Source organism: Sus scrofa, chromosome 9 (genome assembly GCF_054392235.1).
Source record: "Sus scrofa isolate SSC_HxYL_T2T_F1_AM1 chromosome 9, Sscrofa_HxYL_maternal_Yorkshire_Landrace_v2.0, whole genome shotgun sequence".
In the NCBI taxonomy this organism is placed as follows: Eukaryota; Metazoa; Chordata; class Mammalia; order Artiodactyla; family Suidae; genus Sus; species Sus scrofa.
The window spans coordinates 143,549,794-143,681,833 of record NC_139391.1 but is presented as its reverse complement, the minus strand read 5'-3'; the positions used below and the strand labels follow the sequence as shown (position 1 = coordinate 143,681,833).

Genomic DNA, 132,040 nt, shown 5'->3' with positions numbered 1-132,040 from the left:
AACATGCAATTTTATTTTTTATGTTATTTTTTTATTTTTTTAGGGCTGCACTCAAGGCATACGAGGTTCCCAGGCTAGGGGTCGAATCAGCCACAGGTGCCACCTTACACCACAGCCACGGCAACGGCGCAATGGAACAGAAGGAATAGATGGGCTCTGAGTCTTACCCCGGTGTTTGCTTTGCATTATTAGATTCAATAATGAGAACCTGAACTAGGAGATTGGATATTGATTATTTGCATTGTTTTTAGCAGCTTGAGAAAGTGAACCGGGGAACAACCTGCAGCCTCACACAGACATTAAGTGGGTTTTGAAACTCAGAATCCTTTACTCTTGAACCCAGTCTGTGGGGTATGGCAGCCTGAGCAAACCCGCCCAAGTTCTGGGTGCTGGAAGGAACTGTGATGGGCACGGGGAGGCACCTGAGTTTTCACGAGGAGAAGGAAGGTGGGTAGCCCTGAGTATCCAGTAGAGAGAAACCCCAAGAGAAGCCGGACGAGGTTTACTAAGTTTAAGCAGGGCGCTCATAGGACTTGGGGGAAGTTCTGAAAGATCAGTCTAGCTACAAATGAAGCGTTTGGACCCACAAAGGACCCTGAGAGCAGTGTGCGGCATCTGAGGGCAAGACAGGGGAGGCAAAGCTGATGCTAAAAGCCAGCGCCCTGCAGGTGGTCCTCAAGTGCCTGGGGGGATGCAGGGATGCGGGAGGGGCTGACAAGCCCCGAGGGACTGCTCCGGGGAGGGGATGGGAGCTGAGGAGCTGGATTTGGCGTTTTCAGACAGCTTCTCTGAGAAGTTTGGTCCAGGAAGCCTGGAGGAGGTTTCACTGGGATCCACCGCTATTGGCAGATTCTTCCAACTGGGCACAGGGCTTCTCATCGTGGGAAGATGACGGCTGCAGGGGCAGCACCCTGGAACTTTGCAAAAGGCAAATTCTTCACTCCTCCCCCAACTTCCTGAGTAGGACGCTCAGGGGATGGAGCACAGAGAACCGCTGGCAAGTCTGAGGCACGTGGGGATGCATTCTAGCCTGATGCTGACGGAGGGTCCATCTCGGCTTAGAATTCCTTTAGGTCACTCACAGGTGTCGGATGAGTGCAGATACGCGCTGCCCTCCGTACCCGAGAGAGTGATGAGTGGCTCAAAGAAATTCCCAGCCAGGACACCGAGGCCAAGTTCGTGAGGTTGCTGTCTTCATTTACATGGGCAAAGATGCTAGATGTTTGGGGTGTGTTTCTTCTTCTCCTTTCATGCCCAGTCCCTCCCCCCAACCCCGCCTTGACTTAATGTAGTATTTTCTGTGCACTCAGTTTATTTGAGAAAAATGTCTTTAGCTGTCACAGCTTCCCTCTCTTTTGATAGATCGCAATTTCCCTGTTAAGTGATTGTTCCGATCTTCTTTGCAGTTTTAAGCTCTGAAACGCACGGCTCTTCTTTAGACTAATACCCACCTACCTCGCATCCTTTTCAAGTGCTTTATCAGTTCAGACTTTTGGACATTTCGACCTAATTATGATTTTGCCATTTACATGTTTTATGGCTGTGTTTCTCGTTTACTGTTGTTTCTCACGCCTCTGAATGCGGCAACAGTGTCTTCCTCTGCTACACCACCCACCCTTGCTTGTCACTTGAAGATGGGAATGTAAATACAGGCCCCTGAGCGCCAGGTACGGGCTCGGCCCTTAATCCAGGTTAAGCAATTTAACTGTTTTTGGCCTTATCAGAATGACTATCATTGTGACATTTGAACATCAGAACTGGGCTCTAACTGGGTCATTTGTTTATTGACTTATTTATGGCGTCATCCACCCCATCTGGAAGGTACCTGGCCAGGGGCTGAAACTGAGCCGTGGCCGCAGCCGCGAAAACGCTGGATCCTTAACCTGCTAAGCCACAGGGAAACTCGTGACTGGATCTTCATTATTTGGTGGGCTTCGTCGCTATTTCAAACCCAGCCAGCCTTCTGACTGTAGGAACTTGATCCTGTTTAGCTTTATCAGCCTCATGGACAAAAAGACTCTCTTGCTCTTTTCTTTCTTAGGAAGACCTATAAAGTAACCATTTTTTCCTTGTGTATTCAAAATGCTCTGAAAACATACTTAAATTCTAGAAAGTTTTACTCCAATTTAAATTACAATGGCACCGTCTTTTGTGCCTGCCATTATCCTCCCCAAGGCTTTGTCACTTCCATGGCAACACACACTGTATTTTACTTTGTGTTTAAAAATTATTTATGCCGAGCGATAAACTAGTTTTTATGAATATTCAACAATACCTTCCAAGTGGCGAAATGTTCCGAGCCTTCTCTCAAATCCTTCCCACACACACCTTCTAAATTAATCCTTTAAAGTACAGCTGCGATCCTGTTACACCCCTGCTCGCAAGCTACCAATGACCCCCAGTGTCGCCAAGTAAATCTCACTCCTGGGTCTGATTTCCGCCTCCTCAGACAGTCTTATCTGACCTGCTTTCACAGCCGACCCCCCCTGCATCCAGCTTGCTGATGTGACCTGGTCCAGGCTCCTACAACTCCCCACACGACAGGCCAGTACCTGGAGAGAGGGGCTGTGGGCAGGAATAGTGACTTCATTCAGAAAACCACAGACCGAGACGGTGGTGGGCTGGTGGCCTAAAGAACCGTCTTGTCTGAGTTAGAACTCGGGCTCCTTTTTACTAAAAGGGCCGGGGGTAAACGTTTCCTGGTCCTGGTCGGTCTCTGGAGGGATGTGTTAATTTCCTCCTTCCCGCAGTCATTCGTAGGTGGGCCCGGCCAGGGTGTTTCCTGGCAGCTAAACAGGGCATTTCACTTCCTTTAATTAACGTGTGGTTGGCTCACAATGTTGTTCCAATTCCTGCTTTACAGCAAAGTAATTCAGTTTTACACATATGTATACACACACATTCTTTTTTTCTTTTTTTAGGGCCACACCCATAACACTCGGAGATTCCCAGGCTAGGCTTCAACACAGTGCTGTAGCCATTGGCCTACCCCACAGCCAGGGCAACACCGCACCCTTAACCCGAGGAGTCGAGGAGCGAGGCCAGGGATGGAACCTGCATCCTCATGGATCCTAGTCAGGTTCGTTTCCACTGCACTGCAGCGGGAACTCCTTATATATTCTGTTTTAACATTCATTTCCCTTACGATCTATTCCAGGAGACTGGATATAGCTCCCTGTGTTATACAGCAGGGTCTCATCACTAATCCAGTCTAAACACAATAGTGTGTATCCACTAACCCCAAGCCCAGGCCACTCCACTCCCTCCCCCTCCCCCTCGGCAACCACAAGTCTGTTCTTTATGTTTGCGAGTCTTTCTGTTTTGCAGACAGGTTCATTTGTGCCATATTTTAGATTCCACATTTAAGTGATATCCTATGGTAGTTGTCCTTCTCTTTCTGACTTACCTCACTTCATATGATAATCTCTAGTTCCATCCATGTTGCTGCAAATGGCATTATTTTGTTCTTTTTTATGGCTGAGTAGCTTTCCATTGCATATATGTACCACAACTTTTTTTTTTTTTTGGCCATGTCTGTGGCATGCTGAAGATCTCAGGCCAGGGATTGAATCTGAGCCTTAGCAGTGACCCAAACTCCAGCAGTGACAATGCCAGATCCTTAACCCACTGCAACCACAGCAGGAACTCCTGTACCCCATCTTAATCCATTCATCTGTTGATGAATGTTTCCATGTCTTGGCTGTTGCAAAAAGCACTGCTATGAACATTGGGGTGCATGTATGGTTTTGAATTGTGTTTTCTTCTGGGTAAGTACCCAGGAGTGGAATTGCTGGATCATGTGGTAGTTCTAGTTTTAGTTTTCTGAGGAATTTTCCTACTGGTTTCCGTAGCAGTTGTACCAGCTTACACTCTCATTTCCTTCCTTTTCTCCACAACCTCTCCAGCCTTTGTTATTTGTGGGCTTGTTATTATTTGCAGACTTGCTAACTTGTTACTTGTAGATTTATCAGCCATGTTCTGACTGGTGTGAGGTGGTACCTCATTGTAGTCTTGTCTCGCATTTCTCTAATAATTCGTGACGCTGAGCATCTTTTCGTGAGCCTACTGGCTATCCCTGTGTCTTCTTTGGAGAAACATCTATTTGCGTCTCTGCCCATTTTCAGTGGGGTTTTGTTGTTGTTGTTGAGTTGTATGAACTCACTGTACCTTTGGAGATTAAGCCCTTGTTGGCTGCACGGTTTGCAGGTATTTCCTCCCATTCTGTAAGTTGTCTAGACCAAGGGTTACCTGGAGGCAGTGTTCCTGGAGGGGGGCTGTTATGTATAATTTAAGTGTGTAGGCTCTCCCCTTAGTGACTGGTTTGTCATAAAATATAAAGGTTCTTCCCTATGACGCTAACATGGTCTGAGAACGCTTTGTCTACGAACGACAGAGTGGCACGTTAAGACGGTATAAAGAACAAAGAAACGATGACATCCTAGAGAAAGAATTAGGAAGGCAGAGCCAGTCCTGGCTCAGGGGAGGGGTCCAGCTTCCTGCGAAGGAAGGGCTGACTGCTCAGGGGAGGATGAGGGAAATCCGTCTCCAGTTGCTGAGGACACGAGGAAACGGCTCTCATGCTGCAACCGTGTCTTCCTCATCAACTGAGCTGTTCACGTTCTTTTCTTTTTGTTTGTTTGTTCTTTAAGGGCCACACCCACAGCAGTGGAGGTTCCCAGGCGAGGGGTCCAATCAGAGCTGCGGCTGCCGGCCTACCCCACAGCCACAGCAATGCAGGATCCGAGCTCTGTCTGCAACCGACACCACGGCTCACGGCCACTCCAGATCCTTAACCCACTGAGCGAGGCCAGGGATCCAACCTGCATCCTCATGGATTCTAGTCAGATTTGTTTCCCCTGAGCCACGATGGGAGCGCCTGAGCTGTTCATTTTAGAATCAAGACAAAGAAGTAGGCATTTTTTATCATGGCAGTAGGTTGAATGGCATGAAATGATGCTCAGCCCTGAAAAAGCTTTCCTAACACGTACTGTGTTTTCCTGATGACGGGTCCCGGACGCTGTAGCCCTTATATCAGGTTCAGACACTGGGTCCTGAGTTATCTGAGTACATTAGCTCCACTTGGGACTTTCTGCCTCCTTTTGGCCCACATCAAAGCCTTCTTCCCGGACTGTGCCTTCTGCACCACTTTTCCAAAGTAGCAGCTCGCTGCTGCTCACGGGGGGCTGATTTCATCCGGATTCGCTCTTCATCTGGGTGCTTCCAGGGAGGGAAGCGGTCACCCAGCCCCGGGGGCCCCAGTCGGGCCGCTCGGGCACCCCTGGAGGCTCTAGAGGCAGTGGTCACTCTCCATAATGTTTATTACTCAATAATTCCTGGGCGAATCCACCTGCGTCTCTCCCCTCCAGCATCAGTTAAATGCTCTCTCTCTGGGTTAGAGCTGTTTCTGTCCCCTTCCTGCAAACCAAGGGTGTGCTTGATTTATCTGCTTTGTCAGCTGATATATGCGTATACACACATGGAAAGCCAAGTTCTCACATGATGTAGCGAATATGGAGAAGAGCTGATCTGGGGGGGTCCATGAGGTTGGATTATTTTGGTCATAACTTAAACAAAGACATAGATGTAACTAACCTCCACAGAATCCTGTATCGTTCTCTTTGGAATAAATTAATCAAAGGTAGGCATTTGTCTTTTGTTCACTCATACCCATGTGTGTGAACGAACGCACACATAGATGTGTAAATAAATAGAAAGAGAGAGAGACAGAGGTGTTGATTTCATTAATGCATCGATGAGGGAAATATACAAGTTTATATGTATTTGACAAAGTAACCTTGGATTTTTTTTTTTTTTTTGGTCTTTTTGTCTTTCCTAGGGCTGCACCCACGGCATATGGGGCTAGGGGTCTAATCGGAGCTATAGCCGCCAGCCTACACCACAGCCACAGCCACGCCAGATTCGAGCCAAGTTTATATGTATTTGACAAAGTAACCTTGGATTTTTTTTTTTTTTTGGTCTTTTTGTCTTTTCTAGGGCCGCACCCACGGCATATGGAGGTTCCTGAGCTAGGGGTCTGATCGGAGCTGTAGCCGCCAGCCTACACCACAGCCACAGCCACGCCAGATTCGAGCCACATCTGCAACCTACACCACAGGTCACGGCAACACTGGATCCTCAGTCCACTGAGCGAGGCCAGGGATTGAATTCGAAACCTCATGGTTCCTAGTCGGATTCGTTAACCACTGAGCCACGACGGGTACTCCACCTTGGAATTATTTTTTAATGAGAATATCTTTGGCAGGGTTTTCATGTTTTAAAGTGTAAGACAATAGGTTACATATCCAACATAGAGACTCATTCACACGGAGGAAATGTGATACTAGCCAAACAAATTTCTTTCATTATTTACAGGAAACATTAATTATTTATCCACTAGTTTTATAAATTGATTGAACTATACACAGGAATAAAACATGAGGGCCTTTGCAATTGGTTTTGGGCATGAAGAATTTCGTCTCCTGAGCAGTGTGAGAAATGATCTTGCCCCATCCCTCTGCCTCCGGGAAGCGTGTTCACTCTGCCAATGTTTACATTACTTGAAATGCCAAACAGAACACACATAATTAAAATCTTTTATTATTATTTAATTCCGAAATATCTCTTCAATAATCTGAGCAACACTAAATACGATACCTAATTATTCTTTTTTACTGTTGCCCTTTATTTTCAGAGGTAATTATGGGTCATTTGTGGTTTTACTTTTACTCGTCAGGTCACGCCTAATAAACGGCGAGTTTCCTACAAACACAGTTCATTCTTAGAAAATAGGGACCATATCTAACATTTTTAACGTTCTCTTTAAAAACTGATGGTGTTTCTAAGCAAGAAATAAAATCGTTGTGTAACTGGAGGAACTCTCTTTATCCAGGTTATTTCCCTGAACGTAACCTCTGAGGGGTTCACCTGGGGTACATGTTTTCTGCAGGAAGGCGGCTGTGGCCCGAGCCCCAGAGCAGCATTTCCTGTTGGGGGAGAGATAGGGACCGTCCAGGAGGCTCGAGGTGCGTTGTCCTGGGTGCTGCTAAGGACCCCGGTCCAGAGTCTGTCTCTGAGCCTCCTTGGTGGCCATTGGCCTCCCCCCTTCTTCTTGGGGGGACCTTCCTGATGGTTGCTGTGTCATCTCTCAGAGACCCTGGCGTCTTCTCTTAAATCACTTAGCAGCCTCCATTCCACAGAGTTGTACAGACGCTTCAAATGTGTGCATTCTTGTGGCATTTAGGGTGAAATATATTTAGATTTGTGCCGTATTTAAGATTCCTCTAGATGCTTTCCCAGAATCAATGGGTAAATATTGCAACTCTCAAATCCCAAGATCCCGCAAGATCATGGCCACATCTATGGCTGGAGATTCCCGTTACAACGTGGCTTGCCTGGGAGAGTTTGGGACAGATGTTGCAGTGAGCACATGCTTTTCCAGCAGGGAACGTAAAGGTACTCCTTGAGCCAAGCTCGGGGGTCTGATAACCCGCTGCCTTGAGTGGGAGTCACTTGGCACCCTGCATTTGTTCTTGCGGTGAGCCTGTCCACAGCACGTTGTTATTATTCTTATCACTTTTTAATGGCTACGCCTGCAGCACGTGGAAGTTCCCGGGCCAGGGGTCGAATGAAAGCTGCAGCTGCAGTCCCGCGCCGCAGTCACAGCAACACCAGATCAGAGCCACATCTCACGACCCACGCCACAGCTTGTGGCAACGCCAGATCCCTAACCCACCGAGTGAGGCCGGGGATCACACCTGCATCCTCGTGGATACTGCTCAGGTTCTCAGCCCTCTGAGCCTCGACGGGAACTCCCTAGAGCACCTTATGTTTCGGTACCGTCTCTGTTATAAATCCGACAGTCCTACGCTTTATTTTCCACAGCTTCTTTATACCCAGGAAACCTTATTTTGAATGAATAAACAAATAATTTAGCATTTCAATGTCTTCTCATAGATTTTAGAGACTGCGGGGTTCACTTACTCATATTTTCAAAAATATCCTAAGTCCCGAAATAGTCCCCACTTATCCAGGAATATTTTAATTATTTGATTCTGATCATTCCAAGTGGATTTGATTTTGTAATCACCCCAGATGCTGATCATCATATTAAAGTTTCTTGAGTATCAGAACTTGTCCACTCCGTAAGAAATAGGAAATGTGCAAATTCCAGGAGCTGGTGGTTTGCCTCCGGCTTCTCCATTAGATTAAATACATCGAGGAAATTGCTTTATTCAAGCTCTCCTTCCGCTCACATAGACATTGACTTGTCTTTACAGCTGAGGCTCTGTCTGGTCCCTCCCTGCAAACCTGACGCACTGCAAGGGGTTGGGATGTTTCACTAGGTTTTTCAAAAGTTTGTGGTTCTAAGCAGACACGCTCTCCGTACTTTTTAGTGAAAAGTAATAGTGTTTTGCAGGCAGTGAGCTGCTGTGTCAGCAAGTGAATGGATGCTGTCCCTGGGATCACTGGCAGACACAGCAACGCCTCATTTGGTTGTTTATTTTCATGCGACTATGTCCTGCTTCTCTGGTTACATGCAAACTTAGATGCTGCTTTCGGAGTTGGACGATTATATGTTACGAATCTTTCTTCAGTGCAAGGAATAGTGTGAAATTCTCCGTCTCTTTCACACACAGCCATCATAAGTGGGGAAGTGAAATAAATACAGCCCTGAATGAAGAATAGGTGAAAACATGCCATTACTTTTCCCCGTAACAAAACAGCCCTGAAAACTCTCTCTTCACTGGTGATTAAGCTAAAACCATGACAAGGTCGCCAACAACGTTCGTGTCCACTGAACTGGCAGCTGATGAAACACAAACTAACAACACACACCGGCACTCTCCTTAAAGGTAAAAGAGGCAGAAAAAGAGGAAAAAGGAGAACAGGAGAGGCAGAGGGAGGAATGGAAAGGGAGGGGTTTGCATTTCCTTCAAACACCTGCCCCGGCGGGAATTGCTGGATCCCACGGGGTAGTTCTCTTTTTCACTGCTGAGGCCCCTCCGTACTTTTTCCTACGAGGACTATGCCAACCTGCATTCCCACCCCCAGGGAACAAACCTCCCCTTTTTCCACAGCCTCACCCACACTTATTTCTTGTCTTCCTTTTACATTTTATTTCAGTTTTTAAAATGTTTTGGCCACACCCTCAAATCAGAAAAGGCCAAAAAATTTAAGATCACAAGATATGTGATAAAGCCAGGCCATTTCAGATCAGAATAGCCAGAGCGTTAGGAAGGAGGAAGTGAAAAAATCCTCGAAAGATCATCGAATAAATATTACAAATTTTTTCCCAGGATTGAAAGCCCAGAGTTACCAAATTGACAGGGTTCACGAACTGTGCTGTGCGATTAACAAGAAAGGAAAACTTTCATACTAAGCGAAATTAGTCAGACAGGGAAAGACAAACATCACGTGATATCGCCTACACGTGGAATCTAAAAAAAAAGGGGGGTACAAATAAATTTATTTGCAACACAGAAGCAGACTCACAGGCTTTGAAAACAAATTTATGGTCACCAAATGGGACAGGTGTGGTGGAGGGATGGATGGGGGTTGGGATTGGCCTGTGCAGACTGAGGTCTGCGGAATGACCGGCCAGTGGGGACCTGCAGTGCAGCGCAAAGACCTCTACCCAGGATTCTGGGGGGGTCTATGCAGGAAAAGAGTTGGAGGGAGAATGGGTATGGGTATGTGTACGCCTGGGTCACTCTGCTGTGCGGCAGGAATGATCGCAGCCTTGGAAATTAACTAGGATAAAACCTAAAAATCAATGAGAAAATAAGACATTGACTCAGCACAGTACAATTTCAGAACACTAGACAGAAAGAGACGAATTTAAAGGAACGTGTGGCAAAGCCGTACCAACCCCTCCTGGCTCATCACTAGAGCCGCGGGATGCGGGTACAGACGGCTGGGAAGCAAGCGGGAGAACTATCCCACTCCTTCCCAGAGCCCCGGGTCACTCCTGAGAACAGAGCCGCTGGAGAGGGGCAGGGGCATCCCGGGCATCCGTGAAGACCAGGGCGGTCCTTTTCCCGCGGAGGCCGAGGACCGGAGGGGGCGCGGGAAGGAGGCCTGGCTGCTGGGTGCCGCACCCGCTGCGCCCTCCCTTCGGGGTCACGCTCCTCCCTGACTCTCCGACTCGCCCTGGAGCCCACCGCCGAGACGTCCCCTCCTCTCTTCACCTGCAAATAATTTGAACAGGGGTTTGAATTACTTCCAAAGCACCAATTTTGATTTACATCAAAGAATATTCCTGAAAAAAAAAAAACAGCAATGTGAAGAAGGAATACATCTTTGAGAACGACTTTACAATTAAATAATGAGTTGAAAAGGAGGTCAGATGCGTCACTTTAAAATCGTGGTGCAGGAACACACCCTCACTCTTGTGATCCGCACTCAGTTACGGGCCACCGACACCGCGGACAAAGACCAGCCTCCACAGCTCTAGAAACTCATCAGTGGTTAGGAAGAAATGAACCATCCCTTTCCTGAACAGAAAGGCGTGGAAGACATTTGTGCTGGGCAGCGGTTAAAGAAATTGTAACGGAAGAACGGAAGATAAGCTCTACTCCTCTGGCTGCTGGTGTTACCCTGTGAAACAGGACCCTGTTTTGGAAACATGGAGAAGGGGTCCTGGCTGGACTGGGAAACAGGTACTGGGGGCCTCACATGCAGTAGCAACATTTTATAGAGACCTTTGAGAAAACAAAGGAACAAACCTTAACGTAACAAACAGAGTATAGGCTTTGATGAAAGGATGCCTCCGCCAGCAGTTTCCCATAGTGTCGTGTACAGGTGCATGTTTTAGTATGACTTTTAAGAGCAAAAATGTGGTAACAACTTTATCTGCGTAAATATATAAACGAGATGTATCTTTATCCCACAGAGAGAGCACAGGAGAGAGAGGGACACACCATTTGAAGAGTTTTCATCTCCTGTTTTCTGCATTGCCATGGATTTCACTGCGAGAGCACGTCACCCCACCCACCCGCGGCGATGCCACCCACTCCAGCCAGCGCCATCCCGCCCGCCCTGACGTCCAATCCTATGTCTCGGTTCCACCTGGAACCCAGAGTATCGCTCAGGGAGGTCATGGAACTGTGCATCACGGAGCTCGGTGATGTTCACTCTATACCGCTAATTTTAGAAACAGATGTGAAACAGATACAATGTTTTCAAAAGCACGTACAGGTACATGGAAAGTGTGCTGTGTGTGTAGATACTCACTGTGATGAGACTAAACATGCATCTAAAGAGACCAAAATTTAGATTAAATTCTTCTTTTTTTAAATTTTGCATTATGTGTAGCATCGTGCACTATGATAACTAAGCAAAGGTCTGATCCCCCTTGGTTTTATCAAACTTTTTAGTGAGGCATTTTTAGCTCGACGTTGTGTGTTTCGGCAATTGGGAGGCCAAGCCTGCCACCACACCTCTCCTTCCCGTCCTGTAGAGAGATGGCATTACTCTGCGTCAAACTATTACTTTATCCCTCACTCCTCACGTTGCAGGTTTAGGGTCCTTTCTGTTGGAAATGACACGGGTGGGGAAGGAACCCGTCATTTTCTCCATAAAGGGGAGCAGTGATCAAAGGAAGTGACATTTCACTTGTTCTTTAAAGAAGCATCTTCCTGACAAGTGAAAATATAAACAAAACACAACTTCCTCCTAAGAGCTGCAGAAAGCAAGCAGGCATAAATGCTCGTAGCATCCCTAACAATCCCGGAGTATTAATCGTCCTGATTGGGGGGCAGTGGCTGCGTGCGGGCCCTTGACCGTGAATCACTCGGGGTCTCACGGTTCACCCTCCAGTCACCTCCCAGGCTTGGCTCCTGCTCTTCTCTCCTCTCTCTCTTTTCCTGTCCTCCTTGTCCTGCTTCTGGAAAAAGCGAAACGGTGCATCTGACGAATGGTGCAGCCGAGGTCAGTGAGATGAGCTGTGAGGAGAGACCTGGGCACGCTGGTTTCCCACGTTCCTTTTCTTTTCTGATCCTGGGAGGGTCCACGCGGTGAAGAAAACGCTGGGAGGAAGCCCAGGTCTGCAGGCCTAATAAGCATGTTTTTCTCACTTATTTTTTTACACTAACCGATAGTTGGTTTCCAGCCTTGTGCCAGTTTCTGCTGTGCGGCGTGGGACCCGGTGTTACACACGTACATTCTCTCCCATCATGTTCCAGCCCAGGACACTGGGTGTGGCAGCCCAGGACCCCACTGCGCACGTTCTACACGGAAGCGTTGGCATCGGCCAACCCTAAGCACTGACTGCCGTACACGGGGAGGAGCCCAGGGAGGGCAGAGCGGGTTAAACGTGATCCGCTTCCTCAGAGCTCCCCCCCCGGAGCCCCCCCCTCCCCCCCGGGGGGGGGCATGACTTCTGGGACTTGGTCCTGTTAGCACTGCGCACAGGTCAGGCTGGCTCTGTGCACAGGAAGGAACGGATGCGCGGGTGACGGGGTAGTCAGTTTGGCTGAGAGGAGATGCAGAGTCAGTCTGGGGCCTCTGGCACCAGAGTCAAGGCCCACTGTGGAGCCTGCTTGCTGGGAAAGGAGCAGATAACATGGCTGCCTCTCCGGCCAAAGGAAAAGAAAAACATTTTTAAAAGAGTGTCTTTTCAGGTTGCAAATGCATTTCGAATCCTCCTTTAAGTCTCCTTAGTGCCAGGGGCCTGTGCACCAAATACTCATCAGAGTCCAGATTAGGCAGTGAGAGTCGGAAGGAAGTGGGGGCAGCGTCTGCTGTGGCCACGCAGAGGTGAGAGGAGGGGACACTGAAAGAGGACACTGAAGCAATAACACAGCCAAACAGCAAGACGATGACAAAAATGCTTACTTTGACCTGTCGACTGAAGTCGAAGCCGGCTGTGAGTGTTAGCTTCCATCGTACAAACATTTGCAGGGAGAAGTCCTCAGCCGTATGGGAAATGTCAGTATCTCATTAAAGAAAGAAAATCCTTATGTCAGACATTTCACGAGAATGAAAAAAAGAGCTCACCGTACATGGAAATTTGATCGAATGCACACAATCCAGAACCATTTTAAAGTATGCTAATTAAAATTATGGGTTTCACTCCCATTTTATGATTTACTATCCTGGAGGGCTGCTCACGTGTAGCAAAGGATGTAGGAGCAAATGCAAGTGTTGAAAAGAAAATCGCGCGTCGTCAGCCGGAGGGGTCAGAGCTGAGTGACGCAGGCCCAGATTCCTGCTTTTAGTGCTCAGCTGTTACGGTGTCCTTCCTCCTCCGCTTCTCCTAATTGGGCTCACCTCTCGGTCCCCCTCTTCTTTGGTCTCCAGTTACACCCAGGTCACGTCGTCATCCTCACATCCGAGGCATCAGCACGGACCAGAGGCTGCCAGGTCCAGGGCAGCAGAAAGTTTCAGTGCCTTTCACGAACTGAAATGACTGTGTTCCAGGAATACCGTCCACATGGTGTCTCAAAACTGTACTCCTTTTCCTTGGCTTATGTCATCAATAGACAAACTATCATGTTTATAATGTTGCCTCCAAAATAAATCATAAAAAGGTTTTCATTGGAAATACGCTCTAATATACCGAAACCGTAGAGTCTCAGGTCAGTACTGATGGCTCCAGGAACGTAAAACCATGCAGCTTAGCAAAGGAATAGGGCATCTGTGCCTCTGTGTCCCTATCTACCTACGTTAGCGGGCACACAGCCTCCTGGAGAGGCTGCTCCAGTCCTACAAGGTGTTACCACCTCGCTGGTGCTGGACCTGAGTCTTCAAGGGTGGGTCCACCCTTGTCCCAAACCAAGACGGTGGGTCAGGATGGGGACACGTGATGGACTCAGTGAACTCTTCCAGCACGGGACGGTTGTGCCAGGGAGAAGGTTCCCTGATCAGAAGCAGCGCTGCACGTGCTGCCATGACGGTGGACAAGGCGTCTGGCAAGTCCACAGATGAGGGTTTAAGCAGATACTGTGGAGGCTGGGAGAAAGATTAACAGTCACACTTGGGGCTCCTCCTTAAGGGGACCTCACCCCCTTTGCCTTCGAGGCATTCCGGATCCGCAGACTGGCTCCGGTGGGAGCTGAACGAGGAACTGCAGCTGTTTTGGAATCTCCTCTTGTCTGGGTCAAGTAAGACTGCCTCGCTAGTTCTCTCCTAGAGACTTCAGATCCGCGAGCCAGCACCGTAATTCTGCATGAATCTCGGTCTTCTGGTTGCAGCCTCGCCTCCGTTGTGCATTGAGGGAGCCACAGGCGCCTCATCTCTGACAGTTGCTTACTGCCCCCTGGCTTCTGCCAACCTGGATCCAACTATCCCCACTGCATCTGAGGATCCTGGCTCCCTGGTGGCAGTTCCCACTGTGGCTTTTCATCTACGGAGTTCTCAGGAACCCAGGAGTTTCCCTCACAAACATATTTCTCACAGTTTTAGTGAAAGGTGTGTCCTCAGGTTGGACATGACAAGCCCACATTCTAAACTTTCATCCCGGCATTTCAGCTTCATCCTGTGTTGCGAGCATTTGGGTCCATGTTTTAACCAGCCAACTGGCCAGCCCCCTCCCGGAGCCCTTCCTAAGCCCTTGGGCTATCTGCTAAATTCAGAGTCTCTGCTTCCTCCGCTTACAGTTGTTGGGTTCTTTTCACCCTTTTCCACATCCTTAACATTCATTCCCTGGAGGCAGAAGTCTGGATGACGTGGAAAAATCAGGCAGTTCCTCTGGCGTTTATCACACCTACGCATGGGTCACACTTTGCATCCATCCTTTTTGAGACTTGCCAGGACGTGAGTCCACTTCTAAGTCTAGAAGCAGAGAGGGGTGGTGGGGTGGGTTCTGAGGGGTGTGGACACTGCCTTGCAAGGTAGTAAGCCCATCGGGAACAGCAGGCTGGCCCTCCCCAGGCGGTGCGGGGGCACTGTCTCTACCGCCAGAGAGAAGTCAGCGATGCTTAGCACAGCCTGATTCGACGTCCTCGGCGTCAGCGGGATCTGTCCACGCCGGTTCCCGGGACCCCGTTCCTTCCCAAGCAGCATCCCCACGCCGACGACAGACACCCTTCGCTTTGTGCTGTAACTCAGCAGCTCACGGCATGCAGCTCGGGGCTTTGTTTTCTGCAGCCTCAGTTCTGTCTCTGAAGGAGGTCAGGGTTTCCTTTAGGGAGGCATAGATAATTTCAAGGCATTGATGCAGCCTGTGAGCCGGGAATCTGAGGCCCTGAGCTCCTCTTTTTCTTCCCGATTTGTCCACCGTGATTGGGGGCAACCTGCCAACATCAATAGACTCCTTTGTGGGACAAAAGCATTCACAAGTATCAAATCCATGGTCACCCAGAACTTTGCTCTTATAAGTACTTGATTAAAAGTATCTAAGCCAGGAGTTCCCGTCGTAGCGCAGTGGTTAACGAATCCGACTAGGAACCGTGAGGTTGCAGGTTTGACCCCTGCCCTTGCTCCGTGGGTTAAGGATCTGGCGTTGGCGTGAGCTGTGGTGTAGGTCACAGATGCGGCTCGGATCCCGAGTTGCTGTGGCTCTGGCGTAGGCCAGCGGCTACAGCTCCGATTCTACCCCTAGCCTGGGAACCTCCATATGCCGCAGGAAGCAGCCCTGGAAAAGGCAAAAAGACAAAAAAATTAAATAAATAAATAAATAAATAAGTAAAAGTATTTAAGCCAGTGGGAGAAAGAAAAATATCATATAATATTGCTTACATGTGGTGTCCTAAGAAAAGACACAAATGAACTTATTAACAAAACAGAAAAACACTCACAGACAGAAAACAGACTTACGGTTACCAAAGGGGAAAGAAGAGAGAGGGCTCTATTAGGCGTTTGGGATAAACAGAGGCACTCTACCCTGTGTCAAGTACATAACGAGGGCCTCCTGTATAGCACGGGGAACTACACTCAGTGGCTTGTCATAACATGTAAGGGAAAAGAATCTGAAAAAGAATGTGTGTGTGTGAACGGAGTCCCTGTGCTGTATACTTGAAGCTAATGTGACATCGTAAGTCAAGGGGTGAACTGGGAAGCTGGGATTGGCACATGCACACTATGTGTATAAAATAGATAAGCAGCAGGGACCTACTGTGTTGCACAGGGAAATCTACTCACCACGCTGCAGTGACCTTTATGGGACAAGGATCGGGAAGGAATGGGCGTATGCGTGTGTATAACTGATCCGCTTTGCCGACACCTGGAGCTAACACGGCATGACAAGTCACGTATATTCCAATACCATTTCTAAGAGACCAGGTAGCTATTCACGCTCTCCGTGAGAATATAAATAAATACACCTTATGGATTCTGCCTAGTTTAAAGGAGAGTGCAACAGGGATATTTTGAATGGAAGCAATACACGCACTCTTAAATAATTGAGAATATCAACTAAGGACATTCCTGAAAAGGAAAGATGATGAGTTAGACTTGCCTGAGAAGTATTTGTAAATTTTGCTTCTGAGGGACCACATTTGGGACTGTTCATCACAGACGAGGGGTGAGGAGAGACAGCAAACTGCACCCCACGGGCTATCTCTTCTTTCAGAAGAGCCCTGGGCACCTGGACACAGTTAAGAGGAACCAAAGGCTGCCGAGGCCCCTGTGGGGAGTGGAAAGGGGGGGGCGGGGCTGCACCCCGCAAGTTGGCTGACCCTCGGTTTATACCTGCTGACGAGAAGACTCTGGGGCTGACGAGGGTCCAGGCAGCTTCCCGGAGCCTTGATTGGAAGGCATTTTACCTTAAGTCGTCGACATTTAACGTAAATATTTCATCAGCGTTGCCAAGTGTACTTTGGAGTATCAAACAGCAGTCATTTCCTAACTCAGGTGTCTAGACTAATCAAAGCTTAGCAAAAAGTACCGCATTCGTAATGATGCCACCATGTTATTGAATCATTCCAGTTAAATTTGATTTCAGTGCAGAAATCACCACACTGGCTCTCCTTTGACAGAAATGCAGCTCAGGGCTGTAATTTTCATTCTGATTGAAGCGCATCCAGCTTGTGGTGTTTGGGGCACCACGTGACGCTCAGAAACATGTGACTCTCGTTCAGCCCCATCTTCCGTGACCCTTCTTCAAACGGAAGGAGCAAACGGAAAAGGTTTTCTATATATCCCTTCCCTACCTCCTCCCTTTTTTCAAGCTAAATTTCTACTCTGAGGAACGAGGCAAATCTTTTGCGGAAGCTATTGAAGAGCACCAATAATGTTATTCCGGAAACATCAAGAAGATGATGTGGGGAGTTCCTGTCTTGGCGCCTCAGAAACAAATCCGACTGGGAACCATGAGGTTGCGAGTCTGATCCCCAGCCCCGCTCAGGGGGTTAAGAGCTCAGTGGGTTAAGGATGTGGCGTGGCCCTGAGCTGAGGTGTAGGCTGGCAGCAACAGCTTGGATTAGACCCCTAGCCTGGGAGCCTCCATATGCCACTGGTGCGGCCCTAAAAAGACAAAAGACAAAAGACAAAAAAAAAAAAAAAAAAAGAAAAAAAATGATGTGACTGGGGATTTTATCATCCTTCGCTGATTCCTAGTTTGAGACAAAGAGTAAGTAAAAGTTGATACACAGGGAGGCCACGGATCTCATCCTTCTTAGAAAAATGAAACCATAAAATTATGTGAACCCCCGATACAATGTTATTAAAACAGCACTCCTTGTGTGTTCCACTAACTTTGCTAAAATGTTTTCAATAACACATTAGATTATATTGAGAGAGACACTTCTGGACACCGCCTAATACATGAACATGCTATACCCGGGCATCGTAAAGAGCTACCGGGCCAGTGTCAGCAGATAGTGTCTCAGTTTAATGAGCGGCTCTTGAGGGCTCTGTATCCTCACTCACTGAGGAAAGGCGATCTCACTTTGGGTACCACTCTTACCACGTAAGTATTTCTGCGGAGAATCTTCAGTGTCGTGTTCGTGAGAGATTCCTGCTCCAGTAGAAATACAGAGAGAGGCGTCCCAGGGCCACTGTGGTAATCATCACGATTATTGCTACTTGCAGAACTATGCTTACGGGCAGCAAAGGCCATCATGATTTTTCACATGCCTTGTCAATCATTTGAGTGAGCTTCAGGGCAATGCAAGATGTGAAGCAAAGCTAATAATGTACTCATTTGCTAAATGGTCCACCCTCAAGCGTCTTCCAGCCATCGCTGCCTGTCTTTTCACTTGTCAGTGATGGAAAGGAAACTAAACTTTGTAAACTGCTCAACAGTGTGTTTCCCAATGTGTATTTCTTCGCCAAAACGCTGTGAACTGGGTGTGTGGTGCACACTGTGTCATCTGTCTTTCCGTTTATGCTGTTCTGTTCCTGGGCTTTTTAGCAGCTTCGAGAGAAGAGCCGAAGTCTGACTGCGTTAGGATGATTCACATCTGCGTTTGCTATTTTGCATTTTGTGAAACTTAGTTCAACATACATTCTTATAAAATGTGATCTACTTCTCCTTGATTTTAAATCGCGGAAAGTTAGATTTTATTTTCTTTCCTTGTAAAGTAACTCTTTTATCCACAACTTGGAAATAAAGTATTGACCACCCCCCTTGAGAGCTTTTGGAATCAAAAAGGTATTTCTGAAAAGCACAGCTGGATTTTATTAAGAAAAATCTCTAACGTTGCGATCATTTTATAAGATTAGATATATACATTTCTGAGAGATTTTACTTGTGACTCACTCACTAAATGGCTTGTTCCCATCAATTTTGAGGGCTAAAGTTTTAAGGGTATTAGAAAAAGGCAGTAAAATCCTATTGATTCATGTCAGCCAATGATATATTGAATTTCTTCTACTCCTGTTGCCTACCACCCAAGATCAGTACTTTATCAAAAAGCCAGTCTTAAGAAAGGATACTTTTCACAAAACAGAAAATTAGGGGTTAGAGAACATTCAAGCAATCAGAAGATTAGAGATACGTTATTTTAAGACAATCTTATCTTTTTGTTTTCTAACAGGAATGAAAGATAAAATGTAAATGAAAAAAGGTAAATTTCAATGATAAATTTATATTCATTGAAACCTTGATTTATATAGTAGATTAAATTTGGTGCATCTTAAAAAAAAGGAGTTCCCATCGTAGCACAGCAGAAACGAGTCTGACTGGGAACCACAAGGCCTCACTCAGCGGCTTAAGGATCCGGCGTTGCCGTGAGCTGTGGAATGGGTGGCAGATGCGGCTGGGACCCTGTGTTGCTGTGGCTGTGGTGCAGGCCTGGCAGCGGTAGCTCCGATGAGATCCCTAGCCTGGGAACCTCCATATGCTGTGGGTGTGGCCAAAAAACAAAAAAATTAAAGAAAAAATTTAGCACATCTACAACAAGCGAGTGAAGACCACTGAAAACAAGCAGACTCACAGACGGAGAAGACAAACTAATGGCTACCGGTGGGGGGGGGGGGAGGGGGCAATACAGGGTGGGGTTAAGAGGTGCAAGGTATTGTGTATCCAACCAGCTACAAGTTAATATATTATGTATCCAACCAGCTACAAGTTTGTATTGCACGACATGGGTAAGACAGCCAATATTTTGAAAAATGCACATTGAAAAGGTAAGAAAAATACAATAAAAATTGACGAATATTAAGCCCAAATGCTAGGGATACAGAGATGGCTAAAGTAGGCCGCGGCGTCTTCTCTGGGCTTCTCAGTCGTTCTCTGTGCTGGCTTTGCCTCAGGATGCTGCCTCTGGCTCTTTCCCCTTCCTGGATGGTGGTAACGTCTTGTGTGATTTTGTTCTGTCCCAGGGCTCAGCCGTCTTTAGCTGAGCCTCTCCAAAGCTACGCCTCTGGCCCCGACGTCTCCTCCGGAGGGCCGGACCCCACCTGGACAAGCTCTCCCACAGTGGGGTGCTAGGACCGCCCCATGCTCATCACGTAGGAAAGGCACTGTGCCTAATCCTTCCTCCCAAAGTTATAGCATCTGGATTTCTTTCATTCATTCATTCTCTATACTTATGTGTTGAACTGACTCAAGTCAGATCCAGAATAAGGTATTAGGAATAAAAAAGTTTACCATGACATACACGTTGACACATACACACCCACCAAATTCGCCAGTCATTATTCTGATACGTGATTTGAATTAAAGGGACTTTTCATCAAACCTTAAAGGAGCCATAAAACCACAGTCCAGGTCCCTAGGTAGCCAAGCTGCTGGGAGCTATAGCACTGACTGGGAAGTGAGACTGTGTGCTCTGAGCGTTGCATTTAAGTCAGAAGGCAGGAGTGACAGTATTAACCAAAGTCACAATGATGACACGTGACCCTGGACAACCTAGAAGCTTCTTTCTTTCTCCCTTTGGCAGTTTTGCAGAGAGCTGACTCGCAGGTCTGGGTTAAGGCAACAGGAGAAGGGGCCCATGAGACTCACACTGACCAGAAAGTCCCACATTTCAGCCGCCTGGATATCCCCTGCCGGTCCTTCACGCCAGTCAGTCCACGTGTGTGTGTGACCACGGGGCCAAGTTCTGCTGCTGGACTCCTTCCCTGGGCACGCAGAGCCCCGCCCTGCCGGACCCGCCAAGCGGACCTCCCAGCGTGGGGCCTCCATCCCTGCCACAGTTTCTCCTCTGGATTTATTTTCCACTGCTTCTGCACGGCTTTAAGGATGCGTTCCTGCACCCTCTTGGGCACGTGATGATAGTAACAAGACTTTAAATCTAAGGTTTGTATGTCATGTTTCTAACTTTGAAAAATTCTTGGTCATCATTCCTTAGATTGGGTATAATTTACTCTTTTCTGTTTCTGTCTTATCAAAAGGCTGTTGACATCGCACTTCTATCTTCCCTATACTTTAAATTTTTCTCATTCTTTCCAACTCTTTAATATATCCTAATATCTTGCTATAAGGCTTCCATATACCTTTGAAGGTTCCGTGTTTCTTAATGACCTAATCCTATCTCTGTCTCGTAAAACATTTCTAATATGTTTCTTTTGTTTCATTAACTGCGTACTAATACTAACTGCAATAAAAACTGGGAACACTATTTTAACTCCTGTTGCCTTATGGGCGTGGGAAACATTTTAAAGATCATGCAAATTAACACGTGTAATCTTGCTTCAGAATACTGGAAGAAGACCAACAGGTTTTCAAAACTCAAAATATATTTCATGAAAATAAAATTTTGTGAAGGAAACTAAGTAGAAATATGGGTTCAAGTGGAAGAAGAAAATATGTGAAATTATTATTGACTGCTGAAGAGTATATTTTAAATGAAAGAGGCAAGCTAGGATAGAGCTATAATATTTAAATAATATTTGATATATTTAAAGACAAGTGAAACAGGTTTATTTTTAAATGGGAATGTTCACAGATGCTGGAAATCACATCTTTCGTAACTGAATTTATGATGATAAATCGAGACGTCCATTTAGTGCGAAATGTAAAGTTGAATATGGTTTTTTTTTTTTTTTTTAATTAAGGGGTTGCAACCAGCAGAAAGGAAATGCTGCAGTCCTGGATTCCTAAACATATTAGCAATCAGGCAGACAACATTCAGGGACTCGAAAGGAAGAAATACAAAAGTCATTTTTTTTCAAATGATCTGATTGTATAAAGAGAAGTGCCTCCAAATGGTGGGTGGATCGTGAGACTTAAGCGAGATTAAACTTGTGGAGGTGAAGGTCGACATAGAAAAACAATCACTTGTATTTCCCGAACCGATGGGAACTAGAATTTAAACAACACATTGATTTACAGCATCGCAAACTCAAATACCCAGGAATACCTTAGCAACAGACTTGTAAGACCTCTAAGCACGAAACCATGCAGTAATGTGGACAGAATTTTTATCAAGGCGTAAATTAGTGCAGAGAAATTCCATGTTTTCAACTGAAATCCTCAGTATTGTCCTAAGTCATTTTCCCCGCAAGTGTGTATGTCTACGTGGTAACGATGACAGTGAGGCTAAGTAGGCAAAGGGCTTTTCAGCCCATAAATGATGCTGAGTCCACAGGATAGCCACACCGAAGAAAACTGCTTCTAACACGCAAAAGTCCTCCCAAGGGTTGCCAGGCCTGGGGTGGGTCCTGGATCCCCTCCGCTGCTGCAGGCACGTCCTCTCCGTCCACCTCCCCTTCCGTCCCGACTTGAAACGCGCCCGCAGGCCTCTCCCGGTCCCAGCCTCTCCCCGCCGCATCCCGCTCCTTGGACAGCTGGCCTGGGCGGTCCGCTACCTGCGTCAAACAGACCCTCGCTTTCCCCTAGACGTGTGCCCAACACCTCTCCCAACCCCCGCTGAACTCCCTTCTCTTCCATTTTCCTAAGTTTAATCAATGGCACCCAACTCCGCGAAGGTCCTAGGCGCCGGCGTCCTCGGCTCTGCCCTCCCCGGTCCGAGGCGGGTCCAGCCCCTGCAAGAGTGATGCGCCCGCGCGCCTCCGGCCGGGCTCCCCACTCCCACCTTTGCCCTTTGCCCTTTACAGGCCCCGCCTCGTAAAGGTCCCTTTTCAAATCGGAATGAGGTCATTGCCTTCTCTTTTTTAGCTCTTCTAGCAGCCCCGCGACCGCGACCGCAAAGCATCCTTCCACGCGGCCGTGGTGGCCTCCGCGCCCCGCGCGCCCTCCGCCCGCCCTCCGGCTGCGGGCCTTTCCTCTCCTCTGGCGGCCCAGGGACCCCCTCTTTCTGGAACGAGCCGTATAATTGCTCACTTGAGGGATTATGTTCTCGGCCCTGCTCGGACACGTGCTGTATCGCTGCCTTAAGCCTCAGCTGTCACCTCTGCCGATCCTAGACGGTCCCGTATAAGACGAAGAGACACCGTCACCCACCAGCGCCCACCTCGGATTTTGCCACCATTACAGCCCTTATACTGCGGGTTAGGTAATTTATCTGCTTACTTCACTGGGTCCCAAAATGACGTCCATGGACCTGCCATGACTCAATGGACGGGTTTATGAGATAAACATATTTTTATAATAATACTAAGATTTTACTTGGAAATGCAAATGTGCTGTATTTGTGCTGATGGTGCAAAAGCAATCGCAGGTAAAATGGTTGCACCAGCAGTAAAAAGAGAAAGCCAGTTTCACTCAAAATGTCTCTTGATGAAGCAGGAAAAAATACGAATTTTACTATGAGCCTTTAATTCCTGCTTTTTGAAGTACACTCTGTGAGGAAATGAGAAGTCTACATTAAGCATGCCTGAGGCTCCTACGGCCTGGAAGTGTGTCCCCCTCCCCCAGTTCATAAGGTGAAACCCCAACCCCCACGGTGGTGGCATTAGCAGGGGGTGGCCTTAGAAGGTGGGGCCTTTGAGAGGTTTCCTGGCCTCTGAAAGAGCTCCAGAGGGCCAGCTTGTCCTTCCACCTGTGACCACCTGGCAGGAAAGCACATCTAAGGACCAGGAAGCAGGCTCCTGGCGGACTTGAAGCTGGTACTTTGGTTCCAGGAGCCTGGATGGACCAGGTAGCTCACCAGAGAGAGATGGAGGCCTTGAGGAAAAGCCGCTGGGAAAGGGTTTGAGATGTGAGCTAGACTAGACACCTTTTCGTAGAGAACCAGAGTTATCTGACTGAAGACAATAGTTTCTTGACAATGAGGACAGCCTGTCACACAACTGACAGTATTTTGTCACCAATAATAAAATGAAAATTTTGAGGTGAAACTAGAATTTTGGAAAATTATATCTGTTGCCATCGACAGCTTCCCAATACTTAGAAATACTTAGACATCTTTTCAGAGGTATTTAGGGGTGTCTTAACAAACGTGTGTGTGTATATATTTGATGATATCTACGAAAGAGAGGGAGAGACTCTTGAGATGTGCCAGCGTCTGGAAGATCTGCATGAGCCGCGAATGGTTTCCTGGATGAGCAGCGCGCTGTTTTGCAGAATCATGAACGGGTAGAACATCCTTTCAGAGAACAAGATAGATGAAGGATGCTAGTCTGTGGGAAGTTCATGAATATGACTTCATACTCTACGTTGCAACTCTTCTTTATGCAGCCTAGAGACTTTTGAGGTTCAGGGCAATCTCCAAAGAGAGTAGCTACCAAAGCGGTCCTGTCTTTTCTCAGGCAGATTTTCTTCAGGTGCCTCATGCAAAAGAGCACACGCTCGACATTCACTGCAGACACAGACGTGGGAATCCAGCGTGTTTTATCAAAGCGGGCATGACAGACTTTTGTAAAAACATAAGGCAAGGTCACACTTCTCATTGTTTTTGCTTGGAAAAGCTGTTATTTTTCACTAAAAAACATTTTCTAAGTTATTAATGGTTTTAATATTATTGCTCATAAGTATTTTTTAAAACATGTCAGTGTTAATTTTGAATACAGTAAATATCACTGAATGTAACTCATATAAACAGAAGCTTTGGGAGCTCCCTGGTGGCTCAGTGGGTTAAGGATCTGGCATTGTCACTGCAGCGGCCCTGGTCGCTGCTGTGGTGTGGGCTTGATCCCTGGCTGGGGAACTTCCATATACCGTGGGTGAAGCCAAAACTAAATAAATAAAAGACGAAGTGAAGGTTTGGAGGTTCTCAGTTTTTAAGAGTACACAGGGTCCTCAGACCAGGAAGTCGAGGTCTGCCCATGTGCCCATGTGTTCTCTGTCTCTTTGCACTGGATGTGAGGGTCTTGAGAACAGAGGCCTGACTTTGCCACCTCTGGCCTCCTGTTGCCTGGCCCAGTGCTTGGCAGACATGGCTGGTCCAGTGTCCTTGGCCTCCACGCCTGCAGCTCAGTCTCACTGCTCCCATCCTGCCCAATGCTGGCCCACAGGCTCAGAGGCTTCGGCTTCTCTCAAGCTGTTGGTGCTGACATTTTCCTGTGCCCAGTTCCAGTCACCCAGGTGTCTCCTCCGTCTTCCCTGTGCTACCTGAGTCCTTCCAGGCCTCACCAGAGCCCAGAGAGATGAGGAGATGGTATTTGAATGCTCTGCAAGCATTGTGGCTTAACTTATTTAGGAAAAGTGTGTCCGCTGATGACAGGCCATAAAAATGAAATCCAAGCAACGTTTAAGTACTTTAAATTGCTCTGCACAGAAGTTCCCTGTGGCATTAAGTGAGTTAAGGGTCCATGCAGCTGTTGCATAGGTTGCTGCTGTGGCATGGGTTCAGTCCCTGGCCCAGGAAATGCCATATGCCACAGGTGCAGCCGAAAAAAAAAAAAAAAAAAAAACCCCAAAAAACCAACCAAACCAAAAATCACTCTGCAGTTACTAAATCGTGTCCTGGCTTAGTTTTTAAGAGTTACACACAACTGCCAATTTATTTGCCCAATTCTATGGGAGATCATATTTTATTTCACACTGTTGCATAGTGTGGATTTGTAAGGGTTGCTGTTGTAAGGACTGGCACTTTCCCTCAGCCAAAACGGCGCTTCAGAAATGGCACAGGCCATCTTCATATATTGATTTTTAAAAGTACCTTGCAGAAGCGTTATAAGCACAATTAATTGTTTGCAATTTGATTTGAGGTCTGTAGGCAGGAGAGGTGAAATGTAATTTCCAAGTAGTTATGTTTACCACTACGGCTTAATGACATATATTAGCCAAGCAAACCCAAAGGAGACCTAGCCTGGGGACAGGATTCTAGTACTTTATGCACAGAGGCAGCCAAGCGATTCTCATTAACGTTAATAGGAGTCCAGCGCACTGGAAACCTGGAGGCAGTGATCACAGCACATTGCCTGCTGCTGCTCCAAGTATTCACCAGCCGAGAGAGAGCAGGTTTCGTACACGCATTTCAGACACCGCCTCACAATATTATTCCCGGGAGTGTAAACCAGGAATGCAAGCATATCTGGGCACAAGTGAAACACACTCAGTTTTAGTTAGTAGTATTTTTAAAAGCTGTGGCTCAGTAGAGAATTTTCAAGCAGAAATAATCACCAAAATGGAGTAGCATCCTATCTGCTAGAGTGACTAACGAGATTGAAGACCCGATTTTTTTTTCCATTACATGTGCAATATTGAGATTTCCTACCAGGTACCAGGAACTGAGATTGACACGAGGGTTAGGTTACTGAGGTGTGAGGATCAGAGCTTCTGTCTTTTTGAGTTTCACAAAAGTTACCTAGTGAATAAGGTCACACAAAGAATTGTTTATCAGCTGTGTGCGTCAAAGGGTATGTGGTCCTGGGTTTTGAGTTAGCTTGGGAGATGGCACTCCATCCTAATAACAAGTGAAAAACTAAATGAGCTAAAAATAAAGAACTCTTTTAAAGTATGTCAGCGAAACGAAGCCACAGGACAAACCACAATCCTGCAAATTAGAGACACAGATAGAAAATCACAACTCAGAGGAGCAAAAATCTGTAAGTAGGAGTGCCCGTCCTGGGCAGCAGAAATGCATCCAACTAGGAACCATTAGGTAGCGAGCTCGATCTCTGGCCTCGCTCAGAGGGTTCAGGATCCGGCATTGCCATCAGCTGTGGTGTAGATCGCAGACACGGCTCGGATCTGGCATGGCAGTGGCTCTGGCGTAGGCTGACAGCTACAGCTCTGATTAGACCCCTAGCCCGGGAACCCCCATGTGCTGCAGGTGCAGCCTTCAAAAGACCAAGGAAAAAAAGACTTAAAAAAAATAATAAATAACAATCTGTAAGTAGAAACTTCTGCAGAAAATAGTACCAGCTGTATCTAGCTTTCAACACAAAATTACAAGGCACAGTAAAGGTGAAAAGTATAATTTGAAGAGACAGAGCACGTATCAGAAGCAGACTCAGGTATGGCAGGGAGGTTGGAATTATAAGACTGATGAGATAAAACAACTATGATGAATAGGATAAGTGCTCTTATGGGTAGGGTAGACAACATGCAGAATCAGACGCTTATGCTGTTAAGACGAGAGATGCAAATCCTAAGGGAGAGCCATAAAGGAATGTTACAGACTCTGAGCACTGTGAGAGAAGGTGAAGAATGCTTTCGATGGGCTCATTACCAGCCTGCACACGGCAGAGGAAAGAATCTTTGAGCTAGAGGATACGTCAGTACAAACTTCCAAATCTGAAAAGCGAAGAGAAAAAGGACAGGGGAAAAAAAAAAAAAAAGGCATAGAATGTCCAAGGTCTGCGCAGAAAACCAGAAGGAGAAGAAAGAGAGGAACAGAGAAATGTTTAAAACAACAGTGACCGAGAATGTCCCGCATTAATATCAGACCCACAGAACACAATAATGCCCCAAAGTCTATACCTAGGCATATCATCTTCAGGTTGCAGAAAATTCAAGGTAGAGGGAAAAATCATGAAAGAAGACAGAGGAAAGAAACATCTTACAATAGAGAAGAAAAGGTGAGAATCACCTCTGACTCCCTCCAAAACTGTACAAGCAAAAAGAGAGCAGAGCGACACACGAAGTGTTGAGAGAAAAGCCTAGCAGCCAAGAATTCTGTACCCTGCAAAATTATCCTTCAAAAGCGAAGGCAAAATAAATACTTTCTCAGGAAAACGAAAATTGAGGAAATGTGTTGCCGGTAGACCTGCCTTACAGGAAACGGTAGAAGTCCTTAGAGAGGAGGAAGCAGTGATATACTTTGTAAACTTGGGTCCCTATAAAGGAAGAGAGAGAAGAAATTAGTGAAGACAAAAATAAAAACTTTCTAACTGAACACCAATATATTTGGTGGTTACTGTTTATTAAAAGTAACATGCCTAACATTAATGATACATGGAACAAGAGGCAGGCATTGGGGATGTTTTGCTATTATTTGGAAGTGTACAGGGTGTTATAAGAGAGTGAAACGGGAAGCAGTGATTGGAATTGGACGGTCAGGGAAGACCTCGGATAGAGAACTGATCCCTCGTCAAAGAACAAGGCCAGAAACACAAATTCGGCTTAATTCTTGGGAGAAGCCGTGGCTGCTGTTCTAGGTAATTAGAAGTAAATGATAAATGAAAGTAAATGTTACACACACGTACGTTTGACAGACAAGCCACAGACTTTCTATTTATAAGACTATGCATTTCTAGCTATGTTAGCTTGACCATGAATTTGGCCTAAAAGGATCACATAACAAAGGGTAAAATTTGAAAATCCAGGGCAGGTCCAAGTCCTACCACGCTCCTAAGAACATGCTTCTTTGTGTAACAAAGCCGCTAAAGCTGGTTTGGCAGTATTTTCAATCGTTAAGATCCTACTTCAAGTGTTGTTTCCTAAAGAATCCTCTGAAGCCACCTGCATTTTATCAAGAATCTCTATTTTACGCTCCTGTTCAGGGATGTCTCCCATTTCCTCCAACGGCCTATTTTCCGCTAAGGGTTCAATCATGCTTAAGGTCTCGGCTCCCTAAGCTTCTCTTGGCATCTCCCTCATTTATCATCTCCCACATTTGACTTTCCATCTTTGTCTCGGCGTGTAGCTGCTGTCACAGTTTGTCAATGTATTTGTGATGTTAGAGCATCAAGCTTATTTCCGTCTGACACTAGACGCTCTAGCAGGTGTCTCCCCATGCACCTGTACAAGCATCTTAGGAGAGCTTACTGAACACGGGCTGGTCTGCAGCTGCGGGCTCCAGGAATCTGGAAAATGTGATTGAGTCCCTCGTCTCCGGCAGCCTGGTGTTGGTCTAGTTGCCATTCTCTTGCAGGAAATCTCTATGTTGTCTTGCTTGTTTCACATTCTTTTCTCTGCAGTTCCTGCTCTAGAGTTTACTCTGTTCTTTCTATGTGTTTGATTTGAAGTTCATCTGTCTTCCCGAATTAAGTGATTCTAGCTCTTTCTAGAGAATTCTAGAAAATTCCACCTACTATCTCTCAGAATATAACCCCCCTATCTACTAACTCCTTTTACATCTGATCAGAAGTACGTTCGAGTTCTTCATTTTCTCACCCATATCTTTTAACCTCTACCTTACATTTTGTCTTTGGGCTGCTTTCTAAGTAGTTTCTTCAAATCTATTTTCCAATTCAGTAATGCTTACTCCAAGCTTGTCTCACATGCTATTTACTCATTTATTATATTTCTAGACATTGTTAGACTCGCTTCCTAATTCACCTTTCTATTTTCAGTCAAAACCTCTTTTACTTTTAAAACGATGTTAAAGCATCTTAGTATATATTCTCTTATTGGTCACTCAAAGATCACTGAGAAATTATTCCTGAAGTGTATTGATTCTTCTGTCTGACTCCTGGTGTTGCATTTCCTTCTGTGTTCTTTAATTTCAGATTCTGAGGTTGTATTTCTATAATTCTACCAGTGTAGATAGATTCTTTAAGGTCTGGGCTTGAAAGTTTTTTTGTTTTTGTTTTTGTTTTTTTGTTTTTTTTTTTAGGGCTGAACCCACCGCATATGGAGGTTCTCAAGCTAGGGGTTGAGTCAGAGCTGTAGCCACTGCCTACACCACAACCACAGCAACTCAGGATCCGTGCCATGTCTGTGACCTACACCACAGCTCACGGCCACGCTGGATCCTTAACCCACTGAGCAAGGCCAGGGATAAAACCTGTGTCCTCATGGACACTAGTCAGATTCTTTTCTGCTGAGCCACAACGGGAACTCCAAAATTCTTTCTTTCAAATAAGATTGTTCACTATCAACTTGGGGTCATCTTAAATTAAATTTTTGATGTGATGTTTTTAATGTCCGTACCATGTTAATCCCGTTTCCCAAAGGAAAGCACAGTTTACAGTGAGGGATTAAAGGGATTGCTGGTTCCTGTTGGCTGTTGTTTTCTTTTGCCGCTGACTTGGAGGGCTTCTAAAGTCACTTATCTGCTGATGTCCTACCCTCTTCTCTTCAGCACACGTTTACTTCAATAATTTTTCCATTTTTAAAATTTGTGGACTTTAGTCAATTTTGACTTCAGAAGATTTTCCTAATTCCTAGCATTTAAATGATGTATTATAATATTTTATCTTTTTTTTTTTTTTTTTTTTTTTGGCTGTACCCACAGCATATGGAAGTTCCTGAGCCAGGGATCAAATCCCAGCTATAACCCAACCTGCAACGCAGGATCCTTTGCCCCACGGTGCCACAGTGGGAATTCCTACATGGGCTTTTTAAACGTTCTTAGTTGAAAGGGTTTGCCCTTGTACCTTGCCCACCACATTTTTGGAGTCGGTGTTATCATCTCTATCCATGTTTAGGGACTTCTAGGTCATTAACGTCTTATCCTCTGAAAAACTCTCCAATCTTTTCACTAATTTTGGAGCTAGTTACAGTTTAAATGTAGAATAGCGTTACTGTAAGATAGCAGTAACAACGGAAAAGGAAGGTAATACATAACTTAGGCCGGACAATGACAAGGGGAGGCAGATTTCTGCAAAGCGGCATAAGGATTTACTTTATCTGCAAGGAATCGATGTCTAACTGTAGATTTTTAATGGGCTTCAGGGTTGTATTCGAGGAATAACGTTGTGCCGAGAAAACCCAATTTCCCTTTAACGACAACCGGAGGTAGAAACTCCCAGCGTCCTGTGACCCGCCCTCAGCCTGAGGCGGCGAGACTGAAGGGCAGCCTTCCAGAAGGTCCGGGGGGTTGGCTGGGGGTGACTTTGAACGTGGGGGTGGGGACGCTGTACCTCCCTCAGGTCAGCAAGGCACAGGGGCCTCGGTGACACCCAGCACCCACTGTGTGGCCAGCTCCCTCCTCCCCACCTGGCCTCCGAAACCTGGCCTTGAGCTTATGAGCCTCAGACCAAACCAAACAAGGAGACGCCTAGACCACAAAACACCAGGAAGCCGAAAAGCTATAGGGGACAGTGGAGCTGCGGCTTTTCCCCCCTTTTGTCCATGAATTTTGTCCATGATTCCATTAAGAACTAAGGCAGGCTTATGACGTCACAAAGGGGAGCATCAGCATTTGATTAAATTTTCAAGGCTAAAAAAGGTAAAATAGATACCAACAGGGATAAAGTTTGAGAACCACATGTTAGGTTTTGCCGAGGGAGGAAGGTGGAGGCCAAGCTGGTGAAGCAAGAGAGATTTAGGGAGGCCTGGGGCCGGGGAGGGGGGGCACCCCCACCGTGAGGAGATACTGGGCTTCTAAAGGGCTGCGCTGGGAATCCTCGGCTGGAGGTCAGGGCGGGAACTTGTGGCAGGAACGGCGAAGAAGGAGGAAGGGGAGGTCAAGGGATGGGGGTCGAGTCCCAGGCCGAGGGCAGTTCGTCCTTGCAGGCCGTTAGCCTCTGCTGCTGCCCAGCCTGAGCCCCCACGTTCCGGCAAAAGGCGCAGACCTGGGTGCGGGACCCGCGCCTGCAGGTGGTCTCTAAGGCGAACAGCCACGTTCCCGGGTGTGTGCAGGGGTCTGTCTCCAGCCTTCTAGGAACCTGTGACCAAATAAAATAGGTTTCCCAGAATGCAACTCAAAAACCTAAATCGGAATTAAACTGTGCAGCTGATATTGATGGAATTCGTATTTAGCTCAACAAAAATGCTAACTTTGGAGTTCCCGTTGTGGTGCAGCGGAAGCAAATCTGACTAGTATCCATGAGGATGTGGGTTTGATCCCTGGCCTTGCTCAGTGGGATTTGTTGAACTGTGGTGTAGGTTAAAGACTCAGCTGGGATCTGGGGTTGCTGTGGCTGTGGTCTGGACCAGCATTTGATAAAAAACCACTAACCTCACTGTGGTTTTCACACAGGATTTCTTACACATAGTTTAAAAGACCTGCTTTTTTGATCATTTTTCTTTTCTTTCTTTCTTCCTTCCTTCCTTCCTTCCTTCTTTCCTTCCTTCCTCCCTTCCTTTCTTAATTTTACGGGTGTCTGGTTGACTTACAATATTGTGTTAGTTTCGGGTGTGCAGCAAAGTGACTCGGTCACACATATAAATAGAGCCATTCTTTCTTCCCATGGAGGTTATTGCAAACTGTCAAGCGGGTTTGCCTGTGCGCTACGGCAGGTTCTCTCAATCGTCTATTTTATACAGTGTGGTGCTGTGTTCTTCCCACCCCCCAGCTCCTCCCTCCCCACGACCATTTCATTGATGACAATCTTAAGATTGGTTTTGAAATCTGAGTTTGCTTCTGTTTTATCAATAATTTTGTGTCATGATTTATTAGCGTCCACATGTAAGTGACATCATATGATGTTTGTCTTTTTTGTCTACTTCACTCAGCATGACCATCCCTAGGAACTAGAAGTTAAGCATCTTTTTTTAATAGGATGTTTTCCAATGTTTGATATGGTGAAAAATTAAAGAACAAACAAACCAAAAAAAAAAGCAAGAATGGAGGCATGTCTTTCTGAGCAAAAAATTATTTTCAACTTGGCATTTATGGTCAGACTGTGGATTGAATGTGAAATTAGCATAAAGACATTTTTAGCAACACAAGAGCTCAAAGCATTTATCTCCAGTGGCCTCCATCTCAATAATTCTTTAAAGTTTGATTTGGGAGCCATTGATCATAGGGATTCCACACTGGGGAGAGACTCCAGAAATTTGGAACAGGGTGAAGTATGACTCAGAAATAGGAATCAACCAATCCAACTGGGGCTGGAGAACGGAAGGCAAGAAAGTGCTGCCTGCAGGGGGAAAATACAAATAATAATATATCAGGTATATCATTGATTTTCACATGCCAAGGAAGGAATTTTGTTTCTACTAGAAATTTGGGGGATGAGCTGGTCCCAGGACAAAAATCAATTTAAATGCTGCTAAGTTGAATGAATGGAAAAATGCCACATTTGGGAAGTAACGTCTAGACCGTATCTCACTGAACGGCTAATGAGAGAGCCTGGATTTAGAGTCAGCAGACTTGCTCTTCTGATCCCCTGCTTACGTTACAGGTAATTTAGAACAATTTCTTGAAGCATCTGAGTCCTTGTTTTATATTCTGTAGAAGGTGTTACATCTATTTCAAAAGAATGCTGTGATGATTAACTTAGCAAAGGTATGTCCAGTGTTTAGAATGAGACATGGAAAATAGAAAATACATTTGATGAAATGAGGTATGTAGAAAATTAATCAATAACTGATGGAAAGGTCATTTGCCTCAAAAAGCAATCTCATCTAAAAGCCAGAGATTTCTCCAAGAACAGTTCAATTGGCTGTTAGCCTTTAGAGGCGAGAAGTAAGTACATTAGTAACAGAGCAGAATGCAGTTAAATTGGGAATAACTAATCTAAAGGCTGGGGAAAAATGAAATTGGACTTGGATTGGCATCTGAGGTGGGCACCGTATTTCACTTAGTATAATGCCCTCCAGTTCCATTCACGTTACAAGGGGCAGAATTTCCTTCGTTGCTGCGACGGTTCCATAATGTGCCTTTGCGAACGTGGAGCAGAGCCTCATCCACGCCTCCCCGAAGGACACTTAGCTTGTTTCCAGGCTTTGGCTCTTGTGGGCAGTGCCGCAGTGAACTTCAGAGTACAGAGGTCTCTTAGAGATACTGGTTTCGTTTCCTTGGGATAAATACCCAGAAGGGGATTGCTGAATCACACGGTAGTTCTATTTTTAAACCTGGGGGAACTGTCCATGCTGTTGTCTACAGTGGCCGCACCAGTTCATAGTCCCGCCAGCTGCGCACAAGGATCTCCTCTCCTCCGCGGACGCCCCAGCGCCCGTTCCCGCCGGCCCCTTGACCGCAGTCGTTCTGGTGGGACTGGGTCCTTGCGGTTTGGCTGCTTCCCTGATCTCATCAGTGATGCTGAGCACCTTTTACTTCACCCGCGGGTCGTTTCTACACCTTCGAAAAAATGACTGTTCAGGTCCTCTGCTCATTTTTAACTGGGGTGTTTGGTGTATTGCTATTAGGTTGTATGGGTTCCCGATGTATTTGGGGTATTCACCCCCCCCATCCTGATACATTTTGGATAGATGGTTTGCGAAGGTGTGCTCCCATTTTACAGGTTGCCTTTTTATTTGGCTGGCTGTCTCCTTTGCTGTGCAGAAGCTTTTCAGTGTGAGGTCATCCGACTGGCTTATTTTTGCTTTAGTTGCCTGTGCTTTTGGTGCAAGACCCAAAAAAATCAATTCCAAACCAAATTAAAACATAAAAGTAAAAACTAGATGTCATTTGAAGGAGGTTGTATAGGTAGTTATTCAACAAGGTCAGTACTACATTATGACGACTTATTCATACTCTGAAAATGAAACACAGTTTCATTTTTTAAAATGTAAAACAAAGAGCGTTTTACTTAGAGAGTTTGGTTTGCAGAGTAGCTTAAATTCAAATTCAGTAGATCAAGTTTGTGCTATAGCCAAAGATAAATATCTTCTCTTTCCTCCACCTGGTATTCCAAGTGTTTAAATTCTTTGCCTTCAGAAAGCTGCTGTCTTTCCCGGGACGATGGATGATTTGCACACATTCGGGTCATCATTGTAGATCTAAGTGGGTCCCATTGAACGTACGTTCCTCTGTGTCTTCTGAAATAGTCGCAGAATCTAGCTTCAGTCTCTCTGGCATCACAGGGAATCCACCGGCTATCAGCCTGGAAATGCAATCATCTAACTCGGAGGCAAAATAGACCCTCTCCTTGAAAGTAATTTGAAGAAACAGTGTTCTCTGAAGCAGAACATTCTGGAATACTATGTCCCTCAAAGCATTTGGGTCCTTCAGCTTAAATGTATATCTCTTACGGTAAACCATTACTTACCTTGAAATTCCAGAGTGCAAAAATCTGTTGCTTATAAATAGCATATTTATATGTTAAATACCTGCAGCTCATGGACTTTCATTCCTTTTTTTTAAAAATTCTTATTGCCCTGAAGACAATTTCTGAAGTGATTTTAGAGATATGGAGTCGTAAATGAGGTAGTCCTGAGAGAGAAAAAGCAGTTCAGTTTGAAATGTCCCAAGTAATCATTTGGCTTTATGTGTGTGCTTCAAGGTAGGTTAAGGTGGAGCCGGGACTGAGGGCAAAAAGCCCTCACCTGTAATTAAGTTACAGGCACTCAGGTTTCATGGAACAGAATCAAATGACCATTTAGTTACTAAGAGAAATACAGCATCCTCTGTGCCACCAGACAACATTGCGCCAAAACGATGCAGAATGGACTTACCATTTCACCTGTCTCCACTTATAAAATCACAAATTTAAAGACCATCATAATTTCTATAGGTTCGTATATATTAATTTGTCGGAGACCAGTACTTAGCTCTGTTGCCTGCTTTCCAATTTCCTAAAATAAAACTGAGTTAATGAGCACTGTGTTCTTATCATGAGGGTTTGAAATATGTAATTTTTCCTGATGAAAACAGCATAAGGGAAATCTCACGGGCATAATCGATGGCCTGAGATGTTTACTGTAGTTTTATCTTAATTTAATGGGTTACTATGTCTCCTTCCACAGTTGCCTTGAGGCTTTGTTTGTTTGCACAAATAGCTATCATCAGTCAAACACGACAGGCATAGTTGGGCTTATTATAGCTTTAGCTGGTTTTCTAAAGTAATATCTAAGTCTGTTTAACATTACAAACAAACTTCTAAAATACTTAGCTATTAGCACTAATTTTTCTTAGCCAGAGTTAGAGAAAATGGAAGAAGTCTGTTTTAGCAAGAAAATGGCAATTGCTTAGGGAAGAAATTACTTTTATTTTTTTATTTTTATTCATTCCTAATTGTTGAACTCTACTACTTAGAATATTTTAGTTAACAAAGTTTTTTTGAAACACAGGTATTTGTGAATGTGCCTTTCTGAATATAAGCATATGTGTGCACATATATCTATGTATATAACTATAGAATAAAGTTATTTTAATGTAAAAATGAAATAATTCACATACACGTAAATATAAATATAATAGAAAAGCACTTTTTTACGTATAAAATACTTTTAATGGATTTTTTGCTTCATGCTAAAGAGATACAAAGATCGAAGCAAAATCCATTATCTGTACGTCTGTATGCACATCGGTGTGTGTGCAGGCATATGTATGTATGTACTTTTCATTCAAAGATTTCGCTGGACTCTTTCACAGAATATTTTCCTAAACCCCTAAATTAAATGAAACTTCATTCTTTCTGAACAACAGGTTAGGAACATATTCCAACTACAAAGAGGAAGCATTGTCCTGCACTACCTTGCTGACGTCACTAGGATATAATCTCATTGAGGCTTTGTGTGGGGTTTTTTTTTTGTTTGTTTTATTTTGTTTTGTTTTTTCCTTTTCAGGGTTGCACCTGCAGCATATGGAAGTTGCCAGGCTAGGGATGGAATCAGAGTTGTAGCTGCTGGCCTGCGTCATGGCCACAGCAATGCCAGATCCAAGCTGCATCTGCAAACTATGCAGCAGCTTGAAGCAACAGTGGATCCTTAACCCACCAAGAGAAGCCAGGGATCGAACCTGCATCCTTGCAGATACTCGTCAGATTCTTAACCTGCTGAGCCCCAGTGGGAACTCTAAAGTTTTGTATTTTTATTATATCTTCATCTTTGATTATTTCTTTATAGAATACTTGAAAATAGAAAATGAAGAAAAGAATTTGTTTTCAAAGTGTTTTTGAGCTTGTGTGAGTGTATTGCACTCATTTGTTTTTGTTGGAAACATATCCTGTTTTTTGACTGTTGGTTGTTGTCAGCCACAGAGGGTCTCGTATCGGTTGTGATGTATCACGTCATTCTGTTGTCTGCATGTTCTTTTGTGTGGCATCCTATTTGTGGAGAAAAGCGTTTTAAGACTGGGCTATACGTGCAAAACTCAATAACTGAGAGAGAGCATGACATCAAGTATGCAGGATAAAGCCTGTCCAAACTGCTTTATGTCTGCTTAAATGTAAATAAATTGATATGCGGGAAGTCACCTTTCTGTCATTGAGGGATATAAAGTTAAGAGATTCTAAACTTTTTTTTTTGTCTTTTGCTGATATCACAAAATCAGGTTTTAATCTCCCATCCCCAAAGATAATATTTTAACTTTATTTACTTATTGTTTTAGTTGTCAAAATGGTAATACTGGAATCCTATGTCTCTTCTTGGTAATTTCCCTAATTATAATTGATTTTATATTTTGAATTCTCTGCAGCTCCCAGAAAAATGTTATAGCAGGTGAGCATTTTATAAAATATACTCAAAATTCATAAATGCGTGATCTGCCTCTTCTGTGACAATGGAAACTTTCAATGTAGGAGACAGTGGCCCGTGTTTCGCTTTTATCCTTTTACTCTTGGGTGACTGGAAGGACTGCTTCAAACAAAACAAAACAAGCTTTCTCTCAGATATCCCACGTAATTTTCACCTTCTTGGGCCTTGCAAAATGATCATTTTAATATACTCTTTTTTGCATTTATAAAAGATAATACATATTATTTTAGAAAATCTAGAAAATGAAGAAACATACGATAAGCCAGTGATATTATCCCAAATCCCTTCATTCAGGGAATTTCTGAGAACATTGTGGTATAGGGATTTTCAGGGTTTTTTTTTTAATATATAAGGTTCTCATAAAATTGAAACCACAGTGCATTATAACTTTGTATCTCTATTCTCCTTTGTTCATTCGACATCATACCGTGAGATCTTCCTCCTCCTGAAGTGTATTATGATAGCACATTTTGTACTATTAGCACAGAATTTAATCAACAGTAATCCCATTATTGGATTCTGATATTATTTATAATTCCAACTTCCTTAAATTATACACAGTAAATCATGGCTCATAAATCATCACGAGTGTATTTGATTATACCCTTAGGTATATTCTCAGACATTTAATTATGGAGTCCAAGCACATGAACTTTTCTAAGAATATTGACATGTGTCCTACACAAACACACACATGTGTTAAAACATAATTTTATCCAAAAAACTGGTCACTTCCTCACCCTCTACTGGACACCAGTAATAGCCAGGCGCAGTGAGTTTAGAAATGAGGTCTAAGCGAGCTCAAATGTGTAAGACGGTGATTTGCAAAAGTAGTTAAGCATAGGGAGTTAATGTGTTTCCAAACTTTTAGCAAAGGTGACTTTATTGATGGCGGTATTTGTATAATGAGTGATAGTACTTCAACAGTACATCTTTATGTTTTATTTTTATTTTAAAAATTCTATTCATCAATTTGGCCTGCAGAAGTTCCTAGCCAGGGACTGAACCCCGTGCCACAGCAGCAACTTGAGCCGCAGCAGTGACCACACTGGATCCTTAACCTGCCGAGCCACCAGGGAACTCCCAACAGTCCTTCTTTGGATAACAGCCCTTCTGAAGGGGGAAGATTAATAATTTATAATACATAAAATCATTGCTAATCATCATAAGCAGTTACTACCTATGTAAGCATGTATCTACTGGGTGGTTTCTTTTAAAAATGCTAACTGCAGGGTTCTGCCACAAACCACAATGCATTTCCCTAAAACTGACTCCACGGAGCCTCAACCTGGTTTTGTTTAAACGCTTCACTTGCTTCTGGTCTCTAGGAGCATAGGTGGCAGAGTAAAGGTCAGGACACAGCCCAAGTGCCGAAGGGCTGGTTGGATTTCTTTGGAAGCAGCCCTCCTTTAAGAGTGTCTCTCAGCAGGCGGTTGGCGGGGTCGCCAGGGGCTGCTTGTCGGGACCCCGCGCCACGTGTCCCGCGGAACCGCAGCGCTCTTTGCTCGTGGGGCTCCTTTCTCGTGGGGCTCTGGAGACGCTGGTTTTCAGGTGGTATTTACACGTCCAGGACACCTGCATTGTATCGTTTAGGGCCTGTCCTCAGAGCCCCGCGACAAACACGTCGTGCAGCCTGCCCGGGTTTGACCTTAGACTGCACTGGGTTCCAACCCAGGCGGCGGGTCTTCGGGTGGAGACACCAGAGAACCAGCCGGCCATTTGTTCTTCCTCTTGCTCGGCTGACCAGAAACGTCCCTGTAAAGCACTGTTGGTTGAAAAGGGCCCCAGCGTCGGAAAAACATCTTGTGAACGCAGCGCAAGGGTGTGAGTTTCTTTGACTCGACTGTCCCGGCCCGTCTGGCTCCTAACGGGGAACGTGGCATCGCGGCTGCTGCGTTCAACATGCGGGGCCCTGGGTTCCTTCCGAAGGTGTTTATGCGATTTCAGCATAGACGGCAAAGAGAAGCAGATGCTGCCGGAACACCAGCCGCATGTTCCATAGGAACACCAGCCGCATGTTCCATAGGAGCCGAAGGGTTTGTCTGGCGAGTCCGTTGACTTGGTCCCCGGTACGAACTCCGCACACAATGAGACACCGTTACTTTCCACACCATCAAGGGCCACGAAAAGCCAGTATTGTAACGGAGCAGGACCCTATGAGGTCTCCCCCGATGAAGCCCCACCCATGTCCTCCACGTGGCTTTTGTCCGTAGAAAAGCTTTGGCCAAAGACCAAACGTAGAGGAGTGAGAAAATGCAGAAAGAAGGGAGAAAGTCAAGCAAGACCAAACGATAGCACCCCACCCACTGAACGAAGTCAAGAACCTTTCGTTTCTCCTCGGGGATGACAGGTAAGAAATACTCTGGGCCTTGTCCTTGCAGCTGTTTCGCGGGGGGGGGACGTTCACTGTCTGTCCTCCGCCAGCAGGGAGCCCTCAGACCAGTTGGAACCAGAAGGTGGATGCCCTCGCCCCCTGCCAGTCAGGCAGATGTCTCTGAGCTGAGCACGCCCTGCGCCTGGAACCTGCACACCGGATGCCCCACCGCCCGCTCAGGGCAGGACACAGCCTTGAGGGCACCCACCCAGGGTGGCCCCCTTGCCTGGCAAGGCCATAAAGCTCTTCTTTTCTCCGGCGCCCCAAATCTGTCTCTGCATTTCTATTTGGCACCGCTGAACAGAGGCCGAGCTTTGGCCACGGTAAGATCACAGATACTTTGATGTTCTTACGGCCGCGCAGGCTTCCGAGAGAAGAGACGTGTCCGAAGCCACTCACTCCCTGTGTCACAAGCGATGTGACCGTAGCCGTGCGGGGTCGTGACGTCAAAGGCAAGGTGTTTCTCCTTTCGCAAGAGGAAGATGAGAAAATGTGATCCTTTAACTAAAGACAAACAAAGGCTGTTTCAATAGCGACCTAATTACGTACATACATTTACAAATCTGAATATCACTTCGATGATTAACTAGAGGAAAAATTCCTTGAGATTGTAGATTACCTTCCAGGGGATAGTCCAGGACAGGTATTTTATGGTAACGACATACAGAAAAAAGATTTCAGTCCTGGGTATAACGTTTCATTTTCTAAGTCTATTGAATTATTTCCTGCAACATGCTTTAATTATTTAAAATTCTATCTCATCCATCAGAATCAACCACTGTTTCCTCTCTTCCGTCTGTTCTGAGTTCCTCTCACAAACAAGCAGCTGCTAATTAAGGGAGGCTACAGCCTCAGGGCTGCACAAAATCCGGTTTGTTAGCACCAGGGGGATCAGGGGAATCTGAGGAAAACAAACGGCTTATAGAATGAAAAGAAAAGAAAAAACAGATCATAGGGGGAATGCCATATTTTGCTTCTATATAAAAGTTTTGCAAATACTTTACAGTTTATTTACCTTTCTTTTTTGTTGTTGTTATAACAAAAATAAAGTGAATGAGACATGGTGTACAAATCACGACATAAACACAAACAACCGCGTGGGGCCAAAATATCAGATGATCTCAAAAAACTGTGCCCCATGAACTGAAGGAAGACAATACTTCTGTACCCTCCTGTCTTGCAGCTGCCGAGTAACTCTTAAGACTGTTAGGAAAATACAGATTGATAACATATTTAAAATATGAAGGATATGGAGTTCCCATAATAGCTCAGCAGAAACGAATCTGATGAGTATCCATGAAGACGTAGGTGCGATCCCTGGCCCTGCTCAGAGGGTTAAGGATCCCGTGTTGCTGTGGCTGTGGCGTAGCCAGTGGCTACAGCTCAGATTCGACTCCTGGCCTGGGAACCTCCATATGCTATGGGTGTGGCCCTAAAAAGACATAAAAAATATATGAAGAATGTACAATAGGAAGATAAAATAGCATACAAAAAGGAAAAATTAATTTAAAAATAAGTTGTCTAGCCAAAAAGTGAGATTGGAGAAAGAAAACGAACAAAGCATATGTAAGATTCAAAATAAGAGCAAAAATTAAAATGTGCAGAGTTATTTTGTTTAATGACAAAGAATTTCTGTTTGAAAAATAATTTGAAAAAAGACCAGAGTCAGAGTTCCCACTGGGCACAGTAGGTTAAGGATCCAGCCTTATCTCTGCAGTGACTTGGGTCACTGTGGAGGTGTAGGTTTGCTCCCTGGCTTGGAGCAGTGGGCTAAGGATCTGGCTTTGCTGCAGCTGCGGCTCAGATTTAATCCCTGGACTGGGGACTTCTACAGGCTGCACGAGCAGCAGGGAAGAAAAAAAAGTTCAGTGTCACATGCTTTATGCAATGGTTGTATTAAAATCATAGAAAGACTAATGGGAGAAGGTAAAAGAACATATTGGATACATAAGGACCCAGAAAACATAGCACCAGTGTTCTTTTTGTTGTTGTTGTTTTTCCCATAAAACAAAACAAAGTGAAACAGAGCAAAACAACGACGTGTATTTTAGCTCCAAAGTTTGAAGAGAAGTTCTCTCTCCAGTTGATCAGATCACAAAAATGTGGGGGTTTTTCCTTTCCACTTAGGATATTTATACTCTGAATCCTCAAAAGTTGCCTGCCTTAGCAGCAATTTCCTTTTCAAAACGAAGGCACTACGGAGACAGGGGAGCCAAGGGAGGGCAGCAGGTGAGGTCGTCCTGCAGCAGGTCTTCCTATTGCAGGTGCTCCCCCTCCCCCGGCCCGGTAGAAAGTCCCCCCATAGCAGTGGCACATGGGAACTTGGGAGCAGAGGTTCTCAGGAGTCCAGGTTTGGAAACTGAGCAGTAATTTGGTGATGGATCAGGGAGAAGGGTAAATGGGGCAAAAGCATCCAGTTGGACACAAGGTCTAGACACATAATTTGGGGTTGGGTTTTCTTAAATTCCTATGCTTCAGGTAAGGATGAATCTAAGATGAACTCACAGATGGGAGATGCGTGGCAAGTCAGAAAGAGCACTGCAAACCATTTATTTAACATGGCCTAACTTTATTCTGCTAAAATTAAATTTAGTTAAGTTTTATGAAATGCATCAAGCTTGTTTCATGCCTTAGCTTTGTCATTAAAGAATTCTGTGCTGTTCTTTTTTTCTGTCCCATATTCTCAGTAAAATCCTCTAACATCTGAATTTAATTCTGCTTTACTTTTTTATATTAAAAGAATTAGATAATCCATTAAACAAATGGGAGAAGATAGCATTCATGTTATGTTGCATTATGAAGTTAATTGGATTAACTAAATTAGCTCTTTTACATTCAGGCCTGCATATGTTTTTAACATTTAGAGCAAGAAATCATCAAAAGACCTCAGATTTCTGTGATCTTCTCTCTTCATTATAAATCCGAGGTCAGTCACGCATTTATTCCCCACACCACTGATGAGACCACATACCATTAAAAAGCTTAAAATTTAAAGAAAAAAAATGAGGACGAGAAAAAAAAAAAAAAAGCTAAAGGGAAAAGGAAACCAAGAAAATAATCATAGTTGTTTTAATGTCATGCAGTCCTGTAAACCTACCTAACCTTATTGAGAGCACAGTGACAACCATACGACAAAACTGTGCTAGATATTGTGGTCTGGATTCCAGATATCATGACATTTCCAGGAAAGAACCCACTGAAAGCCTGGAAAAAACCCCAAGGTTCAGAGTTCTCTGTAACTGGAAAGGGTTTTGCTTGAGAATGGGAGTCTACTTGGGAAATATTGATTACCTTGCTTCAAGGCTCAGATTGACCTTACATTCAGGCCACCTGGATCCTCACAAAGTGGCTATTCCAAGGACACAGCCCAAGCTTCTCGCGAAGGTTGATGCTAGGAATTGCAACTCCGGGATGAAAGGCGTGATGTCCTGACTGTCCACTTTAACAGGGACTTTGCACCGCCAAATGGTACTTCCTGGGGAAAATTATCCATCACGTTAAGAATGTTCCACGCCAAGTCTGAGTCTAAGATTTGTATCATTAAATTTCTTTACATTTAGAAGCAAAAATTGATTTCGGATTGTACTCGTTCCAGTTTTCCAGGAAGAGGCAAACGTTCACGGTCTTTGAATATATAGTTTTTAATCTGAAGCAATTTCTGCCAATGCCCATAAGAGATAATGGGTTAGGATCTTACAGTGTGTGATAATTTCATTTTATTACTATTATTGCTAGTTTTAATAAGGTTTGGTAACTTTGAGTCAAAGAATTATTTTGCCTTCTACAGAGAAAGATAATATAATTATGGCACAAATTACACTGCCTTAGATACTTTGGTTAAAATTTTCAGAGATTAACATGTCAGTCACTGTTGTAAATAATCAACAAAAGAGTTTAGGAAATTCAGAATTAATCAAGTATATTTCCCTATTTGCTTTTGTTTCATAATTTTCACTTGGTATCATATCTCACATATCATAGTCCACGGTCGCATTTGATTAGATGATTATTTTTATTTGCATACTGCATAGAATATGTGTATCTTAAAACAAAGATGTGATCTCAGTCAACTGTAATATTTTTACCAAAATATTGCAGTTTATAACAAATTGTTTTTTTCCTTTAATTTCCCCATGTTATATAGGTAACATGAGTCATATATATGCCCACATATGTGTGTGTATATATCTATATATATCTATATATATATGGGTTATGTTTACACAGGAATGTGATGGACTGTCCAGATAACAGAGGAGAAATTAATTATACCATCTTTGTGCCCCAAACTAACCACTGCACCGAGCACAGAATCAGAAGGCTTTCTTCTCTGAAACTAGAAAACACCTACAAACAAAATTCCACCTAATTTTATATTTAAATTACCTATTTGTATTTTCTACTTATTAATGTCTTCTAGCTTATAGCTCAGGTTTTGTATTAATTCATAGAAATTCTTTTTATACCTGAACATTTATCATTTGCCTATTGTACATTTTAAATATATATCTCAAAATTTTTTCACTTGTTTTTGATTTGTGAAGTCCTTTGTTGCATGAATCTCTTAATTTAGCTAAATTATTCTTTTTCCATTATGTCTTTTTATCTATTTAAGAATGATTTTCCCTACCCTGGAGAGCCTATATTAATGTACTATGTAACAAATCTATGTTGCTCTATTACTTACATTGTAACCACACTCATTTCACCCATAAGCATATATATACTATTTTTGCACATATACTCTTCTCTATAGAGTGTATAATTAATTTGCAACTTCCATTAAAAATCCTATTGAAGTCTTGGCTGCTGTTGCATTGAATGTGTGGATTAATTCAGGGAGAACTGAGTTTTTGCATCTTCTGTTTTCTATCTGTGAGCCACGTAGAAGTAGTAGGTATTCATTCAAGTGACCATTTCGTACATTATTCGTTTAAAACATTTCTCTCCACAAAGTCTGGTGTCTATCAGGTTAACATCCGAGTAACTTCTATTTGTTTCCATTCTGTAGGGGATTTTCTTCTTATGGGATATTTTCAAACTAGTCATTTCTGTTCTACGGCAGAGGCCGTTCATTTTTCAAGGTTTCCATTCATTGTACTTGCCCTCCTGCTTGGACTTTTATTTTTTTAAACAATTTGCTTGTTGAGTTTCCTAAGCCAGTGGTCAAATCATTTCCTTTTAACCATAGTTTTCTCCTTTGCATTCAAATTTTTGTATATCTTCTTTTCCCCTGAAATATATTCTGTTTGCAAGTATTTAAGGAGAATGTGAATATGCTAGCAGTAGTTTTCAGCATCTTTGTTTTGTTGATTTGATATTGTTTTCATTTTGATTGCACTTACTTTCCAAATTTGTTTTGGCTTTATCGGTGCATAGACATTCTAGGCATGAATAAATCACACTCAGTTTTGTCTCATTGATATTCAAGTGACATCAAAATAAAGATCATTAACGTATATGCTCCACAATAATTATTTTCCATGTAAAAGCCAGCCAGACATTACCGAGAACTGAGAAACGCTGTTACGGATAAAATAACATAGGATTAAAACAAATCAAGGAATCTGGGGTCAGGTGGACCTAACCCCAGGGTTGGTCACAGCTTTGCTAAGTCTGTTGTTTGTTCTCATGCGTTAAAGGAGTTCAGTGGGAGGAATCACATACATTTTTCAGTAGGAAGAGAAGGATGCCGTAAGGAAGGTGCATCAGGAGGTGTCGTGAGCCGAAGGCTGTGAACCACGGAGAAGCGACAGGGCAGACATCCTGACCCAGGGGTGGGGAGTGGAGACGGAAAGCTGCTCTGAAGGCACAGGAAGGACACTTGGTTAAGACCCTGGGGGCTTGTGCTTCCGTGTTTTCTGACCAGGTTAAAGGTGAGTGATGCAGAATGTAAGGGAACCTGGCTCCTTTCCTTGTTTGAAAGTATCTAGTTAATGGCACCCAGAAATCTGCTGCTTTGCTATTACAGTGTCCCCTCTCTCTGCCACCTTCTCACCACGACAAAGTGGAGAGGCAGACGGAGCAGAAGGAAACCGAGGGAGACACGGCAATACACCCATTTGGTTCATATCAAGACACACATAAACCAAAGTATTTCAAAGTGTCAGCACCAACAATTACTATTGGGACTGAATAATAGACTATATTGATTGGAAATCGGATACATTTCAACTTTGCACCTCCCTCTGTGTTGCAAAGCACAGTTCCATAGAATGAAGGACATTTTAACCTTTAATCATCAATGCGTACATATTTTGAAATATTTCTGAACTCCTCGATATAATTGCATAAAGGTAGTTAGACAAATTTGTGAAATAAGAAGCAAGTCTTGATGACGATGTGGAGAAAAGGAACCCTCGTGCCTGGTGGGGATGCAACTGGTGCAGCTGGTGTGGAAGGCAGCAGGGCCCTTTCTCGGAACACTAAAGATAGATCTACCAGGAGGTCCAGGAGTTCCACTTCTAAATACGTAACTGAAGGCAGGGAGATCACTGTCTCAAAGCACTGTCTGCCTCCCATGGTCACTGCAGCACTATTCACAGTGGCCAAGACGTGAAAACTGCCTGAGCCCATTGATGGATGAAGGGGTAAAGATGTGGCGTGTGTGTATATGATGGGACATCATTCAGCCATGAACAAGAAGGGACTCTGGTCATTTGCAACAACATGGACAGGAATTGAGGACATTATATTAAGTGCATTAAGTCAGACAGAGCAAGACAAATACCGAATGATCTCACTTATATGTGGAATATAAAATACTGAACTCCCAGGAACAGAGAACAGATTGGTGGTTGGCAGAGGGGGGAGCTGGGTAGGGGAGACGGCTGAACGTGCTCAAAAGGTACAAACTTCCAATTATGAGATCAGTGAGTTCAAGATTAATTTTTTTCAAGAAGATGAAAATGAAAGAAGGCACATTTTTAGAGTTTCACACCAAAATGACCAATTCTAATAAACAGAAAATATTAGACAAGTAAAATTCATCTTATAAATATTAATGAGTTTAGAATTAAAAATATCGCAGAACCAAAAGTTTTCACATGACTTTAAAGGGCATATTTTATTTTCAAATTCCCAAATTTTCTGAACCTTTCTTTCTAAACTATAATTAGACTTGATCTTAATAAGCTCTTGTTACAAGGAAGGCTATTGTAGGAGTCAGGATAATGTGTATGTTACATGCGTTTTACTTTGGATACTTAAACTCTTTTCTGTGGGTTTCCTTTGAACACGGATAAGAAGCATTCAGTTCTTATTACTGTTTACAAAGCTTTTAAAAATGTCCTGGTGTCTTGTTGGCAAGAGACCGTTAGAAGGCTGATAACGACGACCGAGTCACTTTGATTTGGAAAAACTCTCTTCCTTAAGACTTCGTTGCAGTTCCGGAAACGCGGAATACTGAAGCTCTGAAACACAGTCGTGGAATACTGAAGCTCTGAAACACAGTCGTTGTCCACCCTTCCTTAAAGGCGCTTTGTCTGCCATGCTTCAAACACACCAGGGAAATGGAGTCTGAGTGTAGAGTGGTGGCTCTTTTGATTATCTGGAGGGCTCAATCTTAAAGTAACTTTTACGAAGCCCACTGGAAGATTTTTTTTTTTCTGGTACCAATTTATTTTTACTTTGAAGTGGCAAGGCCACTTGATATGAACTTGAAGTATATAGTATCTGAATGCATAGCTTAAATGTTATGTGTATTAATAAGAATTGTAGTCTGATGCATGAATTTACATTTAAAATCAACTGGTAACTCTTTAAAGCAGATAATTATCTTTTCAACAAAATGCAGTGCTATTGTATCTATTCTAAAAAATCATTCTGAATTGCTCTTAGCATCTGCTATGAGCTGAACCGCGTGCACTGTGAATTTACACGGTGAAGTCTTAATCCCCCCTACATCCGGATGGGGCCATATTTCAGTTACTGTCCTTAGAGAGGCAACTAAGTTAAACTGCAGTCGTGTGGGTGGGTTCTGATCCTGTATGACCCCTGTGCTTATGAGAAGGGCAGGTTAGAGAGAGGAAAGCTGTCCACAAGCCAAGAAGAAAGGCCTCAGGAAAACCCAGCCCTGCTGATACCGTCTGCCTTTAGAATTCTGAGAAAATGAATTTCTCTTGCTGAAGGCTCCTGGTCTGTGGGACTTTGTTATGGCCTTCCTGGAAAACTCATACATCATGGTGCCAAGGTATTTGCGACATGCCAAAAGTAATTATAAGAAATTATTCATTTTGCTGCTCTAGGTTTACAAAGGATACGCTATGAAGCATCTGCTCTCTTGGTTCACCTCCTGTCTCGGGCAAGCACTGACTTGGACCCAGGATAAAAAGTGTGAGGCTAGTGATGGCTTTTCATAATGTCTGTCTACTCATGAAGGGATAAAAAAAGCTGCAATGTCACACTAACAAAGAACACGGAGACGACCAGTGTGCTTAGCTCTGAATCTGGGAAGGATTTCCACCCATTGAGGCGCCAGGGAAGGAGGAAGAAAAATGCCATCAGTGGAGGGGCTGGCCTCTCATGTGGCGAAACTTCTGGCCCTGGAAACAGGCAGGCCTTGTACCTCGCTGCCTCCGGCCCCCGGACCTGAAGATTCGAAGATCACACAGCCGGACCCTTCCTGCTTGGAGATGCGTGTCCAGCCTTCCCCAGCACGGCTGCGCTTCCCACATCCGGGGGATGCAAGTCCATGGACAGAGGGGTGGCCGTGAGCAATGGAAACGCCCCAGCAGCTGTGACCTTGAGAGCACCTGGGAGAGAAGAGAGAAGAGCTGGGCTTAGCCTAGATGCCTAGAAAGTGCGTCAGCTGTGACGCTTCATTGTTCATCTGAATTGGGGGGATGGGATTAGGGGGTTCAGTGTGGGGTGGGAAGGAAGGGGGCCAGCAGTCTGCCTTTCCAGGATGATGGAAGTGTGTACGTGTGCACGTGTGGCCTATACCGCAGCCACAGCAACATCAGATCTGAGCCACGTCTTCAACCTACACCACAGCTCACGGCAACACGGGATCATTAACCCACTGAGTAAGGCCAGGGATCGAACCTGCAACCTCGTGGTTCCTAGTCGGATTTGTTAACCACTGAGCCACGACGGGCACTCCTCAATTATCTCCATGTATGTAATTTTCTCATAATATTCTGAGTTTGTCACTCAGAAATATGAAAGAGTGATATTTAAAATTTTTCCAAAATTTTTGCTTGAAGATATTATTGGACTGGTAAAGCCTCATTAAAATACAAATGAGAACCAAGACAAGTTTTCTTTTAAATTATCTCTGAATGACAATTAATTGTCCCACAGTAGAGCTAGACTGAGCAAAATCTACTCATCCTATAGGAATTTTATTAAACGTAAACAAACAAAAAACATAATGCGCCTGGTACGTATTAAATTTGAAATAAGCAGATGCACTCTGCGGATTCCGGCCTCCTCCATTCCTCCCGGGAAAACTGTGGAGTAACAAGATTTGCAGCCTCACTCGCTGCGTCTCATTTGCATTTGCCTGTGCCCTTCCTGGCCACGCCTCCTCTCCCTCCTAAGGGCCTCTGCCTAATGGGCTAGTGCTCCTTCCACAGCATTCCTTCTCAGAAATCCACATTCAGATTAAGACGCAGGTTTTTGGTGAAGCTTTTTGTTTGTTAAACAATGCCGACTCACAGACTCTGAAAAACTTATGGTTTCCAAAGGAGACCGTTTGGGGGTGGGGGGATGTGCTGGGGGTGTGGGATGGAAAGCCTATAAAATCGGGTTGTGATGATCATTGTACAACTATACATGTAATCAATTCATTGAGTAATAATAAATAAATAAATACATAAAAAGAAAAAAAAAGCTATCAAGGGATTTACCTAGGGGGAAAGTGGAGCACTAAGAGGAAGCAATTTTAATTTCACAGAAGTAACACAATTTCAACTTTAAAAAGTTGTTTAAAATAATATGTACTGCTGTCAAATGTAATAAATCTGTCATTAATGTAAAAACAAACAAAAAATCCCTCCAAAATACAATGCTTACAGCTCATCATGATCATAGATTTATAAATCTGCCTTCTCTTACTTTTTCTGCCACTCTTACCAAATGAGCCCCAACCAAAGACAAACAAGAGAGAGAACTGTACCCATGATGCATGTCACTGCTGCCAAAGAACTTAGAATCCAAGAGAAGAATACTGAGTGTGTGTGTGTGTGTGTGTGTGTGTGTGTGTGAACACTCATATTTTTAAAAACAACTTATTCTAATTTGTGCGATAGGATTTGTACCAGATTGGGTGGAGATAGCTCTTAAATTTTAATGGTTTGGGGCGGGAGGGTTGGCAGAAAGCCTTCCTTACAGCTGTAGGCACTTCAGCGGAGAATTAAAACATTAGCACATGTCCACAAGGCCGCTAAAGGGTGAAGGATGATTCAAGCATCCAGCGGAACAGGCAGTGCGAGAAGCTGGAATTCAGAGGACCAGACAGTGCGTCCAGAAGCCTGCGGGGAGGTCGGGCTGAAGCATCGCCGAGGAGCATACACACCTGCAAGTAAACGCGGACCGTATCCTGTGGTCAGCAAGGCAGAGGAAAAGCAGGAGCTTTGTATGAGGAGAAAAGAACATCCAGTTTTCGAAGAGTGGAGGAGGATTTTTTTGAGGGGGAGAGGGAATGACTCAGGCAGTAGTCCATGTGAGCAAAAAGTGTGAAATTTGACCCAAAACACATTGTGGGGACAGAGAGTTGTTAGATAAGACACAGAGACATATCAAGTGTAAGCGTCACAGTAACTGGAGACAGACTTAGCACAAAGGAGCTTCCAACTGGAAGAGGCATAAGGTGTCTGAATTTAAAAAACACTGTCATTTTGCTTGGCTATTTTGATGCATTAGCAGATTTAAGGCAGGCCACAGAAGAGCCAAAATGAAGGGAAAGATAATGAGTTTAGTTTTAAACATATAAAAATTGAGATATCTTTAGGTAAATAATAAAGTTAAACCTTATGAAATTGATGATATTTGACTATATATATTTTTTTTTACTTTAAAAAGCATTTTCTATGGAACACCTAATAAATACTTGCACTTCTGTTGAAGGCACCCCCAGGCTCAGTGCTACACGCCTTGGTCTCATCCGCCTGAGTTTCACTGAAAGGAGACATAACATCAAATATAAACGAGAGACAACTCATTATAGAAATATTTACATAATTGTGTTAATACATCTGAAAACGCCCATGCAATTATGCATGTAAAAATTGACTCAAAATGTTTCAGGATGAAAAAACACCTAAGCAGATACAAATTGACTCAAGAATAAACAGAATGTCTGAATAGATCTGTAACAGGGAAAGAGAGTGAATTATTGACAACTTCCCACAAAGAAAAGCCTAGACTCGGATTGCTTCCTAGGTCAATTCTACCAAACAGTTAAAGAGCTAACACCAATTCTTCACAATATCTCCCCCAAGCAGAAGAGCAGAGAGCACTTTCCCACTCGTTCTGTGGTTATCCTCACCTAAATCCGGACAAAGTCATCAGAAGGAAAAAGGAAAAAGAAAGCCAAAGACTGATATCTTTTAAAAATATGCCATGGGTGCAGCTCTAAAAAGCATATATATATATACACAGAAATTCTCAACGCACTACTAGACAATCATATCTACCAACATATAAAGGATTACACACCAGGCTCAAGAGGCATTTATCCAGGCATACAATATTGGTTTAATATCCAACTATCAATGAATGTAATACACCACTTCAATAGAACACAAGGTGTACTAAGCATTAGGACGAATAAGTGAGCACAGCAAGGTTGCAAGACACAAGATCAATACACAAAAATCAATTTTGTTTCTAGTACACTAGTGTCGTGGTTTTCTGTGGCTCCCGTAGCAAGTCATGACAAGTTTTGTGGCTTAAAACAAAACAAATTTATGATCTTTCAGCTCTGGAAGTCAGACAGGGACGTCAAAAAGCTCAAGCCCCGGGATCATCAGCAGGGCTGCCTTTCCTTCTGGAGGTCCCACAGGAGAATTTATTTCCTTGTCCTTTAAAAATTCTATTGCTGCCCACACTTCTTGGCTCACAGCCCTTTCTTGAATCATTCCAACCTCTGCTTCCATCATCACATCGCTTAGAGAACAAAGAGTGACTCCTGATGGTGATGGGGTTTCTTTTTTTTTTTTTTTTTTTTTTTTTGTCTTTTGTCTTTTTGTTGTTGTTGTTGTTGTTGCTATTTCTTGAGCCGCTCCCGCGGCATATGGAGGTTCCCAGGCTAGGGGTTGAATCGGAGCTGTAGCCACCAGCCTACGCCAGAGCCACAGCAACGTGGGATCCCAGCCGCGTCTGCAGCCTACACCACAGCTCACGGCAACGCCGGATCGTTAACCCACTGAGCAAGGGCAGGGACCGAACCCGCAACCTCATGGTTCCTAGTCGGATTCGTTAACCACTGCGCCACGACGGGAACTCCCTGATGGGGTTTCTTTTTGAGGTGGTGACAATTTTCTCAAATGATGACGGGGGGTGATTGTGCAGCTCTGTGAATGCACTAAAATCAGTTGAGTTGTAGACTTTAAATGAGTCGATAGTGGAGTTTGTGACTTAGGCTCAACAAAGCTGTTAAAAAGATACAGAAAAAGTACAGACGATGTGACCTGAGTTGTATCTTCAGCTAAAGAATTATAAATGGCATCAATTTCCCCATTTTTGTTTATAATATTAGTATTTCTTTATAAGTATTTTAATTTCATAGGAAAAATTATAAGAATGAAGACAGAAGAATATTTTAAAATAATTGAGAAAAAATACCCCAAAGAAACAGCCACAGTGCAAATTTTATTCTCTAATAAGTCAAGATTTGCATAGATTTCCCCCCCCCCCTTTTTTGGGGGGGGGATATAGTGTAAATCTGTTTACTTTGATTATTTGAAGCATAATTTCACCTCTACAGGAACGATTATTCGAATTGTCTTCTGTGTCGGCGTGCTTAACCAGAATGTGGGGAAGACGGCAAAAAGAGCCACAGTGTCTAAAGACTCATGAACAAGAACAGTCCAGTTTCATGAGGTGATGAAATATTTTAAGGGTGGTTTTAAAATTCAGCATTTAAACCTGTTAAGGTGCAGGCAGCACGCCAGCAACGGGGCAGCCACCCGTGTTACTCAGGCTCTGAAATGAGCTGTGAGCAAAAGGATGATCGACGTGGCTTTCCAAATGCCCGAGTGTAAAGTGTGTGATGGAGACACCACGGGAAATGAAGGGCCGTCCATTTCCAGCCTGGTCAGATCGATGCTTCCTCATGCAGCGGATAGCCACCTTGCGGAGTTCCTGGGTTCCTGGCCGCAGTAGGACGGCCGAATCAATGCGGAGTCTCAGGAACTTTATGAGTGATAATAAACCAGTACGTTGATAAAAGTGCTAGAAAATTGTAAAACTTAGTTGTCTGAACATCTGAACCGAAGCCAGGGTGTTCACAAAAAGAGATTTGATCCTGAAAGACACCAGACATAAGATGGGCCCTGATGAGACTGGTCCTTCACAGACTCCAGGGCACCAGCCCCCAGGGCTCCAGGGATGGGCAGCTGGCACTTCCCATCTGGATCTCTGCAGTCCACTATGCCAGTCGGAACTCTCCCCCCGGGGATTTTTCTTCTCTTGCTGGGGCAGTCTGGGGATGGACTACGAGAGGTGGTCTTTGGAGAATTACCTAAAAAGACGAATGAGCTGGCTGGGCCAGGTCTCCTTCTAGAACTGCCTCTGCCATCGGGGGCCACCTAAACTCCCACAGCTTTGCCCCCAAGCGCAGAGGGTCTACTGTCTCTCGGCAGGCCGCTGTCAGGCTTCCCCTCCAGGAGCGCAGAGCCCCAGGGGCAGGTGTCCCTGTGACGGAGGATGGACCCTCAGCCCAGCCATCCGGGCGACCTGTGCGCCAGCGCGCCTCTCCTGGGAACGCAGAGAGCCCCGGCCTGGCTGGCTGGCATCGTTTCACGGTTTAGTCCCAGTTCTGTCACAGTCAATAGAATGGGCTCCTACTCCACTTGGAGACACAGCCTCCTGTGCGCTCCCGCGTTCATCCAAGGAAAGCCAAGCCAGCATGCGGAACGCGGAGGGGTCTGGTCTGGCTACAGAGTCAGGGGCCCGAACCCCCAGCTGCTGTGCGAACCCCCACACGGCCCAGGTGGGGGAAGGGTCCCCGAGCTCTGCCCGGGCCCGGCTGTGCCGCGGGAAGGGAAGCCCTGCGATGTCGTCAGGCTGCCGGTTCGGTGGCTTCGAAATTCTGCGGCCGAGCTCTGCGCAGGCGGCCCCGCTGCTGTGCTCACTCGTGCATTTTCCCACTGGGGTCCCACAGTGTGGCTGCTGTTTCACAGGGTGAGGAACGGGGGCCAATGTTATTTTGTTTTCACAGTCCACTTTCATGTTGTCTGCGTTACAGTTAAAAAAAAACCCACCCTGGCAATCTGGAAAATTCTGGTCTTTCTCCTTATTTCCGCCCGCAGGGTTGATGGTGTGTTCCTCTTACTCTCAGCCGGAGGAGGTCTTGGCTGACTTCGGCGCTGGGGTCCCCAGGGCAGGGGTGGTGTGGGGGACTCCCTAGGGAGAGTTCAGATTCCCTACTCAGCCTTTTCTGACCCTGGTGAAAATATAAGCAGTGTCTTTCACAACCAGTTTCACAAGCCACTTAATTCTGCTGAGTTTTGCCCATGGTTCTTGGGGTCCTTGGGGTCAGCGGCCCTCTCTCTCCGCCGTTGCTGGGTCCGCGATCTGAGCAGGAACACGAGCATCCGCGCAGGTGACACCAAGGAAGCCGGCTCTCCCAGCAGGTGGGCGAAGAGACCTGGCCCTTGGCAACCTTATTCTCAGGCGAGATTCTACATGTCTGCTGCGGGCCTGCCACGCCGGGTGTGGGCGCAGGGGGGCGTCCTTTTCCCTCCGGGCCCCCTGTCCGGTTGTCCTCTCTCTACCCTCGCTGCCCTGGGAACCGGCCCGCAGGTGTGCGCCTCCCTCCTCTGCTCTCCCCACCCCTGCAGCCAAGTGGCTTTCCTCTGCTCGTCTTACCTTCCTGTCTTTTTCTTTGCGGCTCCGGCGCGGTCCCCCGCTCTGGTTTTCCTCTTTCCTCGGGGCGCACTGCAGTTCCCCCCCTCCGTGTGGACAGAAGTACAGAGGCGTTTATCACTACGGTGTAGGCACAGTGGCTTCTACTGTTTGTCATATTATTCCTTCTCTCTTTTGGGTAAACCTGGCGAAGAAGAAAATCCTAGAAGGGAATTGGCTTTGTCATTTGTAGTGGGGATAAGAAGTGAAAAACAAGGCATAGGATTCAAAGAATTGGGACAATAATATACCCACAATTTGGTTAGGTCAGAATAAAATTAAACTGCTATCAGTAGGATATATATTAGAATTCATTCAAATTGCAGTCATATAAAGTAAGCTACTGCATCTGTTTACATTGATTCTTCAAAGACTTTGGCTCAGTACTGATCTCATTGACATGAATATGCCATTTTGCATTGAGGCGTTTCTTTTTTTGCTCCTGCACATTCAAATTATAATTTTATTATAAGACTTGTGTCGAACAGATTGTAACATTACTCACGATTACAGTGATTTTTAGAGCCATGTAGCTTCCTGCTAACATGTGGTTTATGATACAAGGCATTCGATGGTGTTGCCGAGTAAGGAGCAGATATGCCTTGTTACATTGACTATAAGACTAACCTAGAAGCTTATTATCGATTTGTACAAACTCTCAAGTGATCAAATCCTATTTTGATTATCATGTACTTTTAAATTCAACTCCTTTTACCTGTAAATATCATATATAGATTTGCTGAATTAATTCAAATTATCAGACATTCTCTTTTTCTTTTCTTTTCTTTCTTTCTTTTTTTTTTTTTTTTTTTTTTTTGGTCTTTTTGCCATTTCTTGGGCAGCTCCCGTGGCATATGGAGGTTTCCAGGCTAGGGGTTGAATCGGAGCTGTAGCCACCAGCCTGCGCCAGAGCTACAGCAACACGGGATCTGAGCCGCATCTGCAACCTACACCACAGCTCACGGCAACACCAGATCCTTAACCACTGAGCAAGGCCAGGGATCGAACCTGCAACCTCATGGTTCCTAGTCGGATTCGTTAACCACTGCACCATGACGGGAATGCTGACATTTTCTTATCTAATGGTACACAGAGGAATACATTTATATAGCATTCACGTAACAGGTAGTAAAGATACAAAACATTCATTATACTTATCGACACACAGAAAATAATGTCAGTACTTATTTGCCAAATGCATTATTTCATTTAGTCTCATATTTGAAAACAGCAATGAAAAAATTAAAAAATAAAAAGTCTCTGGAGAGTATTTTCAAAAGATCCTGTGGCTCTGAGACGCCTCCTTTTGGGAAAATGGAGTGGCCGCCTTTCCCCTGATTGCTTCCTACTCGGTTCCCGTGAAAGCCCGGGGCCTCCTCTCTGTGGAAAACACACACAAGGATATTCTGAAAGGCTGTGACTGGCCGGACCTCAAGGCCCCGGAAGTGATTTGAGGTGAATTTTCCTGAATTTCCTTTCGCCTCTGGGTGCTGGACAATCTGGCAACGGGCACGGACCAAAAAGCTGCCCCCAAGCCTGCTCTCTCTTCAATTGGAGGACTAAGAGAGCAGCCCAGCAAGACTCAACTTTTAGATGATAACAGCTCTACTCCAGCCAAGGCTCAGACAAAACAGAACAGACTTCTCCCCTGGCAAGGCAGCAGGAGGGCTGGTGCCCAGGGGGCCTGGTAAAGTCAAGAGCGGAGCTCTAACCGAGGCAGGAAGGTAAGAAAACGGTCATACGGATTGGAAAGGAAGTAGCCAGACCACACCTCTTTGCCAAAGACACTTCTGTCTCCACAAGAAATAACCAATAAATCTACAAAACGACTCCCAAGACTAATGGCTGAGTTCAGCAGTGTCGCCAGATGCAAGGTCAGCTGCATTTCTGTGGTGTCACGGCGAACACTGGGACCCTGAGCTTAAAATTATTTACATTTACAACAGGATAAAACATACAATCAGTGTAAATCTAACAAAAACGTGCACATTAGTTATATGCTGGGAAACGCGAAACACGAACGAGAGCAAAAAGAAGAGCTGAGGAAATGGAGAGGCATCCGAGACCCCGAACCGGCTGACAGAGACGGTGAAAATGCACTCCGCCAAAGTCGATTCGCAGGTTTAGTAACATTCCCATCCAAATATTAGCAATATGTTTGGTAAGTGGAGGCAATATTACTACGAAATTGATTTGGAAAGTGAAGTTTTTTTTGAAGGCAGTGGAATAAGATGTGAGGACTCAGTCCAAGCTGGAGATGTGTCACACGGCCACGGTAAAATCTGGATGGCACGTTACGGACGGAGGGAAAGAGGCACAGATAAACGAAACAGAACAGAGAACCCAGAAGTAGATCCAAGAAACACACTGAGCCAAGCCTGATGAAGGTGCGGACTATGGAGATGAGGTAGCTTTTCCCGCAGAGGCGCTGGAATATTTGCACACCCCGGGCGAGAAAAAACAGCATGCCTCAACCTGAGTCACATACAAAATTACACAAAACTCTTATTATACACAATTGCTCTGTTAAAATTAACTCAAAATGGATCAGAGACTTGTGCAAAATGTAAAACTGCAACAATATTAGGGAAAAATTACAGAAGAAAACCTTTAGGACAAGAGAGTTGTACTAGACAACAGTTCTTAGACTTAACACCAAAGCATGATCCACAAGAGGAAAACTGAAAAGTTGAGTCTCATCAAATAAAAACGTCTGCGCTGCCAAAGACCTTGTTTAGACTATGAAGGGCCAAGTTGCAGGATGAGAGAAACGAGTTGCAAATTGCACATCCGACAGAGGGCTAGTATATAGACTAAACAAATAAGTCTAAACTCAACAAAAGATGAAACAGCCCGGTTAGAAAATAGACAAGATGTACGAACAGACGTTTCGATGAAAAGGATACCGAGATGGCCAATGCGCCTCTGAAATGATGTTCAACATTATTAGCCATTAGGAAAACACAAATTAAAATCACATTAAGATATTTCTACAATCTCTCAGCTTGGCTAAAATAAAATTAAAAAAAGAACATCGTGACAACAGCAAATGCTTACAAGAATGAACAGAACCTGGGTTACTCGCCCAGTACTGCTGGGGTGTGAAATGGCACCGCCACGCTGGAAAACCATTTGGCATTTTCTAAAAAATGGAGTATGCTTCTACCACATGACTCATTCATCTCAGAGAAATAAAACCTGGTGTTGACAGAAAAGCCTGTACACCAATGTTTCTGGGAGTTTGGTTCATAACAGCCCTGAACTGGAAACAGGCGGGAGGTCCCTCAGAACAAATCACGACAAATCCACACGGCAGATACCACTCACCAGGGGGAGGAACAAACTGCTGATACACACGAGGATCTGGACGAATCACCATCAAGTTCTGCTGTGTGAAGATAGCCCCAAAGGCTGCATCCGCTTGCATGATATTCCTCGGATGGCATGTTATAGAAAGGGAGGGAGATTGGTTCGTTGAGGAGGGATGTGGGTGCAGCTGCCAGGGCAACATGAGATGTATTTGGGTGGTGGACGTGCCCGTCTCCTGGCTCTGATGTTGTCCCGTCCTCTTGTGGAAAGAGCGGAAAGGGCACACGACATCTCTCATTATTTCTGCCATCTGTGTGTGAGTATCTCACAATTTTAGAAAAAGTTTAATTAAAAACTTCTCCTTTTATACTATATATCTGTTCAAGGCTAAACTTTTTTCTCATAGGTGTCAACCAAAACACCACATGCCAAACGATTGAATGCAAGAAGCTCAAGTGCGAATCCAGCTGATGTTCTCAGGCCAGGCATTTAAGAAAATTGCAAAAATGTAAAGCAAAGCTGCTGTTTTCATCACAGCCATCCCTTTGGTACCTGCGGAAAATTGTTCCAGGAATCTCCCCCTGCCTCCGCACGTGCACCAAAATCCTGGGATGCTCACGTCCCTTATGCAAAAGTGTTTGCACATAACCTACACAAATCCCCCATGTTCTTTAAACCATCGCCAGACTTCTTATAGCACCTAACACAATGTAAATGCTTTGTAAATAGCTGCCAGTATGTGGCAAATTTGCGCTTTCTTTTTGAAACTTCTTGGAATTTTTTTTTTCTGAGTGTTTTCTCTCTGTGGTTGGCAGGATCCATGGAGGTGGGAGCCTGCAGATACAAATATGGAGGCTGACAGTATATACCTTGGGTTTTGAAAATACACTATTTTTTCTCTAAAAATGTACTGATTATGGCACTGTGTAATAATTTTATTATTTTCAATAAGTTATAAATGAGTATTTTAAAAATATCTGTTTCTATTTCTAATACACAGTAAATAATGATCAAGAAAATCCACATAACAAAACAGAACATTTAGGGTCTAATGACTTTTAACAAAGTGTAAAGAGGTCAGAAGAGCATAAGCTTTGAGAACTGCTGAATAAGATAGTGACCAAAGTTCGCTAAACACACTCAATTTGCAGTTTGTTTTGTATAATGTATTAAAATATATTAAAGAGGGAATATAATCAATAGTAACCTATGGAAGAGGATGTGAATAAAGAATATTTGTGTGTGTGTAACTGAATCACCTTACTGTACACTTGACACGAACACCACATCGTAACTTCGTAGTTCTCTTTCAATAAAAATAAAGCAAAAAACAAGAGTGGCTTCTTGGGTCAGCAGGTTAAGGATTCAGTGTCGTCCCTGCAGCAGCTTGAGTCACTGCTGTGGCACAGTTTCAATCCCTGGCCCGGGAACTTCCTTCCACTTGCCATGGGTGAGGCAAAAAAAACCCCCCAAAAAATCAAAAAAAAAAAAAAAAAAAAAAAAAAGAGAGAGAGAGATTCTCCTGCCCGGAAGATGGTGTGATGAGAAAGAAGGGTCGGGAGCTTAAACACTGCAGCAGTATTTAATTTCCACAGAGATGCCCGAAAATTTCTAAGCAGAAGCCACAGAAAGACTTTTTTCAACATGCCGTTTGGATCTTCATCTCATTTGCTGATTAGAAAGAAGTTGCAGATCAGAAGCACTTATTTAACTCGTCTCAGCATTTACCAGTCAACGACCTTTGATGGCGACAGATTGCCCTGCAGTCAGCACGGAAATGAACGTTTCTCGGTGCCAGATCTCGGGGATGAGGCCTTAAATGTTGAAATTTTGTTTATTTACTATGCAGGAAGATGACGTTTTATCCCTCCAGCCAATCGACAGGAAGATCAAAATTAGTCTCCTTTCCCGGAATAGTTTTCCTCTCTGCTCGTCCCTCTGGGTGTTACCAAATACTCTTAGCTGAGATTTTTCTATTCTAATCTTTCTCTCCTTGCCACAGATAAATCAACTGACAACAAACTGAGTGCATTCAAGGGCTGGTGCTTTGTAAATGTGCTGAAAGCAAAATTTTGCCTTTGTTACAGATCAACCTTAAGAGAAGGGACCCTTGACATCAAATGCATGAGTAATAAAAGAGAAAGTTCTAAATTGACACCATAATAATTAAAAGTTGTTGATCCTCAAAGAACATTTTCAGAAAAGTAAAAATATCTAGACAATGGGAGAAAATATTTGCAAATAACCCATGTCTGATAAGAGTTGGCATCCAGAATAATTGAAAAACTCTCAATAACAAAAAGAAAAACAACATAGGGAAAGAAAAAGGGCAAAGAACTTGAATAGACATTTCTTTAAAAAAGATAAATAAATGCCCAACAAGCATGTGAAAATATGTTCAACATCGCTGGTGATTAAATGAGTGTAAGTCAAACCCACAATGAGATGCGACTGGGTTGGCAGAATCCGAACAGTGTCAAAGATGGAGTGTTGGCCAGAATGTGGAGAAAGAGGAATCCTTAGACTTTGCTGTTGAGAATGTAAAATGGTGCCCTCACTGATGAAGACATTCGGAAAATTCCTCAAAGGTTAAGTATAGAATTGTTACAGACTCCAGAAATTCCACTCTATAGCCAAGAGAAATAAAAGTGTCTGTGCACAGAGAACTCACACACAAATGTCCATGACAGCATTGTTCATAACAGCAAAAAGTGGGTTCTCAGACATTCCAGCCGTCTGTCCAGAGATGGGTGGATAACTAAGTTGTGGCATATGCAAAACACTGGGCTATTATGCAGCTGTGAAAAGAACCAAGTTGTAGTACCTGCACACTTGAATGATCCTCAGAAACATTAGGCTAAGTGCAGAAGGCCAGACACAGAAAGTCTCATATTGTACCATCCTTTTTATGTGAAATGCCCAGGAGAGGCGAATCCACAGGGGGAGAGGGAGAGGTTATTGCAGGTTGCCGGGAGATTCGAGAGAGAAGAGCTTAACGGGTATGCAGCATCTTTCTGGGTGATGAAATGTTTGAAACTAGAAAGAGGCGATGGTTGCACAGCATTGCAAATGCACGAAATGCACTGAATCGCACCCTTGAAAATGGTTAATTTTATGTGGTGTGAATTTTGTGTCAAAAGAAAAGACGTGTGGAGGAGTTCCCTGGTGGCTCAGGAGGTTAAGGATCTGGCATTGTCACTGCGGTGGCTCAGGTTTGATCCCTGGCCCAGGAACATCTGCATGCTGCAGGCAAAGCCCCCCGCAAAAAGTGTTGAGACCAAAACCCAAAAAGTTTCATAATGTATTTTCTTACAATCTCTTTTCTGTCCCGGGACATATATACTGACATTGTGAGCGCCATTAGTTTTCCAACAGAAACTGATTTATTTCAATGTAATGACTATTATTATAAGAGAGGACTTTTGTTATTAAACGGTGAAATCCCTTTCCATCATTGTCTAACGATTATAAATAAATGAATTTTGTGAACATAATTTCTCTCTAAAATAAGAGCTTTTCTCTGTACAAATAATCCCAATTGTTTGGATTTCTGTAAATAGTTTTAATATGTGAGATGCTATAATAATGAGAAAGTATCAGTAAATTTTCCTCCCATATATTTACAATACAGAGTAAAACTGGAGAAACTGAGCTTTTTAGGGAATTTTAAATTAAAAAAGTAATAGAGCACGACACGGTAAATCAACCATACTTTAAACACATTTTTAAAAATGAGAAAGAATAAAACCTGCTATGCAAGGTCCCATTTATTAAACCAAGATATTCTTGTTTTCTAAGTAGCAGCACCTTTGTGTCTACTGGTATAAAATCCCCTGGTTGCCATATTCCTCTGAATCCCCAGACAGTGTGGGAAGGCACGCGGAACTCAGAGCAGTGGGATGTAAAGCTAAGTTCCATTGGTATTTTTCATAGAACAAGAAAATTCAAGTCTCTCAGCTCGGACTGGAGGTGCTTCACATATATACTGCCAAACAGAATATTCCTTTTGACAGAGTTCTACTTACGGAGTCCTTTGCAGTCCAGGGATTTTCCTGGTATTCGATCAAAGAGACAGAATGCAGTGGAGGAATTTCTATGGGTCACTGTGAATGCAGCAGCCCTCAGAAAGCTTCAGAAGAGAAGCCATTGTGGGGCAGCCTCTTTGTAGACTTACTCTGAGCTGTGATTGCTGTAGGGCTGAATCTCAGATACAAATAAAACAAGTGTATCCAGCTAATAATAGAGGTGGAATGTCAGTGAAGTTTTTCTTTCTTGAGAAAATAATGACTTTCAAGATTATTTCAGAAACTTGTTTACAGGTAGTTACATGTGATCAAGCTGGGAAAATAAAAATAAAGCCCACCTTGCTGTCAAATGATTTAGAGTTTTTCTTGACATAAAGGTATGCGTTTTACAGTTATCTTTTGGGGATGGCGGGAGAGTTTTCTATTTACGGTGTTGGAAGTCCTTTGACCTTGAGAACAAAGTCACCCTATTGAAAGTAATCTGACCGACAGATGCGTTGAAGCCCTTGGAAGTGAGTTTCTTCATTTAATTTGTGAAACACTTCCCTTTAGCTATTCAATCTTATGTGACATTTGCATGAAAATCAATTGTGTCTTAGAGGTGACACTGAACAAGTTTCAGGTGAGTAACTATGAAGGTGAACATGCAGGCAAAATCCACACGTGTATCTTCATCACAATTTACATGCATTTTTAAAAGACCATTGCGTTTAATACTACAAACAAAAGCATTTCATTTTTTTTTTTTTTTTTGGTAAAGGACATCTGAAAATTTTAACAAACTTGCCCATACAAATATTCTAGGATAATGATATATGGTGCGGACCATTTTATATCATCCGTCCCAAGACAGGCTTAGCCAGTCGTGTGTCACCAGCAGACGTGTGCTTACAGCAAACATTCTTTGGAAACTAGAGCATCTCCGTTAGATACACACGGATTAAATCGTTTCAGACACTTGGCTTGCATTCGTAAGGGCTCAAGACTACAAACATGGTCGAGAGAATGTTTTTAAAGAACTTAATCTCTGTGAAATGTCAAACCTGATCGTTTTGCTTTCAGCAGTTATATCCCTACTTAGACTAATAGTAAAAGGGCTAAACAGAATCAAGAAGAACCGAGAGCCCAGCGGAAAACGGGCTGTCAGGCTCTTGCCCCCTCTGCTTATTGGGAAGGGTTGTCAATATCTGCTCAGTTGTCAACTTTGACCTTAATCTTGCAGCCATGGCAAAGCTGACAGTTATTCAAAACAAGCACTTGTTTGACATATTAGAGAACCATTTTGACTTGACAGAAAGGAACACAAACCATTTTCTTTAATAATGTGAGCTGTCAGTGAACACAGCAATACTGACCCCTGAGGATTCATTGTTCATTCAAGATGGTTTGGGGCAGTGCTGGGTTCTGGCAGGAGCTATCCTTTTATAAGCCAGCTACCCAGATTCAAATAATAGAACTGATGTATTTGCTAGAAAAAAACAGAAGCTGGCATGGTAACACGCAAAATATCAGGCAACTTGTTGACGAGTCAATGCTCCCCGCGGCAACATCCATGCAAAGTATGTCGGTGCCAAGCCACCGGGGACCTATTTGCCTGAGACGACAAGTGGGAAGTGACTGTTCTTTTGCGAAGGGGGCAGACCCATCTCCCCACGCCTCGCCTCGCCCCACGGCGAGCTGCTGACCCCATGGATAAAACCCAGCTGCTCAAGCTGCAGCCGCTTGCCCTCCAGTCTTAAAGCCAGAGGGACCGTCATTAGCTAGACGCCCCCTTGGTCATCAGGAAACAAGAAGAATTGCCTGACATTTTAATGAGGGTCCCCGGAGAAGAAGGCTCATTTTACCAGGAGGAAATAGAAAATAAAGAAATTCAGACTGAGCAAGATTCTGGCCACTGTGAGGAAGAAATATCATTCGTTCTTGAATGAGGAGGAACTGAAAGAACATATTTCATACATTTTAAATCCTTTGTGTGAGTCTTTGTAGCGAATCGTCTGCGGTTTCCATCACATACTGTGCTCAGTCAGTCTCTGCTCGTTTTTACAACATTCTGACTTTTGTTCTCATTGCCGTTACTCTAGGAGGTGGATCTGAGGATATATGGCCGCGGTTTACGTCAGAAAGCGTTCAGCCTATGGTTTCCTCCAAGAGTTTTAGAGTATCTGGTCTTCTATGTAGGTCTTTAATCCACTTGCAGTTTATACTTGCGTGCGATATGAGAGAGCGTTCTAATTTCATTATCTTATACGTAGCAGTGCCATTTTCCCAGGATCCTTATTGAAGAGACTGTCTTGTCTCTATTGTATATTCTTGCCTCATTTGTTGTAGATTAGTTGACCATACGTATGTGGGTTTATTTCTGGAATTTCTATCCGGTTCCATTCATCTGTACTTCTGTTTCTGTGGCAGTGCCACACTGTTTTGATGGCAGTATGGCCCTGTACTATGAACTCAGAGATCCTGATTCCTCCAGCTCCGTTTTTCTTTCTCAGGACTGCGTTGGCCACTTGGGGTCTTTCGTGTTTCCATACAAATTTAAAGTTTATTTGCTCTATATCCGTGAAACATGCCCCAGGCAATTTAATAGGGATGGCACGGAATCTGTAGATTGCCTTGGGTAGTACAGCCGTTTTGTGAATACTGACTCTTCCAATCCAAGGACACGGTGTACCGCTCCATCTGTCTGTGTCACCTTCAATTCCTTTCATCCACATCTTAGACTTTTCACAGTCTGGGTCTTCGGCTTCCCTAGGTGGGTTTACTCCTAGGTATTTTTTCTTTTTGATGCAGTGGTAAATGGAGTTGTTTTCTTAACTTCTCTTTCTGATATTTCATTGTGAGAACATAGGAATGCAAGAGACCTCTGTGTATTAATTTCGTGCCTAGAACTTACGGGACTTCGTTGACGAGCTTGAGCAGTTTTTTGGTAGCATCTTTAGGATTTTCTATGTATGGTTTCACATCATCTGCAGAGGCGACTGTCTTCTTTTCCAGTTCGGATCACTTTGCTTGCTATTTCTCCTCTGACTGCCATGGACAGGACTTCCAAAACCATGCTGAAAAAAGTGGTGAGTGTGGACATCCTTGTCTTGTTTCTGATCTTAGCAGAAATACTTTCAGCTTTTCACCACTGAGAATGATGTTAGCTGTGGGTCTGTCATACACGGTCTTTATTATATTGAGGTAGGTTCCCTCTATGCCCACTTCCTGGAGAGTTTATGTCATAAATAGGTGTTGATTTTGTCAAAATATTTTTCCGCTTCTATTGCAATGATTATGTGGTTTCTATTCTTCAGTTTGTTCCTATGGTGCATCGCACTGGTTTATTTGTGGATATTGAAAAAAATCACTGCATCCCTGGGACAAATCCCACTTGATCATGGTGTATAATTCTTTTAATGTGTTGTTGGATTCAGTCTGCTAATATTTTGTTGAGGATTTTTCATTTATATTCATCAGCAATATTGGCTTGTGATTTTCTTTTTTTGTGTGGTATCTTTATCTAGGTGTGGTATCTGAGTGATAGCGGATTCATAGAATGAGATTGGGAGTGCTCCCGTGCACTGTTTGGGAAGAGTTTCAGAGGATAGGTGTTCACTCTTCTCTGAATGTTTGATAGAATTCAACTGTGAAGCCATCTGGCCCTAGGCTTTTGTTTGTTGGAAGTTTTTAATCACAGTTTCAATTTCAGTACTTGAGATTGGTTTGTTCATATTTCCATTTCTTCTTGGTTCAGTCTTGGAAGGTTGTACCTTTGTAAGAATTTGTCCATTTCTTCCAGGTTGTCTAGTTTACTGGAATATAGTTGCTTGTAGGAGTCTCAAAATCCTTTATATTTCTGTGGTGTCAGTTGTAATTTCTTCCTTTTCACTTCTAATTTTACTGATTTGAGCGCTTTCCTTTTTTTTTCTTAATGAGTCTGGCTAAAGATTTATCAATTTTGTTGATATTTCTAGAGAACCGGCCTTTAGTTTCATTCACCTTTTCTATTGTTTTCTATTGTTTGATATGATTTCAGTTTTTTTTTTTTTTTAAATGTGCTGAAGCTTGATTCATGTCCTGAGATGTGATCTATCCTGGAGAATATTCCATGTGCACTCGAGAAGAATGTATATTCTTTTGCTTTCAGATGGAATGATCTATAAATATCAATTAAGTCTATCAGGTATAATGTGTGATTTAAGGCCTGTGTTTCCTTGTTGATTTTCTGTCTGGAGGATCTGTCCATTGATGTAAGTGGGGTGTTAAAGTGCCCCCTAAGATTGTGTGGGCTATGCAGATTGATTTCTCCTTTTGCAACTGTTAGCATTAGCTTATATTTTGAGGTGCTCCTATGCTGGGTGCATATATACTAAAATTGTTATATTTTCTTGGATTAATCCCTTGATCATAGTGTCCTTCTTCGTCTCTTGTTTTTTTATTTTATTTTTAAGTCTATTTTGTATGTATGATTATTCCTTCTCCAGCTTTATTTTGATTTCCATTTACATGAAATATCTTTTTCTACTCCTTCACTTTCAGCCTGTATGTTTGCCTAGATCTGAAGTGTGCCTCTTGTAGACAGCATATATACAGGTCTTGCTTTTATATCCATTCAGCCAGTCTACATCTTTTGGTTGGAGTATTTAATCCATTTAAATTTAATGTAATTATATGTTCTTACTGTCTTTTTCTTAATTGTTTTAAATTTATTTTAGTAGGTATTTTTTCCCTTCCTCTTTTGTTCTCTTCTCTTGTGATTTGATGGCTGTCTTTATTGTTGTGTTTGGATTGCCTGTGTGTGTGTGTCTACCATGGTTTTTGCCTCCTCCTGGGATAGTGGGTGCAGGGCTTGGCACCTGCTCACAGGTCTCCTAGCGGGCACCCACCTCTGCAGGCTCCACAGTGGTGGTGGAGGCTACTCCTGCCCCTGGACTTCTTGCAGGCAGTGTCCTGTCGCCTGAGAATGCACAAGGGAAGATGCTCTTACAGTGTCTCTGCCCTCTCCTTGAACATGCCCCAACAGTGGTTCCCTGCCCTATGGTAGGACCAGGTTTCTCCTGAGTGCACCCTCCACTGTCTGAGACCAGCCCCTTCAGGCTGTCTCCAAAGAGCCAACCCTGGTCCCTCCTTGGGTCTGACTTTGGAAGACTGAGCTTCAGCTCCCAGTAACCCCCTCCCCACCCCGCTCTGTAGGACAAGACTGGGGAGGGCAGGGTGGCAGTGCCGGCCTTCTGCACAGACCACTCTCTATTTTGCCTTCGAAAAACCAGTTGCTTAAATACTTTTATGGTCTTGAAGCAAAAAAGAGACTTCCTGAAGATTATCAAAAGTAAAACAGTATACGTCACATGTCAAAAATTGCCATTAGTGCCATATAAAGTCGTGTGACCACCTTGGGGGAGAATCCAATGCATATACTTATCAACACGTTCCTAAAACTGTTTAGGGAAAGAGGGACAGCTTCAGTAAAAACACAGGCAAACCACGAACAAGGCAGGCACATTTGGCTCATAAAACTTTTTAAGAGAAATATTCATATTCCCTTGTAACTAGAGGAAAAGGAACTTAAAACAACCACAAAATTCTATTTAAGGGCCATTAAATTAGAAAATGTGCATGAGAGAAGATATTCAGCATTAATAGAGGCATGAGGACTGCCGTGACAATATGTCAAGTTTTCCACAGGTTATATGTTAGGTGTGAAAAACAAAATTGCTGGAGTTCCTGTCGTTGCGCAGTGGTTAACGAATCCGACTAGGAACCATGAGGTTGCGGGTTCGGTCCCTGGCCTTCCTCAGTGGGTTAACGATCTGGCGTTGCTGTGAGCTGTGGTGTAGGTTGCAGACGCGGCTCGGATTCTGCGTTGCTGTTGCTCTGGCATAGGCCGGTGGCTACAGCTCTGATTGGACCCCTAGCCTGGGAACCTCCATATGCCGCGGGAGCGGCCCAATAAATAGCAAAAAGACCAAAAAAAAAAAAAAATTGCTCATAAACCACTTCTAGGAAATCATCGAATACACTACTACAGATATTGGTGGTTTAGCAAGTCTTGGTACATCCAGACAATGATGTACCATAATGTACCATAATGGTCATTGTTTACCTGTGGTAGTAGCTGTTTACTTACAGGAAAGATTGGTTTTTATTGTATCTCTTCCCTTTTCCTTTTCCATAAATTTATCTTAAAAAATAATTTGGATTCAGAACAAAGGCTCACACATGAAAATATTATTTCATGAAGTTCCCTGGTGGCTCAGTGAGTTAAGGATCCAGAGTTGTCACCTCTGTGGCTTGGGATTGATCCTTGGCTCAAGAATTTCCACATGCCAAGGGTGCAGCCAAAAAGAGAAAAAAAAATTATTTCAGCATTTTTCATATAGATAAAGATCTAAAACTTCCTATGAGTCTCACATTTAGAACTGGGGCGTACATTATGACGCATTATTATAATCTGGCCTCTGAAAGAGATGTTCCAGCTTTTCTTATAGTACATCATTAACAGAAAATACGGTCACATGGTCCTGCACATGTATAGAGAGAGCTGCATGTTTGAAATATACAGTGCAGTTTTAGTTGGGAATATTTTTGAGCAGCATTGAGATAGGGTAACTTTTAAATTTCTGTTCTAATTTTAAGTACTTTCTGAAATACATGCAGTAAACTTTTTATAAATAAACGTTATCCCTCCCTCAAATATGTGTAAGCAATTGTTTTTAATGTTGCGCTTAATGTACAGGAGGTTAAATGACGTTAGGTTTAAAAAACACACTGCATTTTTTTTCTGAACAATAGGATCAAATTTATATATAACTCTATACAAAGATTTAAAATATTGCATAATTATGACAGATGGAGTTTTTTTCTTTAATTTTTCAAATGTTATTAATTTAAAATTTGCAAGGTGTTCTAAAATAAAGTTTATAAGAAAATTTCTCTTTAAAATTAACCAAGTAGAATAACAACTCAATATAGTCTACATTTCATCTGAGATCCGTGAAACATTACCCTGTAATCACATTTATTTCAAAGGAGATACTTAAGAAATGTTGTGATTTTTATGGAAACATTGCCCAATATTGACTTCCAGGGGCACAAGCTGAGGAATCTTGCTGATGTGATTTTAATTTTTTTTTTTTTTTTTTACTACAAGCTCATCATTTGGATCCCCTGCATTTGGAATTGCCAACGACTATACGGGACAGCACCTGTCGCAATGTCCCTGGGATTCACTGAAAATATAAACCAGCAGAAGCCACACAGCACGCTATATCCGGTGTGATTATTTAATGGAATTAAAGCACACCAATTCCCAGCACAAGGACGTGTCATAAGCCATGGCAACGGGGGCTGATGTGCTCTAGTCACTCCTACCCTGTGACGCATCTTATGCTAATGGACTAAAACTGTCCTCAACTTAATGACAAGGTCTTTGGTGGAGAACAGCGCTTTTGCGGCACTGGGCAAGTTAAAGTGGCCGATTCGAAACACTTAGAATCATCAGCTACCCCAGCGTCACTCAGTATTGATTCGGACAGTATTGCTTCATGTGTGAGAGCGACAATGGTTTTTCCCTGACCTTCTGGAAAAGAGTAACAATAATAAGAAAGTAAAGAATATGCTGAAAGTATTTCCTTTGTAATTATTTCTTGAACTTTAGTATTTTTTTTTCTTCTGCAATTTTTTAAGTTAATAGATATCGGTTGGGGAGAGGAGATAGAGGACTTTAAAACAGGTTATGATGTATCGCAGAGGCAGCCCTCTGGCTTTCTTCGCTTTATTTCAGGCTATGTGAATCATTTATTTACTAATTTATTTTTCAGAAGATTTGTTGATAAAATACTTTCTCAAAACCGTTTGAAGGGAATAATGTGATTTTCACAAGCTTTACATAACCACTACAAAAGGGAAGCAGCAAAAATGAGATATTCGACTTTTGAAAAAAAATTACTTTGGTATGCAATTCTTTTAAGCTCTTAACACTTATGCATGCATTTATCAAAGTAAGTACTAGCAAATCTGTGAGTCTCCCGCTCATAAAAAAAAAACAACTTATTAAAATTGACAAGTGCCACTCTTTCTCTTTTCCCTTTGGCTTATGGATGTTAAAATGTACTGGTGCAGCCTAAGGGGAAAACCACTCGTTAAGAGTGCTGGCATGAAAAGTGTGATTTCAGGTGCACAAGACCTGTGCGTGAAAGCCAGAGCTGAAACTGGGTTGGCTAATGGGAGGGTAAGAACTGGGGAGGCTGTGCTGACACTTGCCATCGCTGCAGGGAGGGGGGGCCACCCCACCATTCCTCAGGGGAGCAGGGCTTGTGTGAGGCAGCCAAACATCAGACATCGGCTTTGTGTTTTTGGGGGGTGGGGAGGCCCTCCCCCCGCACCCCGCACCCTGCACCCACTGCATATGGAGGTTCTCAGGCTAGGGGTGGAATCGGAGCTGCAGCTGCCGGCCTACACCACAGTCACAGCCACATGGGATCCCAGCTGACTGCGACCTACACTGTAGCTCAGGCAATGGCCGGATCCTTCACCCTCCCAGCGAGGCAGGGATGGAACCTCATCCTCCTGGATACTAGTCGGGCTCATGACCACTGAACCACATGGGAACTCCCTCAGATTTCTCAAAGACATTTTCATGTGCCCAGTAGCTGAGTATTTTTAGTGGAAAATGTGGATTTTTAAGACATTGTAATTGAGATAATGGGTTAATCAAGTGGGGAAAATATTTTAATTTAAAAATGTATAAACTGCAGGTACATTTTATGAATTTGAAGAGTGCCGATTTAAAGGACAGCATTTGCTTTTGCATATCCTACAGTTTAGCACTGTAACAGACTCTTAAGAGACAGGCAAGTTCTATTATGTTTTATTTTTTATTTTTTGGTGTTTGCTTAGGCAATCATATCACATATAAACAATGAAAACTTTATTCTCCTGTTTTCCATAGATACACCTCCTGTTTTTTGCCCTACTGCTTCGCCAGCCTCCCAGGAAATAAAAACACACAAAAAAATATCAATGAATCCAGATGATGTTTTCCTTCTCCCTGTTTCCTGCTTTTTATTGTGAGGAAAATCTTTGGGGATTTGGGGAGTGAAGCGTAAGCCTAATCGAAGCTTTGAATTTGTGTTTTGCAATGAAGGAAAATATATTTGGAATTATTAGATACCAAGTGCACTTTGGTCAGAAACTGATTTGGGATTGTCCTTGTACATCAGTAATCTAAACATCTGTTTGTATTCTAGCCTTAATAAAATGCTCTTATTTTAGAAATAATTATAGTTATTGGAAAATAATTCAAGTACTACAGAAAGGTAGTTAGGAGAAAGCAATATGACACATAAGCCCTCTAAAAACAAACTGAGATGATAACGTGTAGATTTTAATTCTTTTCTATGAGATGTCCATACACATAAGACTTTATAAAGATGAAAGTTTTATATTTAGATTGTTTTGTCTACTGCTGTTTTTTTTATTTTTTTTTTATTTTTTTATTTTTTTTTATTTTCCCACTGTACAGCAAGGTCTACTGCTGTTTTAATTTAACTGTATATACTACAGACACATAGTCATATAAACAAAAAATAGACTTGTCATCTAAGTACTGAGGAGTTTTCATTTATGTGGATAGATTCTTTTTATTTTTTAAGTTCAACATTTAAATATTTGACTTTGGCTCCTAGAAAACATATTTATACTTGCTTTACTCTGTTTTTGACTCTGTCCCTGTCTGTCTGTCTCTAGACACACACACACACAGGCACACCCACACAGGTGCATACACGCACACACATGCACACATCCACACATGCACACATCCATGTGCACACAAAATGATAAGGAAGTCCTCCAGGTTCAAAGACCACAAACAGGAGGAAAGCCTAGCTGCTTACCCGACATGGGCCAGAGCGACGGAGGTGAAGGCTGAGGGAAGACACTCATACATTCGAGTGAGGTACAAGAAAGGGTCCTGGTTGAACACAGCCTGGAGCAAATAAGTGCACTGAAAAACAATGAAAATAATTAATCAGCCTGATACCTGGAAGAATCACCCCAACCTAGGTCCACCCACAACACACAGGCCTCCCTCTGCATCGTACGGCTACACTTCCTCTACTTTTGGGACAATGAAACGTATTGGTAGAGTTGTATATTTTACATGTAGCTTCTTTGGGTGGAACTATTGAAAAAAGAAAAACTCAGTTAGTTGTAAAAAAGAATATACTTAAAATTGTTGACAGTGTGAAATGGCTCATGTGTAACTAAAACGAACAAAGCCCAGATGACCCGCCTTGGGAGAGCAGAGAGAATAGAAAGGGTATTTCACCAGATACGTCTTAAAACCAGTCCTGGATCATCTGGTCGTCGCAGTAAATGCAGCAAATGTAAACGCGGAGAATACAGAGACTAAAACAGCAAGAACATCGAGAAACCAAACTTACGGAAGGGGAGCAGGGCTTACAGAAGAAAATTGATCCTGTGATATTATTGCAGAGGAAGGGTGAAGACAATCAGAACGTGAGTTTATGACACCGTAAACCAAAGGAAAAGCGAACTGATGTAAAGAAAGAGACCGGCAGCCACTTACTCTGAAGGGCCTGCTCGGGTCCCTTCTGCTCTCTGACGCTTCTGCTCCTGAGGAGGCTGGAAGCCACAGCAACCTGGGATCCGAGACCCTTCTGCGACCTACACCACAGCTCACGGCAACGCCGGATCCTTAACCCACTGAGCGAGGCCAGGGATCGAACCCGCAACCTCATGGATGCTAGTCAGGTTCATTTCCTCTGAGCCACAATGGGAACTCCAAGAGTCTCTCTATTTATTTTTTGGCCGCGTTGGCAGCATTCAGGCATGCAGAAGTTCTCCGGCCAGGGACTGAACATGAGCCACCACTGCAATCCGAGCCGCTGCCCTGACAACACCAGATCCTTAACCCACTGCACCACAGGAGAACTCCTAGAGTTGTAACAGTTTCATACATAAGTCATTCATATTTTTGCTAGTATCCACTTGGGAGCTTGCTGGGTAAAGATAAATGCATATACATCATTTAAGTATATGTTTTACTTAATATTTGCACTATACCACATTAAAGGCAGTCCTAGAAAAATCTCACAGAAATGAAAGCAGGTACCTGCACACATGTGTGGCACTGCCAATCAGCCTTCAACCCGCCCCAGCAGGTGGACTAATTTCCTCTTTCTCTCTTCAAACCTGCCCGCCCCTCTCCTTCCCTGCCTGCCCGTCATGGAGCAAGGACAGCCATTCTCTAGGTGGGGTTTCCTGCCGCTACACCTGCCCTGCGGGGCTGTTCTCCGTGTCAGAGGCCAGACGGACCTCCTCCCAGGGTCTCAACGTGGTTGCATCAGAAATGGTTTATCGTCATCCCTCCCGGAGTCAGTGGGCCGGTTCCAGTGGAGTCGGCATTTAAGGCTCCTGCGATGTTCACGTCTGGAAAGATCCTCCCGGACCTGCCTTGACGGCCTCGCCCTCCGTCTGCTGCTCTGGCCGCCCCCTGACGGTCCGTTTAGGGCTCGCGGTCGCCTCCCTCCTCCGCTTGACGCCCGACGTCTCCGAGCTTCGGCCCTGGATTCTTCCAGGGCTGCGGCCTCCGCACCCGCAGCTTCGCCCGCTGCCCCGGGGCGGCCTCGCGACCCTGACAGCGAAAGGGTCGCTGGCGCGCGGAGGGGGCCTTGTCGGCCTCAGGCTGCTGAGACCACCGCCCAGATCTTGCCCCTGGTTTTCGACGTCTCGGGGGCTAACGACAGTTTAGACAGGTGTAAAGGATTCAGACCGTGTAAAAACGGGGTGTGGGGGGGAATAAACAGAGCTGCGAACAGTGACCGTGCGGAGCCCACGACCCCCACACATTTGCCGCTTGCCCTTTCCGGGATCAGTCACCCCTCCTCTGGGCGACTCCCAGGCTCCTAAAAACGGCCCTCGGCTGAGGCGCGCTTTGCATCCGTGGCCGCGCCCAGGGATGCCAGGGTTCCGCCGCCGCGTGTGCGAGTCCCAAACGCAAGGCCTCGCCTGCCCGGCCGCCCTCCCTGCAGCGGCCTCCATCGCCTCCCATGCTCTGAAGCATTCTGGAAGCATCGACTGACGTCCATTCCAATGCCATCCGCCTCGTCCACCACGCGGCCATGTCACCCAGCCTCGGTCCCCGGCCCCCTCCCCCAGGCTCCTGGCGTCAGCTTTTCTCAGGAAATCCTCGGTCTCCAAACTGACTCTCCCCAGCGGCCTCCAGTTTACTGCGGGACTCGGAGCTCCCCCTGCGGCGTCCCGCGGAGATGCTTGGGGGAGGGCCCGGCTGGGGAACCTCAGGGAGGAAGGTCTGTCTGCCTCGGGTCCCTGCTCGGGTGCCTGGGTGGCACCTGTAGCCCCGGGACCAAGCGCATCGTCCGTGAGGACGCAGAGTCTCGGGGAAGCTTTAGGCCGTCAAGTCGGCGGAGAGGCCCTATCCGCGCAGCACGTGATTAAGTACCAGGGACCAGGGGTTTTTAGGAGAAAACTAGGTGTGTGCCTCCCTGTTAGAGTGAATCCAGGAGGAGGGACCGTGTCACAGACGAGAAGGGCAGGGAGGCCGTGCGGTGCGGCTGGCTTTTGAGCGCAACCCGAGGCCGAAATAAAACAGGATATGAGGAAGGGATCTGAGGGCGTTAACAGTAAACGACCCGGCCCAGCACACGTTCGCTCTCTAAACGTCTGCATGGATAGGATTATACATGCTGTTAAAAACGAAGATGAAGAATTCTCTGCGGCACAGTGGGTTAAGGATCCCGCATGGCCCCTGCTGTGGCACAGGTTCAGTCTCTGGCCCAGGAACCTCCACATGCTGGCAGCATGCCCTCCTCCCCCCCAAAACTTCGACAGATACTCCATAAGACAGAACATTGCTAGTCTTCAAACAAGGAAAACTCACTCCATTGCCATTGCTCGCCATGCACATTTCAGGTGACATCCTAGACCGCTGTGTTCCTGCAGCTTCATGGCTATTAAACACTCCTGCGGACCTCACTTTATATTAACTGTATCAGTGAACTGTTAAGAGTCCATAGACCAATAAGTAGGGGTCCTTGACAATGTGGAGAGAAATTTCAGGCTCCTTCCTCTGCTGCCACTGGACGCACTGTTATCTTCAAGAGAAAGCATGGCCTGCAGACAGACAGAGAAAAATCCAGTCCGCTGGAAGGACAATATCCTAGGAAGCCTTCTTCCATGAATAGAATGCTTCAAGAAATGCACCTGATGGGGCCTGCATGTTCCATTTCTTAAGAGACTATTCTTTTTCCTACAAAGCAGTGATCCCGTCTCTGGGCTTTTGGATCATTACATTTTCTGTGTTCTGGATCTTAAACTCAAAGAGTTTCTTTTCTTCTCTTTTTTGGTGTAAGTGACTCTCTTCTGGTTGACAAATGAAAGCTCTAGGCATTCCTTTAAGCATTTTCCATGCAGTTTAAACCCTGACAGCTCAGTACGTTGCAGGCACATAAACAAACATGTTGACTTGAGCCTGAAACGATTGTGCTATGAGGGTCACGACCTACTCCGTTCCTCTCCCATAAATATCAGCAGGTGTAGGATTAAGGTGGATTTGGGAGAAAAGCCCACCATTACCCAACAGGCACACTGTTTAAAAGGAATGATATGGGCTCTATTTATTTCTTAATGTCCGGTGTTTAAATTTTAATGTTGTTACACTTGTTTCCAGCCCTTTATTTTGCATAGTTTTAAAATGGAAGCAAAAGAGAACATAGTAGCGAATATCTCCAGAACTTCATGAGCATGAAGCAGATTCATGCGGAGCTATTGCCAAAAGTTAAGGTGCTGTTGGGACTTTGGAGACTTTCCTCAAATGTGACTATTCAGAAAAGGATAGACCCTCTTGAACTAAGTCTGGGTTTTGCTGACAAGTTGTTCAGCATGTTAGGAAAGATGTTATAGAAGCCAGTACCTGTCATTTCATTAAGGGTGTGATGTAGCTGATGTAACTGATAGTCTGGAAACTGGGAAATTGAATGAAGTTGTTCAGAAGAGGTGAATCAGATCCAAACAAAACTACGAAGCAAAATAGGAAAGAGGATTGTTCAATAGTTCAGAACAGGCTCCCTTCATCTTGTTACTTCCTTCTCTTTTTTAAAAAAGTTTTAATGGTTAAGAACTCTTTCCTCACCCCCAATTTTATATGTCTCCATGTAATGGTAAAAAAAAGTCATTCTAATTACTATAAAAATAACAATAGACAGTTGGGGAAACAGCCCCGTTATTGTTTAATTTAAATCATGGTGAAACAGTAGGTTTTTGCTGTAGTGAATACAAACCCAGCCAGGGCATGAGAGGGGGCTTGGCAGAGGGCTTCAGGGCCGTGGTGTTCTGGCCAGACCAGCGTGGTTTATAGAACGGGCAGCTGCGCCTCAGCGCATCTGGGGCCAGGGATCTCTTCTCAGCCTTTAGTTAGCCACCTGCCCTCCAAGCCCCGGGGAAGGTGGGCAAATCTACGGCACCGTTTTGCTGGATACAGTGACACCTCGGCCTGGATCAACCTGGTCAGGCGAACATGGACAACAGAAGGATTTCTTTCCCAGTTTTGCTGTTCTGGTAGAGACGACCCCTGGACAGTTTCACACGGGATGCTGAGGTTTACCTTGAATTTCCTTGTCTTTCCAAACGTCAGCTGTCATAAACTGCTGAGGACACAGTGTGAGGTAGAAAGGGCCATGGGCCATGCATCGGTCAAATTTCTTCATTCTGTACATGAGACAATGGTATTCTGATTAATAATAGTGAATTTTTTTAGGCATAGTAAATGCTCAATACTTTATAAAATGATTTGCATGAAACATTTAATTTTTATAAAAACCCTATGACCCAATATTGTCATTACCTACATTTTACAGCTGGAACTAAAATCCAGCTTTTTTCAGCTTCTTCGTTCATGCTCCTAACTACAGAACTGTAATCTGAAAACCTAGAGAGGCAGGTTTCTAATCTTACCATACTTTTCCCTTGTTTCCTAGAAGAAAAAGCTAAACCCCAAAGAGGTCGTGCAGAGGTCACTTGTACACTCTGCTCCACTTCCGTTCACAGCTGGGTTGGAAACGGATTTAAATGTCAGAGTGAAGTGGTTTCCCATAAATGCATATTAAACTCAAAATAGTCTTCTATTTATTCTTTCAGTCACATCAGAGATAGTCTTTTAATTACATGCAATTTTGTAGCTCGTATTTGTCAATTAGGCCTTTTTAATGTTACAAGGAATCAAAAGGAAAAAAAAATGCAAACAGGTTTAAACAGAAAATAATTGAATTGCATTGAACCCCTCCTAAAACTGCGAAGTCCATGGTAGGGCCAGCTTTGAGTTTGCTTTGATTTGAGACCTACAGCTTGGCAAACATCCTTTCTCTCTTCAATTGTGGCAGATTATTTTTTTCGCCTAAGGCTGGATTCTCCCGTGAGGTCAGACACTATGTGGTAACTGTTCCAGGCTTCAAGTTCATGACTTCTGGTAGCGTTTTCAGATGATCAATGTTCTTGAACAAAAGTCTCAACAAATCTCCCTCGCAGTTCATTTAACTGGACCAGATTCCAATTTCTGATTCAATTCTCTTAGCCACACAAATTCTGTGTTTCGAATGGCTTGCTTTTGATTAGATTAATTCAGATATGAAGAGTATTACTTGGATTTGATTGAAAGTATGCAGCCATGTGCCGGGGTGAATGCCCTTTTCCAACCCTACCCTCCAAACAGACAAAAACGGAAGACGGCTACAGACCAGGAGAGGAGCGACAGGCTTGCTCTGGCGACGACGACAGACGACCGGCAGACCCACGGCAGGAAGTGGATGTGATGGTGACCCCGAAACGCAGGACGTGCTCGTTTCCTTTGGACACGCACCCCAGCGTGGAACTGCTGGATCGTGTGGTCATTCTCCCTTCCGCTCTTTGAGGAAGCGCTTACTCTGTTCCACGGTGGCCGCATCCATCTCCAGCCTTCCATTCTAACAGGTGTGAGGTGACATCTCGCTGTGGCTCTCCTGCAGTCCCTGGCGACCGGTGGGACCAAGCACCTCTTCAAGTACCTCTTGGCGTTTAGGAGAAAGAAGTAGGTTCGGGTTCCTTACAGCTTTACTTACAACAGCCAAGACAAGGATGGAGACAACCCAGGTGTTCATTGCCGGATGAACGGATAAAGAAAATCTGATTTTAGGCGTTCCCGCTGTGGCACAGTGGGTTAAGGGTCTGACCGCCGTGGCTTGGTTGCAGTGGAGGCACCAGTTCAATCCTGGGCCTGGCGCAGTAAGTTAAGGGGGCCAGCGCTGCCGCAACTGCGTGTAGGCTGAAGATGTGGCTCAGATTCAGTCCCTGGCCTGGGAATTTCCATAGGCTGCAGGTGCAGCCATTAAAAAAAAGAAATGTGATTATGTATTTATTTAAAATAATATATAATATATAAATTAATTCTATATAAATGGATAAAATTCAGCCATAAAAAGAAGGACTTTTGCAATCTGCAACCACACAGATGAATCTGGAAAGTATTGACCATAATGCTAAGTAAAATAAGCTAGACAGAGAAAGAAAAAATGCAGTGTGACCTCATTTACAAAGGAAGGCGCTCATAGGAACAGAAGATGCGTGGCTACTGGAGGCTGGGTTGGGCGGCGTGAGAAGTGGCTGGAGGTGGTCGCGGAGCCCAGACTGCCAGTTACAAGATAACGAAGTTCTGGGTTTTCACGCACAGTGTGGTGACTGTAGTTAACATTGTGTTTTACATTTGGAAGCTGCTACGAGAGTAGATCTTAAAAGTTGTCTTCACAAGAAGAAAAGCCTTGTAGTCCTGCGAGGTGATGAATTTAGCCAAACTTACTGTGGTGATTGTTTCATAGACTTAAATCACCATTTCGAACAGTTTAAACGTATACAGTGTTATATGTCATTTATATCTCAATAAAACTGGAAAAAATCCTTTCCCTAATTCTCTGCAGTGCCAGTTTCTTCATAACCTATATTCATATGTGCAAGAATCGATCTGGAGTTTCCCAGTGCTGTTCTATTGGTTCATTTGTTTCTCCTTGTTTCAGCAATTGACTCTTTTCCCTTTTTATTTTCTGACTAAAAAGAAATCTTTTCTATTAGTTGACTCTTAATCTTAACCACTCCTCCAAAGCTTTCCTTGCTCCGCGTCTTGACCAGTGATTCTTCTCTGTTTGGTGACGTGTCTGATGATGCAGTGAGTGCTTCTCTCCACGTCCTGTTTTATCTGCCCTGCGTACGGCTTAGGGAGGCTGAGAAGTCCCAGATCTGCAGTCATCCGTCTGGGGACGAGGACAGCTAATGATGTAAGTTCCAGTCCAAGTCTGAGTCTGGAGGCGGGAGAAGCCCGATGTCGCGGCTCCAAGCCTGGGTCTGGAGGCCGGAGACCAAGGTCGCAGCTCCAAGCCAGACAGAGTCGTCTTTCCTAGGCGGGTCCCCACTGGATGGGATGAGGCCCGTTTGTCTGCCTGACTCGCTGCTGCTTCAGACGGTAGCCTCATCCAGAAACACCCTAACAGACTCACGCAGGAGCAGTGTGTGACCAGGGGTCTGGCCACCCCTGGCCTAGTCAAGCTGACGCATAGAGTCACCCATCACGCCTGGGTGCCCTCGCTGTGCCCTCCGCGAGGCGGTTGGTCTCCATCACCCAGTCTGCCGTTCCTGGATCTGGGCGTCTTCAGAGAGTCTTTTCAAAGCGGCAAAAACACTGCTTTTAAGAATGTATCTGCTTCTAGACTGAGAGAGACTGACAGAGCCATGGTAATCTCCAAATATCTAAAATGAATGAAAAAAAATGTCATTATGATCTCTCCTTTAAATGCATCTTGCCATAAATATCTTTTACTCTTCCAGTGCTCCACTGAAGCTAAAGAATTCTCAAATTACGAGCTGTGAATTTTGTTTTTAACCTTTCTGCTTAACTAGGTCACTATTCCTTCACGATCTTTGAAGACTGACACGCAGGCAGAATCCCCATAGCATGAGAAGTATTATATTTAGTACATTTTTCTTTAGAAATTATACTATCTCCTTAAGTTTCAATTATCTAAACATGTTTCTAATGAAAATGTATCATTATGTGTTTAAACAGAGATAACACCCTTTAACAACTATCTTTAAAAAATAATTTGCTCCTTGGTCTCAGAAAGATGAATCAGTCCTTAATCTGAGTCCCAGCCATTCTGAGCATCCCCTGAGTTATCATCCTCCATCACCTAAATGCTTTCTACTCTTCCTCCTCTGCCTATTCACTTAGGAGGTTTGCAAAGAAAGTCAAATTTCGTCATGAAATTGAAACTAAAGTATATCACTATAGAGGGGAAAGTAAACAGATGCCCAATTTACATTTTCCTTAAATACTGATGGGGGCATGTAGTGGCATTAAGGTGATTACTTCAAAATGAATAATGAATTATCTTTTGTATAATTTAGGCTACCTTTATAAAATCTCCCATCATGTAATTATAAACTTTTGGTTATGCAAATCTCATTATAATTTACTAGGGAAATATCTCTTCCTCGAGTGTCATTGTCAGGATTTAAAGAAAAACTGTGTTATCAGGAAATACATTCGTCCACATATTTGGAACATGCACATAAATGTTTCGAATGTACAAATTCATTGTATTCCTAGACACATGCCTCTCCAGTGTAAACTATGTAACACACACAACAAAGTTATTAAAGTACCGTTGGTTTACACTATTGTGTTGGTTTCAGGTGTGCAGCACAGTGATTCATTTTTTTTGCAGATTATATTCTGTTAGAGGTTATTACGAGACACTAGGTATGATTCTCTGTGCTGTACCATTTGTCCTTGTTGCTTATCTATTTTATATATAGTAGTTTCATTCTGTTAATCCCATTCTGTAGACTATTTTCCCCTCAGTATTCTGTCTTAGTACAGATCTTCCTTGGCTTAAGATGAGGTCACATGCCAATGGACCCATTGTAAATAGAAAGTGTCATTAATCGAGGATGCATTTAATACACTTAATATACCAAAAATCACAGCTTAGCTTAGCCTACCTTAAACAGGCTCAGAACAATTACACTAGCCTACAGTCGGGCCAAACCACCCAACGCGACTCTACTTCATAACAGAGTGTTGACTGTCTCAGGTACTGAAAGTGAAAAACGGAATGATTGTCTGGACCCAGAATGGCTGTACGTGCATGAGCCGACTGGGGGGCAAGGCTGATGGCGAGGCTGAGTGGGGGCTGATCCTTGCTCAGTCTTACAAGAGAACAGGTGTGCATGCGGAGCCGGGGGAAAGACCAAAACTCAACGTTCGAAGTGTGATTCCTACCGAATGAGGACTGCTTTCATACCATCGTAAAGCTGAAAACCTGCAGACTGAGCCCTCGTAAGCTACGAAGTGTCCATCATGTAGGATGGACAAAGGAGGGCGGCCCCTGCTTGAGGACCAGGCTGAACTGCTCCACTTTAAGCTGGTCTGTGCGGCCCGACCCCCAGGCTTGTTGGTGCTGGTGAAGAAAACCTACCTAAGACCATTGTTCTGTAATTGCATGGTTAATTTTTTGAGGTTTCAGGGCCCAAAGTTGAAGTTGATCAAAGGGGTTTCACCTAAAATCAGATGAGAACAGCACCCAATTTGATCATACACAGTCACCAATGCATTTGCTCACCTGTTTTCTAGAATCATTTCAACAGGACGTGAAACACTAAGTAATTTTCCACAGTGGCATGAACTGAGCACAAAGCAACAGCTGTCCTCATGGGCAGGTTGGTCTCTGATGCAGAAGTGAGGCTGTGTGGACCCGGGAGACCGGCTGCCAGGCCGTCTCCTCTTCCCGACCAGAACCCCTTGGCGACCGCGACGCTGACTCGATAAGCCCTCGATTAAGCTGATCTCAGTAGAAACTTCTGGAAGCGTTGGGTCACCCTTCAGTTTTATCACAATAAACACACTTGCTGAATTCTTAGTGAAAAGAAGTCACACTTCGAACGTTGAGTTTTGGTCTTTCCCCCGCTACACATGTGCACCTGTTCTCTTGTAAGACTGAGCAAGGAGCAGCCCCCACTCAGCCCCGCTGTCAGCCTTGCCCCCCAGTCCGCTCGTGCAGGTACAGCCATCCTGTGTTCTCAGAATGAGCTCTGGAGGGCTGAAGCTAGAAGTGTTAGCAAGTGCACCGCTCCTTCTAAGAACCAAGGAAAAGTCACCTCACTCTCCCACGAACCAGAGAAAACCCTAACCCTAACCCTAACCCTAACCCTAACCCTAACCCTAACCCGAACCCGAACCCGAACCCGAACCCGAACCCGAACCCTAACCCTAACCCTAACCCTAACCCTAACCACGATCCAAGAGCGCTTTCCGGACACCAAGCCCACCTGGACTTCGGCCCCAAAGATCCCGCCGCGCGGACCTGGGAAAACATAGTCCGAGTGGCCAGTGGGGATGCTCGCGTTCGAAAACCTTTTGAATTCTAAGTAAAAAGAGAGGGAACAAATATCCCCTAAGAATCCAGGGAAAAGGACTAAGTGGCTTTGAACTCGAGAGGCCCGGAGACGTGAGAGTAGAAGGTACCCTGTTCAGGCTCGCCGCGGGACCTGACGCTGTCAAACGGGACTATCTCAGCATAAAGGAGCACACGGTCGCTCCATTTGTAAAGGAGAGAAAAGTAAATGGACCTCAGACTTTTTGACAATCACGGAGACAACAGAGTAGCAGGTTTAAGTTCGTGAAGGAAAGAAGAGGGAACCAAAGATTTGATACACGTGGCCAAACTGACCTCCAGGCTGCCAGGAAAGCTGCAATGCACATCCAGGAATGCTTGTCCACCCCCCACCCACCGACTCGATTGCCACACACCAAAAAATCTATGCAGAGGAGTCGTGAAACAGAACAGCTCTCGTGGTCAGACTACATGCCAAGAAGAAAACAGCAGGCCAGAGCCCAAACCAGACAGTGGACCACGTAACAACGCCATGTTGCCTATTTAACTCAGCAATTAAAAGCAAAAGATTTTCAGATCAACAAAGTGAAATCTGACATTTTATTACATACAAGAAACCTACCTCAAAAAAGAGCATTGGGAAAAGTTAAAATTTGTAAAAGGGCAAATGTAGACTAAGAACAGGTACATGAAAAGTAGAAAAGTATCAAACATTTTTGACGAAGTTGAATTCAGATTAAGAAGCATTGAAAGAGGCCAAGGTCCCTTTATAATATGCTGAAAGGTAGATTCCCAATGAAAATATAACAGTTTTTATTATTAGCACTGCTCCCTACTGCAGCATCTTTCTTAGAGGAGAAAATATAGAACTGCAGATGTTAGCAGGAATACAACCAAAGTAATAGTGGGATAATTTAGCCCATATTTCTCAGTCCAATACACGCCAAGGAATATAGACCGAAGGGATTCAGCCAGCATCACGGATTTTTCTTTCTTTCTTTTTTTTGTCTTTTGCCTTTTCTAGGGCCGCTTCCGTGGCATATGGAGGTTCCCAGGCTAGGGGTTGAACCAGAGCCGTAGCCACCGGCCTACGCCAGAGCCACAGCAACACAGGATCCCAGCCGTGTCTGCGACCTACACCACAGCTCACACCAATGCCGGATCCTTAACTCACTGAGCAAGGCCAGGGATCGAACCTGCAACCTCACGGTTCCTAGTTGGATTCATTAACCACTGCGCCACGACGGAACTCCAGACATCACATATTTTATAGCTATGTATCAAAATTGCAACACAAGTAGAAGCGAATAGCTGATCTTTTCATGTGAATAGTTCTAGTTTAGGTGGCAAAGAAAACCTTAAATAAATTACAAAAGATGGAAATACTCCAAATAACATTCTCTGACCATAAACAATTTAAATTAAATTTCATTTTCTTACTGACTAAAAAGACACTATCAATGCTTACTGGGATAATTTTAATACAATCCCAAATTGTAGAATTTTTTGGAAATAATATTAAAACGGGATATACCAGATTCTATGGCATAAAATTGAATGTATATAGAAAGATAAAAAATAAAAATAAATTAAGAACCAAACTCTAAAATTAGAAAAATAATAACAAAATAAAGCAAAGGAATGTATAAGGAATAAACTATAAAGAAAATTGGAGTTCTCTGCTGGCCTAGTGGTTAAAAATTTGATATCGTCACTGCTGTGGCTCAGGTTCAGTCCCTGGCCTGGGAACTTCCACATGCCGAAGGTGTGGCCAAAATAAAACAAAACAAATAGAAACATTATGAAACAGAATAAAAAATAGTGGAACTAAGAAATAAATACAAAAGCTCGTTTGGAAAAAAGTCAATAAAACTGAGATGGTATAAGTACATTATATTAGAAATAAGGGGAAATAATGAGTAGAAAATAATATTTTTAACGATTGAGGTTTTTTTGCCCCATATATGAATTTCTGAATAATACATGATTTATAAAAATATATTTCATGAGAAACATTTTAATTAGCACAGAGGAAAGAGAGGAAACGCCTGGAGAAGTCCTCATAAATGCACAGGCGAGTCTTCCAAATCTGTAAAGATGAGGCAAAAGCAGAGAAAAGAGTCATTTTCCAAACTGCTTTGAGGCTGGTACAGTAACCTTGATCCTCCAGCCGCCAAAGGCCGTTCATTGGCGAATACTGACACAAACAGCGTGACGATGGGATTTTCCAAAGGCAGGCCGAATGCTCTCCTAGGGTTCGTAGCAGAAAGGTAAGGGAGCCCAATTTCAGGAGGCCCCGCTGCGGAACACCCATGGCTGCTGCGGGGCGAGGTCACAGCAAATAGGTGTTTTCGCTTCCTTTTCTTGATCCATTGTTTAAACATTTCCGTGTTGTTTTCAAGGAAAGGAGTCGTCTCTTAGGAGTACTCTCTAGTGGGGTTTTTCTTCTGTTTGTGGCTGAGATCGGCGCCTCGCGCTAGTTTTGCATATTTGCTTTTTTTTGCTGTCGTCGCGTCTCTACTTGACGAGTCCCCCGCTAGATCATTTTTCACTTGCTCGGCTTCTGCTTTATTTTTGCTTCCTTCACATTAGTTGGATGTTTATATCGGCTCCTTGCTTCTCCTCTTTCTAGTTTCTAGCTGGTTTGTGTTTATTTTGTTTTGGTTTGGCCATGCCCACAGCACGCAGACCTTCTCGGACCGGGGATGAACCTGAGCCACGGCAGTGACCGTGACCGATCCTTTAACCTGCTGGCCCAGCTGGGAACTCCTTGTTTGGCAGTTTTATAGTCTCTCCTTCTTTCGCTAGTCAGCCTGTCATCTACAGCCGGGTAAGTGGCTTCAGAAATCCTCACTGTTTCCAACCTGCCGTCTCAGCAGTGGGTTTCTCCCACTGGACTCGAAGGCGAGCTGCTGGCTCTTTCTTACAGCCAGTGTGTGCGCATAGCCTCAAACTGGTTTCCCAGGCTAAGACCATGTTTGCACCTGCCTTTTCTGTCTTTAAAAACCAAATCTTCTACAATTCTGGAGCCCAAGCTGCATCTACCTTCCTTCCAATCTTGGTTACGGGCCCACCCTATCCCGGTATTATCTCGTTTTAACTAAGGGCACTGGCCGTGACCCTGCTTTCAGGTAAGTCCCTCTTCTGAGGAGCTGGAAGTTACAACTTCAATGTATGCATTTAGGGAACACAATTCACCCCGTAACAATGACTGTGTGTATATGTGAGGGTATGTGTGCATATGTGTGTGTAGGTGTGTGTGTGCATGTATGTGTCTGTGTATGTGTGGTTGTGTATGTGTGTATGTGTGTGTGGTTGTGTGTGTGTATGTCTATAGTTGTCTGTGTGTGGTTTGGAGTGTGCGTGGTTGTTTTTGTATGTGTGTGTTTGTGTATGCATGTGGTTGTGTGTGTATATGTGTTGTTGTATGTGTATGGCTGTGTGTGGTTGTGTAGGTGTGTGGTTATGTGTGTGGTTGTGTCTGTGTGTGCTTGTGTGTGTATGTGTGTTTATGTTTGTGTGTATCTGTGTGTATGTCTATGTGTGTGTATTGTGCGTGTATCTGTGTGTGTGTGTGCATATGGGTGTGTGTTCAGGTGTGTGTGTGTGTGTGTGTGATGCCATAAGGAAGCTTCATATTTAGGGTCTAGATATGACTTTTCCTCATGTTTGAGGTCAGGTATTTGTTTTTAATACTCTATCTAGAGGTTACACACATGCTTGCTAGAAGCACAGTTGGGAGAATGGGCTGGTTCCCTCTATATCACATTCGCTTTCAACGGTCCCTTGGTGAATAATTTCCAGATCTTTTGTTTTTACACTGAAAAATGATTTGTGTGATTTGTGTTTATACATTTACGTAGGTCAGTGATTCTCCAAGTAGCCCTATTCTACCTACAGTAAAATCTGGAAAGTTATATTCTAGTGCCCCAGTGACCAAAAGCTACAAACGCATTTAGTGGGTATAGATACAGAGTTCTAGGGGACCCACAATGTTAGAATACCTTGCTGATGAAGAGTTTTCATGTATCCCATATGCTTACAGAACTTTTATGTAGGTGAAAAATTGCCTGCTATTATCTGATCCTAGACTAGATATACAGTTTAGATATTAATACTTTTTGAAGCATTTATTATACAATGGCTTGCTCAGGTATATGCATTTATATTGCCTATTGGAACTACCTTTTTGTTTGGAACTCTCTAAATAACTTCCTAATTTAGAAAATTATGTCAAGTTAGTGTTTGAGTCACCAACTCAACATACCTGTGTTGCTCATCATTTTTTGTTGTTACATTTGTGATTGTATATGTGTAAATATATATTTGAAATTTCTTTCATATAATCAAAAGCAGGCATTGACATAAAATTGAATAATTCAAATTATTTTTCTATCTTTATGCACAGTTCTTATTCTGCCAAAACATTTTTTTAAATGAAGCAAGTTAACTGTCAAGATTAAAAAAATATTTTACCAACATGTACTGATAAATTTGGGAAAGGTATATCTTATTTCTGATATACAGAGGAAAGTGATGAAATATTATGTGTAAAATGTTTAAATGCTTTCTAATCAGCAGGGCTAAAGCTTCAATTTTAGGTAAGAAATAGCAAGAGTAATTCTGATAAGCCATGGCGTATTGGAGGAAAATTAATCTTATTAAGTGTGAGAGGGACTATTAATACACTGATAAAAAAAAACCCAAGTGAAGTGATGTCTTATGTCCAGCTGAGCAATGATACTGTTTTAAAAAGAATCAATGAGATGTCAAACATTTTACAGGGTAACAGACTAATGTCCAAGAAGTTTTTAGTACAAGTCAGTGAAATCATCCTGTATGACAAATGCAGTTTAACTAGTAGCACATGTATAAATTGCCTAAAGAATGAAAGAGTCATGGATGAAATGTTATTTTTTTTTAATCGTGCCTGCAGCATGCGGATGTTCCCAGGCCAGGGACTGAACCAGCCCCACGCCAGGCACCCGAGCCGCTGCCGTGACGATGCTGGATTCATGACCAGCTGCACCAGAAGGGAACTCCAAAATGCTCTTTTAACACGATTATTTATTATGAATACAGAGTGGTTACCCGTATACGTAGACTTTAAAAAATATTCCACAAGAAAAAAAATCATTTTATCGATGCCGTTGCTTCTACGACACAGGGAACAAGAGCTCTCAGTGATCCGCAATATGTGTTTATGACACTTTTATAGATAGTGTCCAGCATTTGGCTACTTCTTACTACTGAAAACATTCATTAAAAATCTTAGTAAAATACTTGACAAATCATAGGATATTGACGTGAGTGCCATCAATTAATTTAACATCAGTCCTTTCGATGACAGGTTATTTCATAAACTGCAGCAATGATGGAGAATTTTAACATCTTCTCTGCAGAGACACAAGATGGGTCTTTAAAGGCAGTTGTCTAAAGACACGTTTATTACGTTATGAACAATAGTCATGAGTTTTTGCCATTAGTTAAGAATTAAGGATGGTTCTCGTCCAGTCAGAAAGTAGCAAAGCATCGATGACCATCACTCCTAACAAAACGGGAAAAAAGACAATGGATAAAATAAAACCATATTTTTCTATGAGGTTATTGAAGAGAGGTGGTTCCAGGTAGGGCTTGATCAAAAAATTTTAGGGAAGTACAAATCTTTGACGTGTGAGCCAAGAACCACGGCACCTTCTGTTTTCTGGAACATGGACCTACGGAAGCGTAGGCTTCTCATAGATGGGACTGGGAAATTTGCGGGGCTGAGGAGAAACACATCGACTTTAGCGTCCTCTGCGATCTAAGTAGGTGGGAATTTACGAAATCAGCAAGCTTTGGTTCTTAGTGGTTTAACAGCTCTTTCCTCAGTCTTCCTCTTTGCTCTCACATTTAACCACTAAGCGAGAAGGAGAAACAAGACGGCATCTTCTTCACCATTTTGCTTGGGAACCTCTTCAGTTAAATATCTGCATTCGTCTCTCACACGTTCAGCTTTCCACCCAACGAGAGCACAATGCAGCTAATTCTCTGCACTTCGCAACAAGGATTGCCTTTTCTCCAGCATCCCAGTGGCATATTCCTCATCTCCTTCCGAGACCCCAACAGGAGCAGCTGTAACTAAGGCTCATATTTCTACCAGCATTGTATTCATGACAATAGATTCATTTTCTAATAAAATAGGAGTTTCCCCTCTGTTGTTCTTTGATCTGCTCTGAGCCCTCCCTGTCACCACCTTTAATAGTCACGCTTCTACCAACCATCTCTTCAGGACCACCTAAGGCTTTTTCTATCATGCACCTCATCATTCTTCCAGTTTCTACTGCTCCTTAATTCCAAATATCCCCTACATTTTTAGGATTTTGTTAGAGCAGGACCCTTCTTCCCAGTACCCAAATCTGTATGAATTTCTCAGCTCTGCCATAATGAATTACCACAAACCAGGTGACTTAAAACAACAGAATTTCATACTTGCACAGTTCTGGACCACAAGTCCAAAGTCAGGTTGTTAGCAAGGTTGGTCCTTCCGGAAGCTCTCAGGGAGAAAATCCCCGTGCTTTCTGGTGGCCGCTGGCATCCTAGGCACCTCTGGCTTTCAGCAGCCCTCTCATCTCCGTCTCCATCTTCACATGGCTGTTTTTCTCTGTGTGTTTCTGTGTCTCCAGTCTGTCTTTTTCAGGGACGCATATCATCAGATTTAGGACCCACTCTCAACTTAGTTGCATCTACAAAGACCCTACTTCTGAATATAGTCACAAGGGAGGTACCATGGGTTAAGACATACATGCTTTGGGAGCCAGTATTCAACCAATTACATAGATGGGTGTGTCTGTGTGTGTGTTATTTGTTAGAAATTCTCTCCCTCTCCCTCTTCTCTCTCTCTACTTCAGTTGTGTGCACAAAAACAAAAGGCTGTGTTACAAAGTATCAGGACTATTTGGTCTTTGGGGATTTGGGTAGAAATTTCCTGTGAAACCCTTGGTAGCAACTTGGTAAAGATTTCTATTTCAACCATAGAATTTATTTGTTTATGGTTTGTGTGTGTGTGTGTTATAGGTGAATCATCTTAATCTGTATTTCACTAGGAAATGACCCATTTCTTTGTGGTGTTCAAGTTTATCTATGTTACAGGGCTTCAAAATAATTTAAGATTTAAAGAAAACTATTTTCTTCCATATCAATGGTTAATTATTCTTGCTTATTTCTTATTTTGTATTTTTGTGCTTTAGTGATTTTCCTAAAAAAAAAGCAAGTTAGATCATGGTTTATGTATTTTACAATGTTTTTCACACACCAGAATTTAGATTTATTTGTTATGTCTAATCTTTTTTTTCATTATTTTTACTTTAATTTTTTGTTTATTATTTCCCTTCTTGTGACATCTTTGGGTTTACTCTATTCTTCTTTTTCTAGGTTTTTGAGCTATGACCTTAATTCACTTATAGGCATTCTTTAATTTTTACTTATATAAGTGTATAGTGGTATCAAATTTCTTCTGAGCAATGCTTTTCATATATTCTATAGATTCTGATATATTGATTTTTCATTATAATTTTTGTTAGGAATTCAGTCATTTTAATTTGTATATCTTCTTTAATATAAATGCTGTTTAATAGGTGATGGTTGATATTCTTAAACAAAAATTGTAAATATGTTTTACAGGGCTTATAAAATATTTGTTAGTAACCCATTTTAAGAATAGTAGCACAAAGAATAAGAGGGAGTATAAATGAAATTTAATGTCGCAAGTTTTTTACATTATACATAGAGTTACATAAAATTAATTCAAGGCAAATTATAATAATTTAACGTAGATTACTTATTGTGGCACTTCTCAGTTGCATATTTGGTTGAAAAGGTTTTATAATGCAGAAACCATAAAATCCAATTTGAGAATCCTTGTAAGATATTTAGATGAAATATCATCAAGTTAACATCAATGAATACAAGAATCTCAATAATTTTATAACTATTAAATCAAAATCATGTTATTTCTAACATATTTTTACATTTGGTCAAAGTGGAATGACAAACTTCATGTTTTAAAAATTGAATATTATTATTGTTATTTTATTTATCTTAGGGTTGTCTGTTTTTCTTCAGGCTTATTATGATGTTACACACTAAGGTTTAATATTAAAGTGTACATTATCTTTTCTCACTCTATCACCTACTTAAAATATTATCTTCAAGGCCCTTAGCCTGGGAACCTCCAAATGCCACAGGTGCGGCCCTAAAAAGACAAAATAAACAAATAAATAATAAATAAATAAAATATTATCTTCAAGACCAAAGGTATCTGTCTACATGTGATAGGTCACAAAGCATGAAATGTATTTCCTGTCATATTTCATTACAGTCACGTCCTATAACATGATAAAGGAACATTTTTTTCATTTTACACTTTAAATATAGTCTAGATGATATGAAAGTACATCTCTTTTCTTTCCCTTTAAAAGTAATTTATCCTTGCTTTTTTTCCTTCCTTAAATTAAGTTTACTTATCTCTTGACATACATAAAAATAAATGGCTTATTTTTACTTATTCTTTTTTTTGCTTCTTAGGGCCACCCCGCGGCATATGGAGAGGTTCCCAGGCTAGGGGTCAAATCAGAGCTGTCACCACTGGGCTACAACCACAGCTAACATTGATATCAGATCCGAGCCCCGGTGATGCTGGGTCCTTAACCCACTGAGCAAGGCCAAGGACCGAACCCGCATCTTCATGGATGCTGATTAGGTTGGTTACCACTGAGCCACGACAGGAACTCCGAGAGTAAATCTTCAATGTTCTGTTTCTGCTGAGCCACAGCGGGAACTCCTATTCTTACCTATTCTTAAACTAATTTTTATTTTAGTGTCTAATTCGAAAATCTGCATTTGCTCCTTCATTTCTCTTTAAGTTTTGCAGAAAATGGTGTATAGTCATTTTACTTCTCTTAAATCCAAACTTTCTTATTAAAATAGAAGTATTGGAGTTCCTGTCGTGGCGCAGTGGTTAACGAATCCGACTAGGAACCATGAGGTTGCGGGTTCGGTCCCTGCCCTTGCTCAGTGGGTTAACGATCCGGCGTTGCCGTGAGCTGTGGTGTAGGTTGCAGACGCGGCTCCAATCCAGCGTTGCTGTGGCTCTGGCTTAGGCTGGTGGCTGCAGCTCCGATTCAACCCCTAGCCTGGGAACCTCCATATGTTGCGCGTGCAGCCCTAGAAAAGACAAAAATAAAAAATAAAACATTTATATTCATCATAAACTTGAGAGACAAACATATTTCCATGTTTCAAGACGCTGTGCCCTTGAAGGAAACAGTGCACGTTTCTCTACTCAATAAACAGTCGAAAGGGAGCAGAAGGACCAGGACATGATGCCTGATGTGTAGACTGGTGGTGCTGCTTGGCAGAGAGGGGTGAGGGCGGTGGCTGGTCCTGGGAGGGTCCTGATCCTGCCACCCACCCTATCAGAGCTTTCGTGAAGCCAGAGGGGGAGACCCTGTCACACGCATCGAGGCGCGTGGAGGAAGAGGCCCCGGAGAGTCCTCAGCTCTCGGGCTATCACCGGGATGGGACTATCCCCGTGTGACCGCAGGTTCCTGACTTCAGCTTCCTGGGCTCAGTTCCTCCTCTCAGGAGGGCGTCCTTCACCCCTTCACGTCTTGCACTCACTGTGCCCGTGAGTAAGTGCCCATCAGCGTCTGCCTTGTCCTTCCAGCTTTACAATGACCATGGTCATGAGCGGTCTTCAGAATGACGTTGAAAGGATTCAGTAGATTCATTTTGTAAAAAGGTATTTGGAAAATGTGCCTGGCACGTAGACATAGAGTGTGTTTCATAAATGCTGGTTTTAATTGTCGTTAACCATAATTTTATCAGAATTGCCTTCCTTATTCATGAAAACGGACTCTCATTTCTTCTGGGCATCGTTTCGTTTCTCCTCTTTAGGACTGTATCTGAGGCACATGGAGGTGCCCAGGCCAGGGGTCAAATTGGAGCTGCAGCCGCAGGCCTGCGCCACGGCCACAGCAACACCGGATCCGAGAAGCTTCTGCAGCCTACACCACAGCTTGTGGCAAAGCTGGATCCCTAATCCACTGAGTGAGGCCAGGGATCAAACCTGCCTCCTCACAGAGACAACATCAGGTCCTTAACCCACTGAGCCACAAAGGAAACTCCTTCAGGTCATCTTTTAGGTACTTCAACAGGGTTTTTGATACTTTTTTCCCAGAATTATTTTTCAAATTATAATAGATTCTTTGACCACCTCCCTAACCCCCCAAGTTCTTTCTGGCCGTTATACCCCAGCTGTATTCAAAAGTAAGCCCCGATTCTACGTGGAGGTCTCTTCCCCCAGTATGATGGATTCTAAATAACATCTATTTTTATTGCTTAAATTGGAGTCTGTCTCAGGCTCTGTTTGGACCACTAAGGGCTGTAATGGTTATGACTCATTTCCACCTGAGTTTAGTTGGAAAAATTCTAAAATCAAATGCTGTGTGCTTTTCTTAGGATTTATTGAAAAATGTTTTCCATTTTAAAGTTGTTTCTTGTCTGCTCAGACGATGCTATCGCTAGTGTGTGTTAAAATACCGATTGCCAACATGGTCACGAAAATCCCAACCATTATACTCTTTCTGTTCTCATGTCTCTCTGATAATTTGGCTTCAACTCCCACTTTTTTTCCTCTCTCAATTTACGGTATACTTTCCCCTTGATCCGACACCCAGAAATGTGATTTATTTCTTGGACATTCCCGCATCTGTATTCGTGGGTGTGTGTGCAGGTCATTTTACAAGGCATTTTATACAAAATATCTACGTGGGTGGTGTGTGCGTCCTTCCGAGGACAGGGGAGTTTGCACATGACCTCTGCCCACGGCATGAAAGTTTTGACTATTTTTCTCCCCTGAGTATTTCTGCCATCCTTCCAGACTCAGCTGTCCTTTGATTCCACCTCAATAGCCCTCTCTGAAGAAACAACTGTCCCTGGGGGCGTTGTGTGTGCCTCTAATAGTTTGTTTTATCAGCCCAACAATCTGTTACTTTAGCTCCTCTGTGCTGCCAAGTTACATTTTGCCAGGCATTGAAAAGAAATACCCAAGATCCTTCAAATAGTCTCTTTAATACACACAGACCCCATCTGATTAACATTATTTTGTGTTCCTAAAATAACTAATAACAAATACTTAACATGTGGCATTAAGAAATCCTGTTTGCAAATGACATCGTGTCCTCAGTCAGCTTTGTTTTCCTGTAGAGGCAATAAACCGCCTCTCAGGGGGTGGGAAAGATGGTGCCTGCAGGCTGGCCTCCACCTCCAGACCAATTTAACCTCAAAGCTTTTGATAGGGGCTACTTCCCAGGGGTAGTGATGTTTTTTCTCTATCACAGCCACAGTTGGTCTAAAGGTAGTAATTTCCTGGGCAGACATCCAATGCTGTAACCACCCCTGTCAGCATGTGTCGATTCTGTATCATGCTATTCGACTCAGTAGGATCCATCGGCAGAAGTGCGGATGGTTCTACCGTAACCCGGCGCGTGTTCCTCACCAAGTCCCCAGACCCGAGTGCACGGCCGGAGAGGCGCGCCGCCCTCCCTGCGCTGGGAAACTCACATCGCAGATGATTGCGCGTATCCTGCAGACTCGCCTCTGGTTTCATCTGCTCACGTCTCTTCCTGAAGAATCGTACCTCCGTCTGGTATTCTGCTGATCTCATTAACTTCGCTCCGTTCCGTACCGAGGGTACGTCTTTGGCTTTAAGGTCATCGGGAAAGATGAATAAAGCCTGGTGAATTGGAAAGAAGCTTCCGCGCTGAGGGAGCTGGCATCTTTAAACACCCCTGTGTTTATCTAGGGGAGTTAAAAAAAAAAAAGATAAAGTCGTCAAGAAAAGGAGAAAAGGCTGAGAAAGATATCAGTCCTGGAAGGGAGCTGGCGTGGGGCCGACCGAGACCAGCAGCGGTGGCGCCCGTGTCATCACACGTGCCGGCCGGACACACAGACGCCGACGCAGCAGTGTGGAGACTTTCTCGGCAACACTGTGGCCGTTCCTGCTCTTGAAGCCTCTCGACCGCGTTGGAAGGGGTCACATGCTGGCTCCAGGCAGAGCTGGGCGGATCTGAGGAAGCATTTCTGGAACGAGAAGGAATGCTGTGTGTGTGTGCCTTTTTAGAGCCACACCCTTGGCATGTGGAAGTTCCCAGGCTAGGGGTCCAATCCGGAGCTGGGGCTGCCGGCCTGCCGCACAGCCACGGCCACGCGGGACTGAGCTGGGTCTGTGACCTACCCCACCCTGTACCTTACGGAGGTCTGGAGTCAAGCGGGGGCCCTTGCAGGGGTGCTGAGCACAATCCCAGGAGCTGTCAGCCTTCACCCCGCAGCCAGCCCAGGGCCTTAAACCTAACTTGAAACCGGTCGTCTAGAGCCCAGACCGTCATCGGGGGTGAAACATTCTCTAACTGGGTTGCAATGATGGCTGTACAGCTATAAAGGTAATAAAATTCATTGAATTATTTAAAAATAAAATAACTTCAAAAAGCAGGCAGAAGAGAAAGACACAAAGGAGGCAATTCCTCAACGATGTCCTTGAGCTGAGGTATCAAAGCCCACGTTCTTCTAGAATTTCAGGAGTCAGAACTTAATCCTTTTGGGCTGAACTTGGTATCTCGTTCCCAAAGACCCAAGGTACCCCATCGAGGCAGCGGCGCAGGGGCTAGAGCTCAACCAGAGCAGGTGCATGTTCTGGGCCGAATGTGGAGCAGCGACCACTGCAAGGCAACCCCCGCTTCCGCAGTCACTGACGGCGCATCTCAGGGGTGAGCTTCACGCCTGTCCTCATGAAGGTGAACGTGAGAAGCACACATGAACCCCTGGCCCACTGAGGGACTCGTAACTCAAGGTCGGCTCAGAAGGAAGGTCGTGACAACCAGAGAGAGCACACGAGAGAGTAACGTGATCTTTCAAACATAATGAACATGTGGTCTTTGGCCTGATGTTACCTCGCTTCCAAAATGAGGAAAGTGAACGTTAGATATTTTGCTTAACTCTCTCAAAGTCGTTTCCTAGGAAAATAGATCAAGGATTCAAATGTGTGTCTACGAAATGCCTAAAAGGTCTCTTCCCCTTTGGACGATGAACCAGGAACACTGAAGCACTCCTGGACAGACGTCTGTCAGGGCTGCAGAGGACGCAGCCTTCATCGCTCGTCTCCTGATTTCTCACCAGCTGGGAAAACCCACGTTTCCGTTTTAAAGGCAGGCATCACGGACACGTCAAGCCCTCTGAGATAGCCTGTTGGCATATATTTCATGCTTCCTGAGTTCCCTTGTGGCTCAGTGGGTTAAGGATTCTGCATAGTCACTGCAGCGCCTGGGGTCTCTGCTGTGGTGCAGGATCCGTCCCTAGCTGGAGAACTTCCACATGCTGCTGGCGAAGCCCCTCAGATTGTGTTTTACCAGAACAGGAGGAAAAGACAGGAGGCAGGTCTCATGACCTACTGGGGCAGACTGGTCACGGGCTGGCTGCTTCCCCTTCCTGCCATGAGCGCTCACAGAAGCTGCTGTCCCGGTCCTCGTCCTCTCTCTCCTTTTGCATTTTTTGAACCCTTTAGAGCTTCCTCTTTGCATATGTCATTAACGCCAGATGTTGTCAAACCTGATTTTCTTATTTAGTATTTGAGTGCCTTGTTTATTAGAACTGGTGCCAACACAGCAAAATTCAGAGTAATCTTCCAGGTTGGAATTGCCCATATGCAATTTGGACAGCATGTGGATTACACTTAGTGTAGACTGTGACATGAATTCAGCTTCTTTGAAGTTAATTGTCGGCTCTTCCAGTGACAGCGGCTGCAGAATAGTCAGCAAAATGCCGCAATTACCGTCATTAAGACATTTTGAGTGGCTGCCTTTAGATGCGGCATAAAGCTTATAGATGTGGGAGAAAAAGATCATTTCAGAACTCGGAACATTTATCATGGGGCCATTGCCAAGTTCTAATGACACCTTGAGGCCTGGCTTTGGGAAACAAACCACAGAGAACTGAATCTGCTGTCAGATTCTGCTGGCGTTGGTACCAAGAACTGACAGGACAGCATCAAAGCTAACATGCAGACCATCCGCTGGTTCGCTAATCTTTCAGTACATTTTATTATTAAGTAACACACACACAAATGACTGAAGAGAGTGGAGACGTTCTGACTTGTGATCACTGAGGACGGAGGGAACGGCCAGCACCGAGGTAGCAGTTCGGCCTGTTACGGAACGGCAGCCCCGTCTACACTTAAAACACAGCTGAGCTGATCCAGGCTTCCGGTCAGATCCACAGAACTGACTCAGAAGGTACAGCGGAACCTGCGAGGCCATGTACTAGGGAGAGGACAAGATGGCATTGCTGCAGAGCTTCAGGAGAAGAACCGTTTTATAAAAAGTTCTAGTCCCTAGAGAACAAATTGCACTTCCCTCTGACGTCTCAGTGCCCTCTCTCTAAGAGGTTTTGTTGACATTCATCTCATCAGATACGTGCCGGACTGTCTCCTGTGATTGGGTCACCTCCAGACACCTCCCTGAGGTGGCTTTCCTAGAGCCGGGATCGCCCCTTGTCCGTCATCTCTGTCTCATCTACACGTGTGCAGCTCCATCTTCTAGCCCTGGACTCAGGTTGATATGAAAATGCACAGACTTGTTGTGCCTCTATGTCAGTTCCACTTAATTTTTTAAACTTTTGTGTATTGTTTTAACGGCTGACCCCATGGCAAATGGAAGTTCCCCGGCCAGAGGTTAAATTGGAGCTGCAGCTGCAACAACAGAGTACCCTTAATGTTCTGGGTCACAGTGGGAGCTCCTCAGCTCCGTTCTAAATAGAGGTGTTGCGTTTTCGATGCTTTTTCAGAGCTTGATAACACCGGATTATCTCACTTAAATCTCTCAACCTCCTTGTGAATTAATCTACCTAGTTGTCAAGTAAGACGGCTGACAACCTAACAATTTATGCAAAGACACAGAGTTCCTGCTGTGGTGCCACAGGTTAGGAATCTGGCATTGCCACAGCTGTCGCGTAGGTTGTAGTTGTGGCTCGGATTTGATCCCTGGCCCAGGAATTTCTATATGTCATGAGTTCAGTCAAAAAAGAAAAAAAAAGAAAAAAACAATTTATGCAAAGATAAACAACTAATGAGTAGACCATCCAGGGCTTAAGTCTATTCTGTTTAATGCAAATTTCCTGACTTGCCCTCAACTCTACACGCCACCCCAGCAACACGTCCTCCTTCCTGCCGGAGGGCACCTTCTCAGCGCTAAATAACTGGCCGGTGCCCAGAATGCCAAGGAAGGGGATCTGCTGGATCACATTTTAATTTACATGTTTATCATTTCAGTTTTCATTGCTGACAAAATTGCAAGGTTAGTTAAAAATAAATACTAAGATTTCTGATTTTCCAAATATAATAGGAAAATTCTCGACTCCTGTGATAAGTACTTTTATCTTCCTTCTTTTGACATTGCCTGCTTTTAGGAGGCAGTAGTCTGTGAAAATATGCTCTGATTTAAGGGAAAGGAATCTGGGCTGAGGCAGAACAGCTTCCTTTTGAAGGCACAGCTCAGAAAGGCAAGTAAGACTGAAACTGCAATGAAACCCAGGGTGAAACATGTGAATTTCAAATTTCATACGGTGGGAATGGAATGAGTTATATGGTGGATGGCTTGAGAAATTCTCTGAATGGGAATTCAAACGTCCTGAGAAAGAAATGACGAATTCAGATTCTAGATTAAGGCCAAGGCCCCAACCTGTGGTCCAGACTCAGAAAGTTCTGCCTCCCAACATCAAGGAAACCAGAGCAAGACCCTCCAGCAGGAACTGTCATCAGTGTTGCTTCCATGGGCCACACTGTCAGTGTCAGCTCCTGACCAGCACTTGGTGTCACGGACGGTCACGTCTCATGCCACTGGAAAGCGTTGCTAAAGGCATCCATTGCCTCGATGCCTTTACATAAATGCACCATTTTATTTTTTTAATTTCTTTTTATCTTTTATGTTTTTTTTTGCCATTTCTGGGCCCCTCCCGTGGCATATGGAGGTTCCCAGGCGAGGGGTCTATTCGGAGCTCTAGCCACTGGCCTACACCAGAAACACAGCAACGCGGGATCCGAGCCGCGTCTGCAACCTACACCACAGCTCACGGCAAGGCCGGATCCTCAACCCACGGAGCAAGGCCGGGGATCGAACCTGCAACCTCATGGTTCCTAGTCGGATTCGTTAACCACTGAGCCACGACGGGAACTCCCTAAATGCACCACTTTAAAGGTCTCTACCGCTTGGCGTCCCTGTGGCACTGGCCACTGGGAGCCATTGTCTCGCAGCAGTGGTCTCCCAGGCGAGCCCGATGCTGCCAAGGCTGCTCCTCTCTGTCTTTTCCAGCCTCTCCTTCCACCTCATCCTTAAAGGCCTCGGGCACACGTCTTCTCCTCCAGCTTTTTTCTTATTTTGGCCGCACCTGCTGCACGTGGGCCAGGCATCAAACCTGAGCCACAGCAGTGACAACTTTTTGCAGGATCCTTATCCCACTGGGCCACCAGGGAACTCCACATTCCTCTCTTCCTAAAACCCCCTGAAATGGGGTGAAAAACCTAGGGTAACGAACAGACATGCCTGTGCAAAAGGGTGTGATGGGCTGGACTGAGTCCCCCGTTCACGCGGAAGCACACATCCCCGGCGTCTCAAAATGAGGCTGTGGTTGGAGAGAAGGGTCTGGAGAGAAGGGTCTGGAAAAGACTGAGGTACTTTGGGGACCATCTGGGGGAGCCCTGAGCCGAGGACGCAGGGGAGCCCAGGGGCCGCGACAGGGCACCGGACTGCAGTACTTGGCACTCAGCCGAGCCTGGGCTGCCGATTCCAACCGTTTGGTTCCCGGGACCAAGAGTGGTCCTTCTGCTCCACGAGGAAGCTTCTTCAGCGGCTTTTGGCTCTACCGCCTCAGACTCCGTGTTCCTGTTCTGTAAGAAATGGCCTGCGTTTGCAACTGAATAATTTTCTTCTTTTTTTTTTTAATTAATTAATTTTTTTAAATTTAATTTTCTAAGACTGCTTCCTGACCATAGAAGTGTGGGGGCGCGAATGCATCTTTTCATGTAGAACCATTTCTGTCACTTTCATGCTGCGTTGAATTCTAGGGATCACATTATAATCCGCTTTGATACTAAAAAGCAAAACCCATACGTTCTCCCAGAGGGCCCCCAACCTTCCCGGGACTGTGGGACGCTGCGCTCAGTGTCTTTAGAAGTCCTTTTGCTTAGTGGAAAGATCGTGAGAGATGCCTAAGACTTTCTGCTGTTTTAACAAAGGGTCTGACAGCCGCACATACCCTTGGCTCAGTCTTTCCTCTGGCAGCTCCTGGATTTGGCCTTCGCCCTGGAGCCCTTTCTTCCGTGGCCAAGCTTTGCGTCCCTGGACAAACTGGAGGGACCATTTTGTTTCTCAAGGCCAAGGCTGAAAATCCTCTAAATGACCAGCTTTCCTGAGGTTGCTTCTTTTTTTCTTTCTGGAATTCCTCTTTTTCAGATTCAAAGTTCGTTTTATCCATTTTCTTTCTTACATCTTACTGCGTGTAACATTTAGCTGGCAGGTTTGCTCTGTATAAATTGAGCGTCCTTTCCTGAACACTTTAGTCATTCTGTGGGCAAATTTCTCACTGCCTTTCCAGGCTTCACCAACAGCCTGCTTCAGCCTTGAGCTTCTGCCTGGTTCCAAAGCCAACTTGGCAAGTACCAGTTGCTGTTTCAGTTCTATATGGATGAACAATGAAGGCCCCTGGGGTTAATGATTTGAAGCCTTGAATATCGTTCGCAATCCCATGGCTGCCTGGCTGTGGCCTGTTTGCATGCCTCCCACGTGCATGTGCGCCCGGCTGCTCCAGACATTCCCAGAGCCTCGTGCCACAGAGCATCGGATGCGGGCTGTGGGGGTGCCAGGGGCTGCGACCCGCCGAGGGTGGAGTCACGGCCCAGGCAGCTCCGTTGTCTCCAGCGAGGGCCCGCGGAGGCTGGTGGCCCCGGTGCTTGGGTTCTGTCCACCTGCACATGCTGTGTCGCTTGGGCTTCTCATGTCCCGACCGGGTTCCAAAAGGAAGCCTTCCAGGAAAGGAAGAAGGGGCTGCACGATGTCTCCAGGGCTCGGCCTTGGAAGGCACCCGGACCGCACCCAGAGTCAGGGGGAGGCAGGTGGGCTCTCCCATGGATCAGGGTAGCGGTAAAACACATTCGCCACAGAGTCTCCAAAACTGGGTCTCAACTCAGTGGGTATCAAATAAGCATCTTTTGAAAGAATGAAAGGACGAAGGAGGGGACGTGTGCATCGAAGCCAAGAGTGCATTTCCTGTTCACCGTCCGTGGAAAAAGCACTAATATTTCAAGAAGTATTTTACTTATCCATTTCCGGGATGCCTTTTAAATTCCTCTACTGGATAATGGCTTTCCTTTCACTTTAATTAAATTCTAGTGCTCTTCATCCCCAGCATAGCCCTTGAAGGATGTATTCACGTCTGTTCTCACTGGAGTGTAAGCGAGTTGAGGAACAGATTGTGTATTTTTCATGCATTTTCCCTAAGGGTCTATCACTGCATCTTTCATATTAGTTCTTATGAACTGATTTTGAATCCTTGATGTTTCATATTAATGACTTTTAACCATGACTTAAATGTAGGTTTATCAAATCTAATGAAAGAAGTTTTGTTCATAGGAATACGTATTTTTGAAATAAACATTTGATTTTAACATAATTTTAGGTTTGCAGAACAATTATGAAGACAGAGAATTTCCCTGTAACCGACACACGTTTTCCTGAGCCTCAGCGTCGTGCGTTGACCTGGTCCATGTGCTGCCATTAAGAACCAGTATTGCCAGATTGTTAATTCAAGTCCATACCTCATTCAGGTCATCCTAGTTTAACCTAATGTGATTTTTTTCTGTTCCTGGATCCCAGCCGAGATTCCACGTCATAGTTAGCAACCGTGTCCCTTGGGTGCCTTTGGCTGGGCAGCTGCTCAGACCATCTCGGCTTTGAGTTCCTGGACAGTTTTAGAAGCACTGAGCAGTACTTTGCGGAATGCCTTCCTGTTGGATGTATCCAGTGTTTTTCTCACATTTTGAGGTGGGTTTTTGTGTTTTGCTTGAATATTGGAGGTACAGTGCCGTTTTTACCGCATCGTGTCAAGGGTGCTTCCGAAGGACTTGACACCGCTGTTGTTCTTAGTTTGATCCCTGGGGTGAGGCCACGTTTCTTGGGTTTCTCGGCTGAACTCAACCCCCTCTTTCCACACTGTGCTCTGTGAAGGGGAGTCCTGATACCAGCTCAGGCCTCAAGAGTGAATTTCAGAGTTCCTGTTGTGGGGCAGTGGGACGCCGTTTTGATCCCAAGCCTGGTACCTGGGTTAAGGATCTGTCGTTGTTGCAGCTGCTGGGACCTGATCCCTGGCCTGAGAACTCTTGTGCCCCAGGATGGCCAAAAAAGAAAAAAAAATCCAAAACCGGAAAGTGGAGATTTCTGCTCTGCCTCCTTGGGGTAGCATAGACTCATCACTTATTTTCAGTTTTTCTGCACATGAGGTCTGTCTGTTCTCTCCAATGTGTGTATTCATTCAACGACTTGTGCAATATGGGTTATGGACTCATGGATTTACTATCTACTACTTTAATTATTTTGTTGCACAATATGTGCAGATTTTGAGAATTGGAAGCTCTTTCCTTTGGCTCTTGTGTCCCTTTGACATACTTCCATCTTAGAGGGTGTTTTTGTTTGTTTGTTTGTTTTTGAATCACTTCCTCACTTTCTGCCACTGCAAGATTCTACAGGGTCATCATGGGTGTTTTCTGCTCTCATCCTAGGATCAGCCATTTCTCCATGGAGCCCTGGTTTCTTTGATTGGAGAACCATATAGAAATCAACTCTGGTGATGACGAGGCTACTGGTGTCATTGCTTCTAAGTCTTCCGGCTGATAGAGCAGAAGGTGTGTATATAGACCCATGTATACACAAGTATTTACGGTATTTCTGTCTGTAACCCTGTGCCCTCTACTAAGCCAAACAGGTGTGCATGCAGATGTCTCCAACTCTAGTCTCTCAGTTGTCAATCACTCTGCTGGCTTCTCTACCCTGATGTGCCATCACCAGGCCCAGCTGGCAAGAACCTGTGTCCACCACTGACTTAACGCTTCGCTTCCAGTGTACCTCCTTCCAAGTGTATCCATGTGGTGGCTTCAGAACTCCTCACCGGTAAGTTGTAGGAAACAATGTTATCAACTAGGGTACAGTCCGTGTACGAGTCCTTTTGCCGTTAATCTGACCGACACTGTTAATTTCTAAAAACACTTAAGCACCTGCCACCCCCGGCCCCCCTGCCCCCCGCCCCCCCCCGTGTCCTCCTTCAGTGACGTTGTTTCATTCATTTGCAGTACATTTTGATTTTTTTGACAAATTTCACATTCCATCCTGAGATCCCCGACCTTCTAAATGAATTTTAAAAAGTGCAAACATGAAGGTTGATCTTTATTTTGTGAAGTTCTGTAAGATTTTAGCAAGTACTCAATATATCACATGGACCATGATACTATCACACAGAAGAGTTTCAACACCTAAAAATCTGCTGTCCTTCACCCGTTCGTCTCCCATCACACGGAAACCCTGCCAAGACCCCTCGTTGAAATCACCGAGCCTGCGCCTCTCAGACTGGCTCCTTTCATTAGCATGTGCATTTGCCTCGCCCGTGGCTTTCTGGCCCCGTTTGACTGAGGTGTGACTGGTGTCCAGCACCGCACACAAGATCGAGGGCAACAGCGTCACGGTTTGACCCACCTTCGGCACGAAACGGTTATCACGACATGAGATACAAAAGAAGAAAAATAGGAAGTCCTCACGGAGAGAGGCCTCATTCTTATGGGCCATATCCCCACACTGTGCGTTTCATCCACGACTTTTTGAAGTCTGATGGGTGGTCTCTTTTTGTTTCTGCGTAACCATCCATGGCACGTGGATCAGAGTCCCTCACTCGCCTACTGAAGGGCAGCTTGGTTGCTCCCAGACCGGGGAGATCATGCTAAAGCTTCTGCCAACCTGAGCGTGCAGGTTTCTGTGTGGACATACATACATTTCAAATCTGTGGAGTCAATTCCTATGAACACACTTGCTGGATCATACGGTAAGAATAAGTCTTGCTTTGTAAAAAACTAAAACATTGGGAAGACGATTTTATTATTTATGTTAATGACAAGTAGTCTTTTACGAATTATAATAGTAGTAGTCTATTATAAATAAAATAGAAATATAAGCTTTCAATGTAATACACAACTTAAATAAACCAGATAAATACAAGGAAGAAAATAGAAGTTATCTATCCTCCTTCATTGAGAGATAATAAGCAAAATGGTATAGGATATTCTCTTTATGTACGTTCTTAGCTTTTTCTAAAAGTAACACACACGGGGAGCTCCCCGGTGGCTCAGGAGATTAAAGATCTGGTGTAGTCGGTGCTGTGGGACAGGCTCAATTCCTGGCCTGGAAACATCCCCTGCCTGGGACGTGGCCTACATAAGTCAACAAAAGTCACACACACAACATCTTTGTGCTGCAAATTGTGTATTGACTTACACAACTCTAGTGTTTTTCACTAATAACAGATGAAGCCATAACTAATATTGGAGGGCTTGAGTCACTCCTCAATTTAATCTGTAGTACCCAGTAAATTCTTAGGAAATGATTAAGTTTTTGTGTCTGTAGCTCTTTGTGAAATGTGTGGTATGGTATAGTGACATTTTAGAATTTCCACTTATAAAATTATATTGAAATTGCATTAAATTTTAAGTATAAAATGTCCTCAAATTCCAAAAAAATAATTGGATGCTCTTTTTTAGACGTAATTTGAATAGGATTTATATTTTTCCATTATAAGAATTTTTGTTTTTGGTCTTTTTAGGGCCGCCCCCACAGCATTTGGAGGTTCCTAGGTGAGGGGTTGAATCAGAGCCACAGCTGCCAGCCTACACCACAGCCACAGCAACATGGGATCCAAGCCACATCTGTGACCTACACCACAGCCCAAGGCAATGCCGGATCCTTAACCCACTGAGCAAGGCCAGGGATTGCTAGTTGGGTTTGTTAACCGCTGAGCCATGACAGAACTCCCTCCATTGTAAGAATTTTTATATCAAACTAATTTTTTAAAATTATTCTTAATATTGGCTTTATAACTTTTAGGTAAACCTGTGTGTCCATCGAATATACTTTATATTTTAAAATAGAGCGTTTATTTGTATTTACAAATGGATAACTTTGATGGTTTCTTTTTAATAGTCAATTATATGTAATATATATTTCTAATGTTATTTGCTTTAAATGCATTCATGTCAATTGCATATGTTGTTTTTCATGATTGCTTATAATTTGCTTCTTAATTAACAAACAAGATTCACTTTAACTTATTTCTCCAAAAAAACCCAAAAACATGATGGTAATTTAGAAACCAACAGTATTCATGAAGGTTGAAAAATTAGAAATACTTTGAGTTGCTATCACTAACGTTATAAGAACCACAGAACAGGCAGATGTTGATAACCTCATACTATCTTAGTTCGATTATCCGATAGTCGACTTGTACGCTGCATAGTATTGTGCAGTTATTTAGTCAGAGGAAAGTGAGACCCTATTGAGGGAAAACCGTAACTTCAAAATGCCTTCTTCATCTTAAAATTATTAGTTGGTGATATTGCAAAAAAAAAACAAACATAGGAGCTTTAATTAAATATTGTGAGAAGGCGAAATCTCAGGATAAACATGACCAAACAAACTGCTTCTATCCAGAAGAAATACCTTAAATATGCAACAGTGAACCTACTGAATTCATGTTTAGAGAGCTATGACATGTTCTGTATTTTCAATGTTCCAAATATTGCCAGGGCCAACATGTTGTGAATTATTAATAAATGCAGATATGACTGCTTTCTCTCTTATGGCCTCAGAAGAATGTTAGGGCGAAGAGAAATCTGTTGGTTGTTCTCTTTGGAAATGACATATTTGATATCTTCATTATGCTCATTCAAAACGCTCGGTTGGGTGGAAAGAATCTGACGACAGCGATGAAGTCTATTGCATGAAGGACACATTTAGAGTTACTTGTAACACATCTGAATCACTGCTGAGTATGCAAAGTTTGCACGTATTTTCTTTTAACACCAAGAGAAGTATTATGATTCATTTTCACTTAAAAGCAATGTTTTAAAATCATGATTTTTTGAGAAAATATCAGAATCGTCTAATATGATGGCAAAACATGCAATACATACCCCTAGTTACAGAAAAAATGCAATGAATATATAAGAGGGAAATGCGAGCCCAGTTACACGACTAAATCTGCATCCTTGGGGAGTAAGATAGGAGTATTGCTGTTTTTAACCAGCTCATACAAATCTTTTTTTTTTTTTTTTAGGGCCGCACCCATGGCATGTGGAGGTTCCCAGGCGAGGGGTCGAATCAGAGCTGCAGCTGCCAGCCTGCACCACGGCCACGGCAATGCCAGATCCGCGTCGTGTCTGTGACCTACGCCACAGCTCGTGGCAACGCCAGATCTTTAACCTGCCGACCAAGGCCAGGGATGGAGCCCGCGTCCTCATGGATGCGAGTCAGGTTCGTCTCCTCTGAGCCACGGCGGGAACTCTCCAAATCCTTCTAAAAAATAAATTCTAGCAATTTCTAAAGTACGTTTTTTGTTATAAGTTAGAAACTAAGATAAAGTAGTCAAATATGACGTGTCAGTAGACTGACACCCATGCTCCTGTACCGTGTTACCTTTGACCATCGGAAAGTCAGTCTCCGCCACGGAAACCTGGACCCTCGGAGGGCTGCCGGGTAGGTCAGATCCCGTAGTGTGACTTTCTCCGGGCTGCTCGTGCCACATGCGCATCCTTAACCTTCAGCACAATCCTGAGACTTTCTCTTCAGCCAGACAGCCTGGGCCTCCATGTGAAGGCTGAGTAGACGATGATTATGTTGTTAGTTAAGTTCCTTAAATACGCAATCCGGGCGGAGGTGAAGGGTGGGAACAGCAATGACAGGAAAGAAATTAATATAATGCGAAAGGAGAATTAGCAAAGTGAAATATCGATTCTTTAAAAACACTTATTTTTTTTTCAAGCCTCCGGTGAAAAGCAGGGCAAATGTAAGTGTATGTGTTTTTTGCCGTGACTGGTGGGCAACGGGCGAGACTCTGGGCCGATCCACCCGATGCGATGGGGAGGCAGGGGGGGTGAGTGTGACGTTTTGGCTCTTCTTCCCTTTCAAAGTGGTTACTGATCTCCCAGGTCTAAAAGGCATTTGAGGGGATAAAGTAAACAGAACTTTTGGCGATGGCTTGTGGGGGTATTTCAGAACTTACTCAGTGTGAGGTTCCAGGGAACCTCCTGAGATTCCACTGGGAGCCCCGAGGACGATTCGAAGGGCGAATCTGAGCAGCCCACAGAGGACTCGTGCAGGTCCCTCACTGGGTCCCTGGGGCGACGCACCCTCAGGCTCACTGTTAGCGATCATAAATCACTTCTGAAAGGGGGTAGCAGATAGGAAATTATCTACCAGAACATCAACAAATAAGCTCCCTAGGAATTAGTCTAGCAAAAGACTTTATAGAGAAAATAATCAAACATCATAGGGAGAAATAGTTGAATACCTAAAGAAATGGAAGATACAACATGTTCATTAGTTGTAAATGTCCATATATTAAATGTTCCAATCATTTTCTTACTGATCTAAAATTCAGTGTAATCACTATCAAAATGTTTAACAGGTTGTTTTTGTGGAGATTCATAAGCTGCTTTTAAAAGTTAGGGAGCTGGGAGTTCCTGTCGTGGCTCAGTGGAAACGAACCTGACTAGCATCCATGAGGATGCAGGTTCCATCCCTGGCCTCCCTCAGTGGGTTAAGGATCTGGCGTTGCCATAGCTGTGGTGTAGGTCACAGACGTGGCTCGGATCCTGGGTTGCTGTGGTGGTGGTGTAGGCTGGCAGCTGCAGCTCCGATTGGACCCCTCGCCCGGGAACCTTCATATCCCATGGGTACTGCCCTAAAAAAACCAAAAAATAAAAAAATAAAAGTTAAGGAACTGGAGTTCCCTCCATGACACAACCAGTTGAGGATCAGCTCTGTCTCTGCGGAGGAGGGGTTCCCATCCCCAGTGGGTCCTCAAAACCCACTGCCGCTCAGATTCAGTCCCTGACCCAGCAACTCGCGTTTGCCACAGGTGCAGCCAAAATAAAGCAAGAGCTAAGGAACCACAAAGGGCCAAAGGCAGTGACGGCAGCGCGGGTGGTCCACACGCTGTGTCACTGCAGTGATTAGCCGGTGTGGTATCGGCACCAGAGGAGACATTAGTCCAGTGAGACAGGGTGAGGACTCCAGAAACACATCCCATTTTCTAACTGGGCAGAGAGAGGTGTGACAGCCGCGACTTCGGTCCACGGGGTTTACAGGGAGATCAGAGCATCTGCACCTTAGGTCACCTGCAGCGCGTGTCAGATTCTGAAGCACACAAGTCTCTTAGCTCCCAGGGGTGCATTTCACATTCACAACTATGCACTCAGAGTGGTGGAGAAAATATTCTTCCCTTTGACTCCATGAGGAAAGCAATAACTCCTCACCTAGCTTACACTAGACACAAAGGTCTGTTCGGGCTGGCCGTGGATCCGAGTGAAGGCACACAGAGCTCAGAGGATGACACAGTAGATGGTGCTGATCTGGGCTGGGAGGAGGCTCTACAAGACGAAAAGGCTTTACCTGTAATGGAAAAGATGCGGTCACAGGCAAGCAAGGATCTTCTTCTCAAGAAGTCCTCACTAAGAAATTCGGAATTGGAATTCCCTGGTGAAGATTCTTAGCAGGTGAAGAATCTGGCATTGCCACTGCTTGGGGGTGGGTTCAATCCCTGGTCCCGGAACTTCCATGTGCAGTGGGTGGGGTCAAAAAAAGAAAGAAAGAGAGAAAGAAATTAAAAATTAAGCCACCAACTGGGGTAATTTATTTTTAATACATATATCCAACAAAGAAGTCATATCCAGAATATATAGCGAACAGAAGCAACAACGAGCAGACAACCAAAAAGAAATACGAGCAAATTATCTCATAGTCACTTCATGAAAGTGACAAGAAGTCATTATTTTTCATCAGGAGAATGCAGGTGAAATCCTCCATAAGATGTGTGCAATAAAATAGCTGAATTTTTAAGTACTGGTAATACCAGTGTCAGTGAGAATATGAAACAAATGGAAGGCTCAGAGATTTCTTGGATTTTGAAATACGGTAAATTTATTCAGAACTGTTCTTTCTCCCTTCCTGTGATCTGACTTTTTCACGGTCAAATCAATTATGAGTCATTTCACCTAAGATACTGTGGGGTCATCAGTAATTTTGCATATTTTCCAACTCTTAGCATATCAATTTATAACTTCCTAGCATTTCTATATATATAATAATTTTTCTGGCTGATGCCTGCTATGCTATGGCTCACTGTGCTTAAAGTCAAAATATTAAGGTAAATCTTATTAATTTAGAAGCAACTTATAAGCAGATATGAGGAGGAGCATATGCCCATTGACATGCTTGTACCACAAAGCGAAAACCTTTGGAAGATGTGTTACCGAAAATTGGCCAGTAGACTGATGCCATAGAGAAGTCTTTCTTTGTAAATACGAATTAACATCCCCCAACTTTTAATTCATGTACCATTAATACAGGCTCTGGGTTTTTCTCAGTCATCCCAAGTCATGTAATTTATCCAAAGAATCAAACAATAACCTTTGTTGAACAGGTGGTTTTCACTAAATAATATTGTTCACAATATTATATAAAATAGTAAATCATTTTTATGTAGCACAAAATAGGAAAGAAATTATGTGAGAATTTTAATTACCTTTATAAATTGAGAAATTGTGTTATTTGAGACACATTTTTATCGTGTTCCAGCCGAAAGTTTTTACACAATATGTGGAAAAATATCAAAATTGCTTTTTGGAAAAAGATAGAGACACTAAAATTTAATCACTTTCTAATAATAGACTGAGCACCAGAAATGAAACTAAAGAGTCACTCTGGCCACAAAATATTAGTTACGGTAGCTTTGGATTTTCTCAGCTATTATTGGCGAAAGGTATTAGAGTCTGTTACTTTCAAATGTGAGAAGTAAGAACAAAATTGGGAATGCAGCTTGTCATGAGTGTTCTTTAAAAATAGAAATGCGGATGAAAATAGAGTATAATCTGATTGATAAGATTAAGGATCTTTTTGCCTTATTTCCAAATTTTCCACAATGAATAGAATAAGAAAAATATAATAACACATGCTGTTCAAATAAATATTGAAGTTAATTCTAGCCATCACGAAGCTTCTTTTGTTAAATTTTTAATCCCATATTTAATTCATGTTGTAATTTAACGGCATCAAGTATTCAATGATTATTTATTAGGAGCTAATAAAATAGATACAGTTGTAGTCACTTGGGAATAATTATGAAGAAAAATTGTTCTTTCTTCAATTTGCTTACTACATCTTGAAGGAAAGAATTGAATACAAATCTCGAGTGTGACTCTGGGCATGAAAAATGTTAGAATGCAGTTAATGTGAAGTGAAAGTCATGATTTTTAATGGTGGGTGAAAAAACTGTGTTTCCAGAGAGTGAGTCAGTGAACCAGGCCTCGGACAAGTGGTATGCTCTTTCCCTGAGAGTAGAAACCGGTCCAGGCTGAGACAAGAGTATGCATTTTCTCATTAATACATGTATTTTTAAAAGATTTCTTTAATACTTACCAAGTCCAGCCCGATGACAAGTTCCCTTTGGTGGAATGAAATTGACGGGAATTTCCTGCCAAGCCCCCATTGTCAGGTAAAGTCTGACATCTCGCCCTTGATCCTGGGTTGACCGTGACCCTGTTTCACCAGTGGAATGTGGCTGATGCCAACGCTGAGCCTCGGGGAGATCTCGGCTCCTGGCCTCATTATTTACAATGTGCCCTTTTGCAGCCTCGCTCTGCTGTGAGGAACAGAGCCCATGAGAGGCACATGCAGAATACAAACAATAAACCCCAGCCCAATACTACACACCAAACAATACAAACCATACAAACTATTGCATCTAGAATGGATAAGCAATGCGATCCTGCTGTATAGCGCTGGGAACTATATCTACTCACTTGTGACGGAGCGTGATGGAGGATAATGTGAGAAAAAGAATGTCGCTGGGTCACTTTGCTGTACAGTAGAAAATTGACAAAGCGCTTAAAAGCAACTATAATGGAAAAAATAAAAATCATTAAAAATAATAATAAAAAAAGAAAACAAAGAAAAAACCACAAATGCATACTGTAGGAGTCCATTCCTGTCAATTAAAAAAAACAAACAATGAAACCCAACCTTCTCGGTAGAAATCCAAGATAATGGTTGCCTTTGGGCGGAAGGCGAGTGGACCAGGTACCCTGGGGCTCGGCGATGCTGGTAACGTTTTAATCCCTGACCTGGGTGTTAGTTACATAGTGAGCGTCCTTGGGCTAAGTTACTGAGCTGTGCAATCACACTTGTAAATCTTTCTATCTGTTCTCCACACAATACGTATTTGCAAAGAATTAGATATTTACCCCCACCCTTGCATAAAAGTCTTGACGAGTGAATCTCTTCTAAGTGAATATATTTGTTACACGGTTGTTTTCAGATGTGTGCTTATCAATACCAGGCTGAGTGCAAATTTTACTGGGGGGACAAAGAAACTGACCCTTGAATGTATCTCGGGTGAAGAGAGAAAGGAGCGAACATTGAGAGCCTGTGGTGCATCAGGCATTTCACTTGAAACAGTAAATATGGCATTTTGCTTATAATTATTTGTTCATAATCATTTTTCGTGATGATTTTAGAAGTTCCTTTGAGCTGAAAAGTCAGCTTATTGCGACAGATTATGAGATTGTGTACAAAGAACAGAATTTGCCCTTTGGTGATGGAACTGTGGTTTATGCCGATGTCCAGGGAGAGCTCCCAGAAGCGCGATGCTGGGTTAAAGGGAGCGGCTGTCACCTGGTGGGGGAGGTGAAGGAAGTGTAAGGCCCGCGATGCGGGGTTGTGCGTGTGTGCAGGGAGGCCACGGTGCAGGGGTCTGGAGGTGAGCGCTAGAGAAAACGGAACCAACACCCCAAATTCACAGCCAGAGTAGAAGAATGATTGAAACAAGATGCTGCTGTTCCTTTTATTTATTTATTTATTTATTTTGCTTTTTCCTCCTTAGGACCACACCTGCAGCATATGGAGCTTCCCAGGCTAGGGGTGGGATCGGAACTACAGCTGCCGGCCTACACCACAGCCACAGCCACGCAGGATCCTAGCCGTGTCTGCGACCTACACCACAGCTCAGGGCAGCACCAGATCCCTAACCCACTGAGCGAGGCCAGGGATCCAACCTGCATCTTCATAGATACAAGTCAGATTCATTTCTGCTGAGCCACAATGGGAACTCCAAAATGCTACTGTATTTTTTTAAATAGCACAGTTTTCTGCCTTTTTTCCACTTCTGGGGACCCTGTCTTCTCCTGCCACGTGTCCCACATATAACCAGTCACTCTTGGTCTCCTTCGAGGTTCCTGAAAACCCACCCGTCTGTGACTCAGAGCCTTTTCATAGCATATACGGTTTTGGGTTCTCTTCTCACCCCAAACCTTTGCTTGTAGGAGGCAACAATCACTTTTACCTCAAAGGGACAGCGTGCTGCTACCAGGTAGATAAAGTAACGGCGACTTGCTTCTAGAGAGAGGATAAGCCAAAATTCTCTTCAAGATAGAAGACTGATTACTTTCCACGTAGAGTTTAGAAAGCAAGAGAAATACTTCTCATGACCAGCATGAACGATCAGAGATAGGAATGGATGCAACCGCCAACCTGGGCATTTGGGCTGTTTGATAAGAAAGGAAGAGGCTATCAAACTTGCTAGGAAAACCAGAGTAGACCAAATCCAGACCCGAAGGTTGAATATGAGTAGGCTGCTATACGAACAGCGCTGATCTCTGTGAGACCCCGCGAAATTACAGCTTCCCAGGCTACTGTCACAGGGGCTGGCGGCCGGCCTTGGAGACCATCCTGAAACTAATACCACATTGTCTTTGAAGCATCTGGGCTTGCACGCCTCGCATCACCCCGTTTCCAGGGTCTATTGCTTGTGGTTGTTTGGCCTCAGGAAAAAGCTGAGTGCATCGGTTTCTAAATAAATTAAGAAATTATTTGCACCAAGCTTCTAATACGGGTTTGGAGTCTTTAGAGAAGAATGGAGCCTGAGGCACATCCAGACATTACAAAGGTCATGAATAAACCAAAAAATAAATAAATAAAAATTTGAAAAATGACACAGCTAAGCTATTCTCAGAATTATCCACGGAAAAGGAGACACACCGATGAACAGGTGAGGGCTTTTCCGCGTCTTCCTGTTACCTTGTGGGAAAGAGCGTGGCTGTCTGTGGGGTACAGTCCCAGATGCTCCCCTAGGACAGAGGCGTGGCCCTGCTGCTAAGGAATGTAGGTTCAGATTAATGAAAATACTGGTGACAGGAGTTTACCCCTCACCTGCTCATTTAAAGGAGATGGAATGAAGTCAGGAAAAGTTAGACAGACGCAGATAAAAGGCGACTGATGCAGTCCCAGGGAAGGAAACTTCCAACCTCAAATCCTCTCCAGGAGATGATCAGCTGTGGATGGTGCTTCCAATGAGCTTCGTGTTTGACCTTCAGAATAGTCCCTGTCTCCTGCCAGGAACAGCCTCGTGCACCTGGGACTGGACCTGTTTGGTGAATGTGCTGGTCTTCTGATACACCTCGTTCTGATTTCAGCAGAACCTGGACCACTAGAGACAATAGCTGCAGTGATTAAATTGCATTATATTACACAGAGAAGCAAACAGAACTTTTACTAACCCCATTTTCTCTAAATAAATACAGTTCATTCTGTTAGTTTTCCTGTTTTCAGTACTGAAAGGCAGGGCACGAGTAGTGACCGTGACAGATCTAGGTCCAACCAGCCCTGGTTAGCATGGCCTAACCGGTCCTTGGACTAGTGAGAGGACGAATGCAGCCTGCAGAGCCAAGGGAACCACGCAGAAATGACCACCCTGTCCATTCGGTCACTGCTTTGGACCATGGGGGCAGCAGATCACAAGAGAAGTGGGCGCATGAAAGAGAAAATACAAATGAGTGAACAGAAAGACTAACCTCAGGAGAAATTGCTAATATAGGAAACAAAGCAGCTTTCTACTCAGTATCTCAGATAGATTGTGAGATATCATTGTCTCCTTACCGAAAGAATTTGATGTAATGGAATTGCAACAGAGAACCTGAAAAATATTCCCATAAACTCAAAGTATCGATTCCAATATATATATATTTTTTTTACAAAATTAAAAGTGTTAAATAGGAGGAATGATTTAAACAATGCTTCTGTCAGAAGAAAGAAATTTTTCCTCAACGCTTCTATGTCCTTCTGGCTGGTCTAAGAATTAAACTGACATGTGACAGATTAACGTGATAAAACCAAACATAACTTAGTAGCATGTATACATGGGAGAGACACAGAAAAACCAAGTCACTTTCCAAAACAGCCAAAGCCTTCACCTGAAATAGCAGGTTCAGCTAAAAACACAAAAGGATGTTGGGGGCCACGGTTTGGGACTCTGAAGGGGGAAAGGCAATTCGTGTGGTTCTCTCCGCTGAGCACACCTCCCCGGACCAGGTGAGCACCCTCCCCGGACCAGGTGAGCACATCCTCCCCGGACCAGGTGAGCACATCCTCCCCGGACCAGGTGAGCACACCTCCCCGGACCAGGTGAGCACCCTCCCCGGACCAGGTGAGCACACCCTCCCCGGACCAGGTGAGCACCCTCCCCGGACCAGGTGAGCACACCCTCCCCGGACCAGGTGAGCACCCTCCCCGGACCAGGTGAGCACACCCTCCCCGGACCAGGTGAGCACACCTCCCCGGACCAGGTGAGCACCCTCCCCGGACCAGGTGAGCACCCTCCCCGGACCAGGTGAGCACCCTCCCCGGACCAGGTGAGCGCACCCTCCCCGGACCAGGTGAGCACCTTCCCCGGACCAGGTGAGCACCCTCTCCCCGGACCAGGTGAGCACCCTCCCCGGACCAGGTGAGCACTCTCCCCGGACCAGGTGAGCACACCCTCCCCGGACCAGGTGAGCACCCTCCCCGGACCAGGTGAGCACCCTCCCCGGACCAGGTGAGCACTCTCCCCGGACCAGGTGAGCACACCCTCCCTGGACCAGGTGAGCACCCTCCCCGGACCAGGTGAGCACCCTCCTCGGACCAGGTCCTCCACCTACATTCTCCAGGCAGCTGTGGAAGGTGAAGTCTTCCTGAATCTCTGGGTCTTGACCGAAATAAACTCGTGCCAAAGAGATATTTTGGGGTGGCAAATTTTGCTCCCGTACAACAGGGAACACAGAGAAAAATGATGAAGAGATGGGAAGATGCTCACACATATTGGGTAAAAAGTCAGAAACTAAAGTGTTTGTCCATAAGCAGATTGGAGAAGAAGAAGGAGGAAGAGGAGAAGGGGAGGAGGAAGGGGAAGAGGAAGAAGAAAGAATGGTGGAATAACAACAAAGATCTCATGAATCACTGAGCTTTTGGTGTGAAAGGCCAAGGCAGGCAGAGCATAAAGAATGAAAAACGGCCCACAGTGCCTGGCAAAATTTCAAATGCACAGAACTAAGGGGAAGGGAAATAGAATTGTACTCAGAGACAGGAAGAGGTTAAATAAATGAGAATCAAATAAAAGCCCAGAAAGACACATGTGTGGTAAATGGCATTGACCTTGTCAGAGAAGACAAAGAGAGTACAGAATGTAACTGTGTTCTGTCCACGTGGAAAGAAGGGCCCTGGGACCCTGGGCGGCATGTTCTCTCCATCTCCAGGCTTCTCCAAATCCTCCAGGTGCTCAGTTCCAAATTCTGAGGGTTTTTTTGGTGGAGGAGAGAGAGGGGAAGTGTTTATTGTTACGTTGGATTGTTTGACCTTGTAGCTCTAAAATCCACCTTAGCTGTCTGGAAGACAGAGTGTAAAGAATGGATTGACTGAATATCTGAAAGAAATGAAAAATTGTCAAAGTGGTATAAAGTTGGTAAAGAGTTGAGATTTAAAAGAAAAAAACAGAAGATGTAGAGAAATCCAAAAACAGTGAAAGTAAGAAAAAAAATTAGAGATATGAAGAATGAGAAAATTATAATATGTTCGGCTCCATACACTGGAAGGGAACAGGTCACTTAATAACCGAGTGAAAGGATGAAAGTGTCTGGAAAGGGCCAAAGATGACCCTGCCTCTTCCCCAGTGATTACTGCTCTTCCTGAGACTCTCGGAATTCTGGGAACGTTAGACCCTGACCAGCAACCATGGCAAGTATTCCCTGAAGATGCTCTGATGCGGATTTTCCCTCGCACGTTCACCTGCCTTCCTGGTTAGTGAGTGCTGGGGAGCGAATGTGGCAGGTTTAGCAGCCGAACTTGCTGATGTCTAATCCGGCTCTGACAAGCTTCCTTTAACTCCATCCTGCTGCCTGCAGTGCATTCACTAACGGATCCATGGGTTTTCTGAACAGGTGTCTGAACTGACACTCCTGGTTAAATTTGCCCCTGGGAAGTAAATTTTCCAAATTAATAAACAATCTGTTTTGTTGGATAAGCACTGACTCCACAGATTTTTTTTTTGTCTTTTTGGGGCTGCACCCGCAGCATATGGAGGTTCCCAGGCTAGGGGTTGAACTGGAGCTGTAGCTGATGGCCTGCACCACAGCCACAGCGATGCCTGATCTGAGCCACATCTTCAACCCACACTAAAACTCACAGCAATGCCAGATCTTTAACCCACTGAGCAAGGCCAGGGATAGAATCCGCATCCTCAAGGATCCTAGTCAGATGCGTTTCCACTGGACCACGATGGGAACTCCATGACTCAGTAGATTTAACTGAAGAAGAAATGCATCCTGTCCAGTGGTTAGTAAGGGTTTATTTGAGCAGCACCTCTGATCATGGGCTCTTATAGCAGTTACATGCAAACTATGCTAACTACACAGTATTTTCACTCACTGAGTTGCTCAGTTTATTTCCGTTGAAAAGCATGGCTGCGCTGCTGAGGGAGAATGAGCAGCACCCAGGAATAAAGGCGGTGCCTTCGCACTGGAGTCAGGGGGACTTTGATTCTGAGTTTGGCTTCTTCTCCTAATTAGCTTCTCATTGTCCTTTTAATTATGTTCCAGTTTCAGCATCCATTAATTCCTTCTAACTCTTGATCTTTAATAAATTTGAATACTGCTATTAAGTATTGCTAAATATATTAAAACTCTAGATCTTACGTACATTTGAATAATAGACATTGAAAGTTGAATTTTCACTCTGCTGAATTATAAAACTCAAGTCTTTAAAATACTTTATATCTGCAGTTTTTATATACGTAGAAAACATTGTCTTCACTGTCAGATGCACACTCAGGAGACCTGAGAAAGGGTCAAGCCCCTTCCCCCGCACCCCCCCCCCATGCTTTCCTTGCATATCCTCTTGCACACTTTCATGACCGTGTCAAGTGAGCCTGTGATGTTCTGTTATCTCTGAATCTGTCTGCAGGTAGGACGAGGGAATTTATGCCGGTCCCATGCCCCTTCATATGAATCACTTTGCCAACACACTGCTGCCCCAGGACTTACCTATTTAATTTTAATGACAGGATGAGACGCTGTGCCCTGTCAAAGGAATTTTCAGGCAGCCGTAATAAGGCCAGAGGTTTTGACGGGGAGGACGGCGAGGTTCTGGATCCCTGTTCAGAACTCGTGCATGCATATGCAGTAGGAAATGTCTACTCTTTTTCTTCGTTTAGTCCTAATTCATGGCATTTCATTCTGTACAGGAAGGACAAAATGGAGTCACGTAAAGAAGGAGCTGCAAAGCTGAATAGCCTTCTGATCTCAAACCAGCAGAGCAAATGATCTGCCCCGTGGCAGATGCAGGGCGAAGTCCTTACCTGGGATCACGAGCTACCAGGTGATGGGGAAACTCACAGCATATCACGCAAATCCCTTTCTCTGACTCAGCAAGACGCTGTACAGTCCGGTTGGAGAACAATGCTTTCTTAGCAAGACTCTATTCAGAACGCAAACAATTTATATACACTATTTAAAAAAGAGTATCCACGGGATAGATTTAGAATTATGGAAATTCAAGCCTGGCTTTAGAGTTTCTAGTCTGTTTAGAATTTCTCTTGTATTTATTACTAGATGTCTTTTTATATAATTTTCTCCTCACAAACCCATGGTCTGAAAGGTTAAAAAATTGAGGTAAAACATTTATATTTATAGTTTATTAAGAAAAGATATTTGGAGTTGGAACCGATCTTTGTAAGACAGCTGATATTGCAGTATAAGTTGGAAATCTCTCCAGTGCAAAGTAAAATATGCATTTTCCACTAATGTATTTTCAGATCCCTGGTGGCCTGGAGCCTGAACTTGATAGACCTTGTGGGAGTGGAAGTGTGGAGAGCCGAGAGAACAACAGGAGGTCCGAGGCTTATGTGTCAGAATGGGAACTCTCCCATTCCACATAAAACAAGTGGAAATTAAACACTCCGTTCCTCCACCTTTACAGGCAGTTTATGTGCAATTTCTTATATGAATGTTATACTCCTTAAGAAAATAATGGTAAAGATTCCTACTTATAATATTACTGATTCATATATCAATTATTGCTTATAGCTATGTTTTTAGTGTGTTATTTTAAAAACCGATTCCAATCAAACCACCTGGAATTTTTTATATTGCCTCAAACCATTAGCCTATTAATTCCAGCTTTTTAAAATTTTGTGTTGCTTCCAGTGTCAGTCTGGTTCTGGGGATCGTTTTGTCTCTTCTGAGTGTATTTTCCTGGCATTCAGTGTAACTTTTTTTTCCTGGCTTCGCTTGCGGCTGGTTGCTCAATAATGGGGCTGCATGCGGGGACCCTGCACTAGAAGGGACAGCGGGACCCCTGTCCCTCATAGTGTTGGGTTGGGATTTCAGGAGCCTGAGCCTGGGGACAGCAAGGGCAGTGGAGCTGGAGGCAGAGCGGGGGGGTCCCGTCCTCGCAGCGGTGGTGGTGGTGGTGGCGTCTTGCACGTGTCAGTTCCTGACCTAACTTGAGGCCCTCTTTGTGGTTGTCATGGTGACTCTTTACAACAGTGGATACAGGTGTGAAATGATGAAAGTGACCCCACGGGGAACTGATAATGAAAAAGGGTGTTTCTGAGCTCTTGTGTTTATGGCAAAGTCCGGTCTGCAGACTCCTGACCGCTAGATTTCATTTACTCTGCAGCATCTTTTTAATGGCAACGACATTCTCCTCCCACTTCCTGTCAGCACGTTACCCATCTTTCAGTGTTTGGTTTGCTTTCAGCATGAGTCAAAAAGAACTCCTGAAGCACTTCCACCCCTTGGGAATAATATAATTTTCATTAAAGAAATAGAATGTTTTGTGGCAAATATATACTAAGATGGCTATATCGCAATATTTTGTCCTTGATAAAGTAATGAAATGAAATGAAAATGAACAACATGGGTCATATATATGTAAAAATAAAATATATATGCTATTAAAATGTCTCATCTCATAATGCATTTCCAGCAAAACAGAATGCCAACTTTTGAGTCTAACTTAAAAATAAGCATTTCCTTTTTCTCTCTGCTTTTTAGTGCCGCCCCAGCGGCACATGGAGGTTCCCAGGCTAGGGGTGGAGTTGGAGCTGTAGCCACAGGCCTATGCCACCACCACAGCAAGGTCAGATCTGAGCCTCGTCTGTGACCTCCACCATAGCTCACAGCAATGCCGGATCCTTAACCCAATGAACAAGGCCAGGGATCGAACCTGTGTTCTTACAGATGCTAGTCAGATTTGTTTCCACTGAGCCATGATGGGAACTCCAAAAATAAGCATTTCTTTTTCATATTTTATTAAAGCGAAGATAGTGCGGTCAAAAATAATTCCACTTTTATTTTATTTTATTTATTTTGGCTGTGCCAGGCCATGTGGAAGTTCCCAGGCCAGGGATCGAACCAACACCACATCAGTGACAATTCAGGGTCCTTAAGTGCTAGGCAACCAAGGAACTCCCAAATCAAGATGTTTTAGAAAAAAATTTTTTTGCACAAATCTTAAAGTTAAGGTCGATGTGATGAAAGCAGATCACTTTACACAAGGCTGAGAAAAAGCTTAATTATTCAAATGAATTCAACGTCACAAAAGAGCAAACGTCCTTTAAAAAAATGAGCAGGCCAAACTCCAGCTAACAGAGCAGAGGGCCGACGGCATCTCACGCCCCAGGCGCTGCATGCGGGCACCCGGCGCCCCTTTCCTCTCCTCAGCCAGGTAGGGAGCAGAGAGCACAGGTGGGGGCGGAGCATCACCGCGGATGCAGGGGATGCAGGGGATGCAGGGGATGCAGGGAAGGTGCGGAGGGAGCGCCTCCAGCCGGGAGCTGCGCTGGGGCTGGGACAGGATGAGATCGCCCCTCGTCTGGGCTGGCTCCCTAGTGTGTATTTTTCAAAAAATACATTTTATTGGAGTATAATTGACTTAGACAGCTGTGTTCGTTTCAGGTGTGGACCAACGTAAATCAGTTCGATATACCCATTCCCTTTCAGAGTCTTTCCCCGCGTAGATTATTACACACTGTTGAACAGAGGTCCCTGTTACTTACCTGCTCTATAAAGAGCAGCGTGTCTATATCAACCCCGAACCCCCAATTTATCCTCTGGCCCCACATCTCCCCTTTGGTAACTATGAATTGGGTTTCAAAAATCTGAGTCTGTGTCTGTTTTGTTAAGTTCTTTTGCATCATTTTTATTCGACCCCACATATTATTAGTGATCTCGTGATATTTGCCCTTGTCTGACGTATTTCTCTAAACCTGATCCTCTCTGGTGAGAACGGTTAGGGCTCGGTCAATGTGGGGAGACCGCCGCTCCGGCCTGGGGGACGGGACCTCTGACCAGCGAGCGACTGCAACCTCTTCTGAATCCGTCCGCGACAAGAATCGTGCAGGAAACCCCGGGCCTCAGCTCGGAGGAGCTCAGCCCCCCGTGTCAGCGAACGACGATCAGAGCTGCGGGAAACCCACGGATTCCGTGGAAATACGGCAGACAAAGGCAAATACCACGAGATCACTAATAATACGTGGGATCGAACAAATACATCGGAGTAAATATATTGAGATAAAACATAATCTTGAGATTTATGAGACAAAATACTGAAGAACAGGCAAAGGGAGTGATTTCTCAATATCGAAAAGAAAAGGGACTACAGTGGAATCCTGGCATTGCACAGCAATTTCAGCGCGCCCTGTGCTCTCCTAATGCGCTGGAGGAAGCCAGAGCCCCTTAAGCTTGGACCCAAACGCTGGAGGAGAGAGGGAGTTCCCGTGTAGAGGAAGTGCGGTCCAGGGACCAAGTCGGATGCAGCAAAGACGGAGAGTCCAGGCGCGCGGACGGCTGCGTGGAGGCAGGAGCATCCAGAAGCAGGTGAAAGGCCTCACCGGAGCGCGGCGCCCGGAGGTGTCTGATGTGGAGGAGACGTCACCCTTGAAAGTCCTCTGAGAGGACGGAGCAAAACTTAAAGCACTTGAAATGATGAGTGAAAGACGACAGATACCGAGGCCAGAGAAGACGACTTAAATCAAGAATGTCTTTATGGGGATGTAACCTGTGTAACTGCAGGGAAAACCCCCGGAGAAGAGTGAGACGGCGCTCATGGAGCAGGAGAAAACAGACCCAAGCAAGGTTCTAAAATATCTCAAGATTTAATTTTGATTTTCTGTGTTTACTTACAGAAAGTTTGAAGGGGTTTAGAGGTTTTTACTTTCATATTTTTACTGCTGTGTAGGTGATTTCCAACGCCCTGCCTGCTTACTCTCCGCCACCAGCCTGCCCGGCGCCCCCTCTGTCCTGTGGTCTCCTGTCTGCTGTAGGCTTTGCAGAGCAGATGCCCACCCACAGACGGTGAAGAACGTATGGTCTCCCGAGGAGAAAGTTTGGGGGTGGGGGCACGTGCTCGGGCTGTGGGCTGGAAATCCTGTGGATTGGGGATTGTGATGATCTTTATACAGCTACAGATGTGATCAATTCATTTGAGTAATAAAAAAATAAATCAAAAATGTGTGTATTTGGGCTGTTTCCAAATGCAGTTTAAAGAACCCTGAACAATAGCCAAAGACGTGAAAAAATCGCATTCGTCAGCATTGTACTCTTGCCGAGGCGGGTGGAATGAGTTCTACCGGGAGAGGGTGATATTGTCAGGAGACCTATGAATATCCCTAAAAGATGGATTTAGCCACATCTACCCACTTGCACACACATGTCTGTGTATTCACGAGTCGTCTTTGATCCTGTGCAGAAATGGATAAGCAGAACCCACAGTAGATGAAACATCAGGACGTGGGCTCACACCATGATCTAGTTTTTCGTATGGACATCACGCAGCAACTAGGTGGCCATTTAGGAACTGGGAAAGAGATAAAGCCCAAACCCCCCTTTTGTGCCACGCTTCTCCGACACTGGGTATCGCGGCGCTCACAGAGACGGCTCCTCAACTTCCCCACCGTGCAGGATGCGGTCGTATATAAAACTGAACCTGTTCAGAAGCCGAGGGCCACCGGCAGTGATGGGCCCGTGTCCAGGCGCAGTGTCACACAGCTCGGACAGTGGCACAGCGACCAGCTTGTAATTTTTAGGGACTGCAAACGAGGCTATCTCTTGAAGGTGAGCCGAAAAGCAGCTTCTTCCATTCCTTCGGTCTTGTAATATGTACAGGAATTTATGAATACTGGGGAGGTTCAAGATTTGGTCTCCACCATAGAAATATATGACGAAACCCCATGATGAAGTGAGGTGTTTGTTTCCAAACTCTGGGGCAGACCCTTGGTAAGTGTGTTTTCCACCACATGGAAATTTATTTTTGGAAGTGATCCTGGTTTTAGAGGAGAAATCGGACAAATGTCTGCTCTGACTCCTTCCTTCCCAGAAAAGCTGTACCTCAGGGCTCAGCCCTGAAATGTGCCAGCACCACTCCCCGCCCCTCCCACCACCACCACGGCAAGCCCCAGAATTTTCGCCCCCGTCTGGTGTAAGATGAATCCTAGTGCGTCCCGCAGGCCTTTGAGGAAAGAAGCCCCCTTTGCAAGATGACCTTGGGGCTGAAGTTCCCTTGTGGTGCCCTGGGTCAAAGACCTGCACTGTCACTGCAGCGGCTCAGGTAGCAGCTGTGGCATGGGTTCGAGCCCTGGCTGGGGAACGTCCCCATGTGGGGATGTGGCCAAAAAAAAAAGATAGGGAAAACGCCTGCTCTTTTTCCCAAAAGGCTTCAAAAATGTTGGGAACAGAGTCTCAGAGTGAGTTTACTGAAACTGCCCTTGCCCTTTGAGTCTGGTCCTGACCTGCTTCCTGGGATAAACGGAGATGCTTCTCCCAGGGGTGCCTCGGGGTGTGTGTGGGACCCGCTGCGTGGTCCTGCCCGCGGGGAGTGGGGCGTGGGGCACCGGTTGTCAACCCTTTCTACTTGAAACCTCGTTACAATCTGTTTTGTAGCTATTACTGGTGAGAATTTGATATACATATTTGTTAGCTTTTATTTTTATTTTTATTTATTTATTTATTTATTTTTTGTCTCTCTGCCATTTCTTGGGCTGCTCGCACGGCATATGGAGGTTCCCAGGCTAGGGGTCCAATGGGAGCTGTAGCTGCCGGCCTGCACCACAGCCATGTCTGCGACCTAGGCCACAGCTCAGGGCAACGCCGGATCCTTAACCCACTGAGCAAGGCCAGGGATCGAACCCGCAACCCCATGGTTGCTAGTCGGATTCGTTAACCACTGAGCCACGACGGGAGCTCCAAAACATTTCTTTTTAAAGAAATGAAAAGAAAGTGGAAAAGTGATAAAAGAGGCAACGCTTGATCAAAAAGAGCAGGGCAGGAAAAACCCAGGTCAAGCGGGGACGCCCAGCTGTGTTTTGCGAGGGAAGTTGCCCCGATTTAGGGGATTGTAGGCATCTGGGGGAAATGACGACAGAAAAATAATGGAGGCATGAGATGGAATGTTACCTATTTCCGCATTTCTGCTTATAGAAAACTGCTGGTGGAACCGTGAAATCGATCCTGTCTGCGTTATCTTTGCTCTTGGCATTAGAAAGACGCACATGGACAAGCCGACACCATGTGGCTTGGCAAAGCACCCCCTTTCCCTCAAATTAGCATCTCCACTGGGAAATGTCAAAGAGCTTGCGGGTCCTTCCTATGGTCCTCGGGTTCAGGACTCAGCTCAGGCGGCATATTTGGCGGCAGGGCCGGGCCACCTGCCGGACTCTGCTTTGGCAAAACCGAGGAACGTCCCTACTGCCTGCGCCTCAAAAACCCAGACCATACTTGCCTTTTGGCCTCTACAACCTTATGGTTTACTTGTAGATATTTTGGGGAAAAACGAAATCTTAATTTAGACATTATGAAATTCAATCTTACAAATTATAGGATGGTACGAAAAGATGATATATGCCCCATTCAATACCTAGAGAATGATGTCCCAAAACGCTCATGGGTAAATTATATGAATAATTCATTTTCAAATGTGATGAGTCCCTGAACTTCGACCTGATTACCCTGTCTGCATCTTGAAGAGCAACAGCTAACATCGTGTACACTTGAGAAGTTTCTCATTAAAAAAAAGAAAAAAGGACAGAGAATAGAGTCCACGGGACAGAGGAAGCAGAAGCCATGTAAGGACAGAGGAAGCTGAGTCAGTGTGCAGGTTATTCTCTGCAGCATCTGGTGCATCCAAAAGCATCCTTTTCAGTGTGAGTCAGTTCCATTAAGGAGAGAGATTCCAGCACTAAAACTGCAGCAAGCCATACCCCTTCTAAAAGAGGGTTTTATTCACAGGACTCTGGCCCCCGTGGGGGTAAACCCATCTGTGCCAAGCCAGGGGACCTCTCTGGCTCTCTCCTGAGAACGGTCAGCTGCTGGGAGGAAGAAGAGAACCGTGTCCTGCTGGATGCCTGTCCCGGTTGCCACACCTGCCCTCCCAGCTGTGAGCACCTGGGTTCTTTCTAGTTTGAAGACCTGAGACGCCTGTAAACTGAAAGGCAGCACATCCTGACATTCAAAGTGTGGGTCCCCTTGGGAGAAATCCCAGTGTGTTGGTTTGTCACATGCATGTCCCCTGTGTTGGGACAAATGCCATGAGGTGATGCAGCGGCTGCCTTAGAGGCATCTTTTCAGTTGTGGGAAAGTGGAAGAACTGCACTTTCAGTGAAATTTTCATGTGCACCTGATTTTTCTACTCAGCATGTAGAAGAAACAAACATTTCAGTGGCCGTGGTGGCCTGAACATGAAAGGCCACCAAATGAAGAGATGGTGATCATGCCACCAACAGCTGGTCCTGTCGTTAGAGAAGGCGTCTCAGGCTCTGACGTGGGGATTTGCCACTTCTGCACGAGAACTTAAAACTCTGTAAGCCTCTTTAAGGCGCAACTTCTCAAAGCAACTTACTGAGGAAGACTCAAAGACAAAATGATTTTCTGAATTTTGTGGGTTTTTTTTTTTTTTTGGTCTTTTTGCTGTTTCTTGGGCCCCTCCCGCGGCATATGGAGGTTCCCAGGCCAGGGGTCCAATCGGAGCTGTAGCCGCCAGCCTACGCCAGAGCCACAGCAACGCGGGATCCGAGCCGCGTCTGCAACCTACACCACAGCTCACGGCAACGCCAGATCGTTAACCCACTGAGCAAGGGCAAGGACTGAACCCGCAACCTCATGGTTCCCAGTCAGATTCGTTAACCACTGCGCCACGACGGGAACTCCTGAATTTTGTGTTTTAAAGCTGCACCACATACAGAACTGTGTGCCAGAACAGACAGAAAAACAATTGAACATATATGACAGACAATTTATTACTGTATATATTGCATCTGGGTGTGTTGCCGATCAATGAGGAAAAGATGAAAATCATTATGAAATCTTTATAAAAATCGTTATAAAAGCTTTATAAAAATAGTCAATGGACACAAATGCAGATTTGCCCCAAACTATCCATCCTATGAAAAATACAGTATTTTATTAACATTTTAAACTTAATAACATGATATGGTTTTAAGCTGATCAATCATCCCATGTAAAAGTAATATCTATCTCAACGTATTTTAAAAATCTCGTCTATAATAATGTGAGGAACAGCCCATGCTAGGATTTTTTTTTTTCAACCATACCCCACAGCATATGGAAGTTATTGAGTCTGCACCTCAGCCGTGGCAACACGGATCCTTTGACGGCTTGAATCTGCGCCTGTGCAGAGGCCCGAGCCGCTTCAGTCAGATTCTCAGCCGCTGCACAACAGTGGGAGCTCCTACTAGGCTGTTATTTTTAGTGTGACTTGCTATCGTGTTTGCAGAGGATGTTTGGCGAGTCAACTTAAAATCCCCTGACTTATATATTTCATTTTACAATTCCGTTTAAGGAATAATTGCAGCTACTGCAAAGATTATCTTCCAATGGTGATAAAGTATTAAAAAACCTAAGTAATCAGTGAGGAGTATGGCAACTTAAATCTTGCTGTCACAGTATATGCTGTCACAAAATGATCTGTAATGCTTGCTGTGCTGTGAGTCTTATGTGGTGATTTAAGGGAATTTTCATTGATTTAAAGTAATTACATGCTGCATTGTGGACACAGTGGATTTTAATAGTATATAAATTCCATGTACTTGGCATTTGCATGTAAATCCCATTCGTCTGGGACTTATCCCAAGGAAGATGTGGTGCATTTTATACAATGGAATATTATTCGGCCGTAAAAAGAATGAAATGATGCTGTTTGCGCAACACGGATGGACCTAGAGATTCTCACACTACGTGAAGTGAATCAGAGGAAGGGAAATACCACATGATATCACTTATGTGTGGGATCTAAAAAAATGATACACGTGAACTTAGTTACTAAACAGAGACAAACTCACAGACATAGCAAACAAACCTTGGTTTTCTGAAGTGGGAAGCGTAGGAGGGATAAACTAGGGATTAGCTACGCAGCCCCGCATCCGAAACAAAAAAACAATAGGACCTCCTGGGTAGAGAGGGAGCTATACACGATATCTTGTAATAATCTACAAGGGAAAACAATCTGAAAAGGAATATGTACAGGAGTTCCCTCTGTGACACCGTGGGTTAAGGATATAAACTGTCTCTGTGGAGGCATGGGTTCAGTCCCCAGCCTGCTGTGGGCTAAAGATCTGGCAATGCTGCGGCTGTGGCACAGGTCGCAGCTCTGACTCAGATTTGATCCCCGGCCTGGCATTTCCATTTGCCTCGGGGGAGACCATGTACGTATATACATGTATATAAAACTGAGTCACTTTGCTGTACCCCTGAAACCAACACACTGTAAATCGAGTATACTTAATGTTTTTTAAAAGTCCAATTCACTAAGTTCAAAACGTCATACGTTTTGGGTGCACAAAATTTCACAGTCCTACATCTTCATTTGCTGGATGTGCAGCCTGTCGGAAATCCATCTGTGTAGTTTAGTAGCGGAGAGGAATGTGAGTGCCCTGCTTGGGGCTGAAAGCAGGTCGTCGGAGAAGAAAGAGCCCCAGACGGGCGCATGTAACATTCGATCATCCTAGACGTTGTCTCCCAGGGAAGCTGGATGACAGCCTTCAGTATTCAGACTCGGAGGCTGTGGGCCAGGGCCCCACCGTCTTAGGAGCTCCTCAAGCCTCTCCTCTGAACAAGGTCAGAGAAAAGAAATGAAGGAAAGGCCTTGAGCTCCGTGATTTGAGGATGGAAGCTGTCAGCGGCGGCGGCGCCTCTTTCCGTGGAAGGCATGCGCGTGTTTCGGGAAGCGTTGCTTCACTACCATCCACAGCCCACGGACGTGTGAAATGCTGCTAATTAACATGGGACAAGCTAGAGGCGAGGCCGGGGAACAGTGGGATTTGTAGCCATCCCTCAGCGCTCTGTGGCTGAAAAGAGGGAAAGACCTAAGGAGGTTACTCACCACGAAATTCCCTGGTGAGGACGGAGCACCCTGGACCCTCCAGGGCCCTGAAGTGCTCCTGGCTCCGCACATCTGCTGCCCAGCGTTAGAAAACATGGATCTAAGGCGGTCGCTGGAGGCCAAGGTGAAGAGGGCACAATCCATCCTGGATTTTTCAGTCCTGGATCACCTTCGCCTTTGAGAGTCTGACTTCATAACAGCCAATGGGATCAATGGATTTAGATGTCAAGGGGGAAAATACGACTCATAAAGGGAATTTTTCTCAATATGGAAATTCCGAAGAGAATAGTGACCAATAAGTGATGTGTTCCTTTCTGTGTCCTCCCCGTCAGTACCCTGGGGACATTTCTCCCTGGGTCTCTCACTGTATCTAGTCACACACTGTCTTTGTTTTAGACTCTCTTTTTTAAAATTTAATTTGTTACACTTGGGATTAAATCTCAGATTTTTAAAAATTAAAGTACAGTTGATTTACAGCATTGTGCCAGTTTCTGCTGTAAAGCAAAATGACCCTGTCTCACGAATACATATATACATTCCCTTTCTTATCTTCCATCACGTTCTCCCCCAGTTGATGGATATGGCTCCCTGTGATGTGCAGCAGGACCTCACTGCTTATCCATTCTCAATGGAAGAGCTTGCATCCACCAACCCCAAACCCCCACCCATCCCACTCCCTCCCCTCTTCCCACTGGCAAACGCAAGTCTGTTCTCTGTGTCTGTGAGTCTTTCTCTTTTGTGGATATGTTCGTTTGTGCCATATTTTAGATTTTACATGTAAGTGATATCATATGGTATTTGTCCTTCTCTTTCTGACGTCACTTAGTATGGGAATCTTTAGTTGCATCCATGTTGCTGCAAATGGCATTAACTCACTATTTTCTATGGCTGAGTGTTGGTCCATCGTATACATGTACCATTTCTTCTTAATCCCTTCATCTGTTGATGGGCATTTAGGTTGTCCCATGTCTTGGCCATTGTGAATAGTGCTGCAGTGAACATGCAGGTGCATGGATCAGAGAATGGGAGAAAATTTTTGCAAATGATGCAACAGACAAGAGCTTAATCTCCAGAATATACAAACAACTCATACAGCTCAACGACAACAAAAAACAAACAAGCCAATCAAAAAATGGGCAGAAGACCTAAATGGACATTTCTCCAAAGAAGACAGGCAGATGAAAAAATGCTCACCATCAGTAATTATTATAGACATGCAAAGCAGAACTGCAATGAGGTACCACCTCACACAGGTCAGAATGGCCATCCCTAATAAATTCTACAAATAGCACATGCTGGAGAGGGTGTGGAGAAAACGGAACCCTCCTGCATGGAAATTGGTGCAACTACCGTGGAAACAGGGCGGAGGTGCGGCAGAAAACTAAATATAGAACTACCGTATGTTCCAGCAACCCCACTCCTTGACATATACCCAGGCAAACCGTCATTCAAACAGACTGTCTTTAATGATGTTTGTGCAGGTGATGGAAATCACATCTCTAGCACGAGGGCCCGTGAGGCTCACGAAAGACCTGCTTTCCCTCAGCCCGTGGTGGTTCCCCTCCTGCTACGCAGCGAACGTCTTGTGCAGAAGTCCCCTGGTGGGGACTGGAGATCAGATCACTGGCATGTGAAAGGCAGACACCGATGCTTGAATAAATGCTGCTCTTACGGCTAACTGATATGCTGTGCTTATTGTCTCGGGGGATAACACCATGTGTCTAAGACAGAAGGGTCTTCTACTTCTGCCAGCATCCAGGAAGCGGAGGTGCGCTAACTTTTCAGCAAATTTAATAAAATCTCAGACTTCAGACTTCTTACAATTCTTTCTCTTTTTTTGCCTCACCCGTGGCTTCTGGAGGTTCCCAGGTCAGGGATCCAACCTGCACCATAGCAGTGACCCAAGCCACAGCACTGACAATGCTGGATCCTTAACCCACGGAGCCACCAAGGGCCTCCTCAGACTCCTTACAATACTTGACACGCTTTGGTTCTAGCAATCGAGAGATTTTACTAGAGACTCAGCCACAATACTCACTCAGAATTCCCCTTTCCACGGTACCAGTCTTAACCCAAACAACTCAAACCCGGCAACACATAGGACTGTCTTTTCGCGTCAGAGCCTTGATCTAATTCTGATTCTCCACTGGATTTCAATAACGGCTGAGTGAGATTTAGTTTAAAAAGAAGAAGATGTAACCCTCTGTCATAAATCAAAGAATAACTTTACTAGATTAGAAGCGTTTCAATTTGAATAATTTCATAAAACACAGTGTTCTCATTTTAAACCATTTTCCGAGTAACACTGACATTTCATCCTGCAGAAAGCATTTTCGTCCTGTGAAAACAAAAGGCAATTTTGTTTGCAAAGATGGAAAACCACAAAGGAAACAAAACATGCAAGATGGGTTAGGGTAATGCAGATTTGCAATATTAGCTTGGATACAAGTAGAAAAAACAAACAAACCTTCAACCAGAATGTAATTAAACAATTTTCAACAATATAGTCTTGAAATAATGACCTCTTTTCCACAATCACTACTTGAAATGGTCAGTGCACCTTTGGGCTCTTGTAACAAACAACAGATCAGGGTAGTTTGGCACTGCTGACATTTTGACAGAACAAAACTGCAGCGGGTGAGAGCTCTCCTGTGGAGTGGTGGGCTAAGGACCCGGAGTTGCCGAAACTGTGGCGTAGTTACAGCTGCAGCTCAGATTTGATCCTGGCCTGGGAACTTTTGCATGCTACACATGTGCACCCAACAAACAAACAAACGAGCAAACACCCAAACCCCCTGCAATGGGTATGGAAAACCGGGGTGTTTCGTAGAGTCAGTCAGTTCTAGGCTCTCTCAGACCCTTTACTTATATTTTTATGTTTCAGAGATTTCCTTAACCGGATGTTGAGCGTATGTATTTGTTGCACTCTGAACTCCTACTGTCATCTACGTTTTAAAGCTACCATCTTGAGAGTTCCCTCTGCGGCTCTCGGTCTAGTTTGCCGTAGGTGACTGGGGGGTTTGGAGGAAGATGGGGCAGCTGATGGCTGAGACCTTGAAGTTTGTCCAGTGGTGTCTCACCTTCTCCCCTGGTTCTGCACTTTCGATGGGGCCTTCTTCTCTGTGCATCCTGTGGGCGTGACTAGTGTGGGTCCGTACACTTCTGGGTTGTGTCTGCTTTGCTCACTCGGTTACAGCAGTGCCCCCCCAGCGCCCCCGTCCCCGTGGAAAGAGACCTCTGCTTTCCCTCGGTGAGTCCAGGGCCTTCGGGAAAATACTTAGAGGTGATAGCTCCTCTCTCACTGCTCAAACTTTTACGTGTCGATGTTTGCATCCATGGATGGCTCTTGACAGGTTTAATATTATTATCAATATTTTCCTTCCTGGATCTTAAGATAATACTAAATTGCAAAAGCGCGTTAGGGTTGTATTTTTGCACGGATAGGAAGATAGAGACCAAAGTAACGGCATAGAGGCTCGTGGCAGAGCCACATGTTCCTGATGAGCTAGTTTATCACGAGGGCGACGCTGCCTGTTTTTTCAGTGAATAATCCTGGAACGACCGGAGAGCCACACGGGAGAAAGTGAAGACTTCTTATCTCATGGTCTATATTCAAACATCAACTCCTTGGATATGGCTCTACCTGTGAGAGTAAAACAATAACGCATTCATAAGAAAACATAGGAGGCTGCTTTTCTTATGTCGAATGAGAGAAGCATTTGTTTAAAGACCTGAAAAAACATCAACCATAAAGGGGAAACTATGTGAGTCAGACTCCATGACTTACGGCTCCTGTTCGCTGTCATTCTAACGCGGCAGAAATATTGAAGCACGCATTCAAAGTAAGGGCTGTTCAGTTTTACAGGATAACTTCTACAAATCGGGGTGCAGTGGGCTAGGTATCCGGTATTGTCACTGCTGGGGTTGGGTCGCTGTGGTGGCTCGCGTTTAATCCCTTGCCCCAGAACTTCTCTGTGCCATGGGTATGGTTCCCCCCCCCACCAAAAAAAAAAAAAAAAAAAAATCAGAAGACTGACAGAGAATCTAATACACCAAAAGGCAAAATAAAAAGGAGTGGGCGAATCACCAAAAATACTTGAAAGGTACTCAGCTCCTTAGACACTGGGGAAAATTAACTAAAACCATAGGCGGCACAGGGAACTATAGTCTCCATTGTGAGATAAGCCATGGTGGAAAAGACTAGGAAAGGGACGCATGTATTCTGTAACCGAGTCGCTTTGCTGGACTGCAGAGACTAGCACAACCTTGAAAATCAACTAGACTCCGATCAGAACACCCACAACCACCACCTCCGCTGGTATCGACACACACCCCTTCAAATGACTAAATGAGCGACACTGGCCTGACCCCGAGTTGGCTGCTGAAGCAGCTGGCACACTTGTGTGCTGCTGGGAGGAGTGTACGCTGGCACAGATGCTTTGGGAAAATAGTTGACGACTTCTACTAAAGCTGAAAATAGGCATCCTGGCTACACACCCAGCAGAACTGCTACAAAAACATCTATGTACAAAATGTTTGTAGTAGTTCTAGTCATACCAGCTGAAAACTGAGAAAAAATTCAAATACGCCGTGACAGGCTAAACTGTGGACTGTGCATACGGAAGAACGTTATGTATCACGGAGAATATCCAATCTCCTGCTGAACGAGACAATACGAATAAATCTCACAAACATCATGATGAGCCAAAGGGCTCAGTCACACAGCTGGAGTCCCTTCGGCCGTGTTTTCCCAATTACGTGGAGTAAAAGACGGTCAGATCCGATTCATGAAAACACATCAAGGTCACGGTGACCTTAGGAAACAGAGGCAAGCAGGTTCCGGGAGACGCCGGGGCGGGTGGGGG

The 132,040-nt window shown here is 44.3% G+C and overlaps 1 long non-coding RNA gene across 2 annotated transcripts; it reads right to left on the bottom strand.

Annotated features, from left to right (window-relative positions):
• Positions 1–37,730: 37,730 nt before the first annotated feature.
• Positions 37,731–94,213, bottom strand: LOC146400263 (uncharacterized). 2 transcript variants are annotated; one of them, XR_014816907.1, is made up of 8 exons: positions 93,688–94,213; positions 76,275–76,378; positions 71,524–71,633; positions 57,639–57,879; positions 54,276–54,474; positions 47,806–47,992; positions 42,531–42,714; positions 37,731–39,743 (listed from the first exon to the last, which is right to left on the bottom strand). It is a non-coding gene; the product is annotated as an uncharacterized LOC146400263 (long non-coding RNA). The 2 variants fall into 2 exon arrangements; XR_014816906.1 differs by lacking the exons at positions 37,731–39,743; positions 42,531–42,714 and having other exon boundaries at positions 46,287–47,992; positions 93,688–94,194.
• Between the last annotated feature and the right edge of the window lie 37,827 nt (positions 94,214–132,040).